Raw genomic sequence first — 143,760 nt, forward strand, 5'->3', positions numbered from 1 at the left:
AAAATGAAAACAGAATTTGACATATTCAGTTTTTCAGTGATACCTATCTCAGTTATTTTTCAAAAATTTGAAAAGCGTTTTCCTAGTCACAAAAAGGGTCAACTTTGCGCACATTTAATCTACACTGTACTCACTGTTACGAAGGCTCATAACCACGAATTTGAATTACCCTGTACAGTGTACATGCAGCTGCAAGAATTCGGCACCGTTGTGCTCCACCCTGTAGGGATATATATTTCGGAATTTACCAAAACCTAAGTTTATTGAAGAGGCTGCTGAAGGTTATGAAGAAGATATCTTCATAGAGACACTGCTGAACAACTAAGACAATCGTGAAATAGAAAATGAAACACTTAAGGTGCAATTTATGCCTAAAATATCAATAATAATTCATAGCCCATTTGCTCTCATTATGAGAAATTTTGTGGTTCTTTAAAATAAAAATAGCCTCGACAGTGGAGACGAATTGGCAAGAATTTCTGCGGAACTCAAATAAAAAGGACGACGTTTTCCTAACCTTTTTAAGTTTGTTCGGTCTCTGTTTTGATTAACGCAAACATTAGTGCTGAATATGTTGGGCTTCCACAGAAATGTTCAGTTCCCTTTTAAGAAAAGGTATTTTGGGAATAAGTCCCACAGTCGAACTAACTGTAATCTATTTCTGAGACATCCAGGGAGGTAATTAAGTGCTTATACGACAAGAGATGCAGAAAACCACAACGCGCAATAGTCAGCAGTCTGAGAAAGTACACATTTTGGCATCTGCTCGATTTCACATCTGCCATTTTGAATACAGCAGGATCTAATCAAAAGATACGGCCATAAATAAGCTTGGAAGGATCAGAAATCTATATCATGAGACATATGCTCGAAATGAAATGACAATACCAGAACTTTTAAAATGGCGGATGAAGAAAATTAGAGTTAAAAATTATATAAATTCTACCCATGAGATGACACCAGCGCGAAATGGTGTCATACTTGATATAAATAGCTCTGTTAACATTTAATTTTACAATATTGTCTTGTCATTTTGTCTTTGCTTTCACAACAGACAATACTTTTCGACTGGAGCAAAATGATTTTATTTCGTGAATTCAATTTAATATTTACGGTAGTGAATCCAAAAATGTTGGAACATTTCGAATTTGTGTGGTAGGGGACCAATCAGACATTTTTGCAAATAAAGATGGTCAAAAATGTAACGTCTTTATAGTGGAAATCACCTTCAGGTGGGAGCGTTACAGAAATATCGCAAGAGAATGTTGCCAAAGTCTATCAGATGATTGCAGACTTTTGTGTCATATGGATTCCAAAATCACCACAAGTTTAGTGTAGTAAAATTCAAAAACGGTGAAGTGTTAAATTGCAAATGCAAGCAGATAGTATTAAATGTTTTTAACTATTTGCCCAACGGTAACTAAGTAGCAAAACCTACAATAGCAGTAAGTTTGGCAACGCTGTGATCCTATACTCGTGTGCTGTACTATATGAATGTGAACTTCATTAGGTACATGGACTTCCAAAATGTGCGTCCTTAATTAATTTTCCCAGTAACCATGACACATAAGAGAATGAAATTACCACTTTATTATGGTTTTTGGGCAAGTCATTTTCGAACGTGTCAATCTAAGATACGCCCCTGAGTGGACCAGAAAGAATTAGTGACAAAGTCCAGAAAAATTACTTCGGCGTGCAGAACACATCATTGTAATAGAAACCATGGAATAAACTCTTGGAACCAGTGTATACACAAAAGATCAGTCGTAAGCTTACGTTCGATTTGCCCATACGCGACCACTTTTAGGAAGAGCGAGTCCACTTAAAAAGCACTTATGAACTAACACCGGTCAAGTAATCAATTTTGTTTCCTCGAAGTTTCAAGTTTTGGGTTCGTTTAAATTTAAAAAAAAATTCAAAATCTATGTGCCGACAGAAAAATTAAGCAAGCAGAGCAATTTTTCGAATTTTTAGAGACGTAGCTTCGATCTCAGTCCCTAGTTTATATGGAAGACAGTGTACGTTTTAGCCTCTCCACCACTCAGTTTTTCCCACATGCTTAATTGTTACATCCTGTGTACAAAATGGCACATTGGCAAGTAAAAGATCAGTTCTGGGATTTCCTTGCCCATAGAATAAAGATAGTCGTATTGTAAATTGTAACCAGTTTCATCTTCTTTGCTCCACCCTGTATAGTACAAGCCTAGGTACAACCACTAAATGTAATAGTGTATTCTCAAAGCTCATGCGTTTATGTTCATAATTGTCTCGTGCGCAAATACATTTCAGAAACAACTTGATTCTCGAAACACTACAATGAGTGCTTTATCAATAGAATAGTCACACTTTGGAAGCACTTTGTATGTGCTACGACGTTATTCATTTGGTACATAGCAATTAAGTCGCCATCTCTGGGTTCTTGTTAAACCATAATGGCAGGACTATGAGGTAATGGAATAAGAAAACTACTCTTCAATATTGGGCTTGGTATCACTGCCCTTCCATCAATAAGGGTTAGTTGCAGACATTTATTATACATTGAACGGTTTCAAAGACCCGTAAATATAGGAAACTTCATCAAATTAACAGTATGCTCTAATCCAATTATCGAATGAAATAGTGACGAAATGGAAGTCCTAATGGAGGACACGCAAGAAAACAATTTTTTTACTATATGCCCCGTTTCTAAAGGTTGCGTTTATGTCTAATAAAATGGTCAATAAAGCACCAACAACTACTATTTATTTAAAAATATAACATAATAACGTCAATGCACGGCTTTTTAAAAATTAAAAAGTCAACATTTTAAATAAGGTATCGACAGGTATACTTTGGGTTAGGGATTTTAAACACAAAGAAAACCAACCAGTTTTCGGAGCTTTAAAATTTAAAGGCCTCAGTTATTATTGTTTACGTAGTAGTGGGTATTTACAGCATATTACATAAATTACATAATCAACGTACATCGATAATCACCCATTTCTTTTCTCTTTCTTATAAAACTACAATTAGCAAGTAATTTACGATGAGCTTTCACTGTCTAATACTCCGATTATCTGATGTTTACCATTGCATAATAGAAGAATGACTCAGCGAAATTAGGAAAATATTTCGTAATCACTTACTTACAGTCTTTTCAATAATTTATCACAAATATTTACACTAGAAAACTGAAAAAAAAGCCTATCGAATTGGATCTAAGGATACATAGAAGTGGTCCACGTCCGTAACGCATATCACCACCCGAAGTTTGTCGTTAATAAAAATGTTAAAATAGCACCTAGGAAGTGCTTGTAAAGGACTAGAATGATTAGCTGTCACTCTTAAAATATTTTTTGATTTATTTGTATAAAAATATAAGTCTTGCGGCCATGTGTCACCCCTTGTTTGTCGGTGTGATGAGGGTCGATGATGTTCCACATTATCAATGATAACTTCATAAGGTTTTGTCTTGCTGCCCTCGTACTGTTCGTCATAATTTAAATTGATGTATAAAATGTCATTCTTTGGTTTCGTTTTTCTGTGAAGAAAATACGCGAGTTACGCAATTGCGTTAGTAAAAAATCGCTGTACTTACTTTAAAATTACTCTTTGCTTCATTCTGCAGTTACTTATTGCACTTTAACTTGAGGAAACAACCACCTCTTAATGTCACAAAAATTTAAAGGATAGACGTAGTAGTACATAGTAAAACTGAGTGGGGGTAAGCGTAAATTTGCAGTGTTTTCATTTCAAAAGTTCAAAATGTACTCATTTCCAGGGGCGAAATATACTTGTAATATCCATTGGTAAATTTGAAGCAGCAAGTTCAAATAAATTGATTAGTCGCAATTATTAATCCAATTTTTGAACGCCGCTCCCTTTGAAAATAGAGCGAGTTACCTGCATTTTTAAATGTTATGCGCTTCTCTTTGTCAATAGCATCGACCGTCCTTATCTTTCAAAGAAGCTAAGGGAAGCGTTAACAATGCGCGCATGGGTATAAGAGCGGTCCCCTCTGAAAGGATGCAATAACGGTTAGTTTACAGCTCACAGATTGTTACCATCCGGAGTCTGCGTGCTATTCAACTTTTCACGTTTACCAACTATCATAAAATGCCCCTAGATAATATCGACAAGATACGCGCATTTTGATTTACTTTACTGTTTTAGTTCACATTTTTAGAACAGTCTGTTTTTAGATTTAGATTGCATGAATTTCATACAAAATCTGAATGGAAAATGCGAATAGAAAAGCTGAACTTTTTTCAAGTAAAGTTGGTAGCGACTCAGTCGACCTTCGCACACAATCTTCCCCTCGCCTCCTCTAAGCCTAACATTCCAGAATTTCTCAAACGTTTTACCACCGTTTATACTGATCACAAAGCAACTTTAGTAACATTTTAGATCTGCTGGATACCGATCTTTTTAAAAATGTTGACATTTGTGTGACCTTTGTGCTTCACGCGGTTGGACGGATTATAACAAAACCGATTTGCTTTAAAAGTTTAAAACATTCAAGGACATGTCAAATTGTGTCCTTTCATACACTTACTTAAATAAAATGTCTAATCGCATTTCTCTAATTAGTTGTTAATCGCTGTAAGTATTACGGTAATCGTGGCTAAATATTTGGTTTGATTCGGACATAATACAAGATTAATGGTTAATGGAATGGCGATTAAAGTTTATGTTGATCTTTTACTACCGTTTCTTTGACACTTACGTAATTTGTCTCTTTCTTAGTCTACAAGAATAGATTTCAGATGTAAAAAAGAGACACAAAAGTGATTAAATACATTGTAAAACGTTCAAAAACCAAACACGTTTTTATCTCCTTGATAAATATCCCTCAAGGAAAACCTGGACTTTCTCTCGCAAAGAAAGATTCTTGTAGCTCTTCTTATCCTCTACCTCTCCTGTTAGTAGTCTCCGTTGAGAAATACTGAGTTCCTTCATCGATCTTCGTTTGATTTTGTTTAGTTGATCTTTGATTGGATCTTGGGCTCACAAGCTTTCATCCTTTAGGAAATGCATTTCCCCCACAAGGATGAAATGAAAATGTTATGCGATATTTAGAAGGGAGAAAATTCGTGGAAGATCATGGACCAACATGTGTGTAAAAAGTAAAATGGTAGCACACTGTGATAAGTGGAACACACTTATCGGGGCTTTGATTATGGGTTTTCCGGTTGGGATTTTTAGAAATTTTGTTTTTGCCATTTGTTTAATAGCTTGGTATACTCAATATGATGTTCCATGAAATTCCGAAAAAATTCTCTCGATATCCTAACCTAAGATATTCAGAGGCTGTACGCGAGGACATCCTCAAAAATCCAAGTGTGGAGTCAAATCCAGAGATGTTTATGGTTTTTTATGTCAAACATTCATCACGATCGAGGTTTCCCGAAGCTGCTGTTCTTTAAAATTCAATTTGATTAATCGCTTCATCATGTTGAAAGAATCCATTTCATGGCAAAGGTCAATTTTCCTCTACCAAAAGGTAGAGGTAGCTAAGCAGTTGACAGACACTGTCAGGTAGATAAAATTCAAGTTTGAATATCGTAAAGTGGAGTTTACATGGTTTTATCATAATCCTAGTAAAGAAAGCTTGAAGGTTTCGTTCAGTTGATTGCAGAAGTTTCTAACTCGCCTTGTAACCATAATGGAAGGCGCCATTTATTAGTTTAAAGTGTTGGAATAGGAGTCGTATAGGCTGGGCACCTGAATTAAAAGTTACAGGACTTCTTTACCAAAAATTGATAGTAGTCATCGGGGGCGAACAGGCACGGCAAATCAAGGGTAAAGGAAAAAAAATCAAAACGGGAAATACGTTATTTGGAAGACCAGAAGTCAAGAAGCAAGTGTACAGTGGGGTGAGTTGGTAAGGAAAACTATCCGTATTTTTCATTACATCCAATCGTGACAAAATTATTCTCACCTGTACTTTGATATATACTGTGCCCAAGATAAGGATGTCTATTATGGTAATCTTTGAAACCATGGATACGACGATGGTCCAATTAGAGAAAAGATGTGCAAGTAAAGTGTTATTATCATGCTTTAAAAAAAATCTATAATATTCCAATTACATACTTCCGAAGTATGTCAGAAAAACCGAAATTTGCCGATTTGGTTTTTATTTTTTTCTAATTTTATTAAAACAATAAAAAACTCTATTTCATTGCCACATTTTCAGCTTTACAAGACGCCATTGAGAGATTTTCAACTCAACGTTTCGTTTCGGAGAAATGATCACCAACCTTATTTTTTTATAATTATGGCCCGTAAAAAAATACACACTGTATTGAGTGGCATTTTTATTACGAATACAACGATCTGCGTCACACAAGAAAAACAATAGTTGAAAACTGTTTGTTTCAACAGGATGGTGCACCAGCGGACAACGCCCTAATCGTGCGAGAATACCTATCGGATAAATTTACCATTTTCCAGAAAATTTGTTCAAAAGGTTCTTGCACTAGGGCGTTATGCGCTAGTGCACCATCTTGTTGAAACCAGCAGAGTTTCCAAATTTTTTAGTTGTGTGCCGTATGTTGCTTTATTTGTTTTCTTTAAATAAAAAACGCTACCCAATACAGTACGTAAATTTTTACGGCCCATATTAAAAATAAAGTTGATGATTCCTCCGAAACGAAACGTATTGAAAACCTTCCAACGGTGTCTTGTAGAGCTCAAAAAGTGGCAATGAGAAAGTCTATTTTTATCCTGTATCTGCATCAATAAAATCAGAAAATAACAAAAATGAAATCGGAAAATTTCGGTTTATATCTCCAGAAGTAAACGGAATTTTCTGGTTCCATTGTCCAACGTTTCCCTAATTTGACCATAAAAATTCTAAAATTGAGAAACAGGTCATCTTGCTTCAAATGCCAACAAAAGTGTCTATTTTCAAAAGAGTGGGAGAGGACATGCCCCGTCGAAGCTGCATGCAAGGTTAGATCGCGGGTTATATTATTTATTTATGCAGTGAGTGGGAGTGACATCACCTCAACCAATATAGAAAAAGAAAGAAGAATGTGTGTACGTTAGTTGAGAAAAACTAGTCTCTAGAAGACGTCGTATCCATTTTCAAAAATCCTAAAGCCATTCCATCCAAAATTTCCGAAGCAGGTGAAAAGTTTCTCGAGGCGCTGTATAAGGGGCCCATTCCCTAGCTTCATTAAGATACCAACTGTTTAGAAAGTTGGTGGCAAAACCCAAATTCCAATAGGCTATAGACTTCAAACTTCAAAGCTCCGTATCTTGGCATTTATTCCATAAAAACAGTTGATTGTTTTAAAAATAAAAGTAAATTTTAGGCTCTTTAAGTTTTATAAAAGATCAATTTTGTGTCGGATTGACTGTTATTTTATTTTATTTTATGTTATTTTCGAAGGAATGGGATAGTATGTAAATTTTTTCGTTTTTAATTTTTTCGGATAACTTTCGAAGTAGGCGGATTATTTCGACGAAATCTTTTGTAACGTGTCGTTTGAGACAAATTGCAACGTCCGACGTGTCGATGGTTCGAATTGGCGACGTTTTTGAATTTTATTTAAAATGTCGATTTTTTTGGGCCCCCTAAAGCACAACGAAAAATGGGACACAGTACTACTGAACAGTACCGAACAACATACCAAAGTTTCAGAATTTTTTGCAAGCTCCAATCCCATTACCCACTGGACCTAGCACTGGACTATATTCACATAAAGAGGAACCTTTTGATGTGCACGTGTTCTCCGTCTTTGGCAATGGACTTCTTGATTATTATATTTTTTGAGTATTTTCCACAAACATCTAATATTTGGATGTTTTGAAGGAACTTCGAATCCCACATAGAGTGCTGGTATTTAAATATTTTCTATCCGACTTCTACGATTACTGGTAAAAATATGGTCGCTTTTTAATGTTGCCGAGAATTTGTAGCGAATTTTATTATAGGCACACTATTGGAGAGTGACGCTATTTTGAAAAAATCACTCAATTTTAATCTGTGTAGGATTAATTTTAAAATAATGAACATGTTTCTGAGGCACTGAATTCTCTTTGCCACTGAGGACAGTGAGAGGAACAGCTATGGCAATACGTTTTCCAAAAACTGTAAAGGAAATTGGAATTTCCAGGTACCTATCATATTCGTATAGAAAAGTTCAAAAAGGGTTTCAATCCTGAGATCTCTTACTGATCGACAGTTTGTTTATTGGATTCTTGGATATTTTCCACAACATCTCATAATTGCGCATTTGAAGGGATTTTCAAAGAGGATCGAAAAACCTAATTGTTCAAAAATCTTAAGGGTCTGTTATGAGGATCATTTTACATGTGAAATGAAAACACATGTGGGATTTATATTTTTTTCAGCTTTAGGGAATTTTTCGAAAAGAAGAAATTCCCTAATATTCACAAGGATCAGTGATATTAACTCAGATATTAAGCAGAGTAGAATCAAAATCTGACTTTTCGAATGCTTGTTTATTACCTATTGTTTTTAATTGAAAATCGTTTGCGTATTTTGTTTCTAATTTCCGTCAGTGAAATCATAAACATTTTAAGTTATTTCATTCAATAAACAATGGTACATCGGAAATGATAATTTGGCACTCGCTTTGACAACGTAATATTGCTGCAACTCTTAAAAATAAACAGGGGGTAGAAATTTCGATGCTTCATAACTAAAACTTTTCCATCACGATCATAAAAACACAGAACCGTTTACCTGCGTGCGCCTAAGTAAATAGCAACGACAAACTTTCTCTTTTGCTCTAATCCGTGTAGCTATTGTCCTTCTTCAAAGAAAGCAACCACGGCGTCGTTAATCTGCGCCGAAATGCACAAAAAGACCCCTTGAAAGAGGTAATAACGGTTATTTTTGTTAGTTTACGACTGACACATTGTTGCCAGCCGGAGTTCTGACCGCGATCCTTACATGATCGCCAACTTAAAAAATATCCCTAACCTCTTTAATTTACTAATGTATTTACTTGCATCTTTAATGATATATTTGTGTACGAATGTACGTACCTGTAATTTAAGATGTAAAAACAATTACTGATTGTTGTCAATAGCATAATTGATTATAGTATAAATGAGTAACAATGGAGATAAACTTTGATGAAGTTTCTCTCATCTCCCATCTTCTAGTACAATATACTGTGCCAGTTGGTTTCTTTAAGCTTTAGGATGCTTTAGGAGCAACATGAGCTTCAAATGGCATGCGGTCATTTTTTAAGATGCCAGTTGTACTAAAATATTTTCAATTTGGCGACACTATCAATTACATGAAGTAAATCTACTTCCCTTTTTTTTATTTGAAGTTCGTTTTTAAGAAAAATAGTCGTTCGTGTTTGAAGGGCAACGCCACTAATAAAAAGTTCTTCATTAGCAGATAGTCGCAGCTCCGGAAAAACCCACCCCCAAGTAAATTCGGTCCCGGAATTTTTGCGCTCGGAAAATTGGCACCCTGCAGGATCTGTATTCGTCAACCAAGCGAATAAATAACGAAAAACGTCTGTCAATGTGCTAGCTATTTTTTCTCTTCAGTATTTATTTATTTATTTATTTATTTATTTATTTATTTTATGTAACGAGAAAATTGCGGTGACAGACGTTTACTAATCATCGCAAAAAATTTGTCGTTATCTCTCGGTCTATTACTTCAAGAAATTATGCTTAAGGTTCCATTTTTGTTAAGCCAAGGAAAAATAATACTATTTTTGCAGTTAGCAAAACCACTTCCCCACCTATTGATCTTGATCACTTTAAAAGTTCAGCTCAGTGAATTAAATCGACTTTTTTCACGATCCCCTAAATGAAATAATAAATTAAATTAGACCTTAAGCCCTAATGTATGTTCAGAGCTCCAGTGACATGTAATTGGAATTTTCTTATTCTGTATGGTGTCTGGTTAAACAAATAAATAAATAAATAAATAAATGGAATTTGTATTTAAAACTGTGGAATCATTGATATTCAACAATCAAATGTGGTAAACATCACACGATCATAACGCATATTAGAACAATAGGTATGTAGAAACTGACAACTTTTAGTAAAGAAATTAATTCACTTAACCCTAATAAGAACGAAAAAGGTTTCAAAGTGATCTTTTATTATCGATATAAATATTAGAGTTACATGCAGCGATTATACTCTAAGTAATTATAACAGTAGTAAAGAAGTTAATAGTCTGGGAACCTCTATAAAGTCCCCGTTACAGCTATGACATTCAAGGTTTAATTAATGAATCGAAGTTGATGCATTGTACGCTATCATATAATTACGCTTTGATGGTCATTATAAAGTTTTGGATAATCACTTTGTTGTCATTTCGTTCAATGGGTCTAGGGTTTTATTGAAGCTTTCAAAGACAATATTACTCAATGTCTGGATAACCTTCATTCTACAAAGTGGTATATGTCTTACAAGCAAATGAGTATTGTATTATTTCAATCGACATTGCATAATTAAGGATTGATATATAGTATATTAAGATACAAGTGTATAATCAAGTCTTTAAAGCACGCGCAACGAGTTTAAGGGCACGACGCAAAGCGGAGTGCCTTTAACGTTGCAAGTGCTTTAAAGATCAATTATACACGTGTATCTTATAGTATTTTTTATTATACCTGCAGTATAATTTAAAAATAGGAAATACAATGAAGTCATATTGACGTTATATTCGAATACATGTCTAATTAAGTGGGCTGGGTGTTCGTAATTTCACGATTGCCATGGAAATGTCACTTGACGTTTGCTTATAAAAATCATCGTCTTTGTGAATCAAACGATTTCCGTTGAAAAAGATAATACACCGTCCATTAAATCGATTGTTGTAAAATCTAAACAAACATTTAGGTATAAAATCCAACTCCAGTAAAGCCTATTATAAAGAATATGAAAAGTTGTTTCCATGGATGAATAGGAAGTTACGAATACAGTCTTAAATGCATCCATAATGCTGGCATATATGAAGGAAATGTCAAAGGTATTTAAATCTTCTATATTTTGGTGCATTCATTCAAAACTTTAAAGCAATGCTGCGATTAAAAAGTGGAACAGATTTGGAAGCATACCCTAAATTACGCGCGTGTGTGAAAGCTTCAACCAAAGGATAGGTACAAAAGCCAAAGAAATGTTCTGCATTTACAGAAAGCGACCTAAGAGGATTTTTTATTTCATCCAGATGACAGTTTCAAAAGTCATACTTGAAGTATCGTTACGTAGCAACTTTAAAGCACGTGTGTTTTAAAGGCCCTTTTTCGCACGCATTTGAGTGTTTAAAACGGAGATTGTGATTCAGGTATAATAAAAAAATCGTTATACTTAGGTTTCATATAAAAACGAGTTCAGTTGCATTCGACTTCCGGTTTTAATGAATTTTTAAAACTAAGAAATTTAACTGATGCCCCCAATGAGGATCAGTTTTTTCAAAATTTGATTCAATTGAACATCCCTCGAGAGAAGTAGTTCAATAAATAAAGACCACACCTTACCTGCCTAGTACATGACTGAACACAAAATTTATCGTGCTCAGAAACTGAAGCTGAAAATCCAAAGGAGACCTTTTTCTCTTTACCAATGCATTCTCCGTGGGAAACTAGGGGCTGTTTCTGATTAAACACCAATATCTACAATGAAGGCTTTTTTTTATAGTTTCGAATGAAACCGAAATAACAAGATTCTTAATTTTTAAGTTTTAACAACGCATAATGTAAAAGCTTCCAGTTTGCAGCAATTTCATGAACAGTACCGATTCGAACCAAACTTCCCATAAAATTCCATCCTCATTTATTTCAAACCTTTCCCTGCTGTTTTCAAATTAATATTACGTTTAACCACAAAATACAATCTGCTTTTGCGTGCTTCAATTAATCATTTACAAAAATCTGTATAAAATTTATCTTGTTATCCGAAAACAAACACAACAGTCTTACTAAAAAATTCATATGATTAATGGTGGTAAAACGTGAAGGCTCTCACAAAGGGTGCGCTTTTAATCTTTGCGTTTCCTCTACATCACGCTTTGATGCTACATTATCTTCCTGAAACATAAATTTTACTTTGATTTTTGTCTTGAAGTCTTCATTTCATTATCAGAGTTAGCAAATTAAACATAATTTGGAACCATTTAATTATGTAATCCGTATTTCAAAAGGATTTTACTCGAATATTTTCATTTCATTTTCGTCCGTTTGTATAATTTTAACTTCATTGTTTATCTTTACTTTAATTTATAAGTGAAAAAACGTTTGGACACCGCCGTATTTCTGCTCAGTTACTACGGTGATACGTATTTCTATGTTGAGATTTTTGGTTCTTTGTCCTGAAAATAGCTATACGTTGTGGAGGTGTAAGAGGTGCAAGGTGCATGCGATTAGAGTATTTGACAAAAGGTCAAAATTTCGTAAAAATTTCTGTACTTTAAAAGAGTACAGTCTACCAGTTATTGGGGGCAATTTCACACTACGTTTACTAGCACAAACGATGTTATGCGCTTAATTGTCCACAAATAAAACTAAAATTGCACGTCCGCTCCTTTGAAACAAATCGCACTCTTATTTTGGCAACCACCAACATTAGGCATTCATGAACACAATGCATTTAGGTACTTCAGCCACTGCTTTTAAATACATGACAATTGCCATGTTACCAACTTAACCCTTAACAAGGAATAATTTTATAATGCAGATATCCACCAAATTTGTATAGGGATTAGGCCGATTTACCACAAAGTGTCAATAAAACTTCATTATAATTTTAATTAAAAGTTGTGTCCTAATTTAGGTAATTTCAGTAAAAAAAATTTAATTAAAATGCAAGAGTGATTGGGTTTTCATAAGCGTTGGAGATGAAATTAACATAAATGTGTATGAAATATTGTTCGCGGTTAAGCGGTTGTAAATGCGTTCGGTGTTCTCCATTTTTTCACGTTTGGTCATGAAGTTAACGAATGGTTTGGTTTAATTTATTTTGTATCATAATTTCAGTAGTACCATTGAATAAAATTTATTCAATGGTAGTACGTAAATCATTTACTAACCCGAAACGAATTCAAGTCGAAAATTTGACATGAGTTTGTTTATGTCCAGTAAGCAATGAGGGGAGGAAAAGTAAACTGACACATTTGGTTAAAGCTTGCTTTCTAATATATGAATTTCCTGAAGTCCCGAATATTAAACGCATTATTAGTGAAGTTTGGATTAAAGAAATAATTACACTTTTCCAAAGCGAACCTAATTTACGAATATCTTTTTTCTTTCGTTAGCCCCTTAAAATGAAAACGTAGGCGAATAAAGAATGAGATATAATTTAATAGTAAAGTAATTTTATACAATAAAACCTGAAAGAAAGGGCGCCCTCTTAACATGTTGTAATACCATTCGTCTTTGCTGAAAGATTAAAACTGAATAGCGATAAGAATGGGAAATTTATAACTTCCAACTAAAAAAATGAAAGAACCATATGAAGGTAAGGACCGGCACCTATTACGGAAAGAAATTACGGGATAATTTATAACTTTGAACTTTAATAAAGAAGCTATCATTTAAGCAATCTTTTCGTTGAAGTTCTTACCGGTGAAGCTCATTTTAAAAAGTACTTGAATGCACAAAAAACTTCCGCACATGAGTGGGTTTCTCAATATTTCAAAACATCTACTTATAATAAAAGTTTCAGGACTCTTCAAAAAACCATTGCCAGTTCAACTGCAATAACTCACCACCAACCTGGATTATTTCCGTTCGAGGTTTCATCTTATACTCGATTTATGTCTTTATGCACGGATAAATCATTTTGTCTAAGACTATTAAAATAAATACTCGCGGAATGGCAACGTCGGTTTCCCATCCTGTTGTCCGATCGCCGATAAAGAAGTGCACACTTAGTACAAATATGTACGTGTGCGTGTTTTTAACAGTAAGGGAGGGTTAGGGAAACTGTGTATATCAATAGGGATCACATAAATCGCTTGGACATCTGGTCTACTCAGGCTTCCGGAGGGGTAATATATTAATCAAGGAGCCGCGGCCCATCTAACTACATGTCATGGCATTTGACCCCTTGAGCATTGTGTTTTATTACTGTTTTTAGAGGGCGTAAATTTATGAAAAGTTGGACGATTTCGTCCTTCCGAGATATTCCTGCTAACATTTTGAGATAGAATTGGATTAATAAATGCACTTCGTGTGTGAGGTCACCTAAATTCTCAAAAGAAACTGAAATTAGAACTTCCAAGGTAACTAGTGCATAAACAAAACTACTTTTCATGAGTTACATCTATGATCAAGTCAAATGCACTAAAAATTTTAGTTTAGTATTACGATTTGTTTATTGATGTCAGATTTAATTAAAATAAAGTACTTGTGCAAAACAGTATAATTCCAGTCTGAAGGAATAATTGAAATTGCATAATTTCGTAACCTTCTACTGCTACCTTCGAGGAGCGCTTTCCACGATTCACGTTTTGGATTCAGTTTTTTTGGAGAACTCTCACAAAACTACGAACCGCTTGGATCAACTTATGGAGGTGAGCTTTCTTGGGCGACGGAGGCGAATGTACCAAGGCGAATTATTACAGAAATAGAATGGTACTCCAGAGTTTTCCTAATAAAGTCCTTGCAAAAGCGCAAATATTCCGGGTAAAGACACTTAATTCTTGGAGTTTGATAAGATGTCGTGGAGAAGGCAGAATCATGGATAGAAGAGAAGAATTAGCAGGAAATAAAGAGCAGGGTTCCGAATGAATATACATATTTGAAAGAACCAATTTGTGAAAAGGAGCATGACGTCAGCAAAATGAGGTATATTAACAGGGGTAAAAAAGAAATAAGGGAGGAAACGAAAGATGAGAGATGCGAGGGCAGAGAAGTGTGAGGGACGAATATTTCCTAGCTGGATGAGTCTATGCAACTAGTAAAGAATAACAGAGAGAGAGAGAGACAAAGAAGTAAATAGATTAAATAAAGGAGAAGGTGATCGAGGAAATAGGAGGATTACGGGAAGAAATGAAGAGAAGAGAAGAACAATGGGATAAAGAAAAAGAAGAACCTATAGAAAGATTCAAAAACTCTAAGAAGAAAATGAGGGAAAAGAAGATGGAGGTTATGAGAGTAAGTGAAACTTAAAGGGAAGCGGGATATACATTGATAACGAGTTGACATATGAAGACAAAAGACTACAAATAGAGATTAGGGAGGTTTCGGAAAGGGAAAGAGGAAAGGGCAAGAAAGTAAGATGAAGATGTAGGAAACAGAAGATGAAGAATACATATAGAATACAAAAAAAGAGAATTAATTAGAAGAGAGAGGAAAAGAACGGGAAAGAAAAAGGATTTTGAGGAAGAAATTATAACATTCAGACCAGACGAGTGGCAGTAGAGCCAAAGAAAATGAGAATGTTAAAAGTATACAACAGAGAAGGAATTAAGGACATATGACACATGGAAAACAAGGTAGATGAATGGTAGGAGGAGGGGTTTTATATTGGAAAATTAACAGATAAAGAGTGCAACAAAGAGAGAGAAGTATTACTGGAATTATCAGAAAAGAGAGGTTGGAGAATTTAAAACAGAAGTATAGAGGGAGATACGGAGGAGTAATACATATACATGGGAGGAAGGGGGAGGTCGGTAATTGATTACTCAATAGCAAATGAAACAATACTTGAAGATCGGATCACCAACCCATGAATTAAATCTAAAAGGGGAGGTAAGAAGATTAGACGAACAACAAGGAGAAAAATTAAGAGGGAATACAGAGGAGTGAAATATTAAAAAAGCAATACGATAGAAATAAACAACTAAAAGGGAGGTAAGAACAAAAAGAAAGTAACACTGGAACAAATAATGTACAGAAGAGAGAAATAGGAATAGCGATGATGGAAAAAGAAAGAAGAGGGCAAATAGAGGAGAAAGAGGTGAGAGAACAAAAAAGGTTCAAAAGAAAATTTAGGAAAATCAAATGGAGAAACAGAAAAAATAAGAAGAGCAAATCAGGGAAATAAAAACAGAACAGGACTTTTGGAGATGATAAACAGAGGAAAAAAAGAAAAATAGAACGTTTGTAACGTAATATTTTAGATAATACACGAGCAATAAGCTTTTCAACACCTCTAACAACACCTTTTCAAACGTCGATATTGTAGAGTAGTCTGGGTTTTAGGAACTTATAACGTTTCTTGGTATTGTTCATTATTAAAATAAAACGATTAGCACTGTTTGAAGACACCAGCTCATTACAAACTTCATTAAAACGCGGTTTGAAACGGTCGCATCCACTCCTTTCGGCTGCCATTTTGAAACTGAACGCAGCACCTGGGGAAAGACACCTCTTTAACCGAGCGGAAGCGGGTAGAATGCGATTTTTAGGGGTAAAGCTCGAAACATTAACGATGTCAGTTTTACTTCGAACTTTACCCATGTTTTCTGGAATTAAATAGGTTTACACGGGTAACACTAATTTTAACCGGTAATCTAGCTTTAGCCGTAACATAAAAAATTCAAATTTCCAGCACAAATTCAAATTTACCACAACAAAATGGCAGACATCCTGAAATTCCAATCTCCCGCACAATTTCAAATTACCGCAACAAAATGGCCGACATCCGAATATTCAAAAATTCAAATCACCCGCACAAATTCAAATTTATTGCCACAAAATGTCGTAGCCAATCTCAGCGCAGCACGTGTGACGTCACAAAAAAGTGGAGGTATGGCAGATTCCTTTCTAATGATAAGATTTTAACACCAATGGATACCAATATGCAAGAATACGAAGAAGATGATGTATAAAGGTATACCTTATCGCGGTATCAGATTCAAATTTAAAAAGTAAACGGTTCATACATATTCCTTAATTTTCTTAAGAAGAAATGAGAAGGCAATCTAAAAATTTGTGTGAGACGTTCCGATAACACTAGTCGTTGCAGTAGTCATTGTTGGTGGTCTAGTGCATTGCAAATTTTTATCAGGGGTCCCTATAGCTTCTAATAATATGTACCAAAAGCTGAGAACGCTCGAGGTAAAGTCACCTGCCAATTAATTGTAACAATTGTATAACAATACCATAATTTATCAAAACCTACGTATTATGACAAAAACAAAGAAGTCACTTTACCTCATATTCAAGTACGATTAATCATCAAAGTACAACTCAAGTTCATTAAAAACGAATTGAAGTCAATATAAAATCTGATTACATTGAACGCGAAACGTTTTTAAAGCAACAATAGCTTAAATGAAACAAAAGCCGAAAGTCTTTGTTCTCCAAAATATTACAATTAAAATTTTCCATCAATTCAGCAGGCTTAATTTGGATATCAAAAAGAACTTGCTTGTTGAAACTGTGGATGAGATGGACACGGTTTCCGAGATACTTTAAATTTGACATCGACAAACGAAGAAAACCAACAATTAAACTCTTTGAATAAACAAATTGTTCTAGGTAGTGGTTTCAAGTTTTTTGAGTAATTATTATTAGAAGTTTAATATTTGATTAACTTGAATTTAAAGTTCAGTAAAACGAATGTCAAACTGTCAATTATTCTGACACAGAACTTTTTAAAGTTTAAAAACTTCAGCCTATAAGCAAGTCATTGGAAAAGGAAAAGGATGCGCTCTGTATGCTTGCCGTTAGTTCACAAAAAGCATTTTATTTACAGCTAAATTAATGCAATTACAAAACCAGTTATGAATATTTATTTTCAAACAATAAACTAATTTGTACAAGATAAGAGAAAAAGGCGCTCTGATTTTCCGTTTGTGTTCGCTGAAAATGTTTGCGCATTTGCATAACGCATAATGAGAATAAAACTTCAATAAAAAGAAATTCCAACGCGCGCATCTTTTCAATCCCCCATTATATAAAATTTTCTTAACGAGTTTCACGGTGTTGCCACCTTTGGAAGTTTTTCAAAGTGGAAAGTGGCAAAATTTAATTAAACTCAAGCTGTACCCATCGGAGCTGCAATTTCTAACTAATACGCGTTTATAATACGTTAGGGTGGAAAAATGACTGCTCGTTTATAATCCGGAATTTACATCTCAGATTTTAAAAACAAAATTTACGGACGACTAAATTAGTTTAAGAAGTAAAATAAAATGGAAAAGGGAAAAAAAACAAGGTATAAATTAAGTTATTTCAGTTAATTGGATAACCCATTGTTCCCCACAAGAGTCGCTTAAGGGTGTTATATTCTAGAGGTAGACGCGGCACTCTTGATTTAATTAACACTGGGAAATCAGAGCCACCTCTGATTTTCATCATCCATTTATTTGAAAATACGCCAACACAAACTTATATAGACATAAAATTAATTTAATAATCAACATCTTCGTATTTGATTAGGCAAAATGTTGCGTTTCACACAAGAGACTAACTGATGCTCTAATCTACGTTTCGTGATAAACATTTCACATTTTCGAATCTGAGAAGGCTTGATTATTTTACATTTGCTACTAGTATTGTAAACGCGTGCGTGCGTTATTTGTATTAGGTTAGTTGTAGATGTAATTATATGCCTTGAACCAGAAGCGGATAGTAGGTGAAATTCAATTATTTAACATAGAAGTTATTTCATGTATAGTTTACTTGTAGGAAATTAGATAGTACCACATTACAAAAATTATTCCAGAGTCCTTTAGTTCAAACAAAGGTAGAGCCTAAAATTAAAGTGATTCTATAATCTACTCGTATTCTATGTAACAGTTCAGTGAAAACAAGGCAAGTTTGTAAATTCTTGTCACTTCCCTGTTAACTTGGGCCTAAACCAACTTGGTCGAAGTACAAGCTGCAATTTGCAAAACCCCAATTTTACCAGTTTATGTGGAAGAGACATATTATCTTTAATGTTATGTTTCCTTCAGAATTTTGTTTATCGTGAATGATATTTGGCACTGTCTATAACAATATTGGTCTCGGAATAAATTTCAGCACTTGTTCAAATTATTCCTCAAATTCATCGGCGTTCATGTTCATTTTTTTTTATTAAAAACGGCGTAATCTCCCTTTAAGAAAAACATCAAAACTTCTCGTGTGTAATTATATTATATACAGGGTGAACATTTTGTCAGGCTGGTCGAAATAATGTTCACCGTGTATAATGAGCGTTTTACGTTTTTCCGGCGACGGTTTAATATCAATAAACGATGTCTCGATGACAGGCCAGTTCTATGATTCAAATTACACAAAGAGGCATGAATTTTTGGCACTGTTGTAATTTCATTAATAAAAAATTCACAGATATCGCCATCCTTATTGGAGGAATTGGGAATAATAACCGTACAACGCCATATATGTAAAACACAAATAACTTTATTCATACGGTATCAGTTGCTCCACTCGCTCGCAAGCTCGCTCGTGTCGCAAACTTGAACGTTCTAAATAATAATAAGTGTCGTAACATGCGTGTAATACCATCACGGGAGATGTGCGACAAATTTAGATTCGAATTAACAAAACCCTTGCGCACTGTTGAGTAAGTACCGTATCGACAGTATCCGCGACTTTTCCTGAATCTACCGATTGCAGTCGAGTACGGGACAATCATCACTTGATGCGACACCAATTGTCTTCCTTTCTGCTCGACTAACCAGTAACTTCATACCCATACAAAACAAGCATTTCCAATGCTAAAAAATAGCGCATGCGCAAAACAAATTTTTTATTACTTTTATTCGAGGTGCATACATACAAAATTTCATGCAATTCGGTTCATATCTATAACGGATTGCGCATGCGTAAAGCAATTTTTTACAGACATCAGTTTTACTTTTATTTGAGATGCCAACGTACAAAATTTCATTTAAATATCTTAACAGATAAAAGAATTGGGATTGCGCAAATATAAAAGTTAATTTGCATCATTACCTGGGGTTTAAGGAATATTTACTAACACAGAAAACCGAACATTCATATGTTCTTTGTAACAAGAATTATAAAAGGAACTCTTTTTTGGAGGTTTGTGCAGTTTTTGGGCTGTAATGTTTTTTCAATTTTTCGCTTAAAACTCGAAAACTGTCCATATTTTATGAATAATACTTCTTTAGTAAAAAAAGAAAACAAAAGACGCAAAATGCGTCAGGATGAACAAACAGAATCTACCCAGAAAAATTTTTACAAGCGATCCAAAAACACCCATTTTTTCCAACTTTTCTAAAAACTGAGTTAATCTTTTTTTTAATACGTTGTGGCTCCTAAAGGAACGATAAAATCCACTATCCCCCTCCCTAAATATTGTAGAACATCAATCAGTGAGTTCAAAAAATACCAAAAATTTAAAATTTTGAAATTTTAGCTACCACTTTTTCAAAAAATGGGATTTTACCAAAATTGGCTCTAAGGTGGTTTTTTTAAATAAGTTGACACTAAAATATACGTATAGAGCAACAACCAAAGTTCAACTATTGCCTAAATTTTTAAATTGGGCCAATTTTTTAATTTTTAGACATCGCTTATCCAAAAAAAAATAGTAGCTACATAGTTTATTGGTTCGAGTTGGTTTGAATATGAAGTTTCGTTAGCATGAGATATACAGGAGAAGTTTTTGATCTTTCTGATGTCCTACAATCTTTAGGGAGGGGGGTAGTGGACTTGATTGCTCCTTTAGGAGCCACAACGCATTAAAAAAAAGGTTAACTCAGTTTTTTAGAAAAGTTGGAAAAATGGGTGTCCTTTGATCGCCTGTAAAGATTTTCCGTTCAAAAATAAACTTTAGCTTCTAATTGTTTTACTCAATATTGTCACGCAGTATTTCAAATATAACCAACGCAAATATTGTTATTAATTTATAATATCTGTGAGAAGGTGTCTGACGAAGCATAAGTTTTTCTATATGAAAGCCGCGGTAGTAAAGTATTGGAATGGAGTGTCAAGCAAGTATGGGGAAGAATTTAAGAAGATTTCGAAAGGATTTCTGAGGATTTCTAAGGAATTTTATCCGACTTTATGGATTTCCGTGGATTGATTGCTTGTAAACATTTTTTTATTGGACCGATTTTGTTTGTTTTATCATTTGATCGGCGCAGAATTTTGTTTTCTTTACTTTACTAAAGAAGTGTCATAAAATATGACCAGTTTTCGAGTTTTAAGGGAAAAATTGAAAAAAGTCCGAACATTTTAAGGTTTTTTGACTGCAAAAAGTTCCGGCTAAAAATTGGTGTATACACTCTTCAAATACATGTCATTTGGACCCAAATGGACCATTTAGTGGACACCTCCTTATGCGGTTTAATAACTGGCAAGCGAAAGTGTATTTAATTTAATTTTCATATAAATTGTAAGGTGCTACGCCATAAAAAGAGCAACCCCAAACTTGTAAACTCCCTAAGAAAATTGTTTTAGGTGTTACACTTGCCCAAACCACGTCTTTACGCAATGGGCTAATGAATTTGAATTTTCTACAGCATTTCTAATGTGCTTTACAACATCCCTGGGGCGTCCTTGGGTAGGAATTACAAATCGTAATAAGCATGCCCGAAACCTGGGTAGGTATAGCCGCAAATTCAATAGTCATTTGTCACGGTTGCTGACTAAATATGCGAAAAATGGAAATTCCATTCTTCAACTCTAAAAGAAGTTTGTGATACGTTGATATATTGAATGAATTTTTGGACCAATTAATAAGGATCCGGACTTTACATGAATACAGAGAGAAATAATGAAATTGCTAGTCACCCTTTTCGTACAGTTTTTAGGAATGAGGTCACGCAATAATCTTGAGTTGCATATTGCAACTTCAAGACATTTCATTTTGGGAACGAGGTGTTAGGTTTACTCGTATTAAATTAATTTAAAATTAGTAAACTTTGCGACAATTATTATTAAAGCTAATAAAAAGGCAAATGTGGTTAATTATCAACCGACTTCTAAACACCTGTTTAAATTCCGACGCCGCCGACTTAATGGACAACACATGTGTTTCCAATTTTAGACTCGAATAGATAAGATGATCGTAATTTTCGTGTATACATTTTTGATTTGCAACATGATTGATTGAAACTAACGACAATTACATGTGTTGAGGTAAATTTCCATACACAATATTTAGTCTCCCTTTTCCTATTGTTGAACTCCAAAATCATTTTGCATTGCACAATGAAATCGAGGTTTAAAAGTAAAAAATCGAAATTACTGCATTTTACGCGGTACCTAATCTGCGCTAGTCAAAACTCACCATTAGCTTTCTTGCTTTCGGTAATCGGTAATATAGGCACTCTCCTTCGAACCATTTGAAATTTTTGGGGACCATTCCGCACACGATACACTGCACTTCGCGTTAACACGATCGAACTATTTGATCATGTTATATTTTTGATAGTGGAGCGGTAACGTAGGTAGGTAGAGATTAATCGCCTGACTCGCTTATCTGCACGTGCGGTCACTTTTATCTTTCAATAATAATTGTTTAACGGTACCGAATGAAGTCGTTCCTTATAAAATCTGACATGCATGTGAACTACAATTTTTTAACCCATGAGGTGGTGTTCTAATTTAGTTTTCATTCTCACATGGAAAAAATCAAAATCTGACTTTCCTTGTTTACCTTCCAATTGCACCTTGTCACTGAAGTAGTTTCTTTGGCTTGTTCAAAAATAAACTTTAGCTTCTAATTGTTTTCGAATGGATTTCTGAGGATTTATAAGGAATTGTATCAGATTTCAGTGATTTCGGTGGATCTCCAGGAATTGACGGGAAGCTTAAGTTGATCGCTTGTAAAAAATTTTCTATTGGACCGATTTTGTTTGTTCATCTTTTGATCGACGCAGAATTGTGTTTTCTTTAATTTACTAAAGAAGTGCTATTCATAAAATATGTACCGTTTTCGAGTTTTAAGCGAAAAACTGAAAAAAGTCCGAACATTTTGAGGTTTTTTGGCTGCAAAAAAGTTGTTTCGGCTAAAAATTGGTGTACACTTTTCAAATACATGTCATTTGGACCCAAATGGACCATTTAGTGGACACCACCTTATGCGGTTTAGGCCATAAAGGTCAGTCCGCCTTACCCCTTATTTAATAACTGGCAAGCGAAAGTGTAATTAATTTTCATATACATTGTAAGGTGCTGCGTCATGAAAACAACAACCCCAAACTTCTAAAGTCCCTAAGACTTTGGGTGTAAAGCTTGGCAAAACCACGTCTTTTGCTCACGTTACTAATGAAATTGGCCTTCTACATTATTTCTAAATTGTAAGGTATTTTTTTGTCTTTAAAAAACACACCAACACTTCTATTCCCAAATGACATCGTTGGTGGTTGCGTCACCACCATAATAATTTCATTTCCGAATGTGCTTAAACTAACACGCTTTAAAACTACTACAGTATTTTTAGTTAATTTTCATATGGTTTGATAAATAGCCTCCGAAATTTAAAACATCTCTAAAACCGGCGTTTTAGGTGTTACACTTGCCCAAACCACGTCTTTACGCAATGGGCTAATGAATTTGAATTTTCTACAGCATTTCTAATGTGCTTTACAACATCCCTGGGGGTCCTTGGGTAGGAATTCAAAATCGGAATAGGCATGCCCGAAACCTGGGTATAGCCGCAAGTTCAATAGTTCAATTTGTCATGGTTGCTGAGACAAATACTATTAAACACTCATGCAAAGTAATAATACAAGTTCAAGACAAAATTTCAACTCTAAAGAAGTTTGTGAATACGTAGTTATATTGAATGAATTTTTGGACCAATTAATAAGGATCCGGATTTAACATGAATACAGAGAGAAATAATGAAATTGCTAGTCACCCTTTTCGTACAGTTTTTAGGCATGAGATCACACAATAATCTTGAGTTGCATGTTTCGACTTCAAGACATTTCATTTTGCGAAAGAGGTATCGTATCAAATTAATTTAGAAATTAGTAAACTTTGCGACAACTATTATTAAAGCTAAAAAAGGCAAATGTGTTTAATTATCAACCGACTTCTAAACACCTGTTTAAAATGCCGACGCTCGGACGTAATTGACTACACATGTGTTTCCAATTTTAGACTCGAATAGATAAGATGATCGTAATTTTCGTGTATACATTTTTGATTTGCAACATGATTGATTGAAACTAACGAGGTTGAGGTAAATTTCCATACATAATATTTAGTCTCCCTTCACTTATTGCCCAACCCCAAAATCATTTTGCATTGTATGCCCAATGAAATCGAGATTTAAAAGTAAAAATCGAAATTACTTACTGCATGTTACGCGGTACCTAATCAGCCCTCGTCAAAACTCACCATAGCTTTCTTGATTTCGGTAATCGGTAATATAGGCACTCTCCTTCGAACCATTTGAAATTTTTGGAGACCATTCCGCACACGATGCACTGCACTTCGCGTTAACACGATCGAACTATTTGATCATAAATTATATTTTTGATGGTGGGGCGGTAACGTAGGTATAGGTAGAGATTAATCGGCTGACGCGCTTATTTGCACGTGCGGTCACTTTTATCTTTCAATAATTGTTTATCGGTACCGAATGAAGTCGTTCCTGATAAAATATGACATGTAAACTACAATTTTTAAGAGGCGGTCACGCGCATGAAATAGTTATGCATTTTAGGCTCCGCTCTTAGCGATTTTTTCTAAAAAGGTATTAATTAGTAACATCAACAAAGTCATGTTTGATTCTACAACCTTTTTTCTACGCCTCTCTTGTAACAGATTTTTGATATTTTTTAAATATTAATAATTACGGCACCCGAAAATACCATAAATATCAAGTACTTCTACAATTATTTATGCAAAATTCGAGTATTAAATCGAAAATCTGTTACAATAGAGGCATAGATGTGTCCTTTATCTTTACATCGGCACCTAACAACACGGTATAGAATCCAATTTACTCAAAATGTACTAAGTCCCACACCTAGACACGCTATTCGACCCATATAATTTCTATTGAAGCGCTTTCCTAGTCGTATGCAGAGAACGGCCTCTTAACCCATGAGGTGTTCTAATTTAATTTTCATTCTCACAAGGAAAAAGTCAAAATCTTACTTTCCTTGTGTACCTTCTAATTGCACCTTGTCACTGAAGTAGCTTAATTGGCTCGTTTAAAAATAAATTTTAGCTTCTAATTGTTTTCGAATGGATTTCTGAGGATTTATAAGGAATTTTATCCGATTTCAAAGATTTCCGTGGATCTCCAGGAATTAACGGGGAGCTTAAGGGATTTCTTTGACCGCTTGTAAAAAATTTTCTTTTGGACCGATAAAATACGAACCGTTTTCGAGTTTTAAGCAAAAAACGGAAAAAAGTCCGAACATTTTGAGGTTTTTTGGCTGCCAAAAGTTGTGACGGGAAAAAAATTGGTGGGCACTCTTCAAGTCTACAAATACATGTTATTTGGACCCAAATGGACGATTTAAAATCATAAAATCGTTTACACCACCTTTTGCAGGGGAGGCCATTCTGACTGCTCCGCATACTGGCATTTCCCGGAGCTATGGATCTTTATGCCTTCATCGGATGTAATTGTTGTTGAGTGTTCCGTTAGGAACTTTGGTGTTTATTTTAGTGGTATACACTTCGGACTCTTGTGCCGTCCCATATCTCTCTCAGGGAAGTGCCGTAATTACTTCTTAAAAGTTGTCTACTGCTGTTTGGAGGTACTCCGTTATTTGTGGGATGTTGGAGGTGCCGGTGGATGTTAGTGCTTCTCACTCACCGTGGTGAATTTGTTGCAATTCGAAGGAATTTGTTTTGCGCTACTTGTAGGTGTCCGATGGTGGAAGGCGCTGCGCAGAACCATACTTCAACGGCGTATGTCTGATTACTGTTTTTAAATTAAAAGTTTGTTATCGATCGAAAACGCTTTGTTTCTGCCAATTAGTGGATAAAGTTTTGCAATTGCAGCGTCGTTTATTATGGCTACCTTGTTTATAATGTGCTCCTTCCATAGTAGCCACCTGTCGAGAATCACTCCCAAGATATTTGACAGTCCGGACCTATGCAGTGTCAACTCCAAATGGAGTAATCTGCGCCGGTGGAGGGATTCTTTTTTTGGATAAGAAAATAGGCTCCTCTTGGAATTGATGGAAATCCGCCATTTCATTACCATAGTTCCAGTTGATTTGCAGCTCTTTGGATGCGTTTGCTCATCAGGTCAGGGCCGGGTCATTTGATTTTGCAAGGGTGGCAGTGTCGTCGCGGTGTAGCTTGCAATGATCGCGCCATCAATGCGACGAAGGTCTGCGGAGAAGATATTGAAGGGCAGCGGGAAGAGGAGGGATCTCTGCGGCACGCCTGCGGTAATATTCTTTGGGCCTGATTTACACGAAAAAAGTTTGATTTTGTAAGATAGGTTTTTTAAGAAGGATTTTATCAGTTCCACTGTGGCCACTTCTTCAAGCATCTTGTGTTGGAGACCTTTGTGCCAGACGGTATCGAAAGCTTTTGAAACGTCGATAAAGAAGCCAGCTGTGCTGTTTGTGTGGTTGAATCCTTCGATATGATGTTTTCTACCGCCCTGAAGATTTGCTGAATGGTGGAATGACTCGGTCTGAAACCAAACTGCTCAATCCAAGATCATGTCACCTGCTCTTGGAGTTTTGTGAGGAAGATTTTTTTGAAAATCTATCCAACCGCGATGCAGCGATTTTAACTTGTTCTTCCAAGCGATTTTTAGAGGGTACTGGGAGTATTTCGGAATTTTGGGCAGGTAAGTGCGAGGTCATCGTGAGCTATTTTGTGGCTGACGTGATTCCGCTCTTGAGATCGCGGACTGTCCTTTCTAATTCTTCTACTGTCTTTATAGTAGGGACTGAAAGAATAAATTTGCATAGCTAGACCAGGAGATTCGGTTTTGCAGCAGGTGTCGGAACTTCCAGTTGTAGCAATACTGGCTCATGGTCTGAGTTGACATCTGCGACTATCTGTAGATGATGGTTTAGGTTCATGTTGCGGAGTAGGGCGATGTCCAAGCGTTGAAAAATGTGTGTGGTGGTTTGGGCCGTCTGCAACGATGTTGCGGTTGTTTAGGTAGTTGAAGAGTGCTCGTCCGTTAGTGTTCGCACATCTACTCGTTCCAGATGGGGTGTTTGCCATTGAAGTCGCGCGCTTATAATTGGAGAGTTGTCGACGAATATGGGGTCCAAGTCGGTGTCAAAAGGATGCGTAGTTGCGGAGGGTTGTACACCGACACAAACTTGTTGTTTCCGAGAGAGAAGTTTAGAAAAATTGAAGTGGTCTCGATATTTTGGAGAGGAGGAGTGGGAGCAAGGTAGTGATTGATGTCGTCCAGATGACTATCCCACCCCTCCGCTTTGCTGCTTGTTCCTCTTGTATACTCAGAAGGTATTCGGGTTCTGTCCCTGTGCGAAGGTGGGTTTTCGAAATAAGAATAGTTGTCTGTGTGCTGTCCACCGCATTAACAGCATCAAGCAAAGCGTATCATGCAACCTTGAGACAATCGTGTCGTTAGGTGGTTCACGAAGAAAGATGAGCGAGCCATCATCGACATCAAGACGAGAAGGTCGGAGGGCACTCCAGGGTCTGGTTGGGGGTGCGCCACGAACATACGGACAAGTCGCTTCGGTGGGGGTGGCCATTGTTCTGGTGTCGGACTCGAAGGGGAACATCACTGCACCCCAGTCGATGGCACTATGGCTGCGTTGAATGCGTCAGTGTTTACGATATTTTCTCGGCTGGCAGGGTTCGGCAGGAATCCGCAAGGTGCCATTGTGACCGAATGACCTGAACTGGACCGTTCCTCTTATTAGGCACTGGGATGGTGCATCTCTGATAATTCAGAAGCACATTCCTAGGGTAACCAATGTTATAGCTGTGTTATACGGGCTCTCGGATCCTCCTGGTTTTAGGACGAGTCTATGGAGGGTGTTCTTCCGCAGGGAGTAGGTTTGTAGGGTCTTCTTCGCATTTGGTGTCGATGAGGTATCCTATCGATGTTGATATGCAGAAGTGAAAAAAGAATACTGAAAGAAACTTAAAAGACTCTGAAGAGACTTGCCACTTGAAAGGAATATTACAAGACTTTGGAGAGATCGAAAAGATACAGAATGATGTTGGTCCTAACAGAATATTTATTTATTTGTTATCCCTCTCTTGTTTTGGGCCCTCCACAGGCTTGCGCCTAATTACAGAGTGACCGCATAATGCTTTTTTTAGATGTACCTCTGCAGAAGGTCTTAAGATGTTCTATACTACTCCGGCATTTACCTTACGAATTAAGAAAACTGTAGGAAAACGTAATTCGGAGTAGCCGGCAGGATGCTCGAAACTGGTCTAATTTCCATCTTTGCCACAGATGAAAAATTCACCTCAACCCAGGTTCGAACACCCAACCTCCGGATTTATAGCACAACGCCCTACCATTGAGCCTAAAAACCGATTATTCTGATGGAATAGATGGAAATACTTCAAAAATAATTTAAAGGACCCGGGTCCGAGTGAACGTCTGGGGTAATAGGCAGCTACGGAGCGTAGTCTTCGCCATAAAATCTAATTATATGGCCCTAGCACACTTAGACCCGTATAGCACCACAGGGTGTAACCATTCTTATTATTACTTTAGATTCTCAAAAGAGATAGCAAAGCTGTGACGCGAGTCTGAACGAATATTGGAAAGACTGGTAGTTTTAAAATCATCACTTCTGAAGAAATGTGGTGAGATCTTTAAAAGATTTGACTTTAGAATGTTCTCCATGAAAAATTTGTCCATAATCTTTCTGCGTTTAAAACGTGTTTAGAATACGGACCTTGTATTCGTTACAAAAAGAGAAACACCACGTCTCGATTAATTGATTGTCATTAAAGACACAACTCCTAATACTTCCACTGTAACTTACGTTATTGATCAAATTGTACCAGCAAGAATTAAGTGCAACTGTACAATGCAATTGAGAAGTTGATAAAAGAACCATTTATTCGAAGTACCGAAGTAGAAGTTAGTACAAGTTACTGTGGTAATTGTGTCGTAGAGAACTACAGATGGTAGTAATCCCATCTGAGGTTTAGAAAATTAAAAATTTCCCCAAGTACTTAATAACGCCGGTATACCTAACTTCTTTTGTTGAAACCCGTGTAAAATAGTGTGTCGTTGCATTTCAAAATTAAGTTTATTTTATAAAAATAGCTTTCTTACAGGTATTATTGACCTTCTTTTTTAAATTTGTAGCAGACTGTTCGTATTATATCCACATCGGTTCACACTTATTTAATAACAACGGCGGAAAAAGTTTTCGACAGTTTTAAAAATCGCGTTTCTTTCACTGCAAAGAAAGGCGCATCACCGCCAGCTAAAAACACCGAGAAAAAGGACAAAAATTTCCTTCCAAGAAACGCGGACATTTCAATAAGAAAAATTGTGTTAATGGAATGCGATATCTACTTGAGATATCTCGTAGTGGAAAATCGATATCGTTTCACAATTAAACCAATGTCAGATCCGACAATTCCAAAGCCCGTGGATTATGTCGGATTAGGATAAAAATGAATGCAATGTTAAGTAGGCGGCGACAATAGGAAACGCTAGGATTAAACCTGGAGAAGCGAATACGAAAAGCTGTATCGTTAAAATGTATTTGCAGCTGGAAAAATGTGAGAGGGATACGATTTATATTATTCTATAATTTATCTTCCTCTTTATTTTTCCTGTGGAAATATACCAAATTTATTACACATTTTCTGACTAAAAGTCCGCTTTTTTCGCGACGATCTTTAACTACAATCGCCCAATAAATTGCATTGTCAGTTTCGATATGTCACCATCTTATTATGCTAATTTTATGTACCCGTTTTTGAGTAAAAATACTGTAAATGTATACAAGGGAAAATGCGATTTATATCGTGGAACTTGGAACATTAAAATGAAATTAGTTATATCTTGAACGCAACCGACAGGCGTCACACACTGTTATTTCTTAACAAGGGTAGCCTCATAGCAACTTGGGGACTCACCCTATCTGTGCTTTCATTCTCAATCCGTATCAGAAACCCTTAAGCTTATTTATGTCGTTTATACTGATGTGCTTTCATAAGCTGCGGTAAGACAAATAGCTTTGAGTGCCTGTGCCTTGCAATTTCGGGTTTGAAACTGTAGTTCTTTGATGACTTTTGTGTAAATCTAGGTGCAAATTATGCGAGTGTAGTACAGGCAAGGTACGTTGAAATCAGAAACGATATTCTCACTTCTAGACTCAGGGGTGGAACGGTACTTAGACTGTGATTTATTTTGATTGCGTTGATTGACCTCAGCTTTTAATCACATTTCCACTTCTCTGCATTTTGACTTTCGGCGGATTTTCTCCGACGGTATTTCTTGTAACCGTATCAATAATTTTAAATTGTAATGTAACGCGGAATTGTGTTTAGCAGAAACATTTTTCTAGTTTAATCACCTTTTTAAGGATCGTTACAATTTTGATGACGCATCTAATGTAATCACATACATCCTTTTTTTAATTTTGTAATGCCTGATTAGATAGGGGGAAACCTATGCCAGGCAGTCACATGATGCACCACACAGTGAGGTAAAGTGCAGGTGTCCGAGATGCGCTTTTGGAGTCTGCTGAAGTGGTGCAATAATCAAGTATCGTACGCGATACAGATGCGGATCACACAAGTAGAGCGAAGCCCTTCAGGCATTAGTCAACTAAATATATACCGAGCGCTGTGGCTTGGGAGATTCTTTGCGTTTTAGGCGAGATTTGAGCTCTTAAAAAAAATCTAGAATGTTTTGACCCTGGTTTTGACAAATAAAAAAAATTAAAAACATGCAGGGGATAAACAGCCCGTATAGAACATAGAACATAAAAATTTTTAATTTTCATAGGCCACCAAATGGAATCTCTCACTGCTTTGATGCTGCTAAGTCGTTTGGGTCGAATCTTTAAGACCTATGAAAATCTTCTATTTTGAAGGTACACGAGAAAGGGGTCTTTTTTAAATTCGGGTTTCAGCCTTTAGCCTTTGTTAAAGTCGTCCAATCAAGGTCATTTAATTTAATTTGATTTTATAGTCAAAAATGCACGTTTTTGCATCAAGTAAATAAATATAATATAAATAAATAAATAAATTTAATGTAGGAGGATAAAATGGAGAAGGATATGCCAGTGAAGCGAATATGGAATTTCGGGTAAGAGGCCTTTTTTGATTATATACACTGCTGTGTGTAATGGTATGCGGTCAAAATATCACCCAACAGACGCCTATCTAGCTTGCTCAAATTACACCATTATTTTCTTTTTAAATTATCTCAAGACACGACTGGGTTCTGACACTTAAAAATTTGAAAGATTTGAAGCCCTCAAATAAATTCCGTTTCAAACGAAAACGCTAGTCGAATTTTGAAATAGATCAGAAATACCATTTCGGTAAAAAGAATTTAAAAGAAAAATCCTTCAAATGAAACTTTTTGAGTGGCCATCCCGCCTGAACAGGTAAGATTAAAGACGAGCGCGATGAAGTATTGTGATTTTTCATAAAAAATTGAATGTATTGGGCCATTTTTTTGGTACAATTTCCCAAATCTGGTTTAGTAGGTGTGCAAATTTACTAGAGACACCTTGCACAACGGTGAATAGAACGAAATGTGATGTAAGGTATGTGTGGACTTTAATTTTAGATATCAAATTCACTGCGAAAAGGCTCTCAAACATTGATTCTGATGTAGTTATGAATGAAAATTACTGCCGAGAACGGAAGGAGATTATTCGACAACCGATTAAATTTCCGCAAAATATCAATATTACGCTAAACAAATTTTATTCCACAGCGTTATTGGCTGGCCGAGAAAATGAGATTAAAATTTTCATTTACGTATCACTTTAACATCAAGCTCGAGAGAGAGTTGCACTAACCAGATAGGCCACTTAAACGAAATTGTCGACTTTTAAAGTGGATGTCGCCCTTCCATTAACGAGATTGGTGGGATTATGGAAATAGTGCAAAAAAATCCAATATATATCGGCACGTATTATTAACGATTCGCTTCTGCATATAGCTTACGTTGTGGATTAGATAAGGGTTAACAAAGGAAGAATAATGAAAGCTACCCTATACAAAAGGGTATTCAGTATGGAGCGGCAATTTTTAGACAGGTAGATGATTTCATTATTCCTGAGACAGTGCATGCAAGATAAGTGGCACATATTGAACCAACATTCAATATTTGAAAAGGGCCTGGTTTAGTTAATATGTCCGCGAACAACCACTTTCAAGAGTAGACATGCATCGTTATTGCACATGCTCTTGGCAAATTCCCTCGACGTCTCATCTTTAGCTTTTCTCCAGAATATTGGTCTTTTTAGGTGACGGAGATCCCTTATGCCTAATGCCTTACAACTTCGCAATGCACTATGATACGAAAAATATTCTTAGTTTACGAGATATAAGCGAAAAACTGAAAACAGTCCAACACTTTTGGGATTTTGGGCCACTTTCCAAAGTAGCACATGGTCTTCGAGGTCGAGAACTTAGGATAGACATCTTAATGTACCCTCGGGCAAAATTCCATAAGCTTTGGAACATTTTCCAGGTGTAAAAGGGGATATCGACTGGATTAAAAAGTAAGTGTGAACGATTATTTTACTTGCACTTCACAATTCATCTTTGAAATCAAGAAGATTCAGAGAAATTGGAGAGTGAGTAGTTCTAAAAGTCTCCAAAAATTCAAGCTGCAGATTATCATCAACTCCAGCACTTTCTTAAATGGTTTGAAATGCAAAGCCATATATGTAAAAGTGTGTCTTATAAATCCAAGATATGAATTTGGTTTCTCAACATAGGATTTGGTAACCTTTCTGGAACAAAAAGAACATGGTACAAATTGAGGAATCGAATAAGGATGAACCAAATCTGATCGTGGTTAATCAGCGAGGCATAATTTACGCTCGAAATTTACACATGCGTGGAACAAAGATAACGTACACCATCGTGATGTTATATTAATGAAATGGTAATTACATAATCGTAAATTGTCACAAGCGGGAGAAAATAGAAACGGAATAGGAAATTAAATGTTAATGTGCTGCATTAAAATTTACCTTTGGCAATATTCTCGATTACATTATCGTCTATGTTTGTTCAGTTTACTTGTTGGCTTTGTGGTTTCGTTAACAAACATTTTGTGGCTGTTGCGGTGTTTAATAATACTGTCATTATAAATAAACCGTAATGATATCATTGAAAGCACCGAAAACAACGTCGCCATAAATGGGAAAACTTAACAATAGGTTTCGTATACGTTTCCCCCCGTTATTACTTTTATAACTAAAATTTTAAATTAGAAACGTTTCCTATTAGACTGATTGTAATGAAAAATCTGGGACGGAGGGCGAACTACCAATAAAAACTTTCAGCAAATATTACGACTACAACTAGACAGAAGACGGGTCTTGTTTCCATTTATATGAGAAAGCTGCGGTGGCGTTTAATTTTCTTATTTCTGGCGTTGATGTGACGTCATAGTCAGCCAACTCTGACAACGTCTTGCGGCATTAGCCTTGTCAACGTTCTAATACGACCGCGATGTTGGCGGCAATCTAATTATACGGCTACTTTCTGCCGCAGACAGTGCAAAAACAGGAAAAAATGGAAAATGTAATTTTTTGGCAGATAAGCGCATAGCCGGCATGGAGCTATCGAAATAATTAGGCCACGGTAATTTGATTAAGCTTAACTGTTCAACTGCATGGCTGCAAAGGTTGGATATTAATTCGTTGCTGTTTGTTTGCGGTAAAACAGAAACAGCAGTGATTCCGCAGGATGTTCCCAAACAGCAGTTACAATGTAAGATTAAAAAAAAGACGCGGTGCAACCATTTTTTTGTTCTTAGGGGAGTGAAATTTCAATCAGAATCATTTTATCTGATACGAGAAAAAAACAAGCTTTTATTGACACGTACTAAAAACGAATAAAGTAAGTGATAAGGTAGTGACCATAGGACTAAACCGAAGGGTTTTTCGAATTGTTTCTAAATTTTTGGAAAATACATTCATGCAGTTAATGAATTGCTTTTCGTGAAGCAAACGAGACAGAGACATTACTAATGGAAAATTGGATCCGAAGATACAGATCTTCAAAGATTGACGATGTGTAAAAAATGTGAAAATATAGGTACGATAAGGCATACTAGTTAAAGTCCTTGCAAAGCAAACAGAGTTTCAAAGACATAGTTGAAGAAAGAAATATAATTAAGGTCAGTATCCGTACAACACTTTTTTCACAAATCGAAAAATCGCAAAAAATTCTTCTGGAAACGACTAAGTGCAAAATTGTAAAATAAAAAAATTTATTATTATTATATAAAAAAATTAAAACAAGGTACAATAGTGAAAATAAGGCAAAATAAAAAATAAAATGAAGATGAAGCTAGATTATGCTTTACATATGTACACGATTTACGATGACCACCAACTGGTTATATTTAGAATTATTAATTAACTGCAAATAAATGAATGTTCTATTGTTAACAAGGAAAGTTTATAAAAATGTACAGACTACAGAGTGATTAAAAGTATACGTACAGTGTGAGCCAAAACAGTCGTTCTAATCTTCACATAAGTCCTTACTGGAATTCAGTGCATAATAAAGATTTGATATTTTTTTCATCTAATTTGATTTTCCATTTTTTTAAATTTTCATTAACTACTGTTGGAAGAAAAGTTTTGTCATTAAAATTATACTTGCATCGCCAATAGGGTGTGTCGGAATTTTTAGGGGAAATTTTCGAAAGAAATAAAATTGCATGCAGAATTTTTGAAGTACCTGAGGAATCCATAACAGTTTTTGAATAGACTGTCAAAGTAGATGACAAATATATAAATGAAAATAATATAAAAAAAAATTCTTCGGAAAATTTGAAAGGATCTGTGGAGAGCATTGAGTGGAGTTGTCTACGATTACCTACGATTACAAGTGCTCCCATGTTTCCAAGTACAAATGGCGAATTTTTGGGATATCTCAGGAGGGATCTCTCTGTGTTTACGTTTTTTTACGTCTGTGATGCTACTTTATACCCTATAATGAATTTTTAAGGATACATTGTTGCTGCGCAGGATAGTTTTAAAAAATCAGGGATTGCTATGGATTATTTTGAGGGTCAGTTATATTGGACTCAAAAAAACACTCGTTAAATTCGTACACCACATTGATTAATTTGCTTCAGCACACTTTATTTCGGTATGAACGAATTACTTTTGCACAAAACAGGCTGACTGTCCGTAATTCGTTGACCTCTTCAACCCGTCGCGAGACCAACCGCATTGTCTCCAGTCTGTCTCCAGTACATAACGAAACACCACTTCCAACATAAAAACAAACACTGAGATGAAAATTCAAGAGAAACGAACTAACTTTGTGTTTATTTCGTAAATAATCAAATACAAATTCATAGACATAAATTTATACAAGCTAAGAGAATTGAGGGATAGGATGTTTAATTTAGACATACTGTAAATAATGAATTTAAGGAATTATTTAAATAATCACAAAAGCAGTGCATCATTTTTTCTCACGGAGTTGATTTCAAGGCATGATTATCGAAAGGACGAAGGTTGTTGGATAAACAGGTGCCTTCTGCCTTATGAATTACTTTTCAATCCTTTTATTAATCTGTGCAGGCCAGTGGCGTAGCTAGGGTTCTCTGGGCCCAGTGCGGATCCAAATTTCTGGGCCCCCAAAGAAACACGAAATATGTGTGATAACCTAATGGGAAACATTTAAACAAAAATAAGCTATATTTGGTTTAGGAAATTTATTTACAGCGTTTTGTGTAAAAAAAATACATTTAAGTTCTATAAACTTATTTTACGTGCTTTCGTATTAGCAAAATCAGCAATAACAGAATTGAAATCAATCGAATCAGTAACTTCACGCTCAATAGATAAAATTGCAAGGTTTGACAATCTCAAGTTGCTGGCGGGCGTCCGTAACCGAACTCCAAACACGAGTCACAACAAAGCGTGCGTAATATTACAGTTTTGTCGTCGAGTCACATTGCACTCAGTGCAGCGGTTTTGTCAACTGCATAAAAGTAATGAATAGCATAGAACATAACAGAATGAATTACGAAGGCCGGCTTGTTTTAGCTCATTTTTGATTAGCTTAAAAATGGTCAGAACTTACAAATTTACTTACCTTTATTTTATTCGTATTGTAACGTGATTTATAAATTCGGGTTCGATTTATATCAATATTTATTAAACAAAACTAAAACACTATAAAAACTGTACAATTTATATCCACTATTTATATTACACACTTCGCAATTTATATCAGATTTTCGCGCTCAATGTTTCGTCCGTACTCGATCTCGTTCGGGTTCGGTCGTAAAACTGACTGCGATATTCGGTCCGCAACCATTTATACACGCAAGCAATGTAAGTCGAGAACACTCGCGTCATTACCAGATAAGTCTCGAATATTCCTATACAAATCCCGCTATCGCGCGCGTAGAAAATTCCAGAGCGCCAAAGGCGACGTCACGTCTGGAGCGTTTCCGTTACAGTATTTCTGCAAACTATCGATCAACCACAGATTTTCAAAAATGTTGCATAATTTTTGTTATCCCGGCCTCGCGGTTACACGGATGAATTATAGGGCCCCTTCAGTTCAGGGGCCCGGTGCGGACCGCACCTACCGCACCCCCCTAGCTACGCCACTGGTGCAGGCCTCAATTTTTTTAGTTTTTATACGTCTCTTCACACTCTCTTTAGTTTATGTAAACCCTGATTGTTTGTAATCCCTTAGAATCCTTCATTTTAAAGTCTCTTTACAACTTTTTTAAGCCTCTTCGGCGTAGGCAAAAGTTCTTCGGAATCTATTTAGAATCCCTTCAGAATCTTTCTAGAACGTCTTTCGAATCTTTATTTGTGAATCTCCTCATAATACTAGAAGAATTCATTAGAGGGTCTTTTTTCAAGATCTTACCAATATCTCTTGAGAATCCCTTTTCGAGAAAGCCTTTTCACAATCTCTTTACCATTCTCTAAAATATCCCTAAGATCTTCTGTAATCTCCTACTCCATTACTGATTCCTTTATACTTTTACCGAATTTCTTTAATGCATTTTTTTTATTTCTAATGTCTTGCCAGTTCTCCAGAGTCCATTAAAGAATTATCAACATTTAATATGTGCAAAGGTAGACCAACTGCATGGGTATAGTGAAAGCGTCTAGGCAATGTCATGATGGGCTAAATGCTAAGTTGGTAATGGAGCCAAATGCAGCAAGGTGACGCATGAAAAGGGCTCTATGTTTAACTGGAGTAGGGTGACTCATAAAACTTTCTCATTGCTCAAATCCAATTATGGAAGTCAATAAATACAATCTAATAAGAGAGTGCAATCAATTAGTTAGCTGCGATTTTGAAAAACGACTCTGATCCAAAGTCTCGATGTCGAAAATAATTAAATTGTGCTTTTATTGTTTTATTTTGTCTTGTTTAAAAAAATGAGAGGAAGAGTGTTAGAAGAGAATACTTATTTAATATTTTGATGGTATTGCTAATGTTTTTGGAGCTTCTGTAACCTGATAACATATACCAACACCAATAATTCTTATTTGTTTTGAATATACTACCACAGTTTTTAAATTGGAAATGTGAACTGTAACTTTGGTTAACTTAACAATTGTAATACATACCTGCGCCTCGTGAGGGTTAGAGAATCAGTAATAAACGAACCTGAAATAGAATAATATCTATTAATATTCAGGGTTTAAATTATATTGATTGAACTTACGAACTATTTATATTGAACTACAAACCGTTGGGGAAACAATTACTAAATTAGGATTGTAAATCCTAATACTCATCCAAGCAAATCTTCCACGAGATAAAATTCGGTCGGGGATTATCTGATAAATCAAACCCGGTACGTTTCTGATACTTCGAAGATGGTTAAATGATAATATTTATTGTAACCGTTTACATGCTATTTATATCAGACATTTAATTTCCTTAAACCATGTCAATTACGAGTATATTAGTATGCAGGAAATGCTTATACGTAAACCTGAAAAACTGAAATAGTGAAGATTTTGGCATTTAAGTTACAAGGAACGTGGACAAAATAGTCGTGGATACATAATCCATGAGTTCAAAACACCATCGAGAGAGGGGACCGAAAGGGGTTAAACAGGCAACGCCGCCGGTAGAAGGCCACCATTCAGCGAATGTACTTTGGTAGATTAGTGATTTTGGGGAGTCCCACACTACCCTAGATGACAATACTATGGGCTGCAAACCCTTGAATATCAATTTATAAGATTCTTTGTAAAATAATGTAAAATGGTAACGTTTTATAGACAATTACATTCAAATCTAAATTCCAGCTTAAGTATTTAATATACATTTATTTAGAAAATAAGTTTTTAACAACATACTTTGAAAGAACCTGTAAGTTGTTGCAAAGATCCAAGTGAAATAATGGTCTTTTCTTACGAAATCTATTTACACTCTAGTAAGCATCATTATTATGAAATTCATACCGACAAATTCTCAAATTGTCTCTTTGAATTACGGACAAAAGATGAAATTTTAACAGTGTTACGAGGTAAGAAAAGGTAACAGCCCGTATTCGTTCCATTATTATTATATCTTTCAGTGAGCTTTTATACACTCGAATTAACCCGTTCTTGCCAGCGACTCAAAAACAGAGCTTCCCATTTCTTAGCTTCCTTTCGCTAAATTCGTATAACTTCTTAATTTGATACAACGGCGTTAAATTATTTATGACTCGGATTTTGTTAAACAAATACGAAATCTTGCATTCGCTCGAGATTCTCCAATTTAAGTTTAACAAAGGAATTTCTTTTGCATTGCGGATGTTCCGGTTGTGTTTGTTAAAACGAGACGAGCTACTCGTAAAGAATTATAAAACTTGCCCATTTCGGTTTATTTCGTTGCTGCAACGAAAGAGGGATTACGTTTTCTCTTGCTCATCGATTATTAATACTCTACTTATCCCAAATTTAGTACATCCAAATTTTCTATGAAATTAAAATAAATAGTGTGTGAAATTTGCTTTCCAGAAGTTTAATTTTGTACCCTTACTTTAATTGCATAGTTTTCAGAACTGCAATTAGTAACAGCAAAGAACTTTGCAGAGTTCAGCTAGTCGTATATAATACCTTTGTTCCTGTTTGTTAAAGTTTCCCTTCCTAATCAAAACTACTTTGATAATTTATAAAGCGAGGCTTAGATTCTCTGAGAACAACTGAGTGGGTACCTAAAATTCCAACTTGGCGTGCCATCAAATAGTTTAAAGTCAATAAAAATGTACGAAAATTGTCCTACAAAAGTAGGGAGTTTTTATTGAATACAGTTTTCACACTGCAATAGTACTTTTCATTTCAGCACAATTAAATTGCAGTACAGCACATCAGTTGAAACTGAAAAAGCTTTTTTCTATTTCGGTGTCACAATGATGATTTTGTACAACTGTTTTCGGCCGAAAACAGTTGTACAAAGACAGTGATTATAGTCGTTTTTTTTGGTAACTCATCTCTTAAGTTGGCAGTTACTATTTAGTACAAGTAGGTACTTCGTTGGGTACTTCCATGTTTGAACTTCAAAATGTCACCCTTACTACGCTGCCAACCTAAAACTTAACGGCATAAAAAGTGTTCCCAACATAAAACATGTTAGTTCTAATGTTCCCTATAGTTTCTGATAATGATTTTTTTAATTAAATTAAAGCACCGAAATAGAAAAAATAGTATGAAAAACGCGTGTTACATAATGCTTTATTGTAATACTCCTATCTTGCGGACACTCGTGGCTACGCTTCGCGTCGCCACTCGTGCCACAAGATAGTCGTATTACAATAGGTCGCATTGTAACACTGTCTTTCAATATACTAATTTCGGAGTAGAAAGAATTCGGGACCCACACCATTTTGTTCAGGAAATGTTTTGAACCTTCAGAAATCTCGCTTTACGACCATTTTCCCATGGTCCTGACAAAAAGTATAGGCCGCTAAAGTTGAACTTTACTCATTTGAGCGCGCGTCTAGACCAACCCGAAAGTTAACCGAAATCACTATGCTTTGGAGCATCGAATGAGCTATGAATATTGGAAATCGATATCGTAAAATAAAAAGTTATGATGGTTCAAAGTGCGCACTTTTCATCCGCTACACGAATTTTCGAAGTTGACGGTTATTTTTCTAAAAACTGTGCATAACAAGGTAGGTAAATATGAATGCTTTAGATTCTGCTATAAATGTACTTTCATTTACAAAAGGAATTATTGATGTATATCGCTTAGTAGCTGAGAAAATAAATACTTTCGGTGGTCAAGTCGCGCGCGCGAAAATGAGTAAAGTTCAACTTTAGCGGCCTTTAACTTTTGTCAGGACCACGGGAAAATGTCGTAAAGCGAGATTCTGAAGGTTCAAACATTTTTGAACAAAATGGTGTGGGTCCCAATTCTTTCTACTCCGAAAAAAAAACTACCTCAAATAAGCGAGTTAGCGCCGGCTCTCCGCTGCACTATTACGCATTTCGGCGGCGAAGTATGCTGATGATGAAAGCTTTATTGTCAAAACGTGCGTGAGGAATAAAATGTTTTATTATATCCCTACTCGTACATTAAATCCACACCGCTGTCATGCACCGAAAAGAAACCTCCCCAATTCTAACTAGAAGTATACTGTATAATGGGTACCAAATCAGTTTTATACATTAAACATATTACTTACCTACCGTCCGTTGACTATGATCTCCAGCGTGTCAGAAGTTATTAGGATGGTAGACTAAATCAAAATATATTATTAGGAGCATTTTTAACTAAGTGATACTGTCATATCGTATGCTGGCATTAATTTATCTTTTATTTATCAATGTTAGGTAAAACCAACATAATACGCTAGTCTCCAACAAGATATGGCTCAATCGTTGGTGTAATGTTTAACATACTTTTTCATAAAACGGTAAACAAATTTTGCAATAGTTTATTTTTGGCAGTAGGGCAAATATAACTTCCTGAAGTGTTATAGTAGGTTGCCTTGAGTATAGCAAAACATGGATTTATGATTCGATGATTCGAATCACTGCACCAATAGTTATTTACATAAAAGTCAGGAAAATGATACATTACTGGCGAGAAAATATTTAAGTGTGAGGCCCCTTTGGAACCGAGTGCTTTAATTTCCGAGTCAGGTAATGACATTTTACTGACGAGTGTTGTATTAAATTTTACCCGAAATCGTCTTTTAATACAAAATTTCAAATTTTATATACAGTGAGTTTTTTAAATTGCGAACTTAGGAGTTTGCAGGCAATGTAATTTCCCTCTGTTCGATTTTTAAAAAAACACATCAATCTATGAGGACTCTATAGTCTTTATGAAGAAGAGCGCTCGGTAAGATTTTTTTAAAGAAGCCATGTGAGGCCATAGCAACTTTAGGATACATTTTTCTTAAACTTACGATAACTTGACCTCACAGGCCACGCACTGACACTACCACTCATTGTGAACCAACCTTCAATTATTTGTAGGTCATGTGCACCTGGTATTGTACTAATTTGATCTATTCAATACATAAATGAAGAAAATAAGAAAGTAAATAACGAAACCAATTACAATAAATGTTCGAAGTGTCCTCCTTGACATTCTAAGCAATAACCTAACCGATTTCGTAATTAAATTGGACGGCGGTATTTTTAAAAATGTGACAGCTGTCAATTGTATCTACTACTCATTTGAACTACTCAATAGATTGATGTGTTTTTTTTTAAATCGAACATAGGGAAATTACATTGCATGCAAACTCCCATGTTCGCATTAAAAAAAATTCACTGTATAACTTTTGATTAATGTCAATCTGTCAGTGATGACAGGAGTCATTATAGACATTTAGAAATGTTAAAAATGCTGCCGGTAAAGTGACGGTGAGATCGGTAAAGTGACAGGTGCGGCCAGTAAAGTGACAAGGGGTATGAAACGTAGTCTGCTCTGCCTCTGTCATGGAAACTAAAATTTCCTGACAGAAAATGTTTTTAAACAACAAGTCAGTACATATACACCAGAGACTTGCCATAACTAGACTGCGCTTGCGGCTTGACGTAGGTATCTAAGGTGTTGTCGACACAGTATGTAACCCACAATACACGGTGTGGCAAAAAACGCAGGAATGATGTGCTGTTATTTTAGATGTTCCCTTCATTAATCATTCTCGTGATTAGCTCGAATTAGTTAATAGATAAATTTCTATCATCATCAAACAATTCGATAATGTCCACATATTTAAAAGAATGACATATACATCTAAACTGGGGCCAGGACCAGGTAATCGAGACATAAACAAACATTTAGCAAATATTTCACCAAAAATGAACGCGATTTCAAACAAAAGGTTAACGGTCTCAAACACATGAGTCTGCATTAATGATAAATCCAGTCAACTTTAAAATCAAAGAATGAAATCACAATAAGTATAAAATGCTGCATACAAGACACATTATATAAAGAAATGCCATGATTACTACCTGCATTAAATAACGCAAAAAACAATAAACATTTATAGAACGGTCCTTTCGTGACCGCCATTAAAAAGCTAAAGCTAACTAGACGAGACACTAATTGTTTTCTAATAAATTAGTTGGTAATATAGAATCTTCCATCGCTAAAAACAGGATCAGAAACCAACCATATGAAAATTTTACATTGTACCAACGATGAAAATGACCTATGATCAGCTATAGAATTAACTATGCCTACTTGATAGTAGTCTAACTAATCTGTTCGTTTTAGCCCATTTATTTAAGAATAAAAAAAATGTGTTATTGTTTGCGTTTTGCGTGTTGAGCTACTTCTTCGGTTTTTAGCGCATTACCACAAAAATAAAAAAAACGCGCTATTGTAGGCACTTTGTCCGCCCGTCTGTTCGTCCGTCTGTCTGCCCGTCCGTCAAGGAATTTTTTTGCGTTTATTGCTAAAAAAGTTATCGTAAAAAAACCAAAAAACCATTTTTTACATGTTCCATAATTTTACATTTTTGCCGTTTATTAACGATCCTAGAGAGATCGTCTGTTGGTATGTCCGTCTGTTCCTTTGTCTGTCTGCCCATCTAGCTGTCCGTGTGAACGATAACTTTGTTTAGAAATGTCCGATTGCTTTGAAATTTGGTACACATGTTCTTAGTTAAAAGTAAAATGGATGCTTATTTAAAAAATACGCAATCCAATTTTTTCAATTGTTAAGGTATTTAAATGGAATGTTGTATGTAGGCACTTCGAATGAAGGTAAATCGAATGCCAAATCAAACAAATTTGTTTTATGCATGCGCAATCCGTTCCGACTAAAAATACGCAAAACAGCGTATGCCCAGACCCACATTCGTTATTTGTAAAACTAATTCTTCTAAAATTGTAGGATGATTCTTATGAACTGAAACTGAAGTAGCACCTCAAAAATGGATTGCGCATATACAACGCTATCTTTCTTATTTGTGGCCGGATTTTTACGATTTTAACAGAAGTTGCATCTTACAAATAGGAAATGAATACAAGTGGAAATACGCTTCTTGTAAATCGTTTACGATTACTTTTTTAACTTGTTAACTACTATTAGGGGTTCTCAAATTCAATAGGTAGCCTATACCTTGAAGGTATGCCAGACGGCCATAAAATTTTGGTGTCCAAAGAAGCCTTCCTGAATTATTTCCTGAGATGCTGTTTTTTGAAAATTAAACGTGTATAACATTTACATGAGCCAACTAGTTGGTCTCATATTTCATGCATGCTTTGAGTGGTGTCGGAGTACCTGTTTTACCAATTTTTAGTACGTTGTATCAATATCAATTTTGGGAATTTTCTTCTTTAGTGTTCATGACAATTGTGGTGTTTCTGTTGTCTGGCGCCTTCAGTAGTGGGGAATTTGCAACTTTGATCTCATCTTTAAAGGGAGTCCGAGAATGACATAATTACCAATTTTCATATTTAAATTCGTTTCGAACTGCCTGGAAAATATTAAAAAATGAATGTTTTAGTTACCCAAAGAGAACATGCGATGTTAATTGTATACCGTGTGTAATTTACGGTAGGTTGAGAGGGCATACGGTGCGTACAAATCGAAAGGACATTAAGAACATTTCTTGCCCGTATACATGTTTAGGAGAGTAATCATTAGAACTGAAATGAAGCTGTAGCTGATTACGAATATGATGGAATCATTGCAATTAGCAATTAAGTATGAGTTATGCGAAGGCATAAGTCACTTGCACTATTATAATACCTCATTTAGTTGTAAACCATTAAAAGTAGGTAGGTACCTTTAAAATGGAACTAATAATATGGAGATTATATGCTTCCTGTTTTTAATCGTTTTTCTCATAGTTTAATTAAATTAACATTTTTCTCTTGGTGAACAATTGAACAACGTGAAAGCGACAATACGTATAGGACAAGGTAAACAAATACAAGGGATCCTCCCACTTATTTTCACCTGTATTCCCAGACGTTACCGATGTTATCGTCAGTCATATTATACAGGTAGAACTAAGTACTTCTAAGTGTCATCATTGCGACATCGTTTTTTAGTCACGCGAAGGGTAAAATAATGTGTCAAAAAATTACCTATTTAGTTTTTATTAATGTTATTATCTGTGCCTATACCGATCCTCAGCTGGACATACCAGCTCATAATTTAGCGCGACATTATGGCAATAATCAGTACCAAACAAATCCTGAAAGCGATAGGGGTAGCTACAGTAATGATCCTTATCAGAGGACGTATGACAGAGATCCGCCATATGAGAGAGACTTACAATACGGCCGCAATCCCGTAGACAACAACTACCCGACTAGGAATCAAAATCCAATTGAAAACGATTACCAACAGAGACAAAGTTTGCCGTACCATGGTGACATTCGAGCTTTGCTGCAAGGGTTAGACATCCAAGCGTCTCAACAATGCACAAACAACGTCGCCGCTCAATGGAATTTTGAAACTAATGTCAACCAGGCAACCCAAGTAGAAGCGGTAAGTTCAATTCAATTAATTAATATTACAACTTTCCGTGCTCGTTATGTGAATTTGCAACTACTCATGATCTCAGTATCCTTCGTAATTATGAGAAATTATGTAAATAGATCAATTAAACATATATCGAATTAATCTACTTCGAAAGGATGTTAGCAAATCTGTAAAAAAATTTATGAATTTGCCAACGCACATTAATCTGAATTAGGTAGTCCAATATCATATAGCTATAGTGGATGGTAGTGGCATGGCAAATGAGCTTTGATTTAATTATTTGGGATTGGTTACACTTTGAGTTAAAAAATCGCTTTAAAGTGATTCATGGTTATGTAATGAAACTTATTATGATTAAAGTCTACCTCAAGGCAAGCGCGAACAATTGCCTATGTAAACATAATTTTCCTACAAGGCTTAACTTGAAACAGTTTACTGTATTGTTATCCCAATTCACTAGCTCAAAAAAATTATGTTAATTGAAGTTATATAAGAGACAATTAGTGTACAATGTATTTTTTGAAGATCGATAATTTGATCTATATAATATGTTTTATAACGTACGGTGACTTGTAAAAGAGTGTAATAAAAAGAAAAGGTACATTAATTTATTCGTAAATCGTAGGTATAAGCAGATCATTTGTGGTCGTATGGCAATGAGAATCCGTGCGAATGAGGTGTAACCAAAAATATGCCATTGCATATGCATACGAAATTATTGTGTTTTACAGGGAGTTTGGTTTAAATTCGTACCTATAAAGATCGAATAGGTACATTTTTTGGAATCGTGTTCAGGGCGAGAGAGCGTATTCAGAATTGAAGATGAGTCGAAAATCCCTGCCAATTTTGAAAAACTGGGCCCAAACCACTTTTTTAATTGTACAAAACTGAACAGAACAGAAAACAAGCACATTTCTTTTCTGTACGAATTAGGTTTTGAAAAATAGAACCTAAAATGCAACAGTTATCATGTAAGATTTGGAAGAGACTCAAAATGAGGCTCAAGGGAAATACTATAATGATTCTATAACGCCGACGATACCACCAAACATTTACATAAGCTTACAGTCACTGGTCCTTAAAGTAGGAGATGTCTCCTTTTGCCAACTTTGCATTAGGATATTAATTGGGGAAATAGATCCATTATTATGGCAATTTGGAACTACGTAAAATTAACATTGTAAATTATTACTATTTTGTCTATTATCTATCTGCCTATTAAGAGTTTAGTACTAAACGTGTTATCGGAGTCTCATTAAAATCAAACTATTAATAGAAATCTCCATTCCAAACACGCAAATTGACGATCTAGAGCGGAGATTCCCAAACTATTTTGGACCGCGGTGAACTTGATATCATTTTCTCATCAAAATTTAACAAAATAAACCGATACAACGGAATATTAAAGGATGTCAGTATTCCCATCACTTTTTGAACGACCATTTATTTTAACCTTGCAACTTCGATCCATATGGGCTAAAAAGAACATCAAATTTGGAATGATAGAACCATTTTAAGGCGTATTGCAGTGTCGTACGGACAGAAGGGTGGACATTGAATCAATCAAAATCATGTCTAATAATCATAGGGAATTATCTAGCGAAAGTCAGAACTCGATACATGATCTAGAGTATGCACTATGTTGATTTCTATTATATTGAGGTCACAGTTTTTCCTGTTACCGATTGACTCGAACTTTTGTTCCTGTTGAGACGGCTTTATGAAAATCACTAGCGCCCTACTTAATGTCCAAAGTACAGGTGCACGATCGGCCAAAAAGTTATAGCGCACAGAGACGGAGAGATGGGCGCACGGATCAAGATTAAAAGGTATAAAAAGTATCTGATTGGATCTTAACTAAGAATTATAGCGTACACAGACGAATGGGCGAACAAAAGGACGGACATCTTGGAACCATAATTCAAATAGGCTGTTCGTCGGGCTGTTCTATTGTTGGTTGGTATCAAATGATACATCGGGCACAAAGTAAATAGACATCAATTCAATCAAATAAGAACTTGTGTTAATTAATAGGGGTCGGTTTTAATAGCTCGTCGATCCTCAAAATCAGTTTTCGTTTATGTTGGTCACCGATTTCGACCCCCAGGGATCGATATCGACCACTTTGGGAATCCCTCATCAAGAGAATTTGCTTCAAAACTGACTTGCGAAGTGCACCCATGTATCCAATAAGACCTGGTGCCACCTAGTGAAGAGTTGCATTCATTCCATGCAACGCTTAACAACAATCAAGTAAAAAACAATTATGTGGTGGAAAGGATGGTTTCTACACAATAAATAAATTTTAACGTTTGGAAACTAACGCCTACAAAAATACTATTTTCTAATTGACGGAGAGCTGGCTACGGAAAAAAGTGACTTATCGCTACATGACTGACTTTTTGTGTAAAGTATGCTGATACATAGTGAAGTAGAAAAAGTTATGTCTGTCAGGGAGATCCCGTGGTTTAAAGTTGGGGTGGGTGGTCTAATAAGTCAAATTTTAATAAAACTACCGTTTTTCCGACTATATTAATATTTACCTCTGGCGCGTTTATTTTGAATCCGACGCAAAAAATTGATGAAACTTTTTTGTGCAGTTTATCAAAGTACATCTTTTTTGTATTTAACATTTTTCGCTATGGTGCTTACCTTTCGAGAAAAGTGCAAATTAAAAAAAATTATAAAATAAAAAGTTTAACTTTTCAATTTAGAATTACTCAAAAACTAAAAAACTCACAAAAAAACTGTAATGGACTTTTTTATAGAGTTTTGTATGCCACATTGGCCAGTGTGTTTAAAAATGATTACAAAAAAAATTTTGTTATGGCCCTTTTAAACTGAATGAATGTGGTTCGTTTCTTGTGAAGACGATAAAAAAAACCTGAACCGATTTTGATGAAATTGGGAATGTTTATAAGATTGAATAGGAAGTCGATCTATTTTGGTTTCGGTCCGTTACCATCTTCTGGGTTTTTGATGGTGTTAAAAGTTTAAATGGGCCATAACAACTTAAAAGAATGTCATTTTTTTCGCTTAGACTGGCTAATGTGGCACAAGAAACTCTGCAAAAAAGTCTATAACAATTTTTTTGTGAGTTTCTTAGTTTTTGAGAAATTTTAAATTGAACAGTCAAACTATTCATTTTATAATTTTTCTAAATTTGCACTTTTTTCAGAAAGTAAGCCTCATAGAGAAAAATGCTAAATATAAAAAAAGATGCACCTTGACGAGCTGTACAAAAAAGTCTTATCGACTTTTTACGTCAGATTCAAAATAAAGGCGCCAGAGGTAAATATAGTTGGAAGACCGGCAGTTATGAAAATTTGACCTATTTGACCGCCCCTCCCAACCTTAAGCCACGGGATCTCGCTGGCAGACATGACTTTTTATACTTCACTATGGATCAGGTACTTTACACAAAAAGTCAGTCAAGTAGCGATAAGTCACTTTTTTCCGTACGAACTCTTAGACTATAAATTCTTACATTTTTTCCTAGTAATCATAACACATTACACAAATGATTGCACACGTTGTGATAAAAGTTCTCATATCGACGAAATTTAGCACTTGATGATTTGATGGATTTGCAACATGGAAATAACGAGTAGCATTATTAAATAGGCCCCCCTATATGATGATCATTTTTTGTAATAAAACCTAGCATAATTTTTGTAAATTGTGCACAGAAAAAGAAAGTCTTTCGAATAATTATATTAAAATGTTGCGTTGTTATTTGATAAAAAAGTTGTATGACTTCACGCTGCTGAAAACTCAGATATAAAAAAATTTGCTGTTGCTAGCACAGATACCACTCGCACATGCACCTGCGCATTCTGCCCAAAAGCTTTTCACCTCTTTCGTTTATGTCTTAGAATATGTGTATGAGAGTACAGACGGACCGACAGACCGACATCAACGAGATTTTGTTTGATTGGGTTCCTCTAGTGCTTCAAAACTACTTAATTGAGCGGGTGGTTGTGATGTTCTGTTTAAAACGCGAGGGGGGGGGCATCCCCTGACAAATTTATAAAAAATTGATACTCAAAACGCAGTTTCAGCGCTCTAAATTGGTAAAAAAACGTGTTCGCGGATAACATACGCCTAGATTGAGAATATATACGCTATAATTATGTCTAACAAATCCTTTAGACTTTAGAGTATACGCGCGTATATGGAGTGTACCCCCCTATGGGAACACCACTGGTCTCCGTCATCACCATCTGGAGTAAATACTGCAAGCGGGAATCTCCTGAACCGTACTTTAAGAAGATTATGCTATAGAGCACGTTGGCGATTACTTAGCATCCTTGTCCCTTGGTTCTTTGAATATAAATATTCAAAGCTTGGTTACAATACCAACTATTGGACGAACCGCAGGCGAAGTATCTGGAGGCGTTTAGTTTAAACTACAATTATTACAATATAGTTTATGAACCCGTGTTATACATAAAACCACTTCTTGCGACATGTAAATTCGAATATGAACAAACACTTGAATTTGTAGCGAACTTTTGTCTGTAGAGGACCATTGATCTAAAAGTTTGGTAAAAAATCCCTTATAGTCTAGTGTCTGTTTACATCTTGCCGAGTCAAAAAGCTATAACCAATAAACGCACATAAAACATTAAATATGTATATGTTACACACAAACGTCGAAAACGCTCAATGAGCGAAAATAACTCACATAACGCGTTATGGCTGCAGCTAAATGACCAAACACCGAAATTAAATATTTTTACGTGGGTCGTTAACTTATGACCGCAATCGGGGGATTACCTACGAATAAGCACAGAGGTGATTTTATTTGAATTTGAATTTCTGTATTTGTCGTTCGTTTTAGAATTGTTTGTAATTGTGTACAACCGGGGGTAGGTATCCTCGTGCGACTAATGTGCCGAGTCGTTTTTATCCCCGCGCTTATGCTCTAATGCAAAACGAGTAGACCAGGGAGCCTATTTCATTAAGCTGCTGTGCAAATTTGTCACTATGCATTTGTAGTATTTGGAAGTGCACAGATTTATATCTGTTTCATAAAATATTTTAGTCGACGTTTCACTTCGTGTGTTATTCATCTCTACTTTACATATTTGGAATGTTTGCTTTGTCATTGTCAATTAATTAATTGTGTGTTTATTCGAATCCATTGTGTGATTCGGATATAGTTTTCATGTCAGATTTTCCTTCTCATGTCCAAGAATTGTGACAGGTGTTAATTAATATTTGCGTAGTTGATCCTTTGGAATTTTCGGAAGTTGATTGAGGATACTTCAAAACCATTCATTTGGGTTAATATTGGAATTTTTCTTTATAGCAAATGTCCGAAGTGTACGAGGAGAGATTATAAAAATTCTTTGTTTCCTGTTTGATTTGATTGAACCAAATTATACAATTCATTTGCTTTGCACCTTTTCACTTGTCACTTTGCAATTTTTAGATAATATTTTGGGCCATAAAGACTATTTTGACGCGCTATAACAGTTCAAATATGTAAAGTAGAGATAAATAACACACGAAGTGCTACATTTACTAAAATATTTTATGAAACAGATCATAATCTTTGCACTTCAAAATTATGCAAATGTAAAGTGACAAGTGAAAAGTTCCAAAGTAGCTTTTTAAAATAGGCTCCTGGTCTACTCGTTTTGCATTAGAGCATAAGCGCAGCGATAAAAACGACAAAGCACATCAGTCGCACGAGGGTACGCACGGTGTTGTACACAATTACAAACAATTCTAAAACGAACAACAAATACGGAAATTCATATAAAATCACCTCTGTGCTTATTCTTAGGTAATCCCCCGATTTACACTTAATAAATTGAAATGTTTTCATGTACAGGTGTCCAGTCAGAATTTTTGGCCTTTAGACCGAAATAACGTCTAGGTACATGATATTTTCAAAATGCATTATATTTTTGAATTGTTGTCATTTAATAAATAATTCAATGTATCATGGTCATTCTCCAAACGAACAAAACGCGTTGTGGTCATAAATTAACGACCATAACATGGGAAAATATTTAATTTCGGTAGCTGCGGCCATAACGCGTTACGTGCGTTATTTTCGCTCATTGAGCGTTTCCCATATTTGTGCGTAACATAGGTAATATATATATTTTCTTGTTATTCATTGTACTTCGTATAAACCAATAAAGGGAACTAGAGAAACTGCATCTGTTCCGTCTTATTTATTAATTTGCCATTTCTAGTGAAGTTTTGTTCTATGCAAATTGTAGAACATTATCGCTCTACAAAAAATTTGCCCGCATTACCCGCACACCTGCGCATGCGCTTTTCTTCCCTTTTATGCCCATGAATACGTGTACCAAATTTGGTTCCAATTGGTTAAGCCGTTTAGCCGGAAATGAAAGTACAGACGAACCGACAAACCGACATCATCGAGATTTTGTTTGATTCGGATTCCTGATGGTGCTTCAAAACGTCTATTTCCTTAAAAAAAAGTGAGGGGTCATTTTTTACCCCAATGCAATATACCTCCCAGGTATAGCCAAGTATCTTTTGTCGTGCAGTCTAAGGAGAAGATTATAGGGCACAACGCACTGAAGGAAAGCTGCAAAATTACCCTTTTCCCAATTTTCCACATTATATTTTCATCAATCTCAGATCTTTTGCGGTAACATCCCATTCCTATATTACGTGCGTACTGGAGTACATCTCCAAGGCCCAAATGGAATTTTGTTGCAGAAGTCTATAGTTTATAGGTACCAGCTATAGTTTATAGACTTCGCAACAAAATTCTTGATTCTTGATCGTGGGCACATTTCCCTATTCCAATTTTTTGTGAAACATTGTGTAGAGTATGTTAACATATTTTGAACTTTGAACTGAACTGACCATTCTAGGCTTGTAAAGCAAGGACGTTATACGTGAGGATTTATAACGACAAATTTGCCTTTAGAACAAAAATAGGTTAATAGTATAATTATTTGCAGTGACTTAATAAGCTGTCCTTAACAAGTGAGTAATATAATTTATTGTTAAATTATTCACATTAGTTACAAGAAGCTCACATATGAAGCATGTGATAATGTCATCAGCACTGCGAAGCAGTTGACGTGATCTGAGAAGTGAGAAGTTTCCTGTCAATTAATTTTTAACTTAACAAACCATATATAATTTTGGTTGCAAGAGGTGGTTGTAACCTTGAGGTTTATTAGCATTGACATTTTGTGGGTACCTCATTGTTGTTTTTTATTTAAAGATAAACGGCCGCTAATTGTTAAGTGCGTTATGCAACTTACATGTATAATAAAGAAGCGGAGTAGGTATGCGTTATATGTGCACGAACATAACAATAAATGAATGACCGGTGTGCCAATTGTGAAATTTTGTGAGAAAGACCGTGAAAACTTCTCAGGAATACATTACTAAATCAGAAGCGACCCTACTGCAAATTTCATTGTGTTTCTATTTTAAATATTAGTTTGCTTACTGCATCATTGCTTTAGTCATCTAATCCGTGAGAAATACTTAACAACTATTAGTAACAACAAACATCCTGCACGAATTAAAGAAATTAATATTAACCTTGTCATCTCAGTAGGTACTTATTAGTTTTTAATTGGCATATGCTATATTAAATATAGAGGTTAATAGATCTGAGTGTAATGTGATTTATATTTTAGAATTGGTGCAAAAACGTAATTCCTTTGCTAAATTAATAAGTATTTTACCTTCCGGAATTGATGTGGTTGAGAGTTTATTTGATTAAAACCTAATATAGTTTTCAATTACCTACCTACGTATGAGAGCTATGGGCAGTGAACCGTTTCATAAACAATTTTTTTTCCAGTAATCGATATATAATATATGATTATATAATTACCTTTGGGACCCATTCTTGTCCAATTGATTAACACAATCATACATACATAATATGAAGTTGTATAACCTCATACACTGATTAAATTTGGTACTAATGAATTGCTGGTTTTATATTTTGAATTAAAATCTAATTTTTTTGGTACTTATAACAAATAGCTTACCTAAACTTACAAATAAATTAGTGAGAAAAAGGTGAAATCGCTTAATCCCCTTGCCTAAAGTATTAAATTTTTTTGCGTCCACAAACTTTACCACTTACTCCATCCACCTAGTCCCGAGATGTGTGCCGCCAATGTTCTGCTAACTTTACGAATTGAATTAGTTCCTTGGGTGAGAGAAGTTGGCATTCTTGAATTGACTGTACCAAAAGCTCGGTGTGATCCTACGGGGTCATTGGATGTTTGGCAGAAACAGAGAGGAGTGATCCTAAGGGGTCATTGGATTTGACGCATTTTCAGATTACTTGTGGCATATACGGGGTGGCGACTTGACAAACGCACCATGGGAATTTCAATAATAATTTTTTAAGTTCCGATTATTGGCTCCCCTAATTTTTTTGGAGATAATGTCTATTTAGGTTTTTTGTAGAGAAAAATTTACGAATCCGTACATACTATTGTTTCCTGTTTTATAAATTCAGAAACAGTAAAAATTAAAAAATTAAAAACTGTCGCGTTTATAAAGTGGGTAATGCCATGAAAGCATGACATCAAACAAAAGCACCTGCATTTTCCATTAGTTAACTTTGTTTGATCTCAAACTGCCATGGCGCCGCTGATTTTCTTAAAAGCGCTAGTTTTTAGTTATCCAATTTCTTGGTTTCAAAGTTCAAAAAATTAAAAGCTATTGTATGCATGGATTCGTAATTTTTTTCTACAAAAAACCTAAAGAGACTTTATTTCTAAAATAATTAGGGAAGCCAATAATCGGAAACTAAAAAACTGCTATTGAAATTCCTATGGTGCGTTGTTAAAGTCACTACCTGGTAGGTCAACTGTGCAAAGTTTGAACCGGATCGGTATAAGCGTTTGACAGTTTTCGTGCTCACGGACAGACGGACAGAATCGATTCCTCTATAAAGCTTAATAATAATAATAATATTTGCAGGTGCTTCCTTTGTGTAGAATTTCCTTATCTTTAGAAATTATTCTTAGATTATATTTTAATATAAAAGGAAGTGGCGAAAAGAATTATCAGGTTTAAATGATTTAATAATAACTTTATTCACGCCATAGGCATTTTACAAAGTAAAAAGTGAGAAACAAACTTATAAAACACATTAAAATATCACATACATGGTTATTTAATATTGATAGTAACACTACGTTTAAACGAGAAAATAGTGGGACTGAAAAAGTCAACACTCACACTGAACTCATTGATTAGGCCAACCATCCGATCCAATGGACTGTTCCGGAAATACAGCTTTCGATGGTGCCTAGTTTGCAGTAGGGGCATGGTACGGACGAATCGCTGTGGAACCCTGATGTTAATTTTTGACAAAATATCAGCATTCAGTAATTTATACCCGAAAGTCAATGTAAGAAATGTCCTTCTTTGTTTAAGAGTTTGAATATCGAGGAATATTCCAACATGTTCAGTCGAATCTATATGAATCCCATTTAATGATAGTTTGACCTTCATCATGCGCAAAAAACTCGATTGAATACGCTGTAGGTGTAGGCGATTGATGTGGGAAACATAATAAGCAGAATATAACGGAACAGTAGTCCCAATGGGATCTCACAAGCGAGAAGTATAGTGTCCTAAAGAGCTATTATACTACGGAAATCATTACACTGGCGTTTAAGAAGTTCAAGCATTTTACTTGCCTTCGATGTCACTTGGTCGTAATGGAGGTGAAAATTTAATTTCTTGTCCAGTATGATGCCTAAGTTTCTGATACAGTCGACACTATCTAATAAATGACCAAAAAGGTAGTAATTCGGCTCAGAAGGACTGTATTTTTTTGAAAAGCAAATAGTGGAAAATTTATTCACATTAAGCTGCAAGTCGTTGTTTAGCACCCAGAGTTCTAATTGCACCAAGTCTTGTTGTAGCATTGCAGTGTCATTGATACCACCAATAGCCCTGTATATCTTGAGATCGTCGGCGATGAAATATCGTTAATGAAAGCCAGGAACAGTGGAGGACCAAAAAAAATACCAAACACTTCAAAAAGATTTTTAATTTTTTTTTATGTTTCTTGAATCAATATTGATTTTTTAAAATTTATTTAATGTTATATTTTGGAAAAGGAATTTAATATACCATCTTTTTAAATTAAAATATACGGAGTGTTTTATTAAAAAAAAATTAGGTTAGGTCCGATAACTTGCTTACCTGAACCCGTATGCTTATTTTGAAAAGGGCAGATTATTCAACAATCATTATAAGAAAACTTTTGTACTAAACATTTTTTGTGTCCCTTTTAACTAAGAAAATAATATGGTTATTCTGAAATTGACATTTTTTCCTGTATCTCTTAAACAAGAGAATATTCTCTAATTTTGACTTTGCCATTTTAACTTTGACCTAAAAAGACTACATGGCGCCTATTTTGCTTTATTGATAGCACTAACAATTACGGAGATATCCTATAAAAGGTCTCCAAAATGGAATACCGTGCTGTACGTCGTCGTAGTTTTGTAAACTTAAGCAAGAGTGTGATTTATACTGGTATTCAGTCGGCAGTCCTGATCAGTCAAGGTCTCTCTATACAATTGATGGGACCACCATAATTCACAATGAGGAAACTAGCATAACGTCAAGATCATACAGATTTGTAAAAATGTAGGCTTTTTGATGACGGTGGATTTTTAAGTAGTATTGGGGAAATTTAAAGTATTTGTAATTGTTTTAAAAAGTTTGTGACGTGTATTTAGGAGCGCAGTAATATTTGAGTAATTTGGGCAAACCGAGTGTAAAATCAAAAATTTGAAAAGTTTATGAAAAACATTTTCAGTAACGAATAGTGGGACACTGTCATTTATCTAGAAGTGTTAGCTCTGAATTTCTGCGCGACACTTTAGCATTTTATATCTTTGTGTGTGTCATACTTGGCTACCAAGTGCTAGGTGTTATCGTACGTTGATCAGCTCTACATTCTTGGTCTTATCCTTGGAACCCGTGACTCGGATATTCCTGCTAAGTGTTTATGGGGCGTGATTAGATGCTTGGATAAAAGCACGTGTTGTGGAGTTCATTGCACGGTTTCGTTATCGGGCCTTCAAGATATTGTGCCAATTGTTGGTCGTTCCATTATTTTGCATACAGGCGTTTTTATTTCGTGACTTATTTTGCTACAGCTGCTTTAGCCGTGATTTTTTAATTGTGCTGTACAATTACGTTTTGATCTTCCAGAGTCTTACATTTGTTGAACCATACAAGTTCTGAACTAGCTTTTTTGAGGAGTTGACGATTTTGTAGATGGTCTCTGATAATTGAAAATTCCAATGTCCTACGAAAGGTCAGGAGTTTCACGAACAGTAGCCAGCTACACTCTCTACTTCACAACCATCGGAAGCAAAGAGAGTGGCCTACAAGACTCAATCAAAAGATATGATAATCCGGAACAAAGATCACAAAACCTTTCCCATAAATTTCATTTATTATGCAAAGATACGGGTATCAATAATCAATGGCGATATGTTTCGGCAAATGCCATCATCGGGCCCTAGAATGTAATGCTTTAACAAATTTGAGTTCCCTTGTAGCTACGAAACTTACAACATAAAGATTGACCGAAAAGGGTACATTGTCGAATTCCATAAAATTTAAAAGGTAGAAAAACCCTGAGGGGGAAAAAGTCCTAGACAAGTTAAGGGTCTACAGCCCTGAAGGGGGGAGTGGATCGAAAGAGAAAAATTGGGGATTATTCCATAATGTTTTGAAAATAGGTAATTAAAATTAACTTAAACTGGGCTTATCAAGCGAAATACTTGAATAACAAAAAAAAGCCCGAAGACGCCATAACTATAAAATCCGTCAACGTCAATTAAATTGACTGGTTTAACTGTGACTTTCGCAGATCGTTGATTGTTTCAGATCCCTAGATAACAAACGTTATGTAAAGCTCTCGCCAGGAAAGATTGCCGGTCATAGAACACTTGATCCCGGTCTACAATCTGTGTTTTTCTGAAGACGTGAGTGACTTCCGGGATAGTATCGTGTCAATTTTGAACAAAAAAACTTTTCGTTCAACATTGACACGATCCTATTCCGGAAGTCGCTCGCATCTTAAGAAAAACAAAGATTGTAAATCGACACAAGGTGTGCTGCGACCGGCAATCTTTCCTGGCGAGAGTTATATCTCCTTTGCATCCTGCAATGGTTTGTTTCTACCATGCGATAAAAAATGAGTTGCTGTCGAGGGACCTTTGGAATTTTTGTTTTCATGGTAAATCGTACTTAACTTCCAAAGGCGACTCGGCAGCAAATCATTTTTGATCGCCCGTTATGTGTATCCTTCAAATTGTTTACAAACATGTTATTTTAGACAAGGTCCACAATTGTTAACAAACTGTCTATCAACATGCGTAGAAGTTGCTGAATTTTGATAGAAATGAATGAATTTTCTGTTATCACCTCCGTTTCACACCCTATGTACTAGACAACTAGACCACAATCCATGAATGCCTTCATCCAAATGTAGGGTTATTGGATCCAAAAGATCCTCAGAGTTCATCAGTTACATTTAGGATCATTTAGTTCTTAACATACACGATTGTAAATGTGGCTAAAAACCATGGTCATTTTTGGGATATTCAGCTTTTGTCAGTATAGGAGCGTCTTATTTTCTCATAAAATCTCTTATGGTAATACAGTATTCTTGTCTTTTATACAAATTTCAAAAATAAGTGCGATATCTTTAACGCTCGAAATAGTGCGTACACCTACTCGCTTTAATTTGTTCTGTGACATATAAACCAAATGTAAATTTCGCAACCGGAAAAAGCCGCGGCCAGATAAGAGACTAGACCGGAAACAATGGCACATTATCGTTTACGCATGTTTATCACCTATGACCTTACTATATATGTCATAATCTCTACCACTCCTTCTTTACACTACATGTAATTTCAATCTACGCGTTTGCACAAAAGAATTCATTCTTGCCCAACTACGCAAAGTAAAAATAGCTTACTCACACCTTTTACAGTTTATTATAGGTACGTTTTGGTAGTTGCTTCATAATTGTACGTGATTAGTTTCCCCAAATGTAAAATAGCTGGTCTTAATTGATCTGACACACACCTTCGTCCTTAAGTGATTTCTACATCCATTTTCATTTCTTTGGAACTATTTTAGGTCATTTAATTTGGTGCCTAGCAATTACACAAGTGCAATTAACTCCAATTGCCATGACACTGTAACCACAATATATCCATGTGAATGAGAGAAATGCTTACCACTTTGTTATTTTGTTCTAAGCATTTCATCAATCTCAGGCCAGGCCACAATTGGAATTGGGGGTTCTGAAAATCATTGCAGCGAACACAAACCGCCCTAGTGCTAATGGGGATTCTATTTATTTTGGGAATATTTTGGTGAAATGCAACAATCCTGAAATACAGAATTTAGCTGTTGTGGGTTGAGGGGGTCGATTTTGCTACGGCTCCAACTCAATACATGCATAAATATCTATTCCTGCTTGAATAGTGGTAAAATGTCTATAAGAATGGTAATCGAGAGAGTGAGTTTCTGACGTCAATAACAAAATTGGACCATAAATATGATTTTAAGAAATAACTCAAATCCTGAGCCGTCGATGGATGAACTAACAAAGGACAGCGCCAACTTCTCGATTGTTTCTGTCAACATCTTACATATTATTTCCCTTTTCTCTGTTGAGGCACAACATATAAAACGCCAGTGTTTTGGGGTTTGGTGCTTCCCCAAGTACTCAATATACACGGTGGCAATTTGAAAACTTACCACCCCCCATGTCTTAGTAAATAAACGAGATATTTTAAAAAAATCAAAATCCGTTTCGGTAATTCGGAGGGGGAATCACAATGACATAGATGGCGACGCACCCCTCCAACCCCCTGCGTCCCCGCCTCCCCAACTTTTAAATCTTAAATAGTGGCCCCCCATGTGTGATACGTCGTTGGAAAGCTCTGAAAAAATGCTTTCCAACCATACCAAATAGCATTATCGTGCAAGTCAAAATATAAACTAATATGATACATTTGAAATCTGTCGTATTTAAAACGCATACATCTCCGGGCTCCGGGACCGACACAGTGGCTCTGCAACTTGCTACTTGCTCACATTAAACGGGTTCATCCATTTGTGAAAATGCGAACAGATTCGTAAGAAGGGGTTGTACACCAAAAGAAAGGGATATTATTCTATGAATCTCTTTCGCCCACAATTTGTGCAAATAGAAAACAAATAAAAAGATTTTCGCCCTAAAGCAAGTAACTTCAGTGCATTTTCCATGAATTGATCAGTACTTCCCAAAAGGCAATAGCTATGTGCGCTATGTTTTTCTTTACTAGCGGCATATATGGTTAACGTTTCAAAGAAAAATCTCCAAAAATGAAAAAGTTGGCGTTGCGCAGTTCGCACATGAGCACATTTGATTTTTACTATGTGCGATGTGTTTGCCTTTGCTAATGACTTTTGTAGTTTTCGATTTTTACTACATGTGATATGTTTTTCTTTACTGGAAACATCTATGATTAAAATTTTAAAGAAATATCTTCATAAATAAGGAAGTTGGCACTGACTGCCCATGCGCACATCTAATGTTTAGCATGTGTGATTAAAATTTCAACAAAATATAAATAAGAAAGTTGACATTGCGCTGCCTGCGCACGGACAGACGGGCGGATAGAGAAAGTGGCTGCAGTAGTGCAGAGTGCACCCAATTTCGTTGGAAAATGCGCTAAAAATGTATCACACCGTACACGCGGAATTCTGATTTTGCCTATTTCTACACAACTATACTGCATTTATTATAAGAAGATAGTAGATGGCGCTGTGTTTTAAGATAAGCACATACAGGAAAAATATAAAATGCCACCAAATTATTGTCAAGTAGAAACATTCAACACTGCGAAGAGAAATAAATCAAACGAAACGAAATGACAGTTCGACAGTTTAGTTGGCAACAGAAACTACCAACTTACAAAATTTGTCACTCGTTTTATTTTTCAGCGTAATACTGTCGCGTGTTTTAACCAATCACAGTGAAGGTCAAAGCTCATTCAAACGACTTTCAAAACAAAACAAATGATTTGCCTCTAAATAGCACTGTGATAATTTAAACGGTGCCCCGCCATAACAGCCATAACGCCTCGACGTAATAACCCCGACAAAATAACTTTTTGACAAAAGATCCCCAATAAACAAGTCTGACCATAAAATAATCCCTACCAGCAAATAAACTTCTACAACACAAAAAATTCCATCAAGATTCACCTGCTGTTTCCCAAGACCATTAGAGTCTTGGAAGGTGGAGCGCTCTTGTTTTGGAGAATTGTGTTTGTTTATTTTTCCCAAAGACAACCATGGAGTGCTAGAGTAATAGAGAGAGAGAACTATGACTGGTTGTTTGCTGAGGGTGGGAGTAGGTACTACCGAAGAAATTGAAGTTGAAAGATTGAAACATGTCAAAGAAACACATGGTGAACAATGCCGAAAAATGCGCTGAAGTTATTCGCCTTAAGGCGAAAACCTTTTTACTTGTTGCAGTTAATGGCAGGGACAGCGGCTGTTTTTGTCAGAGGCTTATCTTGTTGGGGCTCTCGTTTTAGGGATATTTTGAGGCGTCCGCGCATTTGAGCAAGACTTATCAAACTAACTACCCCACGCATTCATTACAAATTATTAGTCTTGACAAATAAGACTTTTGCAATAATCGAAAACATTCATAGAATTGGAATTCAGTGGCTATATGAGCGTTTTTCCTGTGGAGAGTATTAAATAATAAATAAATTGTTTTGATTAGTATCATCGTTAAGGGAAGCGTTTTACCATTGATTATAGTTTTATGCAACAATGGTGATCTGAATTGTGCACAATAATTAATAAAAATAAATTACGCTCACCTCAGTGCAGAATAAAACAATACCATCCGATCACAGTACCGACTAAAATTCGTATTCAGAGAAATTATAGTTTCACGATTAAAACGATATATATAATGATATTAATTAGTATAGACTATGGATAGGGTCGGAATATACCATTCAAAAAATTACGTTCCTTTTATTCCCCCTCCTTTATATTAATCACTTTGGACTAAGTCCTGTAAAGACAGCCTAATATGGTTACCTACTACCCATATATTATTCAGTTTTCGGAAATTGTTTGAAGGAAAAAACTAATCCAACAATAGTAATATTTTATAAATGTAAAATCTATGACGAATGTAATCATATACGCTACGTTCGAGAACAATGGCAAAGTTTTGACAAACGTCCTTCTACACCAAACACAAACGTTCTTCATTAATAACAAAACTAATAACATTTTTTACATAAAAATGCATAATATAAATTGCTTTGTACTTATCAACCAATCACCTTTATTTTTTTTGTAATTTGTGAATGCCAAGACCGAGACGTTTATCAATTTTCCCAAAGTAGAGTTATATTTATATATGCATTGAGTATGCAGCAAATTATAATAATAATAATGTTTTGTTTTAGTTACATGCACAACAGACTTTTGCTCAATTTCAACATGGAATGTGGAGTATGTTGAATCGTGTAGGCATTGCCAGAAGTCCGGACCCTCTCACGTTTAGGCAATTACGGTTCTTATCGGTTGTGGGACCATCTGCTCTTTCGCCGGACCAGCTGGATAGGGTAAGATAAATTAATTCACGAAATTCTTTTCTTAATGTTTGACAAAACCACAGAGTTGTATATAGTAAGTAGAGAAACCGTGTTGTTGTGGATAATTGATCCCAATTGAATCTTGCGCAGGCCTTAGGCCAGTGTGCGCACCAACCAGATGGAGATATAGTGACGAATCAACAACGTAGCTGCGAGCAAAACAAATCAGCTGGTTCGCTTTTCACGTACCACGCATGTCACAACGGCTCGGCCGTTGAAACTATATAAGTATGTGGCCATTGCAGTTATTTTTCCACGCGCAGGTCCTATGTACTGCATCCAATATTACAGATGGTCGGTTGCAAAAATTATCTATTATATGACAGCTGTCAATCTTCCACTTTTTAATTGGATTCATTCATTGCGAATTTCTGTACGGTCTTATACGTTATTTTCAATATTTCAAGTGTTTTTGTTGTGATTTTATATACAGTGAATTTTTAAATGCGAACATAGGAGTTTGCATGCAATGTAATTTTCCTATGTTCGATTTTTAAAAAAAACACATCAACCTATTGAGTAGTTCAAATGAGTAGTAGATACAATTATTGACATTTGTCACATTTTTAAAAATACCGCCATCCAATTTAATTACGAAATCGGTTAGGTTATTGCTTAGAATGTCAAGGAGGACACTTCGAACATTTATTGTAATTGTTTTCGGTATTTATTTTCTTCATGTATGTATTGAATAGATCAAATTAGTAGAATACCAGTGCACATGACCTACAAATAATTGAAGGTTGGTTCACAATGAGTTGTGGTGTCAGTGCGTGGCCTGTGAGGTCAAGTTATTGTAAGTTTAAGAAAAATGTATCCTAAAGTTGCTATGGCCTCACATGGCTTCTTTAAAAAAATCTTACCGAGTGCTCTTCATCATAAAGACTATTAGAGTTGCTGTTCATAGTCACACAAGTTGCGCGATTTGAGAATGTGAACCGCGCACACCTCATAGATTGATGTGTTTTTTTAAAATCTAACATAGGGAAATTACATTGCATGCAAACTCCTATGTTCGCATTAAAAAAAAACTCACTGTATAACTCTTCAAATCACAGGGCCGGTCAGTTGTCCCCAGTCCACCCCTGAATCTGGTTGCTAACGATTTAATTTTTCAAAATTGCATTTTCCATAAACGTCTTTGTTAAAAATTATTTACAACCGAGGAATGCCACATGAGAGTGGGAGCACTTAGGGTTCGGATCAGGGGTTTACTGACAATAAGATCCTACTTATCACGATGGTTTCTTGGATCAATGACAATAATTTTTGAGTTGACATTATTTGGTTCTCAAAGAGCGGATATTTTAGGAATAGCGAATTACGTTTATGTACGTTTTATCGCAGATGTACCTAAATACTTTAAATCTGTGGTTTTATCGAGCAATTCAATATGAATAGAGATAATTATGGTCATGTGAAAAGAACCATGGCATTTACTACCGGCTGCTTAAAGCGTATTTCTCACGCGCGATTCACTACTTTTACTTTTATTAGAAGCATCGGTAACTTCATGGGAATGTCAACAATGAACAAATAATTAATAAATGAGAGAAATTTAAAACAAGTCAACTTGTAACGTACAATGTGCACGTTAAATACTCATTTAAAACCATATAATATTGTCATTGTGTACCGGATGGCGGATAAAGATTAGAATAGAAATGCTACATCTTTGCCTACACAGTTGCACAAGTGCACTCCAATGAGGTACCGGGGGTGCCAGTATAGCGAAGCGCATGGGATATTCATGCTTTTTATAGAAGGGGTGTTTACTGCTCAGGTCCCTAGCTCAACAGAGACCAAATGTATGGGGTCTGTGTGGATTAGATACAGAAAAAGTAGACTGCCAACAATTTCGAATTAAGATATTACGATTACACTAATTCTGACTGAGTTGAAGGAGTCTGATGTAAGATTGAACACAAAATCTTCCCAGTACGAGTGGAAAAATACGCCCCTTATAACCACAAGAAACAATAAAAGACAGTGAGCAAGAGTAGTAAACATCTTCAGATCATGGAAGAAAAAGTAACAATTTGGACAGCAACCGGGGAGAAATACGGCAGGATACTGTTTCAGTGATTACTAGTTATCAGAAACCAGTACGGATAAAGACGATGAAAACGGTTCCACATAACCTTCAGCATCAAGTGAACACCATTCAGAAAGAAGTCATACTAATCAACTCAGCAAGTTGAAATACCAAGAAGTAACAATACAACAAGATTTAAGCAAAACCCATTGGAAGAAGAGCTCAACACATTCTATAGTAGCCAGTCTTTCAAGTGCAGCAACAATATTGGGGACAGTCGTAGCCATCTGGGGAACGTGGAAAGTATGGAAACGAATACCACAGGAGAAGCAACCAGAAGAGAAAATAGAAAATCTTCAGATGAAGTCATTATAATATACTAGTTGCCACTTTCTCGTTTGAGAAGCGAAGATCACTTTAGGTTCAATGGATGCCGTCGTTAGCATCGAGTTGTTAGCGGAGGCCCGCGCACTGGTGAGACGTGTTATTAGATAAAGACATCATTTGAATAACATGCACAAATAAACCCTGACGATACATAATCAAAAATGCCAAAGCGGTGACATTACATTTGATATGGTACTGGCTATGCCCAGTTTGAATTTGATGTAATTATGTTCATAAATGGCCGAGATGACAAAAATTATCAAAGATCTTGTGTGAAATCGAAGGAACTTCAGCGCATGTTTGTGTGGCAGATTATTAGTCAGCCACAAGTTTCGGACCATTTGGAAAAATACGCCCCTTATAACCACAAGAAACAATAAAAGACAGTGAGCAAGAGTAGTAAACATCTTCAGATCATGGAAGAAAAAGTAACAATTTGGACAGCAACCGGGGAGAAATACGGCAGGATACTGTTTCAGTGATTACTAGTTATCAGAAACCAGTACGGATAAAGACGATGAAAACGGTTCCACATAACCTTCAGCATCAAGTGAACACCATTCAGAAAGAAGTCATACTAATCAACTCAGCAAGTTGAAATACCAAGAAGTAACAATACAACAAGATTTAAGCAAAACCCATTGGAAGAAGAGCTCAACACATTCTATAGTAGCCAGTCTTTCAAGTGCAGCAACAATATTGGGGACAGTCGTAGCCATCTGGGGAACGTGGAAAGTATGGAAACGAATACCACAGGAGAAGCAACCAGAAGAGAAAATAGAAAATCTTCAGATGAAGTCATTATAATATACTAGTTGCCACTTTCTCGTTTGAGAAGCGAAGATCACTTTAGGTTCAATGGATGCCGTCGTTAGCATCGAGTTGTTAGCGGAGGCCCGCGCACTGGTGAGACGTGTTATTAGATAAAGACATCATTTGAATAACATGCACAAATAAACCCTGACGATACATAATCAAAAATGCCAAAGCGGTGACATTACATTTGATATGGTACTGGCTATGCCCAGTTTGAATTTGATGTAATTATGTTCATAAATGGCCGAGATGACAAAAATTATCAAAGATCTTGTGTGAAATCGAAGGAACTTCAGCGCATGTTTGTGTGGCAGATTATTAGTCAGTTTTTCCTCCACCATCAATCTGGTCGGGGGCTACCATTTTCTTTTTGTCGGTATCCACCACGTTGACCCGTAATTCACGTTTGAAATTTTTACTCCACCATCAGTAAGATCTTGTCGGAGGGCTTCCATTTCTCAGTACCCACTTCCGACGCACAGTTGAGCATTTGAATTAATTACATGTTATGAACTTCATTGTAAAATGCATTCAGTGGAATATTTCATTCAACCCCATCGATGTGGTCACGGTATACGATAGTCTGTACCGGGGATGTTGTTAACAACTTTTCCTTTTATTGTGTTTCTTTATAATAAAACCCAGTGTTTTACGAACAAAATTGCTGTTTCATTTTTTTAGAAACTCAAAAATTAGGCGAACATATGCCATTTCGAACTGGGAACTTACTTTATTGGATAGCCTTATTAATTATTATATACCAGGTCTCCCACAACATATACCGGAGGCGTTTCCTTTCGATGATCCAAACGCGTCTGGATTGTTAAATCACGTTCTTTCGAAGTGTGATCTTATGATCATGATTGCTAAAATCGTGAACAAACTGAACATAAAAGTTTTACGATCACGAATTCCTAACCTATAAATGCAAGGATATTTTTGCTCCAATGTTAGGTTAGTCAATACTTGTAACTGAAAAGGAGCATAATTGTGCAAGTGCTTCCACTTGTATTTAAATCATTTTCATTATCCAAACAAAAAATATACGTAATTCGAATGCAAATGTGTACTCCGTAAACCTAACCTTACTTTGATTTAAATTCGCGCGTTCTTTCGTAAAACGTGATCCTACGAATCACGATCTTGAAATCATGATCGCGAAGTAGCCGAAAGAAAGCACCTCGGTTATCGATAATGTCGATGAAAGAAACTTCCGGTTATACCGAAAGTTGATTCCAACTCGACGATTTTAAATGGAACACCCCATATATTATTTTCAGATTCCACCTACTCATTTATAATGTCCCATATCTATACTTAGACGTTTTTGACAAATTTTAATTTATGTCAAAGATAACGTTTGCAGTTCAAATCATAACTGCCCAATTGGTTATTATCCTATTGTAGTAACATGCTATTAATTGCGATTGAAGGGTTTTTTTAATTGGCAATGACTTGTCGTCATTTTTTTAGTACTCGATTTTGACATACCGAGTGAATATTCTCAAACCGAACATAGGGAATTAACATGGGAAAAAGGTTTTTTGTAGATAATTGCTCCCCATGTTAAATTAGAGGGTTTATATAATGACACCAATCGAAAGAAGATTTTGTTCCTCGTCAAATGATATACGAATTAATTGATTTTCAGGTGTATTTCTAACTATTTTATCAAACATTCCGCAATAAATCCACTTACCAAAACCATGTTAAGCCATGACTAATAACTTAATAAGACAAAGAGCAGATTCAAACGTCGAAATCAATATCAGTTTACGACAACTGGCATTAATTTAATTAGTATTTATAATAAACAACGTTTACAGCGGAAATATTTACTCTAGTACGCGATATTTGTTTTCTGTGAATTTTAATGACCGCCCCGCCCCATTCTGTCTGTGTGAAAACCTATTTCAATTCTTCAGGAAATTTCCATGGCTTAACATGATTTTGCTAATTGGATTTATTGCCGAATTTTTGATAAAATAATGAGAAATACACCTGAAAATAAACTAATTCGTATATCATTAGAGGAGGAAAAAAATCTTCTTTCGATTGGTGTCATTATGAACCCTCTAAGTTAACATGGGGAGCAACGATATGCAAATAACGTTTCTCCCATGATAATTGCCTATGTACGGTTTTAAAATATTCACCCGGTATAGTATATTATACACTTATATACATGGCCTCTATTCTATATTGAATTTTACCCAGAATCCAAAAATCAAATAACATATAAATATATTCTTCCTATCGTTTTATTTCTACTGCATTTTAAATTGAAACTTACAGGCCAACGAAATAGTACCTACTTACTTGTATTTTTGTTTACCCCACCTTTACGAATACGTGTAGGTACATACATTGAGGGGAAAAATTTGAATATTCTTGAAAATTAGAACGTTACACATATAAATGTCATAGCTATAAGCCAATTTCAAAAAAGCTATGCCAAATTTGAAAAAAAAACAGATTCTTAACATTCGATCTGTGCGTTAATCATGCCTTAATATTATATGATAATTGGTTCCGATTTTCTTGTTACTGGACAGTATGGTAGTGTTACTGGAGATATAAAAATTATTTCATTTTATGCTATATGGGCCAGCATGAAGTACAATCGTATAAATAATATAGGTCCCTCTAAAATATTGTTTGTACTCGTAATATAGGCGTTAGGCTGGTTAGGCAACACACAAAACATATGTTACTAACTTTTATCTTAGATTTCACAGATACTGCCGATTATTGGATGTTTCCATACGAGTCACCCTCGTTAACTCATGATTTGGAAGAAGCCTGGGAAACCGTAAAACCTTTATATGAACTCTTGCATGCATACGTTCGTCGTCGCTTACGTGATTTTTACGGACCTGAAAAAATAAATCGAAGAGCACCTCTACCGGCACATGTGTTGGGTAATATGTGGGGTCAATCCTGGAGTCACATTTTCGATATATCCCAGCCCTATCCAGGAAGAGATTTTTTGGACGTGGGACCGGAAATGATTCGTCAGGTATTAATGATTCTTTCTTTGTACGTGAATTACATGCTATTTACATTATCCAATTATTTTGTTTGGCACAAGTGAAATGAAGTGAAAGTAAATGAGGTTCCTGATTATGTATTTGTATTTACAGTGCAGTGTAGTGGCCTTGCTAATTTATGCTAATTTTAGGGTTATAGTCCAGTTGATATATTCAGATTAGCCGAGGATTTTTTTGTATCAATGAATTTTTCCGCGCTTCCACTGGATTTTTGGAGCGGGTCTCTTTTACAAGAACCTGCCGATCGAGTGGTGCTATGCCAACCATCTGCATGGGACTTTTGTAATCGCGAGGACTTCAGGTAGGGTTGGCAACATAGACGACATATTATTTACCATATTTTTATTCTTACAGGATAAAAATGTGCACTCGCATAAATATGAAGGATCTAATTACTGCTCACCACGAACTGGCACATATACACTACTTTATTCAGTATCGAAACTTGCCCAAAGTGTTTAGAGACGGAGCAAATCCAGGTTAGCGTTCCCCTTATTCATGTAATCACGTGACACGTATTTTCATCGCATCCAATCTGGAAAAAAAACCTTAGTCTCATTGTGATTCAATACCTATACTGAATAATTTCGAACAGTTGATAACCGTGCAGATGGGTAAAAACCGTTGAGTTTCGTACTAGATAGGCATCTATACTTAAGTGAATATACGTGGGGTCGTTCATGCGTCTTAAATCACTTGAGCATTCACATAAGATTAATTGTTTGATCGCGTATAACTGATTTATTTTCACTTCTGCATTCTCAACTAAGCGAAAGTTTAATTACTACACCTTGCATGTATGTTCTGGACGAATGAGTGATAGTATTTTATCCAAACCACTCTTTAGTCTTGGCTTTTATATGTAAGGTCTTATGGTACATTTAGAAGTTTATATCTTAAAATATTATACCTTAACGTGACCTAAGTATACAGAGTGTTAGTTAATATCATGCAGATATTTCAGGGGACGATAGTACTCGTCAAAATAAGAAAAAAAATGCAAATATATGCATGGTCTAAAGGGCGTAGTTTTCGTGATACAGACGGGCAAATAAAATATAACATCCTGTATACAGCGACCAACTATTTTGATACTACGACGCCCATGCTCATGCATTGCATTTTTAGTGCACGACTGGTTCAGATGCGGTTTACTGCAACTCATTTAATTAGCTACTGTTAATTACACTTACTTAAATTATGGGATTAAAATGATTTCCAAATTTGGTAGCCCAATAATGCCAATATTTACCTGGAATTTTGGGACAATCGCAACAGGTCTACGATATGAAAAAAACTGCACAGCTTTGCAGCTTTAATGTTCGTTTTAAATTAATATAGGAAACCAAAATCATCTAATAATTACTTATCGGAGCTAAAATTCTAAAAATATTAATTTTGCCCTAGCTTCTCCATCTCGAGTCTGTCAGATGCTACAAAAATAATTTACATATCTCTACGCGGACAATTATAAAACTGATCAATTACATATGTGGTAACTGGTTTCTTTATCTACGGCGGCGGTAGAAATTAAAGCAGGTATTTCTACCTTCTGTCTCCAAACTGCTAAAAGAAATTAATAGTTCCAGAAGAACACTTTTCGTAACGAAGTACTTCTAGATACCGGGTGTTCATTAAAGCTTGTAGCGGTCACCTTTGTACGGTTTGTTCATAAAACACAAAATTTGTGCTTGTTTCAAAAAGCTTTAAAGGGTAGGTAGAAATGATCATTTTGACACAGAGTGGTAAGAAAATAGCGGATAAAGTAATACAGTTAAGATCCACAATGTAAAATGGGGCTGGTTGGATCTATTCGTTAAATTATGAAACAATACCGTGGTCGATACGATGCAAGGAAGAGAGCGAAAGAGTGTAATTGGCGTTTGAAACATTTATTTTTCGAATGTTTGCATTACAAATATAATATTTTCTTTCTATTGCTATTCAAATGCTATCTTGCAAAAAACAACATGATGAAAAAATTGTCTAGTCCCTATCTTGTGTAATGAAACTGTTCAGCAAATTGACCATAAAGTAACCAGACAGAAAGAGCAAAGAGCACACAATTTAGTTCTGCATCAAGGCAATATGTGTTGCCGTTTTCTCGACGAAATTGGTGAATAAATGAAGATTTTGCTCTTTCAATCCAATAAAAGAAAAAGATAGGAAGACCAAAAAATATAGTTTCGATACTTCAATACAATGGGTTGTACAGTTTCTTCATGTAATGTGGGATTTTTTAGTTTTTTTTATCTCATATATAAGATGTATTTGTGGGTGAAAAATTGTTCATTATTTTCTGACCACCTTGTGTAAAATGATCATTTTACCTACACTTAACAAGAGCGCTTTAGAAGAAACGATCATTTTAATAAAGTTGTCTCTCATATGACTCTCGCGGACACACTGTATATAACGTATTGCCAAAGATTAAAATATTTTAAGATTTTTGTTTCGTAAGTTAACTTTTCCTGTGTTAAATCCCATATTCTTTTCATGAAAAATATGTGTAATTGTCTATGAAGCTGATTTTTTCCAATGGAAGAGAGGGCACCAGACAAACCAGGTATAGGTATGGCATGTTGACACCCTCCCTTGTCTCCCCTAGCAAGGCAAGTTTAATTGAAATCGGAGAGTTACAGCTTGGAAGGTCGTCTCTAATTTTCGCTCATATTTTTTTTTGGTATAAACCAATGTCACTAATTTAATTTTGGTTATTTTGACACATGCGATAAGTATGTTTATAGAAAACAAATTTTTAGATAACAGATGGCATTATGTAGAAACTTTTAAAACAAGTTAAAAAGTGTGAACTTAAATTGACGAGAGCGTATTTTCCTCCCAATAATACATATTAATGCTAGCGCCGGCAAAAAAAGCGAGTAGATGAGCAAAGAGACTTCTAGATCAGGAAGTGACGTCACACCAATGAGAATCGAGTATTTCGGTCACGTGGTGACGTGTGAGCCAATGGGAGCGCGTGAGTCGGCCATTTTGCGACGTCACATTTTGTGTGTTTTGCTTCCGGTGTTTCTGGATCAGGAAACGCGTAATAGCTTGTGAAATATTTGCCTGAAAAAAAGTGCGTCGAGGATTTGAACCGTCGATACGCGAATTACGAATCTGTCGCTTTACTCATCTGAGCTAGGCGAGGCTTTAAGATATGAACGTTTAGCAGTTAAAGTATTGTTAGAATGGGGGCGCGATTGCAGGGGCGTAGAGGGTAAATCGTATGGGGTAGCAGTGGAAGCTGCTGGTGGTATGAGCGGTAGATACCCCTAGGCCGTATAAGCTATTTCGTAGGAGCGGGAGCTACCCCTATTATGTTTTTATAAAAGAGAAACCGCGCCTAATTGAAACAGGAAACTGCAATCTCGCTAGCAGTGATAACATTTATAAATAGGTATAGGCGCAAGATTATTATAAATGGCAGACGTATTAACCTATAACGAGGTGATGGTGGATCGCTGTGGAGGTGCAGGGTAGTGAAAGAAATATTTCAAAGGATCATCAACAATGGTTAACACCTTTATTCATATTTCAAATTAGGGTTATGTAATTATTTGTAAATTCGTTGTTGAGCCTACCGCTCCTATACTAGATATAAATACAACTTTATTTGTTACGGTCAACTTGAGGAACTCTAGCCGATTTTCTTCTGTGAAGTATGTATGGTAACGCTGCGGCAGTATGCACTTGAAGGTTGCGGTTTCGACCATAATTCGATCTCCAAACTTGGTGCCGATTACGCCGATATCAGTAATTGGGTATTTATTTCCAATTTCCAGATCTTTTGCATTTATGAATGGCTTACAATAGGTAGATGAGTTCAAGGAAGCGAAATCAAATTCTTCCATTATTATGAGCAGTAAATATCTGTAACAAATAAATAAGTGAAAAAATGAATAATCTAACCGATACTTAACAAAAATCATACTCACCAAATAACGCCGCAAACTAGTTCGCTCGAAGCACTGACTGAGACGTTAAATGCACTCGGCTTTTATTTCAATCCGCTAATCATAGCGGAAGCAGCATCCTGTCAGTGTTTCTAGAAATTTCTGAGCGGAAGCAGCATCGTGTCTCTTATCTACATCGAAATGTATTTAACCTGACGCATTATTAAGTCATTGCATTTGTATGTGCATGTGAGCAGACTGTCTCAACTACTACTTCAAAGGAGAAATCCTCTTTTAAGCAGCGAAAATCACACAAAATGTGACGTCACAAAATGGCCGACTCACGCGCTCCCATTGGCTCACACGTCACCACGTGACCGAAATACTCGATTCTCATTGGTGTGACGTCACTTCCTGATCTAGAAGTCTCTTTGCTCATCTAGGTACTAATGCGGTCGGCAAGAGATCCTTCACTTCAAATGAAATTTAAATGCTTTCGTAAATAAGAAAGTTGGCACTGCTCATGCGCAAAACCAAATTTTGAAACTGGCGTTAGATTTTCTTTTATTCCAAGTGCCTGTACATCAAATTTCTGCGAAAGAAAGGAAAGTTTGATACTTAGCGCTATAAATTGTAACTTTAATATATGTCAAATAGAAATAATTGAGGGACTGACATGCTAATTTACTTCCTCCATTTATCTTGGCGATTGAGTGGGCATTTGCATTATCTCGCAACTCGCTAATACAGCAAACCACCAATTACTTATTTCTAAAATTCACGTATTAAGAATTAAGATTACATCTAGCTCAAAGGAACTTCGAATTGCACTGCTGCTTTCCCCTGTATAACTAGAAATACTAGAACTAGACCCTCCGGGCCTGTGTGACATCCTACATCGACGATCACTGATCAGCATTAGTCTGGCCGTCTGGCGAAATGTAGAAATGCAAACTACGAGTAATATATAAAATTTAAAAAAATTGTGCCTCGACCGGGGATCGAACCATACATTGTGAAGCCCACAAAGCCTCATTTACATTTGGCAAGTTTACTGGCGGAAGTACTTCTGCCAGTAAACTTGCTACCAAATTTCTATTTACACGCTTGCTAATTTGCTTGTTCAAGTAGGTAGTAACAACAAAATGGCTCCAAGTGATGTGGTTCGCGCTGGTGTTAAAGTCGTATTGGTATTGTGACCACATTAATCACAGATGTAAATTCGAAGAGAAACAAAAGAAAACGAAAATAAGAGAATGGATAAACATAAAGGGGGGAGGGGCTGTGCCCTATTAATAAAAGAGGTTGCAACAGAAATCCAGATGATTATAAGAATTTCATGAGATTTAATAGTTCATTGTCCCGCTTTATCTTATTGATGTGGTTTTCTTTTCTAATGTCCCAAAATACCTCATATTTCTTATACACAATTAATATCTTTATTGTTTGGTCACTTCACTCCATTCTTCCAGAAAAATGTGTTAAAATAACTTTCTCACACAAGCAGAAACTACACAAAAACTTCAGAAATTTGCATGTCCAGACAGGAAAGTTGGTCACTCAACTAGCCAGGTCCTCAACTTCACTTGTCGCTTGCGGGCAAGTAGCAAGTGACTGGCAAGTGCACTTTCAGCCCATTTACACTAACTTGTCAAGCTTGGTGCCAGAAAGTACTATCCGCAAGTAAACTTGCCAAATGTAAATGAGGCTTTAGACGAACGATGACGCGATGACGGAGTATTTCGTCATGAGATTAAGGAATGTTTTCTTGAAAGATTTATAGATATTCGTGTCATGTGTAGATAAGTTAACAATAAAAGTAATATAGGTATTTGTTATTTATAGTGGGTAATTTTAGAGGTTAGCTGGAACAGTGGCGTAGCTAGGGTTCTCTGGGCCCAGTGCGGATCCAAATTTCTGGGCCCCCAAAGAAATACGAAATATGTGTGATAACCTAATGGGAAACATTTAAACAAAAATAAGCTATATTTGGTTTAGGAAATTTATTTACAGCGTTTTGTGTAAAAAAAATACATTTAAGTTCTATAAACTTATTTTACGTGCTTTCGTATTAGCAAAATCAGCAATAACAGAATTGAAATCAATCGTGCAGCGGTTTTGTCAACTGCATAAAAGTAATGAATAGCATAGAACATAACAGAATGAATTACGAAGGCCGGCTTGTTTTAGCTCATTTTTGATTAGCTTAAAAATGGTCAGAACTTACAAATTTACTTACCTTTATTTTATTCGTATTGTAACGTGATTTATAAATTCGGGTTCGATTTATATCAATATTTATTAAACAAAACTAAAACACTATAAAAACTGTACAATTTATATCCACTATTTATATTACACACTTCGCAATTTATATCAGATTTTCGCGCTCAATGTTTCGTCCCGCTATCGCGCGCGTAGAAAATTCCAGAGCGCCAAAGGCGACGTCACGTCTGGAGCGTTTCCGTTACAGTATTTCTGCAAACTATCGTTCAACCACAGATTTTCAAAAATGTTGCATAATTTTTGTTATCCCGGCCGCGCGGTTACACGGATGAATTATAGGGCCCCTTCGTTTCAGGGGCCCGGTGCGGACCGCACCCCCCTAGCTACGCCACTGCTGGAAACGTATACTTGACCTATGAGGCGCGCCCTATTGCAGGGAGAGTGCACGGACGTTATGAATTTATTATAAAAATTAAACTAAAAGTTTACACAAACCACGAAAGTGTCCAAATGTCAAGTTTTGTATCTACGCTGCCAACTTAAAACTTGTCAACGTAAATGGTGTTGCCAACACAAAACGTAGGGGTTCTAAAGTATCCTGTAGTTTTTCGTAATTAGTTTTTAATCAAATTAAAGCACCAAAATAGAAAAATAGTATAAATAATACGTGTTACAAATGCTTTATTGCGATACTTCTATCTTGTGGACACTCGTAGCTCCGCTTCGATACGCCACTCGTGTTACAGGATAGTCGTATTACAATAGGTCGCATTGTAACGGTTATCTTTCAATATTATACTATTGCAATCAAATGAGAATCTTTAGCGTACCTACTTATTGGAAAAGGTAACTATTGATGACAACATTGTCGGCATGTACCTATACCTATCCTTTGGACTACTGTTTACTGGAAAGTGCGTTTAGAGAATATGCAGCCACCAAATTAAAATCCGTTTCAGATGAAAGTATGAATTCATTTGTTACACCTTAAAAAAAAAAGTAATAAACTCATAAAAGCATTGGCATATCACACCATACACCAAAACGAAACTATACTTTTTAAAAATGCGTTCTTAACGGTAAATGGTTACATAAGTATAACATCAGAATGAATTTGTGCACACTTGTTATGTTTTGGATGCAATATATTTAATTTAGATGAGGAAATTTATTGTTTGGCAAGTAAATTAATTTTTGTGAACTGCGATTGCAATATATCTATCTATTGTTACAAGTTACGATATGACGAAGGTAACTTCCGCAGTTTTGCATGGCCGCTTCTTGCCAATTAAAACACACGCCATTAGTGCTAACAGAGATTAGAAAAGCATAATAAACATCTGTTACCTACATTAAAAATGTAATGAGAGTGAAAGTATCCGGTAATACGTGTTCGCATATTTTGATATATCAACTTTCCTTATAAAGAAGTACCTGCCGTATCTAATCAGGAAGGAGATTGATAATCACGATCTCATTTTAGCGTTCCACGAAGCAATTGGGGAAGCGATTGGATTATCCGTTGGGACACCAAGACATTTACAAGCATTGGGTCTTGTGCAAACGTCAGTGGACGATTCTGCGGTTAATATAAACTACTTATACATGATGGCGCTTGATAAGGTGGCATTTTTACCGTTTACTTATTTAATGGATAAATGGAGATATGACGTATTTAAAGGGGACATTTACAAAGATCAATATAATTGTCATTGGTGGAGATTGAGGTAGGTTATGACCACGAATGTAAGATGAATATTACATACTTTTGTAGTGAATTATACACGGGAATCAAGCCACCAGTTTTACGTTCCGAAATGGATTTTGATCCTGGCTCCAAATATCACATCGCAGCAAATATTCCGTACATGAGGTAAGCACATTTAAATTTTTCGACATTTATTAATTTAACAACGTCAAAGAAATTACAAACGTCAACATAATACTATAATACTGTACAGAATTAGAAATAGGAAAAAGATAAAGTAAAGTCTAAAATAATATCACTAGAGAAAGATTTAATGGTATCCTGAACTGTGATCTCCTTCTTCGCTCCCATAGTCGGAACCGCTGTCATGTCCGTGGTCGTGTACCGGGACGGGTACGGGTACCTTTACGGGAACCGGTACCGGTTTAGCGACAGGATAGGGAACTTTTTTGTAAACCGGTACCGGTACTGGATGATCTACTGGAATTTTGACAGCGTAGGGAACTGGCTTCTCAACCGGCACGGGTATATTCTTTTCGACAGGGTAGGGGGCAGGCACAGGCACTTTTACTGGGTACGGTACAGGTTTTTCCACTGGGTATGGGATAGGCCTATCAACAGGTACTTTAACAGGATAAGGAATTGGATTTGACACCGGATAAGGTATTTTCTTCTCAACGTGCACTGGGTACGGTTTTGGAATATGTACTGGGTAAGGTTTGTCCACGTTCACTTGAACTGGGTATGGTACAATTTTTTCAACTGGATATGGTTGAGGAACGTGTACGGGTATTTTAACGTGATAGTGTACCTTCTTTTCAACTGGATACGGTTGAGGCACATGTACTTTATATGGAACGGGTATTTCTTTGTATACAGGGTAAGGTTGCGGAACAAGAACTTTGACTGGGTAGGGTTGGTCGACATGAACTTTTACTGGAAAGTGAACTGGTTTTTCTACGGGATACGGATGGGGAACAGGTACAGGCACATTAACTTTAACGGGCACGGCGTAGGGTACTTTCTTTTCGACTGGATAGGGTTGTGGTACGTGCACCTTTACTGGAACATGCACGGTCTTTTCTACTGGAACGTGCACATGTTTAACTACGGGGTAGGGAACCGGAACATTTTTGACAACCGTCACGGTTTTTTGATGGTGGTCGTCTCCACCTCCGTGGTCGAATCCACCATAATCCTGCTCGCCTCCATGTCCTTCAGAAAACCCGCCGCCGCTGTGGCCTCCGTCAAAACCACCGAAATCGTGTCCACCAAAATCACCACCGCCATATCCCAATTCAATACCACGTTTATCTTGCTTCTTATCTTGGGGTTCTGCGGATTTAGAATCTGTGGCTTTTGTTTCGGTCTTTGATTCGGCAGTTACGAGCAGAAGTAATGCGCACAGCGTCGAAATACCCTACAATGTAAACCGATTAGTTTTATTATATAATCCTTAGATTGCGTTCGATTCGACAAATTAACGATTCACTTAACGCGAACACCGTATGTAGTCTACATTCACTCACCAGTAATTTCATTGTGCCGTGTAAATTAAACGCATAAAGGAGAAAACACTACTGGATGCTTCTGAAATAGATGCCCCGTCCTTATATAGCAATTTGACTACTTTCGCCAGCCCCCTTCAACGTATGATGGTTATGGAAAGACGGTTACCGATAGTATCCCGCGAAAGCGTCGTATATCCGCTAATTATTAAGAAAGATTATTAACTGTAACATTGAAGTAATTATCAATTACGATTTGGCTTATTGTAAACATATTTGATTTTATAGTCATGCACCGTACAGAAATCGTCAGCAAATTGATGTTAGTGTGCGTTACATATAGCAATACAATTAGGTACTTTATTAGCCTTTCCATTCAATAAATTGTCTTCAATTTGTCATCCATCGATTTCGATTAAAGTAAAAAAGCATTTTAGCGTAAATTTATAATTGCAATTATCTTAGTCGATATAAATCAGTTGTGGAAAGTCTGCACTCTGCAAGTACGTATTAAGTGGTGCAAATATGCAGTACTTACCTGCACACATTGTGCACATAGCTTAATGTGTACTTCAACGGACAAGCTACGATTTAGTTTGGGAAACAGTACAGATAAAATTAACCACCCTAAATATTTTCTAAAATAACTTTGATTTAAAAAAATATACGTCAAGTTGGATTTAAAGGAAATACAGTGCAGATTTTTATCCCCTGATTCTTTCATTGTTTTCCATAGGCTTAAGGTCCAAGCCAAATTGTTATTTAGCAGTCGATCATACCTGCGTGTCCTCTTTCTTCTTGAATTTTGGAAGGTACTTAGCCTTTCCTGACCGCACTGCATACATGGTCTCAGAAAAACGTCAATATACACTAAGCTAGAGCTTCGAGATGATCGTTTCAGCAACTATGAAGAGGTAAAGACCACTTGAGGCGAGACGGAAACACATGCTGTTTATTTCCAGCAAACAGACATATTGCTTCCATGTCGATGTTATATAACGTCAGTATACTTCGGGAATATTGCAGTGATGTAATCGGAGCTGCTAAGGTAACTTAGAAGTTAATTCCAATTTTCTATACTCATACATAGTGTGGTTACATAACACACAGATAGTTTATGTTTATAAATGGCTGCAAAATAATGTTCTGAAGCAAGTAATCAGTATGAACGTCCTTAGGTAAAGAATTAGACCCAATACTGTAGCTTGCAATGAAATGTTATTCATTACATTTTAAAGTGTAACTTCTTCTGAGATAACACTAATGTTGTGCGTACTATAGGTACGGGGTGTAATAATTCAACATGCAAAATAAAATTGAGGGTTAGAGATCGAAACAAATTTTTTTTTCCAATAAATTGTACCTGTAGCATATTTCAATTGGGGGTCCACGCCTCCAAAGCTCTTGTCTTTCTTCTTTAATTCTTTCTTCAGCAACTAAAACACATCTGATTATGATGGAATTGATTAATTTGTCTAGGTTTTTAGATCTAAGTTTTCCACTTCTACAAATATTTTCCTAAAATTCCACCATGATCAATGATCGTGCACATCTAAACGGAGCCGTAAATATCGATGTTGTTGTTATCTAGGTATTTTTCAATATGAAAATAACGAAACCAAACCTATAGTCTTTGAAAATTAAATAGAAATTTCAATTATAGTATTTACTCATGAAATACTGACAATTTTTTGAATCCAATAAAGAATTACAACGGGATCTTTTTCGAATTTTCCTTCTGTGTTCGATTCTGAGCAAAAATTAGATTGTAGGTCGACACAAGGTGTGCTGTGACCGGCAATCTTTCCTGGCTAGAATTATACATTAATCTTTATGAGATTATACTTTCTTACGTAATTTGGACCGTCTGTCCCATGCCTATTGTGTGGAATAGTGATGCGAGATGAGATTTATTATGAGTTTGGTCTCGTCTCGAAATTTCGAAGACGAATTCAGCGTGCAGCAGACTATCATTGACCCATCTCATCTTGAGACTTTGGTTCCGTCTGGCCTTGAGTTTACGATAAGTGAACACTGTATACCTTAGTAGGTGCACGTCTCACCTCATTACATTTTGTCCTTTCCTATCATCGAATGGTGATTTTCTAATGTTGGTAAACAAATATTCGGAATTTCTGAATACGTACTTTTATTTGTTTTCAAGTGCAAGGTAAAATTTCTTCTTGTTCTTTCCGTACATTACTATAAAACTTATATTTATCCGAGTCTAATTGCTATTATTACTTAAACCGGAAAAGAAAGTATTAGACACGCATTTACTGCCTCCGTTCCTTAAACAAGTTATTTCGTATGTTATTAATTAGATACAAGTCGGAGCACAATAAAAAGAAGTGTTGCAGTTTTTGATGTTAATTAAATGGTATTTGCAACTATATATTTGGTAAATTTTTCAAAAGGAAGTTTGCAACAAAAACCATGAATCTTCTCTTCACAATTAGTGACTGTGATCATAGTTTGGATTGCAAGTATTTCTTTCCAAATAAAGCATACAGTCGGCGTTATGTGGATGGATTATGCTCTGAAAATTGCATTTATGCAATTTTCTGTTCGTACTATTTTACGATATTTTACAGGAAAACTACGTAAGACGAATCTTACGTTATCCATATGTTGGAACATGTGCGATGGTCCGCTATTGAGAAATGAGGATCTCCTAATAGAAATACGCGCTTTCGTTTTATCTAATGATCCAGTTAATTTAAATTATCCATACGTTGGTTCCGCCGCATATACCTACGAGTACTTAGATGGTTTATATAAACGTAGGTATTGATAGGTATATTTCGATTCATCTTTGCACAAACGTCCTTTTCAGCACGGTATATACATGAAAATAAAGCTACTTTAGTATTATAAATATATGTATAGCGTTCAGTTGGTTTTATTTCAGAAAACAAATGAGTAAGGATAGCGCAATCGATTTTTTTCAAATGCAATGTACTTTTTGATTGGGCTCGTTTGATAGATTTTTTTTTTTTTGAAATTTTTGAACTAGGCTGTTTCCGTTCTGGATAACGCTGCAAATATGCTGCAGCAGCCATGAGGGCATTTCGATGCGAAGTGTAGTAAATTTCTACCATATCTCCTTGTTCTGCGCTTATGCAAATGGCATTTTCGCAATAAAACTAGCATGCACAAACGTAAATGGCCCTATGTAGGTACTTGAAACAGGACCAAACTGTTAAATTTTTGTTTACAATAAAAGAACGTTTTGTTTTTCCAAAACACTCTTCGCAAATAATGAAAAACTGTATTTTTAGGAAAAATGTGATTCTGAACCATCATGTACATACAATACATCGTTGCAAAGAGAAATAAAGGTGTAATTTCAAAATGTCAACATCCAAAATATAAAAAATTAGAGTTGCCACGTGGTTCTCAGTCTCTAGGTTAAATCCATAAACCCGCAGGGTCACACCGCTCTTCTTTACACGAGATTTAATCTGTTTTCAAATGTTGTCCTTTTAGTCTAGGAAACGAAACTCTTGAAATACTGTAAAACCTTGCAATTTTTTGAAAATGCATCGATTCGCATGAAAATTTGGGATTAGGTTAAACTTATCCTCCACTTCCAAATCTATATTATGCCGATGGGCGCTCTTCATTTTTTAGGTGTGAAAACTACCCCTTTTTGCCAAACCCATAAAACTACATTAAAGCTTAAGGTGAGTACAATTTGGTTCAGATGAGTTGAGTGATGAGATTGTTAGAGGCTTTGGAACATTCTTTCAGAATATTTCCACCCTTAAAAATTAACCCTTACTGCGGTTTAATAAAAAAAAGTGAATAATTTATTATTGACGACAGTTGTTCAATGTGCATTTCGGACAAAGTATGGTGTTCGACCTCCTGATAGATGGGGTATCAAACGTTGATATAAACATTAAACATTTCATAGAGAAAGAGTGTTTGTGTATTTGTGCAAAGGTAAAAGTTCCTGGCAGCCGCGCACGTACGTATAATCGTATCGATATCTCTCGAGAGGGGTCATATTCAACACCTGTGAATCTTTTTTCTAGTGGAAAAAAAACTTACTTTAATACGCTTCATTTTGATATAACCCATGGTTCATTTTGATTCTTTAATTAAAATTCAGATTTTCAAAGTGGTGATATTCTTTTTGAATCGCTCTGTATATGCATTACATAGTGTGTGTATGTATGGAATGAATGTAACTGTGTATGTCAGTTTCTAATGTGTAGTATACGAAATATATACCCGTCATGTAGCATACTTCTTCGATTTGTGTTTTCAAAATTTTTTGAAAAAAATTGTAATTCTTTTACTTTTAATTAAAACTTCTTTATTTTTCAAGATAGAAGTGCATTAAAAAACCATTTTGTAGGTTTTTACAAGAGCTACAAGGTTGTTCACATCAACTCCCTTTAAAACTCTTAGTTTTAAAATGGAGTGAGCTTAAAGTGTTAAAAGAAAGTAGTGCTCGCATACGTTTTAAACGTCTAGATCTCACTTAATTTTTGTCGTACAGAAAATTCCCGGCGAGGAGAATGTTTGCAATTAAAAAAGCTACAATTGGATGTTCTAGCATTTTTTACGTATCTCCAGTTGTTTTCTAGTTATTTTGAAGAGAAGGACGTTATTCACAAAATTGTAAAAATTCGTTTTTCATTTTTAGCTTTAATTATTTGAAAATTAAGTCTTCTAAACTGGTCGCACTTCTAGAATGTATTACTAATGCGCAATTAGGGAAAACTGGAAAAGGGGAAGGACTAATTTTAATGAGGGTGGTAATTAGGGGGTTGCTTGTGCTGATTTTTTCGCTGAAAAAAGTACGGATCTACTTTATTTTCATCATCATTCATCATTTTCAACTCACTTAACTTTTATACTAGTTTGTTTAAAAAAAAAAGAGAAAGGTTTTTTTTAATACTTTAAAGAATATTCTACAAGTTGTTCTCGAAAAATGCATAGTTTTGCCGTTATTTGGCTGTGAAATGCTCTAATTTAGCGTTTGACGAACAAGAGCTAACCTTTAACAAACCAAAACCCGGTTCGTATTGGTCATACATCAATTATTTAAAAAAAACGTTTTCTTTGTTTTTTTAAAAGCTACCATTTTGTTCTCCACGATTTTTTTATAAAATGCATATTTTTCGAGTATTTCGCGAATAACCAATTAAAAACATTGATCTTTTCTATGAAAAATTCATACCTTCGGTCGCGAATAACTGGAGAAGTATTAACTTACTACAAAATGTATAGAACACTTTTTGCTTAGAATTAATTCTTCTATCTATTTCTGTATAAAAATTACAATAAAAAAATTACCACCCCTGAGGTGGGGTGGCAACCACCCCCAGGGGGAAAGCGCCCTTTGGCATGATATAGATTTTGATCCTTAGGCTATTCCCTACCTACTGTCAAAATTCCAAGTTAATCGATTCATTTTGAAAAAATTGCCAGGTCAAAACCTTCATTTCCTGGACTATTTTAGCATAACACATTAACATGTAATCGGTAAGATACCCATGCCATTGCTCTTGAGTCACCTCCGATACAAGGTTTTAAAACGCAAGGATGGCATCATTTGGGGTTGAAAAAGATGACCGCGTAATTTTTTTAGATAAGTCGGAACTTCAAGATGGATGGTCCAATAATTTCACCTTTGACTACTACAAAACCCGCATTGTTTGCACTGCTATTTGGAAGATGCATTGTCGTGATGCAAGGCAATGTCGCTTTTCTTTGGTTCATTAAACAAGCTCTTTGGATAACCAGAGACTAACAAATTGTTGTGTATCAATGCATTAACTGTTTTTTGATCCTTAGATGTAGTAAAGAGCTATTTTTACTGAAAAAACATGCGAGTTCACAGCGCTGTTAGAATCAGTTGGAAAGATCGCTTGAGCCGATTAAAAATGTTGATATTAGTTCAAAGGCATAAATCTAGGTTTTGTTCCAGCGATGGCACTCTTTGATTTACTACTTCCGTATTTTAGCAAACTTCTTTGGACTACAAACCGCGCTGTTTTATTTGTTGCTCTATCGACCCAACGACAACAAACTCTCCTCATGCAAAGTTTTTAAATTGTAGTCACGCCAATCGGCCAATTCCTACTCTGAACAATACGGCATGTCACACGATTATTTTCTTCAATCAGGTAGCGAACCGAAGCAATATTTTCTTCATTCACTGCACGTCCTTTACGTATTATTCTCGCCAGGAAAGAATGCCGGTCACAGCACACCTTGTGTCGATCTACAATCTATGTTTTTTTTTAAATCCTAACGACTTCCGGAATATGATCGTGCCAATATTGAACGAAAAGTTTTTTCGTTCAACATTAACACGATACTATCACGGAAGTTGCTCACATCTTTAGAAAAACATAGATTGTAGTTCGGGATCAGGTGTTCTGTGACCGGCAATCTTTCCTGGCGAGAGGTTTAATTCATTACGTAAAGAAACTTGTTCAAATTTGAATAGGCTAAACTAATTATAAACACTTCTGAGGCTAGCGCCAAGTTTTTGCAAGTAAGATGTATTTTCACAGTAAGAAACAAATTTTAAAAATTGCCAAAAATTAAATAGTTACAGATATGAATTTATAATTCCGAATGTTAACATACAAAACAATTTCGATTGTTTTTTAACGTTTATAAATCGATCGAGATCTTGGCAACGGAATATCGTAGAACTTTCGGGTTTGCAGCATTATATTCGTACTATCGTGTTATTCCTGCATCGCCTAGCCTGAAGCTGAAAACCAATCCCAAAGTTGATCATTTATGAATTTCCTTTGAATAAATGTTTTAAAATAAAGAAATAGCATGTCATATAAGGTGTGTGAATGTGGTTTAATAAAGTAGTTGTCGGATTTTATCTAATTCACGAGTACGAAATTATTCACTCTGCTAACAGGTTACGAGCCGCATGGTCAATTTCATGTACATAAATTGAGTGCGCTGAACAGATAAATGTCATCGCCGTCAAACCAATCTTTTCAGATTGAAGAATTGAATGGCCGAGAGAACTTTGCCGATTGGAAATTTGCTGTACAGGCATATATGGAATATCTGTTTAAGCTCCTAACAAATGAAATACTTGTCGAGGCAGCTCCAGTTTACGTCGACTCAGTATGCTCAATTCCGACGAAGATGAAGCGGCAAAAGACGCGAGGAAAACAAAGTTGTGAAGTTAATAATGCTTTGTGTGTGACCGATCAGTTTTTGTTCACATTAGAGATGCGAAAACATCTGCCAATTTATTGTAAAATGTGTGGAGTACCAATACGTATGAATACAATGGTTCAGTCGTTCAATGCAGGGAATTGTTCTGTATCGACATTTTTATTCGATTCGCTTTATGGATTGTGAATCGACCGAAGAATACGTACGAAAAATTATGGACGCGGCATACAGGATGAGCGCCATTAGCTGGGCAATCCCGGATATTTCGTTAGGTGTAAGTGGCGTTAATGCTGCATTTGTCTAGGGGAGCTTAGTGTGGCAATGAACGTTTAGTGAGGTCACCTTTGCTAACACCCTGTAAATAACAACGACCAAGAACTAGATTTCTATACTCCAGAAAATCATGACGAGGAAATTTTCGTCGAAGTCAGAAATTTTACGGATGAGTCAAACAAACCATCTGTCGAATTTTAGTTCCATTTACTTTCCGGACGACAAGTGTCATAAAAAATCAACGGTCTATGTCGTTTTACCCGACGGGTCCCAAAAGACTCTACGGAAATCCTCCTTGTGTTGGCTTTTGGAAAGCAACAACAACAAGATCAGTTCCGACAGGCTGTTGCGAGACTGTGGAAACAAAGGGACGACGATTAGAAATCGGGGAATAGAAGTGGAAGAAATCGTTGAAACCGAAGAATCTAAAAGAAACCAATAGGTACGCAATGAAATTTCTAAATTAAAATTTAAGTGAATATTTTTGACCAGAGAAAACTGATAGTCAAGTGGTGAAGGAAAAATTCATCCTTTATGGCCCAATTAAGATGGTGGGGGATGGACATGAAGCCATCGATCGGGAGAGCAATTGCATGATTGGCAGAAAGTATAACCGTCTCGTTTAAAACGCTAAAATTACCGACATGGCCTAAGTCTTTTTTTAATTCTAAAAATCTGCGGTGCTATAACAGAAATGTTGTTAGCGATGTTTATTAGTAAATTGGGGTCTCTTACAGGCAGTCATTCATATTTAGAAAAAAGTACAGTTTGGACGTGAAAATTTCAACGAAACGTTATAAAGTGTGTTTTCAAAAAGTGACTCACTGTTTATTTCATGGTAATTAGGCTTAAAACAAAGCTTACACTTTTTACTTTTCAAATGTGGCAAGATTACGATGAGATCTCCTCCAGATTTAGCTCTGTGATTTTTTCAGGGTGAGCGCACACACACAAATTACACTTAAGTTAAACATAAACTATTAAGACTTAAAAAGAAGTCTCTAAGAATTCTCTGGGAATTCCCGGGAAATCAGTCGTTTGGGAATTCTGGTGTATGCGATTTTTGAGGCAGATTAACCCGTCGGGAGTCATACTGGACAAAAGGCTCACTTGGAAGCCTCACATCACCATGATCGTCAACAAGACCACCATGGCCTTAATGAGTTGTGAAAGAGTTATGGGAAGGAAATGGGGATTAAATCGCCGCCTTTCCTTCTGACTATCCATACACCACTGTAATTAGGCCTCTCTTCACTTACCTACCTTGCGCTGGTATGGTCCTAAGCGGAAGCAGCCGAGGCTCAACTAAACAGGCTGCAAGGCGTAGCTTATCAGAGTATTACTGGAGCAATGAGTACTACACCCACAGCTGCCATGGAGGTCTTGCTTGGCCTTCTTCCTGTTCACTTAGTAACGAACAAGGAAGCAGCGAGGGGAGCAATCAGATTACTCCGAAGTGAGGTGAGAGGAACACACAAAGGTGCAGAACGCCTTAATTATTTATTAACATGTTCAGAACATTGTCACAAATTTAGGCACACCGCCGACGCGGTAGACTACCGTTTTGTTTACTTGTACTGCCAAAACAATAAAATGGCAGAATATCAGCTTTATAGAAATGAGTGCACAAGAAATGTCGCTGCGTCCTGGACTATTAGCTTGGCAAGGATTATTTCGAAACGGTTGCTATGGATTTTAAGCAACGCTTAATCTAAGCTCCTCTTAAATTGATCGGTGCAAACGGTCATTTAGCTCTGGTGACGATCGTAAGGGATGCTAAGTAGGGCATCAGAAGTACATATTAGTGAATTTTGTGGAATAGCACTTTAATGTAAATGTCACCCACGTGTATGTGGGGAGTGTATTGTGCAGGCCATCGTGCTGACCGTGCTTTATTGTTGGGCTATTACAAACTACTGGTACTGTACTGGCAGATATCCGGATATATTCCTAGGCTCCAAGAGTCCATAAGGTGCATGAGTCTATGACGCGTCCAGGGTACGAACTCCCGAACCTATTCGCTCGAGTAGTTACGCACACCCACAACTGTAAATTTATGCACGTTAGCTTATTTACCCGAATTGCTTGGTTAAAAAAATATAGGCAACCAACTATTCATAACGTTAATCGCGGATGAGGCGTATTAGGAGCTCAATATAAACGAAACTATACCCAAATGAGGTCTCAAGTCTCAACCAAAACAGAATTGTTACACTATCGCCAGGGGCCAGGGCTGTATTTGAGAGCAAGCAGCAAGCACTAAAATTTGCGCCTTTACTCGCCGCGAGAAGCTTGAGTAATGGGACTTTTGACAGGCAGGTTTTTAGAAATATGGATGTTCACATTTAAAAAATATTTATTATTATAACGTACAAGTTGTGGACCCTCTCTCCCATACAGTTGTGCCGACACCTTTGAATCGAATTTGTGATCAGACCAAACAAAAATTTCGTTATTTATTGTTATTATGGTTATTATTCTGTTTAAATTATCCAGATCCTATGACTACCGCAATGAGGGTCGGCTTTTTTATATTTCTGTAACCGTAATAAATTAATTTATTGTTGTAAACTGGTTCGCAACTTTGCACCTATATGCCACATGTAATAAACCTATTGAAAATAAGTCAAATCCATTAACCCCGTAGGGTCACACCGAGGTGCTCTGGCGGCTTTTAAATGCTCTTTAGGGGTTTATTTTTGCTTATATTTCTTCAATAAAATATGGAAAGAACATGTTTCATTGTCCTATCATTTCAATTTTTGGTCACTACCTGTTCGTTCCACGGACTAAATTCGGATTCATGATTTTCATGTTGAAAAATGCACATGTATCAAATTTCATCAACATCGGGACTTATTTGCACTCTCCATCCTTCTATCTGTTATGGTTCCCCAGAAAATAACTAAGGGAGAAACATATGTATATTTAGGAACGTTTGGAGAAGCAGCTTCCAAACCAACCATTTTAAAAACGTCGGTTTAGTTAGAAAGATAAGCATCTTTTCGCCCCCCTGCCACCCAATTTTTACGACATTGACACACTGTTGTTGATATTTTGTATGATTAAAGAAAATTATGAAATATAGATACGTTCTTGGGTCATGACTTTTGAATTATATTAAATTGGTGCGTTATTTTGCTTACTAGAAGCTATAAAACCCGTTATTTAGCATAAAATTTTCAAACCGCATATCCACTTTCTTCCTACGAGAGCCTGTAACCCTGTCCCCTCCTGAGTATATACCCTAACTGTTTTTGACAACTACACCCCTGAATATGGAAGATTACCGATCAATATTAAATAACCATAATACATGGGGAAACCGTATCGTGAATCCTAGGTGTAAATTATTACTTGAATATCTGAGTACTAATCTAGAGGTACTCAATCGCCAGCAGAGAACCCACGTGCGTAACTACCCGAAGCCATACTGTGATTGATCTCGGTCTGGTATCATCGAGGAATCTATGACTACATAAAGAACTGGCAAGTCATTCCAGGAGCGACTGTCATATCACTCATATATCAGCCCGTCCAAAAAGGTTATCGCAACCCCAAGGTTGGGTATTCCCCTCGATAAGCATCTCCTTGGAGAAAAACTTACGAGAGCACCCTCTTGGAGGGCGTCTCTCGACCCCTGCCGACAAACAGGACGTAGTAGATCTTCTCTCCAACTCCATTGAGGAATCATTTGAAGAGGCATGTCCTTTGAGACGTTATACACTGAGTTATACACTGTGCCCAAGATCATGGTAATCTCGGAAATCATAGAAGATACGGAGATACGAAGATGGTGAAATTAAGAAAAAGCTGCGCAGTTAAAGAGTAATTATCATGCTGTAAAAACCATCAAATTCTGATTACTTCTGAAGTATACCAGAAAAACCTAAATTGGCCGATTTATTTTTTTAAATGTTATTTGAATAGATACAAATAAAGGCACTCCGATGCCACTTTTTTACTTTTTTACCGTTGAGAGATTTTCAATACAACGTTTCGTTTCGGAGAAATCATCAACTTTATTTTTTTATATGACCCGTAAAAAAAGCACATACGGTACTGAGTAGGATTTTTTATTACGAATACAACCATGTACGGTACATACAAAAAACAAAAGTTGGAAACTGCTGGTTTCAACAGGATGGCGCACGCGCGCACAACGCCCTAATTGCGTCTACCTAGCGGACATATTTTCCATTTTGGAGTGCCTTTATTTGTATCTATTCAAATAACATTTAAAAAAATAAATCGGCCAATTTAGGTTTTTCTGGTATACTTCAGAAGTAATCAGAATTTGATGGTTTTTACAGCATGATAATTACTCTTTAACTGCGCAGCTTTTTCTTAATTTCACCATCTTCGTATCTCCGTATCTTCTATGATTTCCGAGATTACCATGATCTTGGGCACAGTGTATAACTCAGTGTATAACGTCTCAAAGGACATGCCTCTTCAAATGATTCCTCAATGGAGTTGGAGAGAAGATCTACTACGTCCTGTTTGTCGGCAGGGGTCGAGAGACGCCCTCCAAGAGGGTGCTCTCGTAAGTTTTTCTCCAAGGAGATGCTTATCGAGGGGAATACCCAACCTTGGGGTTGCGATAACCTTTTTGGACGGGCTGATATATGAGTGATATGACAGTCGCTCCTGGAATGACTTGCCAGTTCTTTATGTAGTCATAGATTCCTCGATGATACCAGACCGAGATCAATCACAGTATGGCTTCGGGTAGTTACGCACGTGGGTTCTCTGCTGGCGATTGAGTACCTCTAGATTAGTACTCAGATATTCAAGTAATAATAGCCGGCCTGTGTGGCGCAGTTCAGTTGAAGCTGGACTGTGGTGCTAGGGTCCCTGGTTCGAATCCGGGTTCGGGCATGGATATTTGTAAATGTATAGTGGGTTGGGTTGGTAGAGCAGCCTTGGCTGAAACCCCACCCACTCAAAAATAAAGGCTAAATAAATAAATAAATAAAATAATTTACACCTAGGATTCACGATACGGTTTCCCCATGTATTATGGTTATTTAATATTGATCGGTAATCTTCCATATTCAGGGGTGTAGTTGTCAAAAACAGTTAGGGTATATACTCAGGAGGGGACAGGGTTACAGGCTCTCGTAGGAAGAAAGTGGATATGCGGTTTGAAAATTTTATGCTAAATAACGGGTTTTATAGGTTCTAGTAAGCAAAATAACGCACCTATTTAATGTAATTCAAAAGTCATGCATGACCCAAGAACGTATCTATATTTCATAATTTTCTTTAATCATACAAAATATCAACAACAGTGTGTCAATGTCGTAAAAATTGGGTGGCAGGGGGGCGAAAAGATGCTTATCTTTCTAACTAAACCGACGTTTTTAAAATGGTTGGTTTGGAAGCTGCTTCTCCAAACGTTCCTAAATATACATATGTTTCTCCCTTAGTTATTTTCTGGGGAACCATAACAGATAGAAGGATGGAGAGTGCAAATAAGTCCCGATGTTGATGAAATTTGATACATGTGCATTTTTCAACATGAAAATCATGAATCCGAATTTAGTCCGTGGAACGAACAGGTAGTGACCAAAAATTGAAATGATAGGACAATGAAACATGTTCTTTCCATATTTTATTGAAGAAATATAAGCAAAAATAAACCCCTAAAGAGCATTTAAAAGCCGCCAGAGCACCTCGGTGTGACCCTACGGGGTTAATGGATTTGACTTATTTTCAATAGGTTTATTACATGTGGCATATAGGTGCAAAGTTGCGAACCAGTTTACAACAATAAATTAATTTATTACGGTTACAGAAATATAAAAAAGCCGACCCTCATTGCGGTAGTCATAGGATCTGGATAATTTAAACAGAATAATAACCATAATAACAATAAATAACGAAATTTTTGTTTGGTCTGATCACAAATTCGATTCAAAGGTGTCGGCACAACTGTATGGGAGAGAGGGTCCACAACTTGTACGTTATAATAATAAATATTTTTTAAATGTGAACATCCATATTTCTAAAAACCTGCCTGTCAAAAGTCCCATTACTCAAGCTTCTCGCGGCGAGTAAAGGCGCAAATTTTAGTGCTTGCTGCTTGCTCTCAAATACAGCCCTGGCCCCTGGCGATAGTGTAACAATTCTGTTTTGGTTGAGACTTGAGACCTCATTTGGGTATAGTTTCGTTTATATTGAGCTCCTAATACGCCTCATCCGCGATTAACGTTATGAATAGTTGGTTGCCTATATTTTTTTAACCAAGCAATTCGGGTAAATAAGCTAACGTGCATAAATTTACAGTTGTGGGTGTGCGTAACTACTCGAGCGAATAGGTTCGGGAGTTCGTACCCTGGACGCGTCATAGACTCATGCACCTTATGGACTCTTGGAGCCTAGGAATATATCCGGATATCTGCCAGTACAGTACCAGTAGTTTGTAATAGCCCAACAATAAAGCACGGTCAGCACGATGGCCTGCACAATACACTCCCCACATACACGTGGGTGACATTTACATTAAAGTGCTATTCCACAAAATTCACTAATATGTACTTCTGATGCCCTACTTAGCATCCCTTACGATCGACCAGAGAGACCAGAGCTAAATGACCGTTTGCACCGATAAATTTAAGCGGAGCTTAGAAGCGTTGCTCCATAGCATCCGTTTCGAAATAATCCTTGCCAAGGTTATAAGCTACGCTCAAGCTAATAGTCCAGGATGCAGCGACATTTTGTGTGCACTCATTCCTACAAAGCTGATATTCTGCCATTTTATTGTGTGGGCAGTACAAGTAAACAAAACGGTAGTCTACCGCGTCGGCGGTGTGCCTAAATTTGTGACAATGTTCATGTTAATAAATAATATGTACATGCCTCATTTCTACAAGGATGAAACTTTTTACAGTAATTAATTATACCTAAAAATGAAGTATGGTAATAGTATACCGCGTTGGAACTTGGAAGCGTTGCCATCACAAGTCCACCACCCACGCAAGACGCATAAAAAATTATTCGATTGAACTTATTTCTACAAAGATGAAATTTTTGTTGGAAAAAGTTAATGTCATAAGAAACCAAAAAAAATGGTCTACCAATCACGTGATGTTGCTAAGATCTCGGTAGACACGCTGGAAGATACGATTTTCCGAGCGCAGCTGCTGCACTACTCTGTTAAAAGTAGGTACCTCTAAATTATATAAACGGGCATAAAATAAAAATATTTCAAAAACGAACATAGGCAATTAACATGGGAAAAAGGTTTTTTGCACATCATTGCTCCCCATGATAATTTAGGTCTTAGCGGGTTTATAATGACACCAATCGAAAGAAGATTTTTTTTCTTTATCTAATGATATACAAATTAGTTCATTTTCAGTTGTATTTATCATTATTAACGATCCTCGAGATTGTTTAACAGAGTAGTGCAGCAAGCAGCTGCGCTCGGAAAATCGTACCTTCCAGCGTGTCTACCGAGACCTTAGTAACATCACGTGATTGGTAGACCACTTTGTTTTGGTTTCTTATGACATCAACTTTTTCCAACAAAAATTTCATCTTTGTAGAAATAAGTTCAATCGTTCTCAATAATTTTTTTTGCATCTTGCGTGGGTGGTACACTTGGGATGGCAACGCTTCCAGGGCGGTAGACTATTACCATACTTCATTTTTAGGTATAATTAATTACTGTAAAAAGTTTCATCCTTGTAGAAATGAGGCATGTACATATTATTTATTAACATGTTCAGAACATTGTTGCAAATTTAGGCAACACCGCCGGCGCGGTAGACTACCGTTTGTTTTGTTTACTTGTACTATCAAAACAATAAAATGGCAGAATATCAGCTTTGTAGAAATGAGTGCACAAAAAATGTCGCTGCCTCCTGGACTATAAGCCCCACTTAAATTTGTCGGTACATATGGCCATAAGACCCTTGCACCCATGACCTGTGAATATAAATTCAAAGCCCGTGACCCACCTGTGCAGATTGCAGAATCGCGCATACTTGACTAGTCAGCTTGCCGCATTTAGCAAATAGGGGTTGCGTTGATATTTTACTTTTTGAATTATTAAGGACCACCTTATTCTTACATACGTTTCATGCATAATTTGTCAATCGGGTTGATTGTGCAACAGTAGCATTACAATTACAGCAATTGGATCGAATGGTTGCCTGCATGTAGGAGATGACAACAACAATAGTGTACTGTCATTGTTTAAATACTTTTTTAAACAATTTTACTGTATAATCGATAAAACAATGTTAGTATTCGAGACGGAGGTACATAAGGTCATTGTTTAAACAAAGGTAAGGTTCTGCGAATGACATCTCACCAATTGGTGGGATAAATAACGAGTTCCATGATTGATTTGCACCTAGCTAGGCTGATAAATTTTATACAGTGTGGAAAGTGCGGAATATAATTATATAAAGAAGTGATTAAAGTATAATTTTTAGTCAGTGGTTTAACTAACACGTTAAATAACATTTTAGGTGTTTCCTGTATTCCATTTCAACACCCCGGGTGGACAGATAGAATGTGCTTCTGATGACACAAAATGCGGATTTCCATATTTTTTTACGGTGCAAAAATTATAACATCGCAGAAATAGGATTTTGCCATGGTATATCACTAAGCGTAATTTAACCATTGTATATCACAATGGTGTAACCTGTAACCTAAAGGCAAAACATAAATTGGGTTAAGATTACTTCTTGTAATTTGGCGTTGGTGTTCTTAAATGGTAATATCTTCATTAACCAAAATGTTCCTTTGTTTTCTCATATTTTGTGGTCTTTATTTTTATGTGGGCGGGGTTTCAGCCAAGGCTCTTAATGCCGCAATCGGGCCACAGCGCTATACAAACCGGCACTTCAATGTCCGCAGTTGGATTCTATAATTTTTCATTTCTCGCAGCGTTGGTTTCAAAAGTCATCGAACTGTTGGCTTTACTTCTTGCTCCACGTCATTGCACTTTCGTAATTACGTTAAGGAATAAGCATACATTTATATCAAGTAAAAAATACAGCTGATGTCTGCGCAAATGCCGTCCGCCCGTCCGTCGGTACGTTTGGGGGTTTGAGATCGCAGCACGCAGACCTGGTAGAAGTACTTATACAAAAAGGAAAAAGGCCAACGTGTTTCATTCCTCTGGCACCCCTGACTACAGGGATACCGGAGGCGGGCTGCTCAGGGCTTCCTGGCCCTCTTCAGCCAGAGAACGGGATTGTAAGGATGGGTAAAGTTAGGGATGGGAACGGTTAGTAGGGTGCTGAGGGGGAGAGTACTGCTCCAGCATTCGCCTCGTAGATTTCAACATAATGCGAAGCTACGTATGTCTGAGGAAAACCCCCTGACAAAACCCCAGACAGAGCAGTCGGCAGTGGGATTCGAACCCACAACCTCCCGAATAGCATCGGTGAGCGCAACCACTGCGTCACGTTATGCGTTTCTTTGTATTTAATAGAGTTGAGCACGTAAGGTGGGAGAAAAGAATAATGGTAAATAACTTTCTGTTGCTGCGCAGGCGCATTCCAACGTATTTATTTACTAAGATATTTTAACGAACTTTTAACTTCCCATAAAAGTGAGTCTAATGGGCGTACGGATAGGTTCATTTGTGCATCTGTAGAACTAACTTATGGAGAGCTTTTTTAAACGAAATCTTAATATTATAAATAAATGAAATTAAACACATTTTCGCGAAAATCAAATGGAAATTATGGAGCAGACGCGCTTGTCAGTAGGTCCACACTTCAAATGTGAATGTCGCGAGAAGCAAATGTCGGAAGTAGGTACTCACAAAAAGAAAAGTGAGGGTCTTGACTAAATGCGTCTGTTGGTAGAGTCGAAACTCGGTACTCACAAAGAGAAAGTGATAGTTCTCACTGAGACTCCAGGTACGCTACTACATTCTACTTGATCACTGGTAACGGAGATATGATATACAGTATGGCACCGGATTGAACAAAAATGCAACTTTTCCGCCGGCCACAGTTTTACTTTTCCTTTTCTCTCCACGGGGGGAAACGCTAAAATAATAACAAACAACAATGAAAATAGGAATTTAAATGTCATTTTTATTTGTCAAACTAATCGTGCAATTTGTCAATGTTGCCTTTTGAAAATTAAAACTATGCAGTACTGTAGAAGTCTGCGCAGACGATGTTAAATTTTCTGCAATCAAACGAGATGCTATCAGCATCTCGTTTGATTGCAGAAAATCAGTAACATTTGTCTTGCTGGCACTAGGTGTTATTATAACTTATTCCGGTTATTATAATTTCATTCAAGTTTAATATTTTATTTGCATTCTCATTTTTATTTCGCAAGGACTCCTCTATGTAGCCTTCCGCTACACTACTTGATTTCCGGCCCCGTGACGCTTTAGCGACTCAATATTACCTCCTCCATCAATTAATAGTGTAGCCGAAGTGCACCTTAAAGAATGACCTGTCTATTCTTTTGAATTACTGAATTTTAAGAAAGATGCATCATTTCCAGGAACACTGCTAATAGTGTGTACTCCCATTACACTTCTGCATTTTCCATTTTGCTATTTTACAAAAAATCTAGTTTCTGGCATATGTTTTGGTCTGAACTCTGGGTATTTTCGATAGATTTTGACGTAATTTTCTCCAATTATTGTGAACGATCAAACTTTTCTAGTCTTGCTATCCAGAATTTTAATCAAAACAACATTCCCCATGCTATATATATGTAGTTTTCATCTTTACCATTTCATCACATTTGCAGGCTTCAGTTAGTCCAATCAGTTAGTCCCCGTCTCGGACCCCGTATACATTTCTTGAAAACTTTCTTGCAATAGTTTATTTCATATGGGTGCAACATTCGTGCCAATATCCAATCAGTCTGCTGGTGATGACTGGTTATCAGGTTTTCTTAAAAGAAATTCACCAATGCCGTTACGGAAACCTGAGACAACGCGCATCAATATAGAATATCGGCCTTTAACAAAGAGGTGGTATCATTATTTTATAATAACCTACAGAAACTTTTGGCTATACATAATTTTGGTCCAAATAAAGTTTTCAATGTGGGTGAAACTAGGATCTCTACACTGCAACATCCTGGTAAGATTTATACCCAAAAGGATCCCAAACAGATTGGCTACGTTACCAGTCGGGAAAGAAGCGAAAATGTAACGGTGGTTTGTGCCTTTAGTGTCTCCGGTATGTACGTCCCGTCAATGTTCATCTTTAGCACCAGGAAATACTGTATTCCTGTTCAGAAAAGGGCTGGATCACCGAAGACTTTTTTAATTAAGCATTCAGGCTTAAGTTTCAAATTTTCAACTGCTGGTTTTGTATCAAGTGTTTCAAACCACAGGATTGTGCTTCCAGGCTTCCTGTTTCTTAATACCTACAGCACTTTCAGACATTTTTGTAAATGCAAGTGTGGAAGATCTAGTGTTGCTACTAAAGGACAACCACTGTACACATTCGACGCTACAAGTGTTCAATTCTTGAAAATCTAAACGAATTTCAGTTTTAACTTTTCCCCCTCATACGTCCCTTTTATAGTTACCTTCCTCCGCCACTTTATTTTCAGATATTCAAGATATTAAATCTATCACGTCTTGTATTGTAATTGTGAACCTTGGCATTAGCAACAAACAGGTGAATGTTGTTGTGGACGAACACTGCACATTCAATAATATATAAATTGTATAAGGTCGCAATTTTTAATTCCTTGAAATGAGACCGGCATGACTCCCGCGGACCTATGCCAACCAATATGCGGATGGCTCTTTTCTGCAGCTTAAAGATATTGCTCATAAGGTTTGAGTTTCCCCAAAATAGTATACCGAATCGTAAATGAGATTCAAAGTATGCAAAATATACACTCCTTAATGTATCATAGTGACATAAGCGTCTTAGATGACGGAGAGAGAATAACGCTTTATTCAGTTTTAAAATTAATGATGAACTATGCTGGCGCCATTTCATTTTATTATCAAATTCAAGGCCCAGAATTTTACAAACAAAACTAAGTTTAACATTACCAAAATTAAAATTATCAAACTGCGTAATATCTTTCGCGAATACAATGATGTTGGTTTTATTGACATTTAATTGCAATTGATTATTTGAGAACCAACGATGTGCTTGAGATAATACTTGTATCAGATTATTTGAAAGTTGTGACTGTGACGTGCCAGTGACTACAAAGCTAGTGTCGTCGGCATACATAGATACCCCGCAAACTGATTCAAGTGATCAAAAATTAAATGGCAAATCATTAAGGAAAATGACAAAAAGTAAAGGTCCCAAGACGGAGCCTTGAGGCACCCCACTTGATACAAGCCGTCGGTCGGATTCCATCAAAGTGTTGCTACCGTTTACGGTATGTGAAACTTGTACAAATTGCTCTCTGTTAATTAGATATGATTTTATTAACTGTAAAGCTATCCCTCTAATACCATAATGAAATAATTTATTCAATAGAATAGTATGATTAATCACATCAAATGCTTTAGATAGATCACAATTAACACTAGCTGTCCACTTCTCCCCTTTTAAACCAGTTAAAATATTTAACATTAAATTATTGAGAGCTGTATGTACTAGTAGATCTGCCGGGTATGAACCCGTGTTGTTGGCTGCAAAAAAGATCATTTTGTCTAAAATATTCAATAATACGGTTTTTTAAAGCTTTCTCGATTATTTTAGAAAAAATCAACAGAATGGCAATTGGGCGATAATTTTCTACCCTCGTTTTATCTTTTGATTTAAATAGAGGACGAATTCTAGCAATTTTTAAGACATCTGGGAAAACCCCAGCTTCAAAGCAATCGTTAATGGCACATGCGAGTGGCTTCGAAATTAATTTAGCAACGACCTTAATAATATTTTGTGGGACATCATCATATCCAGTAGATAATGTGCTTCTTAGAGATTTTATAATTGATTCCACTTCGGAGTGTGTAATAGGACTAAGAAACAAAGATGTACCTCTATTCGAGGGCATTAATAATTTCCCTCCTGGAATAGGAGTTATATTCTTTTGGATGGAGACACCTACATCAGCAAAGTAACTATTGAAACAATCTGCGACAACAGCAGGGTCATAATGTTTGATATCATTAACAACCAAGTTTAAGTTCTCCCTAGCTTCTGTTTTTTTTTATTTAAATCATTTTTAATTACTTCCCATACCTACTGTTTTTATAACATTAGGAGATTTGTTAATTTCAGCGGCGATATAATTTCTTCGTGCGGCCCTTACTATGTCTTTAAATTTCTTACAATATAACTTATAGTAATTTACTAAGGTGGGATCGGGAAAATGATTAACAATTTGCTTCAGTTCCCGTTTTGTTTTACTCGATTTTTTGATACCCTTAGTAATCCATCCTTTCTTATGTACGTTGGAGCGCAGGTTTTTTATAGGAAACGATTTATTAAAACAACATAAAAACTGTCTATAAAATATATCAAATTTGCCATGTTTAGCTGTGTACATTTGTGACCAATCCGTATTCGTTAGCACACTGCTAAAGAAATTATCTTACTTCTTCCCTTTCTGTACACGTGTTTATTGTAGTGTATCTTAGAGACGGCGCCTGTCATGTTGAGTATTAAGGCATTATGGTCCGAAAAATCGATGTAAATGTTTTTGGTTGAACAAAATGTATCAAAGTTGGTGTAAATATTATCAATGCACGTCTCTGATGTACTTGTGACCCTTGTCGGGGTGTCAAAGTTTGTGAAGTTAAAGGAGCTAAGTAATGATACAAACATCTTTACATCTTTTGAATCCAGTAGTAAATTTGAAATCACCACAAATGATAACCCGCTTTTTCGTAGAAAGCATTATCAGTAACTGTTCAAGCTGCGTCAAAAAGACACCCATATTGCCTGCCGGTGCACGATAAATTGATATTACACATGTAAAATTGGATAACAGTTGAAGACCACAACATTCGAAATCTTTTTCTATACTTAAATCAGTGACAAACTGTAAATTGGAAAAACTGAGGCTAGGCTTAATTTGGATCATTACCCCACCTCTTTGAAAACACTTGCGATTAAAATGACTGCCAACTACAAAATTTTTAAGCTGACAGGTAATTATTTGGTCATCATGGGCAAGCCAGTGTTCATTTACACACAAAACATCCAAATTTGTGTACTGAGACAAAAAAATTTCAAAGTCTAGCATTTTGTTAGCCAACCCTTGAATGTTTAAATGCAGTACACCAAAAGAATTCCCTATACCTAGTTTAGTGCTATCAGAATCCTTATCAGGGTAGTCATTACAACGGTTATAAAATAAATCAAGACAATTTCTATTACAATATTTGAAATCCAAATTCTTATCTTTGGCGATCTCATTCTTTGTTAGATTTGTACAGGATTTTATTACCTTATCCTTAGAGTTAGTTGTACTTAATTTTACTAAATCAACTAGATGGTCGACGGGTTGACGTTTAAATCAATTAATGTATTATTAGTATTTTGGGCTTCACTAGTTAAGGGAATGATATAAGTTAAATTACCAATGGTTCTAAATCGCAATCCATTTGACAAAGGTAATCCAGGAGGGTATGGAGCATTTGACTTGAGAAGTTGGTGGACTCTTCTTAGGATGCAATGTTTTCCTTCTGCGGACATGTGAAGGCCGTGTTTTGTGAAGTGCCCATTTTTGTTTAAAATGTCGTTAGTTTCAACGTATGTAGCATCGTATTGTTGCGTAATGTTATACAGTTTCAAGTTCAATAGATGTCGACAAAAATTTTCTTTCCACAATAACGGCCTTTAGAGTCAACATTTTTGGTTGAGATAATGATTCATTCACATATACATATAATGTTACGACATTTGCATATTTAGCTAATTCGTGTACTTACACTGTTTTTTAAGAAATAAGAATCTTAAAAAACAGCCATATATATCTTCCATTTTTATCCCACACTGATAACAATTTGTTACAAAATTTACTTCATTCAAGTTTAAACCTTTAACTACAATCGTTCGTTTACAGAAGGTCATTCTTTTACTTCGCAACAAAGTTATTGAAGAAATCGCAATGCCACTTTTGTACTAGTTTATCATACATTGTAAACGCCACTCGAAGTACGTATAAATCAAACGTGTAAAATCGCGAGTTGGGAACTATTACGGTAAATTCGAACAGTAGTGGGAGTTTAAACCCGTGTCTTGAGGTTTTTTGTAGCCTTCATTTACAAGGGATAATTTGCGGTTTAGAAACTATTACAATCATTCCGAACAATAGTGCAATTTTAACTCATAAAATCATGTGACTTTAAGTAAAGTTGATATACTCGGCGGCCAGGTAGTTAGTTAGCTTCTCGAGGCGTTCTATACCCTATGGGTTATCAAGAATTAATTCCCTGTCCCATTTCAACTGTTTAACGTGAGAAAATCTTCGACATGGCATATTGTTTTCATAGTTACTACTTACGTTGGGGTTATGTGTTTATAATTACAATTGTCACTTGTCAGAACTATGACGTCACAGACACCGCCATGACACAAAACAGCGTTCTGGCGCTTGAAACTTGAAACTTTGACATATACCTGGCGTCGCCGCCTCTCCCAGGATTTAGTCAACTGTCGTGAGGATGCGTTCCTCGTAGACACTATCAGGGACGTTTCCCCACTACTTTGTTGCCATCGCGCTGGGCCGCGACATATGCCAAACAATGTGGTCGATTTTGTGGATTGGGGGGGTTGTGGGGGGGGTGGCTAACTGGGTGTTATCCGACCCGAACGGGTACGGCCACAGCTTCGCCACTGGTATTCTGCCTTAGAGGGAACTCTGCTTTCTAGTGATAGCTTCTTCTCCGGGCGTTCATTGGCTTCCGATGTTCCTATCCTTTGGTCTCGTTCCCTTCCCTGTTTTCCCTCGTAGGCTCTTTTTATTGTTGTCCTCTCCCCGCATTACTTTCTGTCCCCTTTTCCTCCTCCCCTTGGCTACTTGTCCTTGTGGCTGATTCTTCCTCCACCTCCAGTATTCTTCTGCTTTCTTTCTTCCTTTGATGTTTGTCTCTGCCATTCTCTTCCCATCTTCCCATGGTAATCCCCGAGACCTCTACCGTTTGGTTTATGGTGGTGTTCCATGTTTGGCAGGGTCGGCCTACCTTCCATTCCGAGGCACATAGAATCTTGGCAGCTCGTATGATATGGTCTTTGTTCCTCCTGTTGGTATGTCCCCAGTATCTCATCTGCCTCATCTTCAGTCTCCTGGCAATCGTCTTTTCCTCTAATAGTTCTCTTCTCTGCTTTCTTGTGAGGTTGCTGTTTTCTTCAGTATCCTGAGTGTCTTCCACTCCGCCCTCCTCAATGTTCGTCTGTTGCTCTTTGTTGGCGCTGAAGTGTTAATTCCGTATAAGATTGTCGGTGCTACGATCGTGTTGTAAATCATCATTTCAAGCTGTCCGGTATTTTCTTCGCTCGTATGAAGTTCCAGATTCCGTGTGTGATTCTGAATGCGTTGGATATTCTGTCTTTCACTGCGTTGTGCCTGCTGAGGGTGCTGCTTATGTACATACGTTCCCATATATATTCTTGTGCTTCATGGTTATCTCCTTCCCGGCTATGGTCTTCTCTCCTTCTTTGTACTGGGGGTGTTGTTTCCTGGCACTCTTGTCATCATGTAGCTCTTTTCGTTGTATATTTGTAGGTTCACCATTTCCGGGTGTACCTGGTATCCCGATGGCCTGGACGAAGTCCTCGGTGTCTTATAAATTATCCGCGATTACGAGTAGATCGTCCGCGTACGCCAGTAATGTCGGTAGTTGTAATTGGTCGCCTATGCTAAGGTTCCTCACCACCATCCTTGTTTGTTCTATAGCGTGGTCAAGTGCTATTGCGAAGAGCCTTGGGGAAACGGACATCCTTGTTTGATCCCCCTGGTTTTCTTTTGGTGTACGGTTTTCTTCCAAAACCATTGTATACTAGTATACTCCCTTTGCCACGCGTGTATGGTTCTGTTGATTAGGAATTTGGGTAGTCCCAGCATCGCCCACGCTGTCATTGGTATATATTTTCCGAGATATTTTCTGTTTCCCCCTTGTTTCCTCCTTTTATATTTTCTGATGTGCCTATACCATTACATTTCCGTATTCCTCTCTATTGGTCTGAGTTTGGTGATGTTCTCCGCGAACTCGGCGAATTCCTTGATTTCGTGTTGCTCATAGGCTCTGTTTTCTTCTTCCTTGGCTTCCCTTAGCTTCTTCTTTGTTTCAGGTTAGTGTGGGTTTTGGCCCGCTTTCTGTTCGGTCACATGGGCGGTTTCTGTTTCCCTAGTGTTTTCCTTGTTGCTTCTTTGATCGTTTCGCCGATATTTTTCCATATGGTATCCCATCCCCTTTTTGCTTCTAATCTTTTACCACTGCTTTCGGTACTCCTTTCTTTTCTTCTCCCCTGACAGAAGTTTCACATTCCACCCTTCGGTTTCCCCGTTGTGCTCCTTGTCCTTTCCTACCTGTTCTCTTCTTCCCCTCCCCCCTCCTTACTTTCCCCTTTACCATTTTGTGGTCCGATCCTACTGTTTTTGCCCATATGTCTGCTGTGTTCGTGACGCTTATTTCCTTTGATTACATGTTACCATTTTGGACTTGCCGAATATGTTTTCTACCCTCAGTCCATGTAGGTGTACCATGTTCCTAAAGGTCGCTGCCGTTCCCCTCCTCCTATTCACTTCCGTCCAGTCTGCCTAGTTGTGCATTGAAGTCGCCTAGTATGATACCCAGGTTCTTTTCGCATTTTTTTGTTGTTGTTTCACTTCGATTTCTGAGTTCCGCCTGCCCTCTTTTGTCCGAGAGGATGTGGCATCCTATGATTGTTAGTCTTCTTATTTTCATCTTGATTTGGGCCATGGATATACTCTTGCTTTTCCTTCAAATTTCTCCACCTCAATGCATCGGTGCTTCTTGATTACGATTTCCGCAACCCTGCTGGTTCTCTCCTTCTTCCCTCCACGTATCCGCCTACGTCTCCTATCAATTGTGGGTAGAAATCTTCCAGGTTTTCCCTGATGTATGCGTTGATTTCTTTTTTAATCATTTGGTTAATTTCCTGTGAGGCTCTGATGTCACTGGCAGTCGCCTCAGTTGGTGCGCAATCGCTCCAAACAGGCAGTCCCCATCCTTATTTATACTGATGCATTCTAGGATGTATTCTTTTGATCGCACTTCTATTTGATCGCTGTTACGAGTACTTGTCTTTAAGGTCTTAATCCTGGTTTGGGTGGTGGGTGCTGTTTATTGATCGCTAAAAGAGATACCTAGGAGAGATAATTTAGTTAAGTTAATTGTTAAGTCACCGAGACGTGCCCCTTCAGTCTATCTTTGACCGCCCCGTATATTCTATTGTGTCTGGGAGACTCTAAACTAAAGGTACTAATGAAAGTAAAAAGCGCAAAAAACAGGAAAAAAAAGCCGCTGAAATTTGGTAAGAAAGGTTTCCTTTTTTGTCAATCATGCCTATTAGACCGAAATTTGAGAGCTTAAATATTGTAATTTATGGCTTAGTTTCTTTATGTCTCCGGTTGACAAGTTTATATTTCCTTTCCCAAGGGTCAATTTGTTCCACCCCGATTCGAAGTAGGTATATTCAATGTAGCTCCCAGTGACTTGCGCCTCTCTATTCTATCTTTTCCCCTTTGTTCACTTTTAAATTAAATTTAGCCTTAATTCTAAGTAAGTAAGTGAGTAAGTAAGCAAGTAAGCACTTATCTTAGCTTTACGCCCTTTTTTGTCCTGTTGATTGGAGGTTCCTGCCCTGTCTTCTCACGATTTAATTAGTCTCGCGCGTTATGAATCTTGAGATTAAACTTAAAACTGTAAAAATTCGTAAAATCTCAACCACTGAACCGATTTCGATGAAATAAGCACTAAACAATTACAAATTTTGTACGCTACCGACTGCACGAGATAATACATTTTTAAATCTATACAAACACAAAAACCCACTAAAAAAGGCCGGAGCTCGCTCAAAACACGTCCGTTCGCCATGAAAGACGAACTTCTACCACAAAACAGCGTTCTGGCGCTACAATACAAATTTACCATTCAAATTGCATCAATTTGCAATAATATTTTGCTGAAATATCATATTTTAAAGTTATAGTAGAGGTATACGAACAGTTACAAACGGTTTTAAACAATTTGTCATCTACCCTATTGTTTATACGGTAACATAAATACGCTTTTAGGGTGCCAACCTTCTCTAAAAATCGATCAAACTTCAGATTCCAGAAATGAATGTACATTTGAATTTTATTGCCACTTTTATTGACGTTATCTGTGCCTATATCCGTCAGTTCTTGAGTTGGAGCAGAGAAAAACTATTGTCTCTGAACATTAAAAAATTATGGGTTCTAAAAAGAATTATGTCAATAATTAGCCTATTAGCCTCACAATCCTTAGTATGGAACGACTGAAAAATTTGTTCAACCCAATAACTGAATTTTCCTAGAAATGATAGAATTGATTTCTGACTCCAATTATGGAAGAACATATTAGGAGAGTTCAACGCGAGTGTGACAAATGGTATCGTAAATTATCTAAGCAATAATATACACTATACAAGATGAATTGATCAACTTGATTAGAAATGTAATTTTAAGTAAATTTTTGAAATAACAAAAATTATTAAAACAATTTCCATATTCGCCGATTGTATACCCAACACGTGGTCATATTGAACATCTTTCATTAACATCAGTAAGTTATGCCTTTCAACTCCATTCAAAATAAATATGAAATTGAAGAAAAATATTTACTCCTCTCGAAAACTGCATCATATTGAGAAAATATACCGCACCGCCCTGTACATTTGGATATATTGTACGATTAGATTTGAATCTTATGGGATACGCACAAAATTAGCTTATTTTCAATGTTACTAATTACCACTGTAGATATTGCAACATAACCTACATTTACATTAGATGAGATTAGCGAGAAATAAGTAGATCTGCAAAGTGAGCTTAATTAGTCCATTTATGAAATAATTTTAAATTAATCTCAAATAGGTATACATATACGTGTACATTTGTATGTCATCAAGAGCTTTTTATAATTACCCGCTACCTGTTCCTGTAATTACTCCGCCATTAATTACTTTTCAACTTTATCTACAAGTTCTTTGGTACTCCAGGTAGCGCAAATGCCACTGGGCTAAAATACCAAATTACAGCAACTAATATTGCGTAAAATCGACCTTGAAAGAACCAAGCCACAAAAATGTATGTCCAACTTCTTGCTTAACACTATTTAGTTATACTTCGTTACCTCAGACGAATTTAATGGTGCGCGGCTTAAAAATTTCAAGGTAAGCGAAATGTGGACAGGTAATTAAGAGCACAATTTCATATAGTAATTAATTGACTCGTTTCAATTTTGGATCTGTACAGAGTTACACACGTTTATTAAATATCAGTTTTCGCCTCCACTTGACCAACTGTTAAATGCTGGCCGATTTGTTATGAACTCGCATGAATGAGTGAATAATTATTTCGCGAAATAGAATTTTGAAATAATAACACAGAAATAAAGAAACAAAAGCCGGATATTGCGGAAAAGTGCGGCTCCTTGACTTGTATGGAAATTACATCTATATATTCGTTTAATACTGACGTAATCCGAAGAACTCGGTTATGTCCATGTGTATAACAGCACCATTTCCGGTTACCTACCTACTTTTATGAATTAAAATGTCATCAGTGTCTATCGATACACGGCGGAGCACGCACATTAATGATTTTATGAAAGTAATCGCCTTAATTTCACTTTCTACATTAGGAAATGTTATAATATCATTCCTATTCTGTTGATGTAGGTCAGTGTGCGATCCGTTAGCACAAATAAAAATTCAAAAGTTTAAAAAAATAAAACAAGAAGTTTATTACAGTAACATAATACGGTATAAATACATTAGGGTTGAGATTGCGTATTAAACACACACAGTGTGAACATTTCAAATTTAGTGGTGGTAATCGTAATATCCACCATGATAGTTGTGAGCAATTGGAGCGTCATGAACAACGGGGGTGTGAACAACAGGGTATGGAATTGGCACTTTAACGGGGACGGCGTATGGTTTCTCTACGGGGTAAGGAATGTGTTTTTCTATAGGCACAGGTACGGGTCTGTCAACTAAAACTTTTACTGGTACCGGATAGGGCTTTTCTACGGGATAAGCGACAGGTTTTTCTACTGGGTACGGGGCAGGTACGGGTACCTTTACTGGTACTGGGTATGGTTTTTCTACATGAACAGCATATGGCCTGTCTACTGGTACTTTGACTTCATATGGTACTGGTCGGTCCACGGGAACGTGAATGTGCTTAATAACTTCAACTGGATAAGGTTGAGGTACATGTACCGGGTAGGGCCTGTCGACGGGGACTTTTACGGGTACTGGGACATTTTTGTATACTGGGTATGGTTGTGGAACGTGAACTGGTACTTTGACAGGAAATGGGACTGGTTTTTCTACTGGGTATGGTTGTGGAACTGGCACTTTTACGGGAACTGGGATGTGTTTCTCTACTGGATATGGTTGTGGTACTAAAACTTTTACTGGGTATGGTTTGTCAACTGGAACATGGACTGGCACGTGCACAATTTTTTCAACTGGGTAGGGTTGTGGAACGGGAACAGGCACCTTAACTGGTACTTTGACTGGATATGGCACGTGCTTTTCAACCGGGTATGGCTGTGGTACTGGTACTTTAACTGGTACAGCGATATTCTTTATAACTGGATACGGAATGTGTTTTTCTACTGGGTATGGGACTGGTACTCCTTTTACAAGGGTTATGGTTTTTTCAATTGCGGTGCTGTGTCCTAGATCGATTCCATATCCGTAATGGCCTAAACCGGTTCCTAAAGTAATTCCTCCTTCCAATCCGTATCCTCCTTGGCCTAGAAGATATCCGTTATCGTAGTCACCACCATATCCATAACCCAATGTTAATAGTCCACGTTTCGTTGGTTTCTTATCGCTACTGTCAACTTCTTTCTTCTCCTCCGCCTCAGCCCTTACAGCCACTGCGGCTAGGACTAAGATAGTAAATAACAGCTGAAATAGAAAATGAAATTAATAAAATTGACGATGTTAAAACTTAAATTATTAGAAATCGATTGAATGAAATTTGGATTTAGTAAGTCAAAAATTAAAATGTGTGTCACTATAAAAATAATAATCCAATAGGGTCACTAAATAAATCACTGTCACTGTACACATTAGCACTTGCATTTAACTCACCAATTTTTTCATCATACGTCAGTTGATGCTTCTAGTTCAAGATGTGAACTGTATAGGGTTATTAAGATTTTACCCACTTTTATACCTCCGTTTCACTTTCGCTGGGGATATTAATGCACCACCATTAAGTAGGCATAAGCGACATTGTGTCAAAGTCTTCTCCCGCTCGAAAGTAACTCCCTTTCCATAATTGAGAAAGTCATTTTTCAGTCAAATACGAGGCCAGCTCATGCGTCCTTTACGTAATACTAGATTATGCGTACACTTGTCCAATATATGACGCCTCACTTTCTTCCAAAATCATAAATACGGCGGAATTAATTTGATACTTTAAAGGATATTATAAAAAAATGTCTTAATTTGAATGCGAGTCATTTGTGCTTTTGTAATAAAACCTTCGGCAACTTTACATTTTTCCTTTTTATTACACCGCGGCTTAAGACCTTAGAATGGTTTGATGAAGGTCAATATTAATTATTGTGCACAGGTGATTGATATCTTTTTCTTTAGCATTAAATAACTTATTTCAATACAAAAGGAAAGCTAATTTAAATTTAAATTTTATAATTTTATTTCAGATTTTTCGTTAGCACTTTACTACAGTTTCAACTATATCGAGCTTTGTGTCGAGCAGCCGGACAATATGATTCATTAAACATCAATCAACCACTGCATAAGTGTGACATTTATCGCAGTAAAGAAGCGGGTCTTGTATTGAGGTAAGTAATAGGGCATTAGTGTATAATAATAATAAACAATTATTGGATGCCAAACGCTAACAAATCGATTAAAAAAATAAGTCGAACGGAAGTTCTATAAAGTCCGGAACAAGCCTGACATTTTAGCTGCTTATGTGCTTATGAATTATGATAACTTTGTTAGTAAGAAGATAAACGACAATTTCTATGGCAATGTGAAAGCATGTAATAAGACGGACTGTGATGCAAACTTAATCTAGATTACTGGTCCTTCAGAGACCTTGAGTATGCACAACCTCTCACTATTCGTAATTATATCAATTTATCAGTTCATTCCTATTTTTCCTAACAATACTTCAAGGTTTTGGTCACACAACATAATAGGTAGGTACCACCTTTGTGTGAAATTAAACGGCAATTATAGATTGACTAATTCCTGTTCGGATTTTTTGCTTACTTTTCCGTTGCACAATATAATGTATAAATTCCTCAAGTTTACTTTCTAGCTAGAGCACTTATTTACACATGTGTGAATTTTTACAATTTTATACGAATTGGAAATTTGCAAACGATTATATGGATAGCTGGAATAGACACCGTGGGTTACTTATTATTTTATGTTGAAAGGTTCAAGTAAGTAGGTAATTAGAAAACTGAAAATATATCTTGGAAACGTAATTAACGTCCTAAAGATACATTGTATATTATGTTTGTTGTTTTACCCGAGGTTAACTTACAAAATTTTATAATAGATACCTGTTGTGTACCTACACCCAAAACAAACAAAAGGTGATTTTATCAAACCAATTTACTGAACAATATTTAGTAACAGCATGTTGCAATAAAAATGATTAATTGTCCACTTCGGTAATTATACGTAACGAAATAAACGGAAGAAGTACTTCATTCATTTTCTTACCTACATTTTTTCAATACAAGTTGACTTTTATTGCAAACATGTTTTATTTCACCTGTAAATATTTCTGCATTTGCACCAGATGAGGTTCAAGCAGTTTACCAACCATTCCTAGTTGTGGTTTTTTAAATTATTTATTTGTCATCGCTATCTCCACATAGCGACTTAGCCCAACAAATTAATATGGTAATTAATTAAGTGGTAATTAAATGCTACCCAATTTAATGCACTAATTATAGAATTGTACTGCTAGTTACGGAATAACTGTTTAGCATCCTTAAGTTTGTTAGATCCACTTGATTGAGTATTTTAAAGAACTGCGTTTTTCTTTTCTCTTAGCCTAAAAATGAATACCTACCAATTTAATAAATAAACAGATAAGGTGCGTAGTATTTTTTGTTATATTACTAGCGTGTAAAAATGCCTAAATTTTCAATTTGAGCCACAGAATCTGCACGTGCCACAAGCCCAATGTTATGCAGGTGATAGTTGACACTCCAGAGCCTCGTCAGGTGTAGCACCCAGGTGATCTTCCTAATCTGGCTTCTACTATGCGATCGAGTCACCTTTGGAATTTTTATGTACACGGGAAATCGTACTTTACTTGAACTTCCAAAGGCGACCGCGACTCGACAGCAACTCGATCTTGATCGCCCGTTATTCAGGTTTAGGAGCTTAGACTCTTGGCAAGGGGCGGAAGTGCTTACTGCCACTGAGCCTAGAATTGACTGGTCCCCCAGTCTTCCATTCTGGCCGTGATAACGGAGGGAACAATTCTTAGGGTAGGCTCGGGCCCGAAGAAGGCTCCACCACTGCCTTCGCGAGCCAGCTCGTCCGGCCTCTAGTTGCCTCCTATTCCACAGTGCGCTGACACCTAGATCAAGATTACCCTAGCTATTAGACTCATCTAGAGTTCGCCTGCAATTAAGCGGCGTAGCCGACCGAAACCTGTCTGCTGACAAGGCCGCCTGACTGTCATTGCATGGGGCGATCTGAGTTCAGCCACATTTTGGTATTAGTAAGACAGTCCGGATCACATCCCTTCTTGCGAGGAGGGGATCGGACCTGAGGGTTTCCTTTCTGGTCCGCCCTTGCCCAAGAATGCCTCGGGGCTCGGTCCTTCCACTCCTCGCAATAGCCGTATGGAAGCCTTCCGAGCTTTTACTTCGACAGCTAATTGTTTTGTGTTTGGAAAGTTTCCAGTTATGACGATCGCGAGATCGTCCGCGTACCCTGTGTATACGCTCCCCCCTCGTTCAAGGTACGGAGGAGCCCATCCATCACCAGGCACAACAGCAGTGGAGACAGCATGTCACTTTGGGGACACCCTCAAGTGACCGATGAGCTCATCTCTGTCATCTTAATTGAGGATGTAATGACCCTGCTTCCGAGCATGGTGCGGATCAATCTTACTATTGACCCATTAACGCCAAAGCCTTCACCAGCATCACTAATGGAATCAAACGTGATGTTGTTAAACGCACCCTCGAGATCGAGGAACGCTCCCAGGGCTACTCCTCCGCCCCCCCCCACCCCACCAGACATTCCGCTTTTCAGCCTGCACATGAGGCGGTGAAAAGCCGTCATATCAGCCCTGTATAAGCATGTTGCAATAGATCTACCCTAGACCTACAAGGTCTAACCAGTACCACATTCCTTATGTATGCATCCACCAGATTCTCCACCATTTTTAGAAGAAACGATGATAGGCTAATGGCCCTGTAATCCTTCGCCATGTCATATTTGGCACTATCCGGTTTCTGTAGGTACACAACTCTTACCTTCCTTGAGCTTTAGGGTTTATACCATAAAGTCAGGGAGGCTCCAAAGAGCCGGGAACACCCGTCCGGTCCTGCGTTCTTAAATAGGCTGAATGCGTGGAATGCAGCTACTTTCAAATTGGCCTTGCACCGATCCGAGAAGTTCCTTTTGGTGGCTCCGAAGTTACGTAGTTCCCAAAACCTGGGAGGTGTGTTTCCAGGAGACATGTTAGAGTCCCACCCGCGGGAGACGTATATGTGCCGCATGGAAGCCTCAGAGTGCTATCCATTTGCCTCGGGTCTTTCAAAAGGATCTTACTATCTTTTCAACTTCAGGAAGACCCTCCATGTTGCCATAGAAAATCCACGTTCAGATCCTCGAATATTGTCCTCATACCTGCACTGAGTGGTCTTGAGATCCTCTCTCTCTCTCTGCCCGCAGGCAGCTTAGTTCGGATGTCCCTACTAGAGCCTGCGAACCCCTTACGAACCTTTTCAAGGTCTGAGTTTCACTAAGCGGTTCTCTTCGTTCTCTTTCGTTTCCAAAACAGTAAAACAATTGTTTATTGCAATGTCGAACATTTACAGTTTTCCCATATGTTTTCAGACTATAACTGTTACAAACTTAACATATAGGGCGCGGACGTAAATCGTCCCCCCGCCCCCTCATTTCTAGGTTGGAAACGGTTTTAGATATTACGTAAAAAATTGGAAGGGGTAAGTAAGGTATAAAATACAACTTTTTTGCCATAAAATTCACAGTTCTAAATTACAAGATGGTATATGCGCCATTTTTAATTTTTTTTTATTGAAAGGGAAGTGTTGTGATACTCTTTTTGAAGGTCTTTTACTTGCAGTCCATCACCAAAGTGTCATGTCTCCACTTCTCTCCAGCTAAAATGGCGCGTCGTCTAATCGTATTGGTCAAAAAATGTATGGTCACAATTTACAAAAACTAATTTTAATTTTTTCGCGCACAAGTGAGATGTTAAAGTTTAGAACTTAATTTTTCGTAAGAAACAGTTTGTCATGTATTTGATCATACCTTAGCCCCCCCCCCCTCCCCCCCGATTTCAGCTCTATATCTCAAACAGTTTCCCATCCAGAAAGGGAGGGACACGCACTGTATACAGGGTGTTATATGACCGTATGTAAAAAAAATTGACTAATAGGGGGATCAAAACAAGCACTTTTTCCAAATAAACCAAGGGTCCAACGTGTTTCGTTTGGAAGCCACCCCCAAAGAAGTGGTGAAATTTGGATTTCTTCTTTAATTTTTTTCTCAGCAACCATAAGAGTTACAAAGATGGGTGGCGCGTCTTTGAATAGGTTTTTGGGTATGCCCAATCCGATTTTGAAAAAATGTTTTCAAAATTCCTATACGGAAGGGCGCACCCCTATTTGGGGGATGCGAAAAAAAATCTGATTTCGAAGAAATTTGGTATCTGGAGGATTTTGAATATGAAAATCACGAATCTGGAATTAGTTTTTGAAAATTCTTGGCCGGACAACGAAAATGCAGAGAATTCCACGAAATTTGTTGTGTAGATCCTTGATGACAAATTGTCGAACGGTTTTTTCAAATAACTTTTCACACAACTCATTTGAAGATTTCGGGTTACAAAGTGTCCCCCGCCTATTAGTGAGTCATCTAATTTTGCATGTAGTTAATTGAAAATGTCGCAAATAACAAACAAATAACGATTTTAGTCGATCTTCATGTGACTATTGTGTAGTAAAAAAGGTATTCTATTTCTATATTTACTTAAATTTAAGGCACGCTTATGTCTGCACACAGTTTGTTTTCTCAAAATCTTATGTGTATCGTTTACATCATTTCTCCCATAGCAGGTTGTGTGTAAGAAGAAATTAACTTTATTATGTAAACTCTATTTGCATACAAGTAAAGAATAATTATGTGAAGACATAAATTTTTATTTGCATCTATAATAAAGGGGGCCAATTGCCAGGTTTTTCTATTAAACAATGAAAACAACTTCATACGTTCGTATAAAGTGTGCATTTATGTTAAATGTTGCGATAACTTCAACAAAAGTAAATTAATATCACTAAATATTTAATTTAATTAACTCTTAATTATTATTACTGCTCGTACCCGTTGGCCCAGTTTTTGATGAACTTTTTGAAAATATATCGATTTTTTTTATTAATTAAATTGATAAAATTTTAACTACTGGAGAAACGGTTAAGATTTTTAGATTTGATGATACTTGCATTCAAGGGAATTTCATTATAATGCGAAATAATAAGATAAGTTTCAATGCCAGCTACACAGGAAATTCTTAGAATTGACTACTACTCAATTGAATTGAATTGAAATTGGCAAGACCTTATTCTTTGGTAACATTGTAATTATGCACTGTGGGCACGCTACATAAAAATACATAGTGCGCTAATTAATTGATGTTCTCACATCTGTTTGAAGAAATGTTTGCCAAATGTTCCGTTGTGCTGTTGAGAAATAGCTATTGTTTCTAAAATCGTTATATAATACTAGTATTCTTCAAAAGAAAATTATTACACGTACAATGAGGATATATGCTTAAATGCCAAAAGAAAGTGACTTTGTTTTAAGTAGGTGTAAATTGATTCATCGAAATTTATTAACAATCGCTTTGTTTCTAATGTTACAGGCGCCTTATGGAAAAAGGTTCTTCTTTGCCATGGAATGAAGTACTTTTTCAAGCGATAGGGGAGAGCCGATTAGACGGAAATGCAATGAGGGAATACTTTAGGCCTTTGGAAGATTGGTTGCGAAATGAAAATCTAAGGACGCAAGAATACGTAGGGTGGGTCTATGACGGCGATTACTGCAAGCAAAGTATTGAAACGGCAGGTTTGCAAGTTTATGGAGGATTTTACAATGGAGCATACGCAGCACTCCAATCATATACTGTATTAATTATTAGCATTTGGGCCAGTATCAGTTTGTATATATTGAAACGATGATGACTAAATGTGTAAAAGCTGTACTTATTTATAATATTTTTTGTAAAGCGTAGTAATAAAGAAAATCATGGAGAGACCGTACTTTACAAATACCTTATGTGAAAATTCTAGACTGGGTACTGTTTATGATAAAATTTGCCAATCCAATAGTGTATCGGAAACTCTAATCTCTGCTGGAAGAAGAAATTGATCCAAGTGCGAATGTACGTTTCCCCTCACCAAAACAGATGACTATTAATTCAGCTGTGATCACAATCTTATTACAGATAACAAATAATAATAATAATAATAAATATAATAAATTATATTGTAGTGACTTTACATTAAGGGGAATGAAATTATGCATTTTTTTAAAATAATAATATCAGTACTGTTCTGAGTTTTAACTAGACGACAAAAGGATAAAAGGACATGATCTTTATTACGAGTATCATACTGATAAATATCACAGTGATAAAGCGAACTTCATTACGTTTTGCAATTATAAATAAATAAACAAGGCAGTGTTAAAATTTTATGTTGTATAAAAACATGTCGACAGTCTTCTCTGTACCCAAGCTGAGAAATAATCCTTACTGCTTTGCGTTGTATTTTAAATATATTTATTACAGATAACAAAGACGTCGGCAGCCTTGGACAAAAAGACCGCATAATTGGTTTCCATGTTGACTGCATTGAATGCAATGCCACAGACTGCGCATTTGTCGAAAGTTATAAAGGAATTAGATTTTTCACATACATACAGGTACCTATTTAAAAAGATTCAAGGTTACGAATGGTAAATCAACAATATAAGATCCATAATGGAACAGTAGGTATAGGTGTCTCATTAACTTTCGTATTACACAACGTCGTAAACTACTGGAAACCATAATTAAATAATACTATGTAGATATAGACATCTAAAGGATTATGTATTAGACACGGCTCTTCTTTGAGATGCAAATCTTATAAGTAACTTAAAAAATTGGACATAACATTAGTGTAGTAGTGAATTAGTAAGGAAGACCGAAGTCAATTGTAACAAATGGAACAAGACCTGGAAGACCTTGTAAAGAATGTTGAGTTTTAATTTTTTTAATTAGGTTAATTCTGAAAAAAATCATGCACTTAAAAAACTAGTTCTGATCTCGGCTAAACTAAAATGAATTTTACCATAGGTAAAAATTACACGAGATATTAGCTAGGGTACGAACCCATTTTACTTTATTCAAGATAAGAAGATTACGTCATCCGCGTGGTCTAGATCTAGACAGTACAGGGCTCGTGACAATAAAATCCAAGATGAATAATTAAATGGCATGCCAGAATTAATTAATTGATCAAAATCATAGTCTAACGAAAGAACTAAATTAAATTAGTTCAATTAAGTCCACTAAACTTCAAATTAATCGATCGACCAGAGTGCGAAACCGCAAAATCAATCAGTCAATTAAAGCGCGAAATCAAGTAATTGATCAAATCAAAGTCCAAATTCCACGAAATTATCCAGAAACAATCAATTAAATCTCCGAAATATTCCGAATCAATGTATTTGACTTTCATCGACCCTGAGAATTAAATTAATCTCTCGAATTGAAGCGAAAATAAAACCAAGAGACTTACCCAAAATACAAACCACACGAAATATTAGCTATGATAAGAACCTATTTTACTTTAACAAAGATATGAATTAATCAAGATTAAATCATCTACGGCGAGAAACAGTGACGTTACAAAATTAAAGATGCCGTAAGGTGCCTCTATTCTACTGATACATAAATTACGTAAAAAAACATTGATAACGTAGTTTTTATTCAAAATAAGTTATGAAAATTACTTGAGAGTAACCTATGAAAATTGACTTTTTGTGTTCTTTCTGTTTCAAAGGATTGAAATGACAAATACCTACTACAAGTATGTATTTAAGAGTGGAATAAACATCGAAGGTATAAAAAACCTTTTTCTTATGTTAATTCCCTATGTTCGGTTTTAAAATATTCACCCGATATGTAGGACTACTAGATTTTCCCTTCCCACGCTCGATATTGACGGATATTTGATAACGGCGACGCAACTGACTTGGCGCATTTATCGATCGGTACTCGAAATAATCGAGTGCGACATCAACGAAAAAAGAAGTAATCCGATCGGGACCAACTGTGAATCTAAACCATCCGGAGACACACAGAGACACATAAAAAATCTCACCAAAATCCGTCCAGCTCTTGGTCCAGCCGTTTAGTAATTCAGTCACAACACACGTACAGAAAAATGTTATATATAAAGATTATTATATCCTTGAAACTGGACAACAGATACAATAATTTTAAATATTTTTGAATAATAATATTATAATCAAGATATATGCAACCATGTACGCATCCGCCGCCCTGCATTGAGATGGGCGGTTGCGGAGACAACGCCTACGGGTATGTTACGTGCTTATCAAATGCCGGTTGTTGTAGTCGGCGAATAATCCATGTGTGTCATTTTACCCTTGGTTTTCGGACGTACTATGATGAGTGTTAATGTATTCTCGTCTCGGCTGTGGACTTTGGTCCCGAATCAACTAATTGGCTGTCATTAAATAATTTGGTGGGTTTATACAATCATGATCATTAGTAGATCATTGAGAAATACCCAATAGACACAAGTGTATGGTTTCGTTGGTTAGCGGCCCATTATAAACTTTTGTTTCTTGATGATCTAATTCTGGAGGATAATTCAACACGAGAGTTTTAAGGGCCGAACATTTTGGGGGGAGAATGTAAGGAAAATTTGATGATAACTGTCGTATGGTAATTTTTGAGAAAAGATAATCGTTTCCTTTTGTGTGCTGGGGGGTATGGAATACCCGAAATGTTTAGGAAAATGAGGATGCTTATGATTTTCGTAGAAAATGTGGTCAAATTGTTATTTTCTGGGTAATTTTATAATGAGCCACTTGAATCTCTTAGCAATCACGGAGATCGATGGCAATTGTGTTCGCGTAAAGTCGGTTGACCTACGTACAAATCCAAGAGACCAATGCAGTAGAGCCCGTAGGTTCTATCCAACCTACCAGAAGCGACATTTTGAATAGTACAGGCGAGTATGATTGGTAATCATATCTAAACTAAATAAAAATTAATAGGTTCACTGCTCTAGTTGCAGAGTTGCGATAGAATGTTTGATTTAGGATAAATGGTCATCTTGTACTGCACGTATGAACTACTGGAGTATATGGAAACAGTGGAACTCTTGTAGTGGTGAACGTACCAAAAACTGAAAGAACAAAGAACAAGAAACAAAAATAAAACCTTAATAAGCTTCTAGGCGTTTCGGTAGCAAAGTTGTCATCATCAGCGAACCATTTAAACATTTCCAATTTTAAAGTGGTTTCTTGGTGCTTTTGTTTCAGTTTTTGTAACTAGAGTAGGTAGGTAACTCAATAATAACGAGTGAGCAACAACATTTTCATTCAGAGTTGGCCCTGAAAAACAGAGATATAGACGTGTCCGTAATGTGTAATTGTAATTGTCTCAGTGATAAATGCAGTTTTACTGCACAAGTAAATCTATTAATGTACCTACTTAAAATTAATATTAGACGTGACCTACAATTTCCACGGCCTTCCCTGAGTCAAAAATTTTGTCGCTCACACCTAATATCCGCAATGTTTTTACTTTTATTTAAATTTCATATTATTTCTGTAGTAGTGAAGGTTTTTCTAATTTACTTTTATTGTTAGTGATGCTACCACTATTAGAGACATAAACCTTTTACACAATTGGCTGCCTATATCAAGCAGCTGAAGCGCAACGTTATTCTTTGAGAAAGACGGTGCTTGGTTACAATAGTTGGAAAGGTTATTTTCAAGAAACTAGTCAGTGGTTAGATTATTGGCTGATCGCAACACTATCTCGAACTTTGAAGTGAATCGAATGCCCCCCCAGATTACAGATATTCCTGTACACGGCAATAAAATGCTGATGTGATGTCTATGGTGACCTGAACTCTTTCGTGGTTTAGTGCACACGGACATCGTCTCGAAATTGGCAAGGTAATGGCGACGAGCCGACGGCGGCAGAAACTAGTCTTAAAATTGTATCTCATTGACAGGTTCTTTAAAGGTCTCATTTACGTAATAGACATTTTTTAAGTTAATGGCACGCTATTGCCTCAGTGCAAGAAGCTAATTATTTTGGAATTCCTTCAACTTGAACAATAACGTTTATACATAAGTATAGGTATATCGCACATGGAGGCTTAATACGTAATATTTTTAAGAAATTTTAGTAAGATGTACGTTTACATTTCCGCTGGTAACTTCTGAAATTGACATACTGGAGGCGATTTTCCTGTCCTTGCCAATAAATAATATTGGTCCTTCCTTGATGACAAGCAAATCGCGATACTTGTTTTAATATAGGTAAATTAGTCCCTACGTTAAAACATTGAAGTCATCGCATTTCTGCTCTTTAAAACAACTTTCACTCAGTTTCAATCGTGGGTAATCACTATACTATACTGACTTTGAACAGCAAGTATTTTACGTTTAGGTACTATAAGCGTTGTAGAATATACTTGATCGTACTTTCTGATTGTTTGTAAAAAGAAAAACATATCCAAAAAAAAATTACAGTTCTCAAATGGGTATGCAATTTTATACCTTTATCCAGTATAAGTTCCTCATGATTATGATAATACAGAACGCCCAGTTTATTTCTAAACCTGACCTACCATATACGTTATATACGTATAAAGTGGATGCAATACTTGTCCAGGTATAACGACGCGATGCAATAACAACTTGAACAAATACATAGGTATAGTTCGTACTTCGTAGTATAATCATATATATAAGAGAAGAATATAGTCAATGACAGACAAACACAAAATATTCACCTAACCGCCAGTTCATCCAGCTCGGAATACATTTTTATTAGTCTCGGCGATGAATGTAAAAATGCAAATCACAACATGAGCATTAATTTAATACCAGTATAGCACGAGGTATAGCACGTAAGTAAAAATGTGAATTTTCGAAATCTTTATATGAAGGTTATTTGTTTCCACGAATATAATCTTTACTTTTTACCTACTTACTCCTAATATTTTAAACAGTTAATTAGTCACGCACATTTCAGCAAACATGTCGAAATGGGGCTGCACTCATTATTACGATATTCTTGCATTGTCCTTACTTAGGTAACCGAGCTAACCTTAAATTGTGAGTATGTGAATCAGAGAAGAGGCTTAAAGCGATATTTGTAGTACGGTTATCACTGAGAAAAGGTGCGAGGAGGGTAGGTATACAGGGTCATTGTCATTCTTGACCATATATATAAGAGAAGTATATGGATAACCGCCTATGATTGCAATGTGCAAATTGTTCGCCATAAAAGAGAGCTGCCCTATTCCTTAGTCCTCAACTCTGCATTTATGCGCAAACTCCCCAAGTAAATATTTACTTCTCTCCGCCTACTTTTAAGTAGCGCCAATTTCAAATTTCATAACCTATAACTCGAAAATAGGGTTAAAATTTTATTAAACCATTATTGTGTGCAATTACCATATGTAAACACAACCACGCACCATTCGGAAACTTCACCCAGACTTCTATTCGTTTCATGCAGGTTCATATTCACCACATTGGCCCCATTCCACCTGCCGACTCCTATCACTATTGTCTGATCCTGTGATGTCTTTAGATAAGTATACTAGCTGGCCGAGGCCCACCCTCCCAAGACCAATCGCCGCCGAAGCGTTTCTTACCTGTTGACTATATCGCTTCGATTCCCCTACTAGCATCTTCACCGATCAGCGACGACAATTTGAATCTTCCCTTTTTTGTGCCCTCAACATTGTTTTCGGCACACAAGGATTCGGGACCTGCAGTCAATGGCCTACTTGAATGATTTCACTGCCAACTCAAATCAGCGCTCACATGCCACCCAGTGCGTTCTGGTTCAAGGTACTCCGTACCGTTCTGCTTGGAAACTGTAGCAATTTCACGGAGAACTTTCGAGCTTCCTCAGCGGAGTTTGTTTACGGTTACACCCTTCAACTTCGAAGGCAAACTTTGTAACGATTTAGAAACTTAAATTGCAATTGAAATAATATACCTATAGGGATTATATCTTGAATATAACATGAAATTGGATAAGTTCGCATCAGCTATAATATAAAGTGATACATTACCAATGTTCAAAGAAACACAATTAAATTAAAGACATTTACTGATTTTAAAATAAAATTAACATTGTCGAGTTGGAAATCTTTTAGGTGTTAAGTGACCCCCATATAACTTTGTGCCCCCATCATGCTTGCGTGCATCCAAATCAATGCAGTCATAGCGGTTAAAATGACGAGAACACAACCTTGTTTTTACATCATCGAATTCCGATAGTTCACATGCTTGCAGTCACCGATTCTTGTTGCTTTTTTCACTTGGGAATCTAATAACAAGTATGGCATAAATGAATTGATTGCAGATAATTGCATTGTAACTTACTTGTGCCATGAAACCGAAGAATCCACTTTCCCACAAGTACCTGCATTTCTTTATTTCTAAGTAATGAACACACTAAAATTGCCAAACATTAGGTATTCCTTTACAATTATTGTGTATCACTTACGTATACTGATTTATATAACTACGAAAGGCTTCTTTACTATTAAAATTAAACAAAAGTTCAATAACTCATAAACAAAACAAACAATTTAACCTCAATCCGTTATGTCAAACTGGAGTAAATGCTTGGTAAATAACACTACATAATAACAGGCAAGCGCATTAGCGCCCAGTTCCCAACTAATGACAGAAATATATTTCCATCCACTAACGTTGGCGATAGGCGTGTCCACTCGTTTATCCATATACTTCTCTTATATATACAGGGTGTCCCTAAAAGGTCTGTACAACGCGCTACCAGGGGTTCTTGGTATCAAAATAGGACGATTTAACCCAACTTACCTCTATCCAAAAGTGCTTCGGTAAGGCGCTATCTACCGCCAAAGATTTAAAAAAAAAAATCGTTATTTTTATTTTATCGGAAAATGGTTTTGCCGATTAAAATGAAATTCGGGATGTGAATGTCTAATGTAAAAAGGGTCTTTGTGATATCACCGTTTTGATTGTAGTTGCTATGTAGGTGGTAAAATACTTTTAAATTTTTAAATATCCATAACCCCATTTTTTCAAATGGCACCCCCAATTTTTTTCTTCACTGTTGTTTTTCTTTTTACGAGACATTTAATTTGATACAAAATGTCAAAGGGTGCTTCAAACGGTTTCCGAGATATTCCATGTTTTAGTCACTTCTTGTAGCAAATTGATAAAAAAAATTAAGTCGGTTGATGTTATTCTTTTGTTTTTATTATGATAACGCCTAAACGTGAAATTTTCCCTTCTTGTATCCTGATGAACCAATACCTTCCATTTCAACGTACGTAACCTAAAAATAATTAAAGGCTGATCAGTTGTGACTGGCACATTATCCAATACGGGTGTATAGTTGTGAACCGCTCGTATCATATAGGTTGATGCGTTTTTTGAAAAATGGAACATAGGAAAACACGATTGCATGCAAAATCGTGTTTCAATGTAAGATAAAGATAAATGCACTGTATATACTAAAGTAGGTAACCACTCACCTCTTCTACTGCTGAGACTGGTAAGAGTGGATCACCATTATCTCTTTCTCGTTCAAAATAACAAATAAAATTAGAAATACGTTTCTAATGAAACCGAAATTGCCTGCTAAAATTCAATTTTAATATTCCCAAAGCCGCCCTGGCCGCCACGAAAGAATTCAAGATTGCGCTTTGTTTCGTTTCCGCGGAACACGTGTTTTTTTTCAATATCAAACATAACGCTATACGAGGGAAGTTGATGATCCATATCGACCAACGACTCTGGGCGCGTCGAGATTACCAATTTTCGTCTAGGATTTGCTTAAAGGGGAAATTTGGGGAGGGATGGGTATGTATGCTTTGGTGAAATGCAGTCCTCATTTAGTTTTTAGAATAGTTACTGCGGCTCTTTCGACTGTCATTACTCATGTGCTAGCTCGAAATCCACTGAAAAAAATAAAACATTTAATATGCTCCCTTTTTAGATTAAAATATACAAGGTGTTCCACGAAACCCACGAGATTAGGTCCGATATGATTTACCCGACTCCGTACACTTATCTTGTATATACAACGGCAGAACTTAGGGATTCTTATCTATTTCATGTAGTGCAATCGGATTTAGCAGATTTGGACTTATATAACAGTTATCCCCTGAGTTCTTTACCATTTGGAGACCCAATCTCACGAATGACTAATACACCACAGACAGATGCTAATTGTAACTTCAATTATTTTACATTTGGTACAACACGCCGCGAAAGGCTGTCATTGAAAAAACGAAGCTAACACACACGTTCTTCTCCAACACAAGGATGATCTTATATAAACAAACCATCTGCAAATGTATGGCATACAATTGTCAACAAATTAGACAATAAAGTGTCATCAAAAGCACACTACACTTGTGTGAAAGCTATAATACTTATTAAAAACGTGCTGGGAGTTTTCACACATTCCCTTTTTTGGTCAAACTTTTTACTATACATTCCGGCACAAAGATAGCATTAACCCATGCGTGACATTAACATTATACTTAGTTTCAACAGTATAGCGACAAAAGTGTACAAGGTTTCCAGAACATCTAAAAATTGAGATAACCTTCAAAGGCAATGCTTTGCTGGCAAACTTTTTACCCCACAAACCGGCACAAACGTAGCACTAACCAATCCATCTAGTCTCGAAATTTATGCCGACAAAAGTGTGCGAAGTTATAGCAAACATCTACAGACATCTAAAAATCGAAATAACTTCTTCCAGGAAAATATTTTCCTGGCGATACAGCACAAACCGGCACAAACGTAATTTGTGGAATATGTATCGATATTCCTTTATCGACTGAAGAAGGAGAATCCGACGAATTCAAAGAAGCCAACGTTGATCCCGAAATAGGGATAAACGTATTCGGCAATGAAAACAGTGACATTAACGAACCGCCAGGTCCGTCAGGCCTGCGTAAATAGAGAATCTAATGTTACTTAAAATTAATTGATCATAGACTAATGATTAATCAATTTGATTAATTAATTAAATGATTAATGAATTATTTTGATAAAATACACGCCATTGGTTATTAAAAATTTCTGCTTTTCTGCGCAAGGGCTAACTTTAGTGAAAATATGCTAACTGCATTTTTTGTGGGAAATTTTCGTCTCTTTAATTTTGCTCACCGCATATTTTCTCGTAAAATGCACAGTTTTGGAGATATCGGCGGAAAACCGCTTTTGACGGCCATCTTGGTAAGATGGCGGCCCCGGCGGCAAGTTTAGAATTGTGCATTTTATGAATTTTAGTTCTCCGCACTCAAACATACAAAATTTCTGTACTTCCCGAGTTATTTCCAGGTAAAAATCTTCAATGACTGGCCTATTAGCAGAAACTCTAAAAATTGAAATAATTTCCAAATGGTATGTTTTGCTGGCAAACTTTTTACGGCACAAACCGGCACAAACGAAGCACTAACCAACCCACCTAGTCTCGACATTTGTGCCTTCAATGTTCTGCTAACTTCACGGACCCGTATTATTGCCTGAGCACCAAGATTACATCTCGAGGCGCTTGCGTCGAGGGGTGTAAGGTGCGAAGGCAATAATAGACTTCTCTACCGTGGTATATATACTATTTTGTCTTCAAACGTCATATATAATATTGACATTACGTAGCCCAGCACTCTGAGTTAAAGTTTGACTTCTTAGAACAATCGAACAAGCGGCAGTGAAGTATTTTAGTGCCTAGGCATTAAAACGCTTCAGTGCCAGTGTCACATTGTTTTGCTTTGACAATTTGATGTTATTTACATTAGGTTCTTGGTTCACCTAGCAAGTGCGTTGATCTTTCCTTCTGATTTTAACAGAAATAAAAATATAGTCGATCAAAGAAGCTAGTTATTTATTTAAATAATAGTTAATGTTGAAAGTGCAGTTAGTCATTATTACCATTATTGAAATTAAACCTTGAGCTCGTTCCTGCAGCATCCAAGTTTTGAAGAGTCAAGTTTTGTTTAGCTCGTCTTATTGCGAATGAATGAATGAAGTATTTTCAAAAACTGGATTGGTTTCTGCTTCAAATGGAGGAGTAGTTGAAGTCATTCCATCTGATAAATCTGGATTTTCTAAAGTTGTCGAAATTTGAGCAATTTCATTTTTATTTGAAATCGAGTCTTCTATGTAACCTTCAGCCACACAATTGGACTTCCATTTCATTCTGGTATACATTACAGGAAAAGAAGCAATCGTATTTAATTGGTTTTACTTCCTATACTTACAAACTTGATCTATTGGTTACTTCCTTGCGGACCACGTTCGGCTCAGCTTTCTCCGATTTCCAATTTTTCATGCTTAGCGCCCATATATTTAAAATAGTCTAATCGAACCGACGTTACAAATGAATAAAAGAAAAATAGGTTTTATATCATACACGATTTTATATCACAGGAAGAATATTGATTTGCAAAATATTTCGTGTTTCCATCACGATGAGTTGTAGTTTTATTTGTTGTTATGTATTGTTAATAACAAAATAAATTTATACAATACGTATGTTTGTTTGCGTTCTAAAATGAGGAAATAGACTCTATGCACGAATGCTGCGTTAATAACTACATTCATATAGAAATTATAACATATATCTTCTTAGTAAGCGGAAGCGACATCCTCAATTCAATTTGAATCCATTAACTAGTTGTTATACAATGTTATGTACTACGAGTCGACTTAACCACTAATACACACAAGTCTAAAAGAAATTAAAATGTGTAAACTGTGTTAGTACATTTATTACGCAAATTTAAAATTGAGTTATGTATAATTTGATTATTTTCAGTTTATCACATTGATGCTTAAAAAGAAAATATACGATGTCCGCCTGTATACGTGCAGAGGAATATCAGACCTTTACCCTACACTTACTTTACCAGTCGTGCCCGCTTAATAATACCGTATGGAATTAAAGTCAAGTACCATTTATTTTGCAATACAACTATTTAAGATAATTAAATAAGTAACTTTTTATGATGGTTGCAAGTGAATGTGTGCACGGTCAAGTGAATCAAGAAAGGCTTTCAAATATCTCTTGGTAAGGTAACTTAATTATGCATAATAAATAATCGGCGCCAATATTCAACTTGAAATATTACGGAGAAATGCTTAATTACGTAATGATTAATTATATAATAAGCTATTTAGTGTAAGGACTACTTACGCATTTCGGAAACTTAAATATCTCAAATGAAAAATAGTAGGAAGGGATGTGTGTGAACTTAGCCGCCCATTTACAGAATTTTGCAATTTTTTAGAAATAATTCCGGTAATAAATTAGAATTAAATGGGAGGGAGGTTCTGGAAAGGTCTTTAGAAATTCCATTGTTTTTAATAAGTCAAAGTTCCGTAAGCGAAAGACTTCGTCAAATATTCTGAAATCACTGTTAAAAATAAGATAATAGATAAAATAAATTAAAAAAATATAGCAAACGAGCTCCTGGGTATGGCTATAGCATGTGCAAAACCAAATTTTAAACCTGATGTTAGTTTTGCTTTTATTTAAAGTGTATATGTATGAAATTTCATTTGAATGCCTCCATAAATAAGAAAGTTGGCACTGCGCATACGCAAAACGAAATTTTGAAACTGGCGTAAAATTTGGTTTTATATCAAGTGCCTATGTATCAAATTTTATTTAAATGCCTCCATAAATAAGAAAATTGGCACTGCGCATGCGCAAAACCAAATTTTGAAACTGGCGTTAAATTTGCTTTTATTCCAAGTGGCTATGTATCAAATTTCATTTAAATACCTTCATAAATAAGAAAGATTGCAATTCGGTCTGTGAATGGTTGAGATGCGTAAAGGGCACTGTGAATGCTGATCGATTAGGTTCAACTTTTGGAATTGTGTTTTATATGGCTAAAGCTATGCGCATATTGAATTTTATGCAATTCGGTTCATAACTAACGGAGATGTCAAAAGGGCCTCTTTATTTTTTGGGCTACATTGCCAATTCACGAACTCCGATCTACAAATTTGATAAAGAATCCACTTTTAAAATTTCATCGTAATCGGTCCATTCGGTTATGAGTTATCGTGCTAACGGACGGACGGGCGGACGAACAGATACCACAAAATTATAAACTCGCTAGGAGCTCGTTAATAAGGGTATCTTCTTTTAGATATATTTTTATGTCTTTTATGCCTGCCTAAACCGTTCATCCGATTGGGGAATGGTTGATCGTATGTCTGCGAAGGATTTAAGTCCGTTTTACATGCTGAAAGTTATTTCATGAAAGTCGAAAGTGAAATATCTTTCCGGAAATTTTAAAGCGAGAGCTGTGTGCTACAAATCGATTTCAGGTGAAACTTTGCTCATACCAACCTAAAAAAATATAGGCTACATGGAAAAGCACCCATTGCGCATTCCCTCGGCTAACAGAATTTCAACTTTCGCAAAAACTTTCAGCAAGTAAAACGCGCTTTAGCAACATTTCGCGAAGTGATATGCCGCAGCCGCCTAAACCGAGCTCTAATCTGATCCGGGATTTGGGTAAGGTGAGACGACGCAGCGGCCGAACCAGAGATTATGTTTTATGTCCCATCCGGGAGCGGGTTATTGGCTGATAGACGGTACGACGTTCGCCGGGGCTAGTACTGATATAAATTATAAATACAACAAAACTAATAATAAGTGGTAACTTCAAAGAACAAAATCTTAAATTATTCATTCCAAAGCTATTAAATACGTTTTAAATTTGTATATTAGCCAATTTCGTAGACACATCGATGATTTTAATGTGATAGTTCCGATTCAATGCGCTTTAATAACGCCGAGCTTGCGTTCGGTTCGCACGGTATTACTCGAAGCGTGACACCTGACACGTGACGGATGAGAGTACTTTACTACCGTGCAAAACATATAGTACATACTGAGCGATAAAACAAGGTCTGTTGAAGAACGTTTACGATCGAAGGAAATTCTGTATCAGATTACTGTCAACTGAAGTAGTTCCGTCTGTGTTTCTAAATGGGTTTGTCATCAAACACAATTCTGATAGTGTGTTAAAAAATCTATAAATGTTTGAGTAAAACTCTAGTTAACAAAGGGGGAGCAATGTAATGTCCAGCAAGATCTCTCGACTTGATTTAGCTTTTTCCTTTTACTTTGGGACTAGATTCAAACAATATGGTTCTCTAAAACCTCTATAGACCTGAAACCTGAAACTTGAATCTCCGCCTCTGGTAGAGAGCGGGCAACGCCGAGGTGAATAACGCAGGGAGGGACCGAGTGACTGCCGGGATAAGCAGTGTCCTCCTACGGTTAAACAGCTTCGGATGGAGGAACTTACCCTAAAAGCGTAAATTGTCTCTAACGGCGAATGAATAAAGATCTGTCAACAAGCGAAATCATTGTGATGCTAAGTAAAATATCTACACGAACTACTATAATGAACCTCACTTCACCTTCGACAAAATGAATTGAACTTTTAATTAAGATTGTGGAAAATTTAGGGCTTCTTCTGCAATTTTTTTTTGAAAACGTTTAATTAAGTGCCCTCTAGCCATTTTTATTAATTTCATGATTATCCCTAGGGGGCTTATTAGCGTTATGTACCCTCGCAATTTTTAAATCAAATCTCGAAACTGAATTGGCAGATATTTTATATACAGGGTGAATTTTTTTTTCATTTTAAGCACTGGGATCTCTGAAACCATAAGACATACGGTTTCGGTTAAATAAGGAAAGGGTTTTAAGAGCTTATTTAAAATATGCTTTTGTTTTTTGACAAAAATCTACAGTTCACTAGATATGAGCGAAAAACGGATTTAGTGAAGAAGAATAAATATTAATAAATGTATCTTATTAAGCGGAAAAAGATCTACAATTTTTGTTCTTTGCATATTTTTGTATTTCTAATACTAACGATTCTACAACAGTTAAATGAAAAATCACTAAATCTGTTTTTCGCTCATATCTAGTAAACTGTGGATTTAAAAAAAAAACAAAAGCATATCTTGAATAAGCTTTTAAAACTACAACTCTTTCCTCATTTAACCGAATCTCTATGTCTTACGGTTTCCGAGATCCTAATGCTTAAAATGGAAACTGTATACATACTCTTAAAGGTTTCCCTAGCAACTCAGTTCGAATTGTCACTAGAAGTACAACAGATTACCAGTTTAAAACTTCAAATTTCAAATCGATAATTTTCTAACTTTATTAACGAGCTCCTAGCGAGTTTATAATTTTGCGGTGTCTGTTTGTCCGTCTGTCCGCGTGTCCGTCCGTTAGCACGATATCTCGATAACGAATGGACCGATTACGATAAAATTTAGTAGATGGATTCTTTATCAAATTTGTAGATCGGAGTGCATGAATTGGCAATATAGCCAACTTTTTTTATTTATGAAGGTATTTAAATGAAATTTGATACATAGCCCACTTGGAATAAAAGCAAATTTAACGCCAGTTTCAAAATTTCGGTTTACGCATGCGCAGTGCCAACATTCTTATTTATGGAAATAAATCGAAATAAATTGGTTTGTACAAACTATAATATTCCTGTGCGACTCTTTTTCAAGATCAGTGAGCGACGGGGCCTGAGGGGGGGGGGGTTAAAATTAATTTGATCTCTCATTGTATTCTAATTAAAGGTCTCAACGAAAGGAACCGTTTTCTCCCAAATACTGACCTTCTTTCTGTTCTCTTAACAAAGTATGGGTGATCGGGTATTCTCTTATACCTCAAGAACAGATTGTCGGAAGAGGGTACCCACAAAGGGCGATTGACGCGTCTGCAAGAAATATATCCATTGGTGATGTCAAAACAAAAGCTATTTCGGTTTAAAAAAATGCAAGTGCACAAGAGTTGTGCACAATTTTATACTTGCTTCCCTTGTATAATAAATAACTATTCTATGTTTGAGTATTGTACATAAGTATTCTCTGACCTTATTGGTATCAAGTACTTAGTCGCGTGAAATGCTGTCAAAAAATATATTTGTATGCAAATAGGAAGTGCACGGTATGATTTGTCCATATAAATAAGATATGACTAAAACTGGATAGGGCGTTGAGGAAATTAAGAACAGTATTACAATATCCGCTATTTTATAAGACCATGGAAATATATAGTTTCATGTGAATACATAACCACTCCCTATTTTATTAATTTTGTTGACACCAAAAGCATCTTTAGCAACTGAACTTTGTCTGCAGCTTACCAGTACTTGAACGAAAATTATGACGTGAAATAGGTACCGCTGTGTGCTAAACTGAGTAAATTATCAAATTTTTCCTGGATGTAATAGTAATGAATCAATTTCCTTTGATTAGAGTATCTTACGAAAACACATTCAGATTTCTTTTTGATTTATTTAGCGTTTTGAGATGTTAAACCAACTAATCAATTTTATATTGAACCTTGACTTGGAATCATTCGTGTAGAACATTTTTTATACTTATCCTTTTTCATTTCAGTCTCACTAAGCTATTAATACATATTCATTATCCAATATGAAGTAACATATGTAAATATTCATTTTCAAAAACAAATTTTGCAATTAATTAATATTTATTAATTGAATTAAAAATATTTAACGTGTAAAGCAGATTTTAAATTTAAGTGACCTGCTCCATAAACTAAATCTACAATAATTTTAATGCAAGGCTCTTGAAAGCTTGATGGTTATCGTGTGGGCGTGATTGTGACGGCATGTTTATTTGAAATCAAGGGTCGTTGCCTTTCCTAAATTAATCGCCATTGCAGTTAAGTCCACGTGAAGATGTTATCTTGTTTGTTGAATCGGATGTACACATAATACCTAATTAACGAATCACTTAATAGAACCTTACCTTACTACAGTAGGTAGCCTTTATGCATTGATAATTAGTCACGCTTAACATAACTTATCGGTTTAACAAGAATTATCATAATGAATTTGTACCTTTTGGTATTCCTTTAGACGCATTTTTAAGCTTAAGGTCACCTAATAGACTATTATTAAGTTAATTAAGTAAAAATTAAGAAAAATACGTAATTAATTATATAATTGAAGTTCAGGAAGTAAGTACCTGGAATGTTCAGCGTACAATCCAATATGACTGATGCAATATCGAATGTGAACAAGTTTAATAAAGGAAGGTCCTGTGCTGGCGAGAAAATATTACAATTTTAAATCAGATTTAATTTTTACTGGAAAAGAATTTTATAATTTATATCTTGTTAACCACACCTAATGAATCTTGCTAAATATGGGAGTTTATAACTAATGGTTACCTACTTAAACAAGTTATACAAATAGGAACGAATAAAGGCAAATGTATTGGACTCATCTCCATGATTGAACGCCGACTATTTGACAAACAGTCAATACCAGCTCACTTAAAATTTTTATTTGTTACTCAGTTGTAAACGTTGATTAACAAGACAAAACGCAAACTGGTAAACGTCATGTTTAAACGCTACTGACTTGTAAAACTGACAGCTGACCTGTAAAAATTTTACAAGTTAGTAATCTAGTAATTTCATTGGCCAGAATTAATGCGAAGTCTCTGTTACATGGATAACATGATATTTTAGAACATTTCTTCGAGATCAATTTAAGAACTAATTATTTACGTTTACTATTGTTTACAAATGAGTAACAAATAAAATATTGTACATTATACGCCAGGTAATAGTTTTTATGTCTTACTAACCTATAATAGCACATTTTATATCTGTGATACGCGGGCATAAAGTACCACTTTATGCCCTAGGGCATTAAGTATCACCATAGTAACTCATTCATACTTAATGACAAAACAAACAAATATTTGCAGGTCATTGAAAATTAGAAACGTCAATTATTGATTGTCAATACCTACTAAATCACAAGATTGACCTTATTTCGTATAGTTTCTGGAACTTCTTGCTCATTCACGATGAATTGAATTACATATTTAAATTACGTTTGACGTTTGGATGGTTTCAATCACATTAACAAATTCGAACCACGCATACTCGATCAAACATAATGAATTATTTTGTAAACGAATATTTACTTTGACGAAGAAAACTATTTGTAAAACATAAAATTTTGTATGTACCACGGGCATAAACTAATGTTTATACTCTCGGGCGACTAAAAAGCTCTCGGGCCATAGGCCCTCGAGCTTTTTAACTCGTCGCCCTCGAGAATATAAACATCACTATTATGCCCTTAATACATAAATAACTATTACTGGCTCTAGGATATGACAGGCTCGTCTGACGGCTCGCCAGTCAACTTCTCCTATCGCCAGTAAAAACTCACTTACCTGGCTAATAATGTAAAATACTATATTCAGTTACTCAAAAATATAAATTAAATAATACAGATTAATTACGATAATTAATAATAAAGATTGGGTAATTTTCCACCTGAAATAGTATATTAAGATACAAGTTTATAATCAAGCCTTTAAAGCACGCGAAACGAGTTTAATAGCACGACGCGAAGCGGAGTGCCTTTAACGTTGCAAGTGCTCTGAAGACCAATTATACACATCATAAATGATGTTCCGTTGCTGAGATCTCGATCGATTTATAAGGCGCGCTTTGTCTTAATATGAAAACAAAATCCATAAATTATGAACTTGAGCAATGACTCTCAGCTTACTGTGTGATCGATGCACCAATAACTCCATAATACGAACCTAATGCTGAAAATCGTAAAACTCGATATTTTGTAGTCGAGATCTCGTTCGGTTTATAAAAGGAGACATTAAAGGACATTCATACATAACCGACGAGATGGCGTTCAGCTTTCAGACTAAGCCATGCAGAGCTAGCACGATAGTATACGAGTATAATGCTGAAACCCCGAGAGTTATACGATATTCCTTTGGTGAGATCTCGATCGGTTTATAAAAGGCGTCTGAAGAGCCGACAGTTAGTAGTTAGTAGTAGTTCAAATTTTTGTGTAACATCTAATGGCAGTTTTCCTCCCTTCGGGACTGAAAATCCTTTCTTTGTAATTGTGGCTTTCTTACTTATCTGGCTTAGTAACACAAAACTCATTTTTACGGAATAAATTTTAACCAGCGTCCAGTTACCTTTCGATAAACACATTATAAATTATCGATTAATTTTCATCGTTACTTCGCTTTTTCAATGAAAATTAATCGTTAATTTAGAATACGTTGATCGAAATGTAACTAAACGCCCATTTAGTGGGCACTCAGATCAAGGCGCATCAGCTGGCGCTTTGGCTTAATCGGCGTTGGAAAAAGTTTCAACAATGTTTAATAATTCAGCATCATGGCACTTTCTACCACTGAACACGTTGAACTTTGTAGAACCAAAGTGGGTCGGAAAAGTATGCGATTGATTAGGAGAGTTTCTAATACATAGGTCACGTCCAGCAACGAGGTTTTGTACTAAAGTTCCTCGCGCATCTGTCGATCTGTCGCCAAAGAAACGATGTAGCATTGAAGTCGCCTGCAATCAGAACTTGGTAATATTTAGGTAATTCGTCCAAGACGAACTGCAAATGAATGCAAAAATATCACATGGCGGTCACTAAACACCGACGATGGCCAACAGTAACCATGGATACCGCGGTATAGTTATTACATAAATAACTTAGTATAATGACACTGATGGGCTTGGGACAATTGTAAAAAACGCCGAAAGAAACGGCAATGATGAATAGTCAGAAGGGTTGGCAATTTGGCATTTCTACCATGGCGCAAGTCGTATGTGATCGTGTATAGGGCAGGCATTCCACCTGACGTACACACACCGGGTAATCAAGAGACATTTGCGTACGATCGGGTCGCACTCAAGACTACCAGTGGCATGCTTTATTTTCACGCGGACCAAACTAGAACATCACTTTGAACAAGAAAAAAAGTCTATAGAGCAGAATCGAAATTATGGACCAAAATAGTCTCCATGACGTGAGGGAGAGGGGAAGGGAGAGTATAGAGTGTTCAAAAGGGATCGCTCTTCGCCGATTCGAGTTTGACTCGACTAGCCCTTACACTATTAGTGACGAGAGTTTTCTTGAGAGTCGTCTTAAGTCTCAGCAGCTGTCTTTAACGCCTCGGTTTTAGATACCACAAGCGATGGTGGACCTAGGAATACGGGCAGCAGACTTCCCCGAAGAGATCTTCACAGGTTCGGGAACCTTTTGAGGATCCCTCCTCTGCCTCTATGAAGATAGAAACAAGAAGGCGAGGACCTGTCTCTCGACCAAATTCCTCTGTGTTCAAGCGGGTGGCGGCTACAGAGAGTTGGAACACCTCTTTAAGGTGAGAGAGTGTGTTGCCTAACGTCAAATAAGACAACCTTTCTTTCAAAACTTTATTTAAAGTAGAACGTTTACCTGTATCACCGCTACCTGTCTCCTTTTTCCGCGTAATCACAGTTCCTCGGTGAACTCCCGAGCGAAAGGATTACTAAAACAATCAATTACATCTACGTTTTGTACCTACACCCGTTAGGTAAATTACCCGGTCTATATTCCTGTTTACAAAATCGGAGTGTCTCTGGTTTGACCTAAAGTGTCCTTGAGAACCTCTGGCCAATTCACCTGTGATTACTGCCAAACTCAACTGATGTGTTCTACAATTCCAGAAGTGGCTGAAAGAATTGTTTAATTTAAATTTTATTTAAATTGTTATCACACTCACCTAAAGGGTTTGGCTGTCTCGACCAACGAGTGTCGCCGCCCATATATCAAACTCTCCGTATCTCTGTGGTTTTACACTACTCCCTGGTCATTTTTAATCATTCACTTGCATCTTTAGGCCGGTCCTACATTGGAAACGGAATTTCTCCCGGCCAGACGGTTTGAGCGGGTCTGGTCGGGTCTGAAGAAAACAAACACATGACGCACCGTCGCCCCTCCTACACAAAATCCAGTGCACGTTCCGGGGAGGAGAGTCAGGAGCTGGTCTGACAACAATCAAACAGGTTTGTTTTTTCTTCCAGTTGCATGCAAGCTTTGGTGAAAACTAGCTGCAATGTAGGAGCGCCGAGTCTGGATTGGTCTGGCCTAGCAAGGCCTACAATTTATTGACTCGCATTATTTCAACTGAAGCTAACTCATTAATCACATTCCCACACCGTTTTGGAAATAGATGCTGCCGACATAAGACAGATGGAAGATGCTCTCCATAATCACTTTGGAGGTCGTTGGATTGGTCGAGGGGGGCCGATTGCATGGCTGCCCCGTTTTTCAGACCTGACTACCCTAGATTTTTCCTTTAGAGAAAAGACGAGGTGTATGTCCCACATTTGCTGTATGACTGTGACACAGATAAAGATATATTTCATACCGTAAATAGAACATCGCACATGCGCAATAGAATTTTAAACACGAGACTACCAAGAATTTAAAATGTGTAGCCAGTGTGTTTATGCAACGAATGATAAATCCAACTATATAAAACATATTTATTAACATACAAGATCACCAAGGGTTAAAAGTGTGTTCAGTGCGCTTTCGTCACCAAACACAAATCCAGTTATATCTCACATTTGTCAAGACACGGACCATGCCACGGTTTTAAAATGTGACCGGTGAATTTTTGTCACAAAGTGCAAATCCATATTTTAAAAAACACATCTGTTAGAACACAAGACCAGTAAGAATTTTAAACCCTTTATGCTCTAAGGAAATAAGGCTCCAAGTGCCAGCGAAATGCGGAGGATGTCAACTTATGACCGGTATTCTACTGTTAGCTACCCCTTACCTATATGTTGGCACAGATTTAGTGGCTGTAGGCTATATCCGTGATACTATAACTGAGTAAGATATGTGTAACTGGCGAACGAATTTAAAACATATTTGTGCATCAAGCCATCGGTTGACAACTTTAAATTTTGTCAGCGTCGATGATCGATTTTAATCTTACGTTGTTGATAGCTCTTCCTATTTCAGTTATTTTATTTACTATCATCGCACAATCATATCGTTAACTTTTAACAGAATTACAGGACCTGTGTCCCTGCACCATACATTTGGGAATCAATTTCGGAGAAGCATACATACAGGGTGTAGAAATGGTTTACGCACCAGAGGTATTGGTAATTTCTTTATATTAAAATATTTTCTCCCCTAATTATTTTACAGCAAAGTTGTAAATAATTTTTTTGTAGATTGTAAAATTCTACGTCTATTCATGTGCCTATATGTAATTTTTTCGTGGGAAAAAGGAGGAATGAAGAAAATTATGATTAGTTTATTAGTAAAAATCACTCGTGTCGTGAAATTTTTGAGTCAAAAATTAGGTTTTTACACAAATACTAAATTCTAATTTATTTCTTTTTGGAATTTTCCGAATTGAAAAATAATAATAGAATATATTCAGGAGGCCCACTATGTATAGAATATCTCGGTAAATGACGACTGTATACACAATTTTTCTATATTAAAATTGTTTAACATTTTATTTTCCATAATAAGGTAGCTTTCAGTTGTTTTTATTTTAAAAAACAGATGAGTAACAAAAACAAGGTACAATAAGACACGTACACGTTCATTTGTTTTATTTTGATATAGGATATTTAGATTAATGTTATCGATGTACCTATAAACATAATGTATACATAATAAAGAATTTTGAAAATTTTTTGAAAAAAATTCTTGCAAGCCTAATAAAAATGTACATTGCATATTTGTTTTCTGAAATAAAAACAACTGAATGTCATAAAATAATAAGCAACAGTTATATAGAAAAATTTTGGATACAGTCATTTTACCGCTTTATATTCTATATTTCATACATAGTGGATACCATGTACCTATGATCTAAGTCATAGACATACTTTTGATCTATCTACTTGCTATCTACATACTTTATTTTTAGCGATGAAAAGACTTAATATCCAAGGTATTGCGATCATATCACTTTTAAAAACGAAGGTTTTATGGCTTTTAATTAAGAAAAAGGAGGTTTTGGTATTTCACCTCTCAAAAACAACGCACTGAAAAACAAGTCTTTTCATTCCCCTATGCAGGTCACGTGATGCCCACACGCGTGCTCGTCTGTACTTACGTAGGCCCGAAATTATCCATTACCCAAATTTAACTGAAACATAAAAGACCAGCCCTCAGAATGTTTTCAAAAATACTGGTCAAAGACATTGGCGGTTAGATTTCGGTATGGTAATAAAAAGTGCTAAGGTTCGGAACGATTAGGTACATGTTCCAGATACGGTTATGGTTTTAAGGCATTTGACATTTTCGAAAGGCTAACACAATCTTTCCTTGAACATTGTTTTTGTTGTAATTTTTTGTATAAATTGTAAATTTTGCAATTTCACTAGGTAATACTGTAGATCGACGTAAATCCACGTTGCGTCCTTCTGGTTAATTAGATACTTTCAAATGTTTTTTCTAGCCATAAATTAACTAACAATACTGTGTGAATTCTAGTAGGTCTGACAGATCTGCTTAAGAAGTTGCTCATTTCCTATCATTATCAAAAACAACAATTTACATATTTCATATAAGGTTAGCCATTACCATTTTTAAATTTCTGCAGTCCAATGCAATTACTTACGCATGTACATCTTATCAAATTACATAAACAAAAAATTAAGCGAAACACCATGTGTTCAATGCAAATGTACATTAGCAACTCGTTAACAGAAAACGTAAAGAATCCTATACCGTTCACGAGATACGGCTTTTATTTTAAAATTCACCCACTGATACTGAAAATTAATTTTCCATCCACAATTAAATTGTCTTACAGATGGTTTATACATACATAATGTCAACAAACGATTAACGATGGTACGTAAAATCTTTTCAGCGCCGCAACTGATTTTAACTCGTCTTCCGGGCCATTCATGTGAATGTTTATCATTAGATTAATGTTGTGCTGGTCTTTAACAAGTGTTACAGTTTAGTGACAAATACTTCAGGATGTGATGGTATGTAAAAGTATCAAGGTAAATGGGTGCGAGCGTGTGTGGTCAGAACGTGCGAAATAATTATTTTCCACGGATTGATATTGTTTACTTAATTAGGTACATTTATTTAATCGATCGAACCAAGGTGCGTGTTAAAAAATGTTACATAATGAAAAAAACCTGGTAAATGGGGTGAAAATGTAGGCGTGGAATTTATTGGTGTATAAAAACCAATTTAGTGTATGTAATAGGTGTACAGAGGATATGAGTTGTGGGAATTAGCTAGACATATTTTACAACAATTATACCTATTAGACCGTCAATGTGCACGATACAGCAGTCATATAAGTGGTTATCGAATTTTAGACTCAAAAAATTCTCATTCAATTCGACGAAAGCCACTAAAATTCACGCTCCCCTCACCCTCACGCATTTTTCAATTTGGTCCATTATTACTGATCTTTTCCAGGAGGTTTTAGCAAAATCTCAATAATCTCGCTTTACAAACGAATCGAAATCACTTTCAGAAAGTCCCGAAAGCAAATCCAAAGAACCTCAAAATGACACTACGGCAAGGTTCCCAAAATAAAGGAATTTAACTTCGCCTGATGGAGACTTCGTGTAGACCATTCCTGTCCTTGTGAAATTGGAAATTGGAACTAGTTTTATCCTTCATGAATAACTATATGTATAGATATCGTTCATACGGACAGGCGGACATATGACAGCGCAAGACAAAATTATAAACGTTAATAATTTACCATCACGGGTGTTTGATCGAATTGCACAGTGCTTGTGTTGATGATTTATATCTAATAAAATCAACGCGGTAAGTAACCCCCCACTCCCACTTCAGTTACAAAAAGCACGACTCACCGCCTAAAATAGAAGTCTGGATCAAGAATACTATACAATATAAGGATTGCTCGATCCCTATACTGGGTATAATAATGTTGCCCAAGTTTAAGTCATATGTGACGTCACCAACGGACCTGGCTGTCAGAATTGACAGTTATAATTTGCTAAGTTTGTAAACGTTTTGCATTAGTATATAAATGTGTGATAAATGTTCGCTATATTGCAAAAAACCTGTTTGGACGCCGACGTGCAGTATTGGACTGTAATAAGAATTTGGGCAGTACTCACACTTTACACTCACTGGCGATTTTGCGGCACCACAATTAAGTAGCGCGAAGCGATTTTCAGAAGCGCCTCCACGCAACTAAAGCGCATGTACCAAGAAAGGGCGGCGTTCTTTTAAAAAATGATGTCTAGTTAGTTTACGTGAATTTGTATAGGTACGCTTCAAGCGCAGTGGCAAAGTGTTGGCTACTGACGTTACTCGGTCTAGTTTAGTCAGGTACTTTTTTTCTCTTCGCGCTGACACTTGATTTTAGAATGCTTACGCGGATAGAATAGTCTTTCACAGCGCAAATATTTCTTTTATTTTACACTGACCTTTTTCTACAATTATTGTCAATTGTATGTATGCGTCAGGCGGCAGCAGCAAATGCTGCTTTTCAATTCTCACATAGCAGCGCGCCGTAGTGATGACATCGAGACGAGACTTGGTGTCGTCAAGTCTCGATGACGTCTAACGGTCGGTCTGTCTATCTGTACTCTCATTTCCGGCTAAACGGCTGAACCTGCCATGTGACACGTTAAAATTTTCTGTTTCTGTTTCTATACTTATTTTTTTGTCCTTTTTGTGTTACATAGAAATAAAGATTTTTCTCTCTTTTCTATTCCAACCAAATTTTGTACACATATTCTTTAAAATAAAAGGAAGAACTGAAAAGCTTTTGGGAAGAATCGCGCATGCGCAAATATGTGGAAGTAACAAAAAAATTGACGTTTTTCCAAATTGTGGCTAAACTGTGCTAACCAATTTTTTTTAAATTGTACTGACGGAGGGGCCTGGTGATTAGAGCACACCAGACCACAAAATGGGGGAATTAAATTCGATTGCCGCCTTCTCGTCCGTAGGGTTAACTTTACTATCTAAAATTGAAAACCCGGGGCTATGATAGGCGGTTATTGAGCAGAGTACCACACCAGAGCAAAAACCATTACCGTCACCAACTCGGTCGAAAATCATCAATTATTATTTCCACGGTGCCTTTTGTATGCACTATACCAATTTTAGGTAGTATGTCTAGCAATTCTTAGGAAATCTGGGGATTCTTTGAAAGTTTTTGGGTATTCTCGGGTAGTCTTTAGGAAATCTTGGGTATTCTTTTGAACTGGGTATTCGTTGGTACACAATTTTCACTATGTGACAACCCTTCGGTTTGTTCTATGTGACATTTGCAAACTACACTGTATTTTTGTTGATATATGATTTTGTTGATATATGTTGTAGTCAATTCAACGTAAAGGTGCCAAAAAAGTCTATTTCAAAATGTATAAAGTGTTGCGGCCTGTAAATCGACAGTTGTAATAAAACTATACAACAAAAAATTTATTTCCAAGAAAATCGCCAAGTTAGAACCCCGTCCCCGTTTCTAAAAATTCGAATTAAATTGCAATGGGGCAGCTAGTTGATTTGTGCCACTCAGAACACTTCTGCACAATGTAACACAACATCGTTTGATCAGTTTGTAGCATGTTGTGGTTACAGTACGAAGTTGTAACCCCGTTTCTGAACATTCGAATTAAATGGTACCTAATGGAACAGCTAATTGATTTGTGCACACTCGTAGCACAATGCAGAACAACATCGTTTGAGTAATTTGTAGCATGTTGTGGTTACAGTGCGAAGTTGTAACCACATTTTCAAAAACTTGATTTTTGTGAATACCCGTACGGCACAAATTTTATTTCAATCAGCACAATGTAGCACATTGGCAGCACAATGTAGCACAACATCATAAATTGCACTTCGATACATTTCTTGTTACAAGTTCATAGACATTAGCCCCCCTCCTCGACCTCTTATCGTAATCGGGTGTATCCCCTTATACCTCAACAACGGAATGTCGGAAGAGGGTACTCACAAAGGGAGATTGAGACGTCTGCAAGAAATATATCCATTGGTGATGCCAAAACAAAAGCTATTTCAGTTAAAAAATGCGCTTTATCTATACAAGAGTTGGGCACAATTTATACTTGATTTAAAATAAATACGTTTTTATGTTTTCATCGAGGAAGGGGGTGTGAGCTATTTTACTTTTCAGAAAAGGGGTGCCATGGGAAGAAGTTTGGGAACCACTGGTATAGGTGCTATGTTGCTGAGAAAAACTAAAACAGCCAAAATTTTGGACAACAAAAATTTGAATCCGTTGAATTATTTAGAAAGAAATGCATTTGTAGCCCTTTTACTATTATTTATTTACGTAATTACTGGTTACGCACTGACTGTCCGAATAACATTTCGGCGGTATAGGTTGAATTTGAGGAACATTGGTTATAACCAAGGTTTATGTTTTTACGGCATTTGTAAATTATGAAACGATTATTAGCAATTGGTAAAAAAAGAGGACCTCTTGATGCTTATTGATAATTCGGTAACTATAGCGCGTTCGCACCTCCAAATGCAGTATGGTGCTTATAGACATACAGTACATGCTTGCCAAACGTGACAATGGCAGCATAAGGAGATTATGTTTTGTTTTCATACTTCAATTTAGTCATATGTCAATTTGACATCAATGCGGTTAGAAGCAAGGATAGTATTATCGAAGACTGACGCAAACTAGTAAGAGAGGCAATTAGTCCATAAGACTCCATACTGCATCTGCAGGTGCGAACGCACTATAGAATAAAATTTTGAAATCGATGAATTCCTTTGTTTTAGAGCCTACTTCGTTCGAATATGTGGCTGGTTTTAACAGTTCTTGTTGGGAGTTTCGCACATTACATTTTGGCTTTAGACGGAGACAATATCTGCCCAGAAGAAGAAAGGTAACATACCGCATAGTAGATATTAGATCTTTAGGAAACGCTGTGAACTCCTTCCTTTACTGTTTACATAGTGTAAACATTTAATAATCGCAATGACGTATTCTTGTCATTACTAAGTACACGTTCACAGCATTAGGAGCTACAATGTTTGTTAAATGGCAAAAAAATTGCACATTGCAAATTTATACAACTACAAAATGTCAAAGTACCATAATAATGAATAATGCAGGAAACATTATGGTAATCTATATATCTGATTTATTATAAGTAAGTAAAATTCGTTTTTGAGCAAATCGGTGCACAATTTTAAAAACACCACTATATTTTATTGAAAAGAACGAAAATAATCTATTTAACAAGGAAAATACAAAATATTGTTTCAAATAAAAAAATGAAAATTTCCTATTTTTCAAAAAATGTAGTTATAAAAATTATTTCTACGCCACTGATTTTGATATTTTTTCGATATATAGTAGTCATGGCAATATCTACGCAAAGAATTGCACGATTCAATTCGGTCCCGACATAGATACATTTTGCCGGCATTGTCCTACGACTCTAACGCTGTGCACGATATGTAACTCTAACCCATCCCGTATAACGTGATTATACTATACTCACTTGATATACAGTGTAGGTATATTATTCAAATTAGTTCATTCCACTTTCTTTAATTCATGTATTGTGATGCTGCATAATCCACAAGAGATCGGTGATATGAAAATATGCCTTGCCCGTTCTGTATAAGGTACTACTAAAAAGCGTACCTATAAGTGCATGTGTTTTCCATGTTTTTATTGTCAATTTGTTTATATTTTGCATTGAAATTAAAAAATAGGTTAAGCAGATGTATAAACCACATTGTAAATGCATTACCGAAAGATGCCAATGTATTTTTAGACTACATTCGTATTATGCTTAAAATGGCGCCTAGGGTTATTGAAACCAAGTTACTCTTACATATAATTTCTGAAGTGCAATTCTTGAATACCGCAAAAACTAATAAATTGGGTGGCTCATCTACGCTAAAAAGTACATATACTTAAGTACGTTATACCATTGTATTTATAAAATACAATGGTTATACTTATAATACTCTTTGTCAACACATAAAGCACATTTTTATTCTAGGATTTAGACATGATCATAGTTATTCTCGAAAATCAAATAGTCATTTGTAAATAGAGAACTATTCTCCACAAAAGGGAGAATGCCTATAAATATTTGTAAAAATACAAACAGTTTCGAAAATCCTTCAACAGCAATCACTTCCAATTGAAAGTTATTTCACCATAAATAAAATGCGGGACCACCTACACATGCAGAGCATTTTATAGTTTAATTAATTAGGTAATTTAAGGTCAGCCTTTCATGTTTCCGATTGATAGATTTGTTTTCCATGGAAACAAATTTATTTGACATTTTGACAATATCATGGGAAGTTTAGGCTATGGCATTATTAAAACATTTTTGTAGGAATTTGAATAAATGATAAGGTTTTCAACGTGACTTTCAATTTGACAATAGAATGCTATACAGCTTATGGTTTCATATGCATGACCGATTTCCGTGTTCAGTGTTTTCAATGGAGTGTTTTGTGAAAATGTGGCTAAAAGACATCGCATACATTACATATCTAACAAAATTGGAGTAAACCGACATCTATCTATTATTACGCATTTTTTTATTTAGGTACAAGACCAATATTTTATATTAAATTATTAAAACAATGTTAATTAATAGATTTATTTTTATATTATGTATTTTATTGGTATTATAGTTTTTTGATAATTAACAAAATTTCAACCAGCTCGCGGTGTAATTCATTTAAATAAGACATTTTGGTTTAGTTTATGTCAAATATCGTAAAGTACTAAAACAATCGACACGTTTGTCAGCAATCTATTGTTTTCATCGCACCTTATTGTAGATTGCAATTTAATTCTATAAACGTAATAACCTGTTGTAAAGCATGCAAATAAATACATAAAAAAATAAATAGAAATTCATACTGTGTAGACTGTTAACTACATTATTTTAATCCGTTGAATAGTTCGAAAATTAAAGTTGGGACCAGAAGAAATAAGTTCAATATCATTTCGTGGTCAAATGAAAGTTACGTTCAAAGCAATATTACCTATACCCAAATTTGTTTTAAAAACTGTTATGTCCTAGTCCAAACCGACTATTTTTAGCAGTTTTCTTGCAAAATAAGGAAAATATAAAATTGCAGAATTGTACAGAACATAATATCATACGTAAACTAAAAGAACATTCTTTAAATATACAACATTAACTTAATCCAACATGATCCCCATGGCGAGGTGCTCCGTGCTAGAAATAGGTTTTCTGAGTATTGTATTCGCAACCGTTTCAAAGTTATTTGCCATTCAATATTAATAGAAGATTGTGAAACTCGACCTTACATAACAAATTTAATTGAAAAATAGGATCTTATCTCTTTTCTATTAAGTTTTAAAAACTCGTTAAAAACCCCATGATACAGATAGTAATCGAGCAATGTAGCTAATGGGCAAGTTGGAAGTTAATATTACGAGGGAATTTTCCAAACTTTTCGACGTGACTATTTCTTGCTTGTGGACATCAAAGAGGGTGTTTACATGTCGTAGGCCGTTTGTAAAAATTGCCTCTTTCCTTTAAAATACTCAACCCCAAAGAAAATTACACCAAATCATGAAATAACAGTCTTTAAATTTTTCATAATAGGTAATAAAATATACCTTATTTTACGAGATAAAGAATTTAACCAATCCCACAATTCGTTGAAAAAACACATTGTACTGAAGCATCGGAACTACATTTTTTTACTCTTCTTGTTCTTCACTCCTATAAGTTAGTATACGAAAATCTTTATTTATTCATTAATTTCGTCGGTGATACGGTGGTCGTTTATGCACATAAGGAACTAAATCTTGTGTTGTTCTTGCCTTGCCTTCTATTTGACTAAGTAGAGCAAAATCTTCATTTATTCACCAATTTCAACAGAAAACAGCCATTGCCGTGATGCACAGAAACGTAGATCGTGTTGTGGTCTTTTTGTAGGGTTACTTTTGTGGTCATTGGTTAAGTGCTTTCGACTATATACAAGATACTAGACAATTTTTTTAACCACGTTTTTTTGTATGGCATATGGGGTTTTTCAAACGGAAGGATGGAATTACACATGCACATGTATTTGTCATAAAAATATCAAAGCATAGTCGTTTCTTCTTCACGTTTCATGCACTAATTAAATCTACAAGAAAATTACGTCGTTGATACCAACATTTCCCTATACCCAGCAATCAAAGTTTTTCAAAATTTTTGACGTTTGACTGCTTTTCTTTAGCGCCCTATTCTCTATGGCTCCGTTGATTTGAATTTCAAAAAGTCTTCTAAAAACAACAATAATGGCATGATGCTACATGCGAATGATTTAAATTTTGATCTCACTTCTACAGGGTGTTATAAAATTAATGGTCAAGTTGGTGTCGTGGCACTGGTAAATCTGTACCGTCTTATACCCGAATAATGAAGTTCCCAGAAATGTTTTATACAAACCCTGGAGTAACTAGTAATCTCGAAATTGTCCCGGTG

At 36.2% G+C, this 143,760-nt stretch overlaps 3 protein-coding genes and 1 long non-coding RNA gene across 4 annotated transcripts; 2 read left to right on the plus strand and 2 right to left on the minus strand.

Moving 5' to 3' along the window:
• The first annotated feature begins 44,407 nt into the window (after nt 1–44,407).
• On the plus strand, nt 44,408–113,379 carry LOC116163992 (angiotensin-converting enzyme). Its single transcript, XM_031478119.1, has 10 exons — nt 44,408–44,921; nt 61,427–61,585; nt 61,706–61,787; nt 67,583–67,872; nt 68,035–68,204; nt 68,258–68,382; nt 75,512–75,755; nt 75,803–75,901; nt 107,522–107,662; nt 112,972–113,379. The coding sequence occupies exons 1-10, from the start codon at nt 44,499–44,501 to the stop codon at nt 113,285–113,287; spliced, it is 2,049 nt and encodes a 682-aa protein (XP_031333979.1). The 5' UTR covers nt 44,408–44,498; the 3' UTR covers nt 113,288–113,379.
• Nucleotides 75,968–77,331, minus strand: LOC116164126 (proline-rich protein 4-like). The gene is made up of 2 exons (XM_031478257.1): nt 77,266–77,331; nt 75,968–77,156 (listed from the first exon to the last, which is right to left on the minus strand). The coding sequence occupies exons 1-2, from the start codon at nt 77,275–77,277 to the stop codon at nt 76,047–76,049; spliced, it is 1,122 nt and encodes a 373-aa protein (XP_031334117.1). The 5' UTR covers nt 77,278–77,331; the 3' UTR covers nt 75,968–76,046.
• On the minus strand, nt 105,553–107,102 carry LOC116164127 (skin secretory protein xP2-like). Its single transcript, XM_031478258.1, has 2 exons — nt 106,944–107,102; nt 105,553–106,757 (listed from the first exon to the last, which is right to left on the minus strand). Exons 1-2 carry the CDS (start codon nt 106,956–106,958, stop codon nt 105,657–105,659), a joined length of 1,116 nt encoding a protein of 371 aa, XP_031334118.1. The 5' UTR covers nt 106,959–107,102; the 3' UTR covers nt 105,553–105,656.
• Nucleotides 113,380–124,091: 10,712 nt separating the features above from the next.
• Nucleotides 124,092–140,165, plus strand: LOC116162805. The gene is made up of 3 exons (XR_004143614.1): nt 124,092–124,147; nt 124,207–124,458; nt 140,057–140,165. It is a non-coding gene; the product is annotated as an uncharacterized LOC116162805 (long non-coding RNA).
• Nucleotides 140,166–143,760: the final 3,595 nt, after the last annotated feature.

This window comes from Photinus pyralis, unplaced genomic scaffold (assembly GCF_008802855.1).
Source record: "Photinus pyralis isolate 1611_PpyrPB1 unplaced genomic scaffold, Ppyr1.3 Ppyr1.4_LG2, whole genome shotgun sequence".
Lineage (NCBI taxonomy): Eukaryota > Metazoa > Arthropoda > Insecta > Coleoptera > Lampyridae > Photinus > Photinus pyralis.

Bases quoted from the DNA above. Each gene is read 5' to 3' on its own strand.
- LOC116163992 (XM_031478119.1), top strand. From the start codon at position 44,499: ATGTGTCAAAAAATTACCTATTTAGTTTTTATTAATGTTATTATCTGT. The intron at 68,383-75,511 runs GTTAGCGTTCCC...ATCTCATTTTAG, and splicing joins TAGAGACGGAGCAAATCCAG to CGTTCCACGAAGCAATTGGG. The intron at 75,756-75,802 runs GTAGGTTATGAC...ATACTTTTGTAG, and splicing joins TGTCATTGGTGGAGATTGAG to TGAATTATACACGGGAATCA.